This window comes from Glycine max, chromosome 1 (assembly GCF_000004515.6).
Source record: "Glycine max cultivar Williams 82 chromosome 1, Glycine_max_v4.0, whole genome shotgun sequence".
Classification (NCBI taxonomy): Eukaryota; Viridiplantae; Streptophyta; class Magnoliopsida; order Fabales; family Fabaceae; genus Glycine; species Glycine max.
In genome coordinates this window covers 5,517,011-5,642,410 of record NC_016088.4, presented here as the reverse complement: position 1 = coordinate 5,642,410, position 125,400 = coordinate 5,517,011, and the positions used below count along the sequence as shown (strand labels likewise).

The window sequence follows — 125,400 nt, the reverse complement described above, 5'->3', positions numbered from 1 at the left end:
ATCTTCCCGACGAAACAAGAATAGGTGGAGCTATAGGTTTGTAAGGTTCTGGGGTGTTAGGGATGAAGGGGCTTTGAAGGAAAGACTCAACAACATATACATTAAAGGCACAAAGATGTTTGTGAATAGGCCAAAGTATGGGAAACAAAGGGCACAACTAAAGCATTTCCAGAGAGGCAAGAGGCCGATAATGAACTAGCGTGGTATGCAATAAGCTTATAGATAGGAAGGGTACTTATATGCTCAAGCGATAAGAGCACCAAAACCTGTGGAGGATGCACAACAATGGAGGAAAGAAAAAAAGGTGATAGAGGGAAAGGAGATCGGGATAAAAAGAACAAATGAAAGTTGGTTGAAAAAAACGTCTGATTGGGAAATTGGTAAAAAAGGATTCTATCCTCTCAACACATGAAGCTTTCTTCTTGTAAGGCTTCTCTATAATCAGGATATAGTCGTTGGGAGATAATTTAGCCTTGTTATCTAGGAATGAGGAAGATTATTTAATGGAGGTGGTAGAGAATAACAAGGCATGGTTGGGATAGTGGTTTCAATCGTTCTCGTGGTGGCAACCATATATGGCTCTAGGGAACAAATTAGCATGACTTTGAGTATTTGGTGTGCCTATAAACTTCTAGAATGATGAAGGCTTCAAGGTGTTTGTGAGTTTAGTCAAGACTTTCGTAGCAACGACTGAGGAAATTAAGCAAATGGAGAGGTTGGACACTACAAGGATCCTTGTCACGACTTTAACGATGACACCAATTGATTCCTATCAAAGGTTTAATATAGAAGGTAGGCTTTTTGGTGTAAGGATGGTGGAAGAGGTGACACCATGGACTCAAGGTTGTGTTGTTGTAATACAAAAATGATGAAAGGAGAAGATCATCCATTAGAAGATTTAGTCGAGGGGGAATAGTGGGGCACAAACGCATGGGGGTTGAGCTACGCAAGTGTTAGTAGTGTGGAAAGTGATGAAGTGGCTTTGATCAGAGGGAAGGTCTCAACCTGGGTGATAACTCAAATGTGTTGGAACCAAAACAGGGAGACAAAGGGCGATCGAAAATGACTAGAAAGGGCAGCGAGAGAGACACTCAAATAAGACAAACCTCATTAAATGCGATGGCGAAAAAGAAGCAAAAAATAGAAGAGGAATTACTGACACAAGGGAGTAGGTCGGCTCCCAACAACAAGCAAAAATGGAAAGGGGTGAGTGCCAAAGGAGATGATTATGGAAGACAAGGTGTACAACCACTAGAAACAAGCATGAAAAAGGAAAAGAAGAAATGGGAATCATGCACCTGGTTTGCTAGAATTAGACGATGGAATGACTTGGGTAACAATAATGCAACAACTACAGTTAAATGAAGTACAACAAGAGTGAGGGTTAGGGTTGGAGGAAGAGGAAACATATAAGGATAAAAGTAGGTTTATGGATTGTCCCCAACAATCATTAGTTGGGCTTGTCCTTAATGGGCCTTGTGGGAGCGTAGAAGGCATTAAGTTAATAGAATGAGTGGAGGCAAGCCATAAGCATGAAATGTTAAAAGAATGTTAGACCCACTTGTGTGTGTGGAAGGAGGTGGGCTAGAGCTTTATAAAATAAAGGAAACTCAAAATGGTCCTTTAGTTACGTTGAGCCCAAGTGAGAATTATGGAGGTGGAATGAGCTTAGTAAATGGGTATCAAAACAAGGTGCCCATTATTGAGGAGTTGGTTGACATATTCATATTTCTAACTCAATCGGGGATACATACAGTGGTCAAAACAAAACAAGATGAAGTCAAGAGAGTTAGCCATCAAGCATTGAAACCACAAAAACCTCGCTATAATTGTCAATGTAAAAAATAGGTAATTTTAGCAAATCATGGTTGTAAAAATAATCAAAATAATTTGTGGTGTTGGACCAGAAAGTGTGTGGCAAGAAGCTGTTGGAGTTGGAGGATGACGGGTTAGGAGTAGTACCTTTTGAAGATTATGTGCATGCCAATTATTGGCATGTGCTAGCTAAAAAAAATCTATATTGCCAAGGGGTAACATGGACAAAGTATCTCCTAAAGAAAGGAAGAAGACAACGAGCGAACCTGACATATGTACAGTGAGATGCCACAATAGGCTAATGGAAGAAATTAGAGAAATTTTGTGGATGAAAAATGGTAAAGAAGAGGCAATGAAACTAACTAAAATTATTGATGAACTAAGGGTTAAATTCAAAGGCAACATGGAAGAGTTTGTGTTGGCTTTAATCCAACTTGAAGAAAGGGATCAACATACAATGGAGCCAAAGGACAAAAAATAGAGGGAGATGGGCACAAAGAGCTGCCCATGAAGGTCCTAACCTACAACGTTAAAGGCCCTATAAACAAGGTCAAATGAAAGGGTTTTTGAAAGCTTGTGACACAGGAGGATCCCAATTTCGTGTGTGGAAGAAGCCTAAATGGAGAGCTTAAATGACAAGGTGTGTGGGGGTGATATGGGGCGATGATCAAGTTGAATGGAGACATGCTCCAACAATCAACCATGCTGGTGGGATTTTATGCCTATGGGGTGTCAAGAAATTTTAATTGTTAGATGGAAGATGAGAGTGAGTTTTTTGTTTATTCAAAAAGGTGGCAAGGGATACAAGAAGTTATCAATCTTGTTAAAGTTTATGCTTCATGCAATCTTGTTAATAAGAGGGGCATATGGGAGAAACTTGTTTCATTAAAAAGAAGTATGGGTGAGAGTCTTTGGTGTGTGGTGGGAAATTTCAATGTCGTGAGGAGAAGGGAAGAAGAAGTCAAGAGATCAGAGAAGGGTAGTCAACAAGGTGGAAGGAAAATGGAAGAATTAAATTCTTTTATTAACAAAATGGAGTTAATTGACACACCTTTGGTGGGAATGAAGTTTACTTGGGTAAGAGCTGGGGGAAATGCCATGAGTCGGATTGACAGGATTTTGGTGTCAATGGAGTGGTTACAATTTTGGCCAAATGCTATTTAATATGTGCTACAAATATCATTTTTCGACCATTGTCCAATTATTCTCAAACATGCATAGATTGATTGGGGACAAAGACCTTTTAAAATGTTCAATTTTGGTTTGATGATCTAGGGTTTGTGGATTTTGTGAAGAAGACATTCTTTCAACATTCAAGGGTAGGGTGTTTTTGTCCTAAATGAGAAACTAAAATTCCTAAAGGTTGAATCAAGAAGTGGAGCAAAGAAAAAATTGATAGCTGAATGGCAAAGGTAAAAGACTTGGTAAACAACATCAGTAGATTGGAAATGAAGGAGGAAATTGAGGGGCTATCCATGGAAGTAGCATGTAAAAAGGAGGAGGTCATCAAGGATTTTTGGAGAAGCTCTAGATTCCATGAATCTATCTTGTGTCAAAAATCAAGAGTGAAATAGCTTAAGGAAGAATATGCAAATACAAGATTTTTCTATTCTATGGTAAAATGGAGGAAAAAGTGCAATAATCTAAAAGGTCTTAAGGTGAATGGAGCTTGTGTGAAGATCCTTTTAGAGTGAAATTAGAGGTGAAATTTTTTTTCCATAAGAAGTTTTCAGAGGAGGGTGGTATACATGTGTTTTTTAAAGGGGTAAAGTTCAAGACTATTGGAATGGAAGCAAATGAAGTTCTCACTAAGGCCTTTTAGGAACAAGAAATCAAGGATGTGGTGTGGGAGTGTGATGGAAACAAAAGCCCAGGACTAGATGTTTATAACTTCAATTTCTTTAAAAGATGTTGGGAGCTTGTCAATGGAGACAATTTTTTGGGCTATCCATGAATTCCATTATCATGGAAGATTTCCTAAAGGTATCAATGCTTCTTTTCTTACACTTATTCTAAAAAACAAAAGCCCCAAGGGCTGAGGGACTTTAGGCCTATTTCTCTTATTGGATGTTTGTATAAGATCATAACAAAATTATTGGCAAGAAGAATTAGATTGGTGATGAGAGGTATTATTAATGAGAGAAAATATGCATTCCTAAAGGGAATAAATATCTTGAATGGGGTGATGGTTGCGAATAAGGTTGTCCATGAAGAAAAAACTAAGAAAAAGGGATGTCTTATTTTTAAAGCCAATTTTGAAATGGCCTATGATTCAATTAGATGAGACTTTTTGATCTATATGCTTCATAGGATGGGTTTTTGTAGGAAGTGGATTGAGTGGATGTGGTGTTGCCTACAAACCTCATCCATATCCATCGTTGTAAATTGAAGCTCAATGGAGGTGTCCTTGACACAAAAAGATCTCCGACAAGGTAATCCCCTAGCACTTTTTCTCTTCTTGGTGGTAGCAGAGGGTTTGAGTGGTTTGATTAGGGTGACGAAGGAAAAAAAATCTCATTTTTGGGGTAAGCATTCGAGTGGATAATAATTTCAAATTTTATATCCTCCAATTTGTGGATGACCATTTTTTTCTTAAGAGATGACATGAGGCATGCTTTAACTTTGAAGACAACTCTTAGATGCTTTGAAATGACATCTGAGCTAATTTTTTTTCAAGAACAACTTGGTGGGCACTCATGTGGATCAAAGGAAAGTTCTTAGCTTTGCAAAAATCTTGAATTGCACAACTATGACCATCCCTTTTATCTACTTGGGATTACCTGTGGAAGCGGATGCAATGAAGGTGAGTACATGGCAACCAATGATTGACAAAATGAAGAGGAAACTTACACCATGGAGAATGAGGCACTTGTCATTTAGAGGGAGAATTTCCTTGGTAAAATTTGTCCTATCCTTGTATTATATTTCCTTCTTTAAAGTCACTAAGAAAGTCCTTGATATCCTTAATCAAATTCAAAGGAACTTCCTTTGGGGAGCAAAAGGTGAGGAAAACAAGGTGGCATGGGTGAGGTGGGAGGTAGTAGGCTCTTCTGTTAAGAATGATGGGTTATGAATAAAAAATTTAGAGGTATTGAATAAAAATTTGTTAGAGAAATGGTTATGGAGACTTTTAAATGAGAGGGAGAGCCTTGGGAGGAATGTTTTGGTAAGGAAGTATGGCATTTCAAATTTGGACACTCTTGTAGGAGGAGGGTACCTAATTAAGGGGTCACAATGGTGGTGTGACATTTTAAATTATTGTGAGGTGTTTGAGAATGAACTTGGGTGGTTTCAAAATAATGTTTCAACAATGATTGGGGATAGGAGGAAATTGAGCTTTTAGAGAGCTAGATGGGCGGGGGAGAAACTTTGTAAAAAAAAAAACTTTAATAATTTTGTTTTAAATTCGGAGAAAAAAATTGTATGATTCCAGAGGTGGATACATGGAATAGGGGGCAATGGTAATGGAAGATACAATGGATGAGATCTTAGTTTCAATAGGAGCAATACATGTTGCAAAAAATGTGGAATGTTATTGGGGAAATTCAGCCAAAGCAAAATATGTAGAATGGATGGGAATGGACCTAAATGAGGAGAACAAGTATGTGGTGAGGGAGGTATATGATAGCTTGATCATGGAAGGAAATGTGGAGGATGCAGAGTTCTATCAACAAATTTGAAAGCTACCAATACCTTCAAAAGTAAAAGGCTTCATTTGGAGGAAGACACATGATATAATCCAAACTATGGATAATTTGAAGATAGAAGAAATATTATTTCTGGTGATGCAAATATAAATTGTGTGTTTCTGTAATGATTTTTTGGAATCATCTAGGAACTTATTGTTTGAAAGTAAATTTGCAAAACACATTTGGAATTGTTGTTACTTGAGGTTTTGGGATATCAGGGTTTTTCTCAGAGAATGTATCCACCACTTTTGGCAACACAAAGGCATGTTAAATAGAAACAAATTTTCCCTTGCATGGTTGTCTACATGGGCAATGGTAGTGTGGGGCATATGGTTGCACCAAAATTGTATAAAGTTTAATTCAAAGAGTTTTGACACTAAGGCAGTATTTGATGTAGTGAAATATATGGCATGGTCATGGTGCAAAGCCAATCATCATGATTTCAACACTTCACTCTATATGTGGCATATCCAACTGCATGAATAATTAAAGATCCTCATGTGAATATAGAGTCTAGGAGGGTGCACTCTGATGTGTTTTCTTTCGTGGGGATAAAATGATAGATAACCATGTATGGAGGGGTTACTTTTTATCAATTTTTTCAATGTTGGAACATAATTATTGGTCTCTTGTAATTGATGGCCATTGGAACTCCTCGTGCCAATGACACTTTATAATACTAAAACCTTTTTGTTATGCAAAAAAAAAATCTCAATAATATGTATGATAAAGAATTTCATTAAATATCATCACAAATTTGATTGGAGAACAACACCAACAATGTTTATGGTATTGCATATAAAGTTTCTCCATCATTTTAACAAAACCTCTACTACTATTTGTTAAAATTTATTGAAACTAAAAAATTTAGGAAATGTACTCATTAAATAAGAAATGAGATCCACAAAAATTTGCATTTTCAATAATTTCATGTAATAAAGATGTTGGAATAATCATGAATCTAGAAGAAGGGGTTGAAAAAATTCTTTGAAATTTTACCAATTATTTCTTAGATTTAATTAAAATTAACACCCTTTTATAAATCAAGGTTTTCTTAGAAAACAAAGTTTTATAGCCCTTTCAAATCAATTCCATTACCAAGATTAATTCATGATAAACCACATTTTGAGTGATATTTTGTGTGAGTTTTTGTGTAAGTTACATGCATTTTTTTAGGCATAACTCATGTTTGGACACTAGTTTTGTATTGTAGGAGTATAGCTACTCAATTGAGTGGAAAATTTGAAAATTGCATGATTTTATGAAGAACTAAAAACTCTGCACTTAATAACGACTGTGGTACATTTATCATGACCATGGTAAGTAGCACAACCATGGCAAAAGGATAACTGTCCTCTAGAATAGTGCCAACTTTTCAACAATGGCAGTGGTAAATTCCATCACGGTCATCGTCAATCCACAACACCCATGACCGTGGTGGATTTCATCATGGTTGTAATGCACCTTTTCTGACTGACATTTTTTGGGAAGTTTGAAATAGGGGTTGTGTATTGTATCGTTTACCTTTTATCATATCTTCAAATTAGAAAAAACTTTTTAGGGTTTTGAAAGGTGTAGACAACACTGTAGACAACACTACAAGGACAGATCGTGATCATCATTCTTCCCATGTGGTATGTCAATGCCAATTTCTTATGGATTTTCTAGTTTTGCTTGGACCTTGAACGACTAGTGACCCTAATCTGGGAGTTATGATGTAACTATCCAATTGTACTCTTTTCTTTGTTGTTAATGAAATTCCTTAGTGGTTTATGTTAATTATTTCTTTTTCGTATTATTATTGTTTATTTGAGAAGTGTTCAATCCTATGCTTAATTGAATGTACTGTTGTGATTATCTGCTTATGTTGGATAGAACTAGGTAGAGAATGTTTTACACCAAATTGCATGATCAAACTGTTTGGATAATCTCTGATAGATTAATTAATTTTTAATTGATCATCCCTGAAATTGATTATATCCTTTGACTTAAATTGATATATCCATGATCATTGGGGTATTGATTTAAGGCATATAGCATAATTCAACCTTGATCATATGGGCTTTAGTTGACGTTGAGAATCGGTAATTAACTTTGGAAGGAACTTCACTAAAACTGGGATTAAGGGAAATTGATACTAGTGAATCAGAATCCCTAGTCGTTTTTCTATCACTTAAATCTCTCTTATGCAATACTTTATTTGTTTTCTCTTAAAAAACAAAAACCACAAAAATAATTAAATCTTTTGAATTATCTTAACTGTTTAGTTTAATAATTTTGACTACTTGGGAATACAATTGATCTCTAAGGTTCGATAATCAAACTTTTAGTTCACTATTACTATTGTGTAAGGTACACCTGCCCTTGTATGAGCATTATTTTTATGCACTAATTCACAAAACCAAGGTTTAGAGAAAGAGAGAATCACACACATAATTTATATTGGTCAAGTCCTCAAGAGGACCTATATCAAGTTGTTCTAGGATCCCTTGGAATTTCCACTATTAGATAATCAAGTACAAGCACTATGCACATGCAATTCCCTAAAAATTTACTTTTCCCTTGAACCTTCAACTCTACAAGAGAAAAACCAGAACCTTGTTGAACCCTAAAATAAGAAATTTCAAGATTTGAAACCCTATCAACTCAGAAAACCCTTGGTAACCCTAACCAAGATTAAGAAAGTAGAAAAAAAGCAGAATTGGATTGAATGCCCTTGATGTGCTGATCACAACATCTTCAAGCCTCTCCTTTGATTATCAAGTCATGATGAAGAATGAATGAATCTTGATAAACTTGAATCTCTTGAAGAAATGAAAAGTAATTCCCTTAAATGACTCTTAAAATGTGCTTTCAAAAAGATAATATCCTATTAAGAGTCGCTAATGAGAAAGAACAAGTTAGGGTATTTATAATTTTAATAGCTAAAACCAATTTAATTGATTATCAAATATGGTAATTAATTAATTCGTTCAAATTCCTTTTTGTTATGCATTTCTAGAAACTTAGTAATCGATTACAAAATATGGTAATCAATTATCTCGTTTCACGGAGAGCTTCTCAAGCTTCTGTGGTTTTGGAATAATCGATTATCAAATATGGTAATCGATTATTTCAGCACATAGAGAGCTCCTAAAGTTTCTAGACACAATCTAATCAATTACTAAATGTGGTAATCGATTATCTCAAGCCACAAAGTCTTCCTTTTGATGAAACTGGCTTATGTAATCAATTACTGAAATTGGTAATCGATTAATTCGATGATTCTTGCCAAATTTCAAGTAGAAGTGAGTTATGTTGCTTGTTCTAACACTTTGTAATTGATTACTAAACTTTGTAATCGATTACACTATGTTGAACTCATTACTTCTAAGAAACTTTGAAATCAATTCATTAATTTACCATGCTTGATTTCTACTAAACATGGATATAAGAAAACTAAGACTAAATCACTCATCATGCCTAGTCTAAAAACATCCAATACAAATGTTCACATCTTTTAAAACTGTTAGGCATTGTAAAATGATTAAAAACAAAATCCTAAGTCTACTCTTCAAGTCTAGAATCTTTGATTCAACAAAAAATCATGTTCAAGAAATTGTGTTAGTGGTGTGTTACTAACATTTCTCGTTATTATATTAATTAAAGCAAATTATATTAACACCTCTCGAGATTTTTTTTGAATTATACACAACATTCTTCCTTACTTAATGATTACAACAATCTCCCTTATAAAGGTATCCATGTATTTTTTTCAAACATTAAAGGAGTTAGTGTAATATATAACGACATATCCAAGGGTGTATTAAAGGGGGGAATATTTTTTTATATAATTATTTAAATATTTTACTTCTAATAAATAATAAAATTGAAAAATATTTATTATTAATTGTATGTAAAATTAGAGATATAATCTACTTTTTAGAAAAATTTTAAGCAAATATTGACTTAAAAACTTATTTTTCTTATATATTTTTTTATTAATATTTTTAACTTTTTCCCCTCATATTTACACAAAAGATAATAGGGGGAGGGGGATGGTTGGTGTAAGGGAGTGTTAGTATAATATTTTCACACATCAATGGAGGTTAGTGTAGAAATAAAAAAAAAAGTGATGACAAGTATAATTGGAAAGAACAATATTCAGGGATAGGAATATAATTTACTCTATTAATTAAAATAAGAGTTTACTATTTTTTAGTCTTACAAATCTTTTTAACAAGTTTTAGTTTCTTAACTTTTTTTTTCATTATTAAGAGACTACAAGTTAAAAACCTAAAAGTAAAAATGAAAAAAAAAGTTAAATGACATTGACTAACAAAAAAAAAAAGATTCAACCATTAAAAAAAAATCCTAAAAAGTATAGGAAATAAAAATATAGTAAACACTTAATATAACAACGAGTATTGTGATTCTAGTGATTTAAACATTTAATTTGATAAAAAATATATATTTTAATTTAAATTAAGTAATAACACTAATATTTTTTCACTAAAAATATATAATTCAATTCAAGTTTAGATAATTTTAAATTATAATAATTAGATTATTTTAAAATAGATAACTAAAATAATTAATTTAAAGGTTTACTATTTTTCAGTCCATAAATCTCTTAGTTCCTTATATTTTTTAGTGATGAATCTCCCTAAACTTTTTTCTTCTTATTTTTAGTCCCTTAATTAATTTTTTTTAGTCCTTATTAAAAGTAAGAGCAAAAAAATTAAGAAATATTGACAAGTAAAAAAAGTGAAGGGACTAGAAAGATAGTAAATCATTAATTTAATTATTACATATAATAAGGATAATTAAAGTAAATATCATTATATATAATTAAATTATCTTTTTTTTATTTGTCAAAAAAGAAAAGGACAATGTAACAAAGGAAAACAATGCTCATGGCATCAACAAGTAAAGAAACTGGAAGTTGCACAACACAAACATGATAAACTTTTAGCAAAACATCAAATTTGGCTCTTCTACTAGCTAGCTAGTCTACACAAACATTAATCTTTCTAAAAGCATGTTACAGCTAAACTTGCCAAGATTATTTATCCATCCCTTTGATATAATTTTGATCAAAGGAGCATGTGGATGTAAAGTATGAGCACCTTGTAAGATCATCTTTAGTTCCATGATTAAATCAAACTCAAATAACATTTTTGTGCCTAGTATCTCAAGCCAATTGTAATATACTAATCTATATTTAATAGCAATCAAATCAAAATTCAGAGATGTAGTGACGCCACATGAACCACTAAAGTCAAGTATCCACTTAATCTTCTTGAGTAACATATCTTTTTCTTTGGTAGGCAAAAAAAAGCATATTAAATATCAACTGTAACACAAGATGTGTACAGAGAGCAACAAATGTAACAACAAAAGAACATCCGTGCAATACAACCTACCAAAAATAAGTGTGTCACTAGCACAATAAATATGCTACCCAAATAGTGAATAACAAATTCTATAGTGTATCCCATCACATAGTTCTGATATAAATTGATCCACAACAACCAACCACTCCTTCATGCATGCAACATACGTACAAAGATGACCAAACAAACCTCCAATATAACCTTCACTCAAACATACCACCCTTGAGCTCGCCCAATCGAAACTAAGAAACAAATCAGAGAGCTTTTATACAATATTTTGGATTAGAGTACCATTCAAAAGATGAGAAGGAAAAACTTTGGACCTTTATGAATAGCCAACTCCAAGCCTTGAAACTAATATATTTTGTCACCAAATCAAAGTCTAGTATAGATTGGTTGAAAATAATATTATTACGATGGATCCAAAGCACCTAAACTACTGTACACCAACCAAATCGCCCTCCATACTTTCGTCTTCCCCTTCCCTAACCAATAACATTGGTGTTGGAGGAAGTGATTTTTCCAGTCCAAAGGTTGAACCTATGATACTCCTAACCAACTATAGCACTGGCACCAAACCTAAGAGGCAAAGTGCCAACCAAACAGAACATGCTTCATATCTTTCAATTGTGAATGATAGAAAATGCACATAGTGTTCGCCTCATGCACCAAGATGTTTGTCCTAACAAGATTGTCCATTGTTGGAAGCTTGTTCTTAGACAACCTGATGGAAGCTTGCTTGTGAAGCTTCTATGGAGGCTGGATCTTTGAGCTTCAATGAGGTCCTTCGATGGTGATTTTCCACCATGGAGATGGAGCGGAAGATAAAGAAGAAGAGATGAGAGGAGGCGCCATCCACTAGGGAATAAGCCATGGAAGAAGGAGCTTCACCACCAAGAGAGTGCCTTGGATAAGAAGCTTAGAGAGCAAGCTTCAATGGAGGAAAAGAAAGAGAGAGGGGGAGGGGGGAGCACGAAATTGAAGGAGGAAAAGAGGGAGAGAAGTTGAACTTTGAAGTGTGTCTCACAAGACTCTTATTCATCAAAGTTACAACAAGTGTTACACATGCTTCTATTTATAGCTTAGGTAGCTTTCTTGAGAAACTTCCTTAAGAAGCTTCCATGAGAAGCTTCCTTGAGAAACTTCCTTGAGAAGCTTCTTTGAGAAGCTTCCTTGAGAAGCTAGACCTTAGCTACACACACCCCTCTAATAACTAAGCTCACCTCCTTGAGAAGCTTCCTAGAGAAGCTAGAGCTTAGCTACACACACCCCTCTAATAGCTAAGCTCATCTCCTTGAGATGAGAAGCTAGAGCATAGCTACACATACCCTGTATAATAGCTAAGCTCACCCCGATGCCAAAATACATGAAAATACAAAAAAGTCCCTACAATGATTACTCAAAATGCCCTGAAATATAAGGCTAAAACCCTATACTACTAGAATGGCCAAAATACAAGGCCCCAAAGAAGGAAAAAACTATTCTAATATTTATAAAGAAGAGTGGACCCAACCTTGGCCTATGGGCTCATAAATTTACCTTGAGGTTCTTGAGAACCCTAGGGCCTTCTTTAGCAGCTCTAGCCCAATCTTCTTGGAGTCTTCTATCCAATACCCTTGGGGGGTAGGATTGCATCATTCCCTCCCTCTTGGAAATGATTTGACCTCAAATTCTGAGATTCTTGATACTCTGGGCTCCTTCCCTCAACACCTGTAAAAAGAATAAAAACATATATATTAGTGGTGTTAAGTATGTTGGAGTAGGGTAAGGTATGAAAATCCCTTTCTTGAGCATCTTCCCATGAGAGAACATGGTTCCTCACCAACTCACTAAGTGGTGCTACAAGTATAGAAAAATATGAGACAAACCTTTTGTAAAATTTTGTTAAGTCATGGCAGCCCCAAATTTCCCTTATACTTGGTGGAGTGGGCCAATTAGGAATGAAGTTTATTCTCTTAGGGTTCGTGGGAACCCCTTGATCACTATTTAAAAAATTAAGAAAAGTAATGCAATAAAATGTACATTTTTTTGTATTTTCATGTTTATTATTCCTACAAAAAAGTACGACAAACCAAACCCACCTAATGAGTCCCTATGTACACGAATCATGAAGATGTATGTACACGAATCATGAAGATGTTGGGTGCCTGAGTGATTTTACAAAAGAGAGTTGTAACACTTATCACATTCATCATATCACTTATTTTAGGGATTTGGTGCCTAATAATACCTATTTTGGACACCAACAAAGTACAAGGATTTAAGCTCTTACGAACTAAACCCTCATCCAACAACTTCTTTACTTGAGGAATAACCTCAAGCCCAAGAGATGTGGTAGTGCTAACAAGTGTCTTTTTACAAAGGAAAAAACGTGGAGGTTGTCTAAGAGGGGAAGTTTCTTTAATTTTTGTCTTTATTGCAAAATGACTTTCCTTCATAGCTAATCTCTTGGAGGAGACACTTACCTCCTTACACTCCTCCTTAACCATTAAAGGTTGTCCTTCTTCTTGGGGGTAGATTTCTTCACTAGATTCTTCCCTTTTTGCTTCTTCACTTTCACTAGAGGAAGGTGAACTAGTAGCCTCATCTTGGCAACTACAAATGTCTTGGCCCCTCATAATCATGGTTTTCTTGGTGAGGCATTGAGAAGTGATGTGTCCTTTTCCAAGAAATTTAAAGCACTTTTTAGAGCTAGTCTTTTCTTGCATACTAGCCTTAGGGGACTGCTTTTCTATTGTCTTTCCCTTATCATCTTTGGGCTTAGAAGGTGTCGCCCCTAAAATGCCTTGACCTTGCTATTTCTTTGGATATCAATGAGAGCCATAAGATTTTGAAGTAGACTTCCTTTTAAGTTGTTGCTCTACCCTTATTTCCCAATCTAAGTAAGTCTCTACATTGTCCTTCCTATGGAAGTATGGGAGGTTAATGTTAGCCTATTGAAACTTTCTTTCCTTTTCTCTCCTATGGGAGTGAGGTCTAAGATGTGACCTATGCCTTCCTTCATAATAGTCATGAAGTTCTTTAATTAGGCTCTTGTAAGAGTCATGACTACTATATGAGACATGTTTTTCTTTTCTTAACTCTTTTAATATTTTCCTTCTTTCTTCTTCCCTTATTTGTTCCCTTTCATCTTGATTTATTTCTACCCTCTCTTTCTCTTTTTCTTTTCTTTCTAGTTTTTGCTTACATAACTTGAGGGAACTCAACTCATCTAAGATTCTAGATAGAAGGTCCTTATGACTAGTACCCTCACCATTAACACTAGATGAATGATGACTTACGTTGGTTCCTAAGTTGTGGTCTTTCTTGTTGGGGTTTTGCAAAAGCTAAAAACTAGGGTTTAAAAGAACTCAAGATAAACGTGATAAGCAAGAAGAAAGTATTATGTAATAACAAGATAAACTAGGCGAGACTAGTAAAAAAAAATAAGCTATGTAAATAAGCAAGAAATTAAAGTGCGAGATGTAAACTAGGTGGATTCTAAGAGTGTTTGGATGACCTCATTTAAGATTATGAACAAAGCACTTACTATCCTAAGGGAAAATTACCTAAAATTATTACACACAAATGGAAGTAGGGTGACCTATTGAAGGCTACCAATTTACTTCCAATGAAAGACCTTTTTATTACAAAATTTGGAAGTAATGAAGGTAAACGTACAAGTGTCCAATTACAAATAAATTGTAAATTATAAAAGGTCCTTCATTTTGGTGGCTATTCTCTTGTTGGTATTTCACTCAATTTTGAGTGCTTCTTAGTCCAATAGCTCTTAAGATGGTTGGCCCCTTGCTTCTTGACTGAAATTCTTCAATGGATGCCACCAATCCTCCTTTCCAATTCCCTATATGGCAACTCACAAACAAGGAAACAAAGAGATAAACAATAACCATAGACCAAAAAATGAAATGAAAGCTAAACCAATAGAGTTTTAACAAGACAAACTTTCAAGGATTACTCAACAATTAAAGTAATGAAAAGGACATAGAAGTAAGCTAGGACTTAAAGAGAAACTTAGAATAGCTCTAGAGTAGAGTAAAAAAACAAAAAAAAAAGACTCAAGAAACCTATAGTTTGGCACTTGTTTTCACACTAATTTTCAATTGAAATTTCAGAACTAAGATTGGTATAAAATAGGCACCAATTATAGAACAAATTTTGAGCCAAAACAACAAGCACACTTCCGTTTCACTTTTTTTTTCCTAGATACTGATTTTTCTGCCAACTTGTGTGCTTTTTAGTATTTTTTACTTTTATCCAAATCACTTTTTTCTAATATTTTTCCAGATGTCTAGAAAATTTAGTAAAAATTTCAGCTCCAGATTCTCAGTGACCAATTACCAGTAATTTTTACAAGTTCGTATGTTTAAGTTGCCAACACCAGTGATTTCAGACTTCAAATTTTTTAAGCATGGTATATTGATTGCCTTGGGCTTACTTTCAACCTTCCTATGTATGTTGAACTAACTAGGCTTGTTTACCACAGTTTTAAGAGTTCAATATTCACTTAGGATCAAAATTTCACCCAGCAATTTAATCACCAAAACTCAAATTCACAATAGATACAATCATAAGGAAACCTAAAAGTTCAAGAAAAGGTTCACAATCAAAGACTCTCTAAGAATTTGCATGAACATGTTAAGGACTAATTAACTTGCAAGATTTGACTCAAATCAACTAATTGGCTAAAATAATTTCATACACTCATCAACAAATGAGTTAGACAAAGAACAAGAAAAATAAAATTCAGCACAACATAAGAAATCTTATGTGACAAGTTTCATGACTAGACATGACTTCTATGACAAAACTACAATAGGTGAAAAAGTCACTCTAGATTTTTGAGGTTTTATTCTACTTTAATGTTTTTGTAAGAATTTTATGGTTAAGGTTTCAGCCACAAAAAATAGCAAGACAAAACTCAAAGGAACCTAAACTCAACACAATTCATGGTTCAAGAACAAGAACAAGAAATTTGAACCATAGAAAAGCAAATCTAGCTTTTATAGCAAGTTTAATCGGTGGAAATTCTAAAGAATCATGTTAACAACATTTAGCACAAGACATGTGAGGAGATACATGGAGAAAAATGAAGAAACATCAATGGAGGAGAATGTAAAGTTGAAAATTAATGGAGGTTTAAGGAGCACCTACTTGAAGCTCTTATGCTCTGATTACCACTTGATGGAAGCTTGCTTGTGAAGCTTCTATGGAGGCTAGATCTTTGAGCTTCAATGAGGTCCTTCAATGGTGATTTTCCACTATGGAGATGGAGTGGAAGATAAAGGAGAAGAAGTGAGAGGAGGCATCATCCACTAGGGAATAAGCCATGAAAGAAGGAGCTTCACCACCAAGAGAGTGCCTTGGATAAGAAGCTTAGAGAGGAAGCTTCAATGGAGGAAAAGAAAGAGATAGAGAGGGGGGGGGGAGCATGAAACTGAAGGAGGAAAAGAGGGAGAGAAGTTGAACTTTGAAGTGTGTCTCACAAGACTCTCATTCATCAAAGTTACAACAAGTGTTACACATGTTTCTATTTATAGCTTAGGTAGCTTCTTTGAGAAGCTTCCTTGAGAAGTTAGACCTTAGCTACACACATTCCTCTAATAACTAAGCTCACCTCCTTGAGAAGCTTCCTTGAAAAGATTTCTAGAGAAGCTAGAGCTTAGCTGCACACACCCCTCTAATAGCTAAGTTCACCTCCTTGAGATGAGAAGCTAGAGCTTAGCTACACATACCCTGTATAATAGCTTAGCTCACCCCCATGCCAAAATACATGAAAATACCAAAAAGTCTCTACTACAAGGATTACTCAAAATGTCCTGAAATACAAGGCTAAAATCCTATACTACTAGAATGACCAGAATACAAGGCCCCAAAGAAGAAAAAACCTATTCTAATATTTACAAAGAAGAATGGACCCAACCTTGGCCCATGGGCTCAGAAATCTACCTTGAGGTTCATGAGAACCCTAGGGCCTTCTTTAGTAACTCTAGCCCAATGCTCTTGGATTCTTCTATCCAATACCCTTGAGGGGTAGGATTGCATCATCCCCTCCACCTTGGAAAGGATTTGACCTCAAATCCCTAGGTTCTTCATACTCTGGGATCCTTCCCTCGACACCTGTAAAAAGAATAAAATCATATGTATTAGTGGTGTTGGGTATGTTACATATAGAGAGCTTCCATTAGTATTTATATTTTAGAACATTGTACGGTGAAGGTGACCAAAAAAATTGTTTTACAATTCCCTTGCTCTTATGTAAACATAAGTAAAAAAATAATAATGTACAACAAATTAGTGACCAGATGGTGGATATTTACCAAATTGTCCAGTCTCTTAGAATGTAGGTCATGACATAACCTAACCCCAAAAGTTAGCTTATCGGGGAAGGGTTGTCCCCACTTATATATTTTATCTCGACATTATCTCTAACAGATGTGAGACTTGGATTCAACCACTCCATTTTATTCTAAGAGAAGAAGTATTGATGAAGAACCTATGGAGTCAATTTCCAAATTTGTATTATAGCAATCCCTAAGTGTATGTAGATGAGTTTCCTTACTAACTTTGCATATGTTACAAGCACAATCAGGTGTATTGATGATTCCTGATACAAATGGATTCCTGAGCCCAGGAGTCAGCGAAGTACTAACGAGGTTGGACGGACGAGTTACTCCATGTAATTGGCTAACTTGTGGTATGTTGGATACTTCAACTTGGGATGGTTGAGAGACATTTGTCTTGGGTGGGAGTTGTGATTGATGTTGTCCTCTCAGTTCGATATTTTCTTATTTGTCCACACATCCACATCCACTTCATTATTATTAATTAAAACTTATTAAAACATATTCGGCTCAAAATAAAGCCGTCAAAATTTACATAGATATTTTGTTAAATTAGTGAAAAAAATAAAATAGACTAACATCATGCAATTAATATAAAGACTTATGTCCCACTGTCATATCCTATCAGAGCGTTGTGTCTCGACGTCCTTCAACACAATGTTCCTTAAGGCAATTCACCTAGTCATCTGCTCCCCCAAACACAAAGTTCAAGATCATTACAGGGTCCAAACACAAACAACACATGGGAAGTGAGTTACCACATTCCTAACTAATAGAGAAACAAGACAACTAGATATACATATCATATAAACCAAATAAAACTTACTTACACATAACTCACGTAATTCCACCACTTTGTCATTCAAAGTTCACTTTTCATCTATCAATCACACTTTTCAATCATCAATCACCTTACACAAGAATCACACGCTCTGATCAAGACATAATAACACATCAATTTCATAATAAACAATTAGCAAGCGCATGAGACAGTCATGCTAAGACTCAAGTCTGTATGCAATGTGGTACCATGTCAGTGAAAAACCTTCCTGGGGCGCTTAAGAGTACATAACAAGACACACCACACAATGGGTTTGTCAGGTCACTCTCACTAAGTAAGATCATAAGGAGACCAGTCAGGGTCACGATGTTTTGCGAGAATGTTCCAATCATATGGGATCAGCATAGGCTTAAAGGAGCACTCAAACCCGATGACCCCCAAGGCCTACACTCCGAAGAGTCCGTCAGGGCCTCTCCCTCCTGATTCAGGTCCAACCCCTAAAATCATTTTAGCACACAGACACTGCTCGTGAATTATACAATACTCATGACCTCACACTCGTATTTTAAACACGTACAACATATTGCGCTACAATTTAACACTGGTTCCTAAATAGGAAACTTACACTTTCTCTTTAACACTGGTTCCTAAATAGGAAACCTACACTTTCTCTTTAACACTGCGCATTTACACTTTTCTCAAGATAACACTGGTCGGGTTATTGTACAATTCACAGCTTACAACACAAATAATGTCACATCAAGAGTTAATCACACACTTATTCACAACAAAAACTCATTCACAATTTCACATCTCATGATGTCACAATCCACCATTACATGTTTTCACGTATCTCACAATTCAACACCTGTTCTACTTTACACTTTTACTCAATCTCAATAACAATATTATAATCTCAAGGCAACATATTATTCCACAATTCATTACATATTTCATTTATAAGCACTGCTCATGAATTATACAATACCACAACCTTACACTCATGTTTCAAACACGTTTAACACATTGCGCTACAATTTAACACTGATTCCTAACTAGGAACCTACACTTTCTTTTTAACACTGCGCATAAACATTGATCGGGTTATTGTATAATTCATAGCTCACAATATAATTAATGTAACATCAAGTGTTAAACACATCCACTTATTCACAATCGAATATCATGTCCACACTTTAACATCCCATAACATCACATTAACCATCTCATAACATTCCTAATGATATTCATAAGGTACAACATACACATGTTCATCAAATTTAACCATAATATTCTGAAACTGCAACATTTAATAATTTTTGGAATCATACTATAATACTCTACAATATTATTTACATAAATTATTAATATAAATAACTACCTCTATATATATAAACTAGCATACATCATATTGAATCACAAATTACAAAGTAAATTTTCAATGCACAAATTCTAAATAATTATATGAACACTTTGGTCAATTTCAATTATGATATTAATTTTTTAAATTATATATAAAAACCTAAAAAGCAAGAAAAAGAGAAAATACAAAATCAATATATCTCTCTAAATTTCTCCTTACTTTATTTCATCGATTCATATTAATTAGAAAAAATACTCGATTTATAGGATTCACGCTCAACACAATAGCATATCAATTTCATAACAATTGGTCTATCAAACATATATAATTCACTGTAATAATTATAAGGATAAAATGAAAATTGCAAAAACACCCCAAAACCCATTCCAATTGATATCTCTAACGATCCCTACACATGTTCTCACTAATTCCCAATTATGAATAACTCATCCCTTACCTCTGAGCGGACTCACGTGTCTTCAGCCAACGATAGCAGCATCTCTAGCGGTTCCCTAAGATTCCTCTAGTTATTCCTCCGACTACTCCGATAGAATTTCCAAACGTCAAAAAGGCGGAGAAAATATCGAAACCTCCACTTGTACTGTCTTCATGCGATTCCTTTTTCTCCGTCCACAAATATTATCTCACAAATCCCAACGGTGAAAGTGTGCGCAATTGAATTTCAAACAACGTATCCAATTTTCATGAAAATCCAACAGTTAACGAAACCAGGATCGTAGTTTTACTGAGATAATTTCGGGTTTCTGCGGGAAAATAAAAGGCTACAATGCGAAGGGTTTTCCTCTAAGCTCAGATACAATTTTAAAATTCCCAACGGTGAAAATGTTTGGAATTGGGTTGCAAATGTGTTACTCAAATTTCACGATGATCCAACGGTGAATGAGTCCGGGATCATCATTTTTTTGAGATAGATTTTGTGAGCTGCGGGAAAAAGAAAGAGTTTTGATAGGAGAAGGGAAAAAACGAAAATGAGGTCAAAAGAAGACACCTGACTTAACATAGTTATTTATACTTAGGGTACTCAGCCTATTATTTATTCTATATTTATTTATTTTTTTATTTATACTAAAAAACTTTTTAAATTTATTTACGAAAAAAATGGGATGTTACACCCCACAATGGGCACCAAATGTACTTGCACAGGGATAGACGGGTAAATTTATTTCTTACTAACATTCTCTGGATATTCTTCCTCCTCCAAAAAATACTAGTCAATCAGGGAGTAGAGTACATGTAAAAGACACTCTAATGCTCCAGTAAGGTCTCAGTCAAAAGCAATAAATTAGGATAATAAATGAGAATCAACAGTATTCTTACCTCGATATTCATGCAGCTATTTATACATACCTTGGTGGGCCTTATATCTATGAGCCTTTTCCTAGGGTTGTCTCTTTAGGTAAATTCCCTTATAATTATCATTAAAGAACTTATCTCTCCCTTAATGATTCTTTACTAGTTAATCAAGGTAATATTTTTTAAACAAGTTACCAAAGATAGGGTGAGGTTTACTGGGTATTCAGTTAGATTGAATACTTAACAAGGGTATCAGGTATTCGACTGGGCCGAATGCTTGATACTACAAGGGGTGTCAGATATTTAGCTAAGTCAAGTACCTGATACCATGGGTGATGACGATACCCAACTAGGTCGAGTACTTATTACCATGGGTGATGATGGTACTTGACTAGGCCAAGTACCTGTCACCTTAGAGGATGACAGTACTTGACTAATTTGAGTACTTGACAATACAAGGGGTGATAAGTGTTTGGTTAGTTTGAACACCTGTTACTATATATGGTGCTAGATACTCGACCTTGGACCAAATACCTAGTTCTTCCTAGGAGTACATTTTACGGGATAGCGAAACTATAGTCTTTGGGTATTCGGCCGCTCTAAATGTTGGGCCTTATCATGGGGTATGTTTCAGTGTCCTAAGGATTTTATTGGGGTATAATGGGTATTTGACTTAGGCTGAATACCTATCTAGCACCGAACCAGGATTTTCTACTTTCATTTGATGGTTATAATTTGTCGCCTTATTTGACAATTTTTTTGTAGTACTCAATGTTGTGTGAAAAATCTTGGCGGCCAAGTAAAGAAGAATATTATTTTCTCGTTTTGGTGTTCATTATTCAATTGAGGTGACAAACACGAATTTCGTCTCTTGTCTTGTTCACGTACATGCCTATTAATCTTTATAATTGTTGTTGTTTGATTATAAATATGACTGTGCATCATTTGTATTAAATTTTTATCATTGATATATGGAACATAATTTGTAAACTCGTAAATCTAATAATCTAAGAAATTTTTGTTTTGTTGTCTCTAGAGACAGAATTCTGATTATTCTCATTTGGGTCAGCTGGCATTTAGTCTACACGTAAAAAAGCATAAGCACGACACAATTAAAGAAAGTTGACTATTAACTGTGATAGTGGTGAGTAGACGATACCTATTAATTAGTTCAGTTCGATTGAAAACTATTAGAGCCAAATAGGAAAATTCTAAAGTTTTATTGCCTTTATGAAATGTATTAAGCAAATGTTATGAAGAACGAGTAAAATGATATAAAATCGAGCGAGTGCGAGTTAGTCTCTTGTAGGAGTACTATGTACGCTAACATTAAAGGGTTTGACACCATGTAATTAAAATTCACTTTGATCTTTGGATTTCTCAAACTGATCCCAAACACTAAATTTTTGTATCAACTATCAATACATGAATTACTTAAAGGGGGAATTGAATGGGAGAACATTAGAACGCGTCAATGTGAACATTTATTTTTATTACACTTTGAAAGACAAAAGATGAGTAGCGAAAGGGAAAACATGCATGTTAATTTTACCGAACTAAATTTTCTTAAAACTTGGGGAATTGAATTTGTTCACCACACTTGCTCCTTGGAAGCACAGGGCACTCAATAAGATTTGACCCAGAAGTGTCCACGCACATGTAGACTTGGTAAAGTTGACTATTACGAGCTGAATCTCTATTGCACTCTATCCCTGGGGTAAACCCAGTTCCCTCTTTTATAGCTTCTGAAATGCTTTCTAGGGTGTAAAATCCATCATCTGGCTCAATCCCTGAAATTCATTAATTTATTACCGTTAGAATGGTTGTTGTAATTTTTTTTATAAAGAAAATGTATATTTATTTTTATTTGTTATCTTACAACTTCAAATAACATTATTAATGATTATTTATTAATTATAGTTTTATAAATAAATAAAAACGAAACTATAGTATATTAGATATCAAAATATTTTTATCCTTCACTAAATACTTAGGACGACATGAGACTATTGCTTATATTTTAATAATTTCATCTTACAGTATAAACTCTTTAAATTAATACTCGGTAAATTAATAAACTCTCTAAAATAATAAATTTATTCGGTCCCGACTTGGATCAATGTAAAAAATTAAAAAACTCGATAAAATAATAAGATAATAATTTTTCGTGAGATCCTTTTATAATTTTTGGTCCCAAAAAAATCATAAATTAATAATTCATTGAAACTGAAAAAATATATATTACACTCTATTGAAATATGATTCAATAGTTATTTGTTTTCCTTTAAAGTTGAAGTCTATTTGGAGCTCATCTCTAACTTTTCTTATTGCATCTAATAGCTCAGATGTTATATTTTTGTATTGTATCATAAAGTTGTGAAGAGTGTTCGACGCCATAAGTGCTTCCTTTTGTTTCTCTTGTTTACATTTACTGTGCTTCAAAAGTCATTATTGATTTCCAATACATATGAACACAGTAATTACTAATTTACGTTGAGTCCCAAAGTTCGCTGCAACGTAATTCTAAAAAACATAGACTAATTTGCCTTTGTTTGGTATGTACAGTATAATTACTTAAAAACTCTTTAAATTAATAATTATTAATTTATCGATAAATTAATAACTCTCTAAATTAATAAATTTTTTCTGTCCTAACATTATTAATTTATAGAGTTTTAAGTGTAGTTTATTTTTTGTGATTAGATGTAAGATAAAAAATAAGACCAATGATAGATTTAAGAATTGTAACCCATATTAATTTAAGATTTTAATGGTCATGTATCCACGGGATTTTATATCACTATTTAATTACAAATCACACCATTTTATGAAAGTCAACAAATTTAATTAATATACATGATGAGTTATAATTGAATGACAATATCAAATTATTTTATACTTTTTGTGTATATTTCATCTTCTCTAAATTTAATGTGTTATAATTAACTTTAAACAACAGATAAAAAGAAAGTGTTGTGTACCTGCATTCTTGAGGATCCGAAGGAGGTTTACTTTTTGCTTCAGTTTGAGAGTTGTTTCAAAGTACTCGCGCTGATCAAGCTCAGATTCTGCACATGTACCATGTTTTTCCCATTCGTGTGACCAGAACCTCATGCCATTGCTACTTGGACAGCTCAGGGATGGCCAATCCTTCTCCATGTTGCTAATGAGATCTGAGATCTACACCAAGTAGTATGCCTCATTAATGTGTGCTTCAGTTGATAAATGAACTAATATCATAACACCAATATTTAATAAACTTATCAAATATATATAGTACTAAGATATGATTATTGACTAGGTATTTTCTTCCTTCTCTTTTATTTTATTTTATTTTAAAAGATGATCCTTATTTTATTTCTTACGTGTAAGATTTAGATCCGATCCATACATTAGTTGCTTAACTTTAAATATATCAAGAAAATAGATGAGATGTCTAGTTATTCAATTTCTATCATACTAAGTGAAGTCAGTTGCGTAGTTAAATGTCTTAAAGGAACAGAAACGGAGGGTCGTGACATGTATATAAAGCGCGTGTATGGCATGTTTGCCTTAGTCATATTAACTTCTGTCTCTTCCAACACCAATATTTTCAGATTGTTTAAAGGCCAAACACAGCATTGCTCTTGGTATAAAGAATATATAACATTGCATTATCTAGATTACTTTGCACAGAGTCAATCCTAAACCTCCTCTACTAATCCTTCTAGCTATGATCTAAGTTTTATATATTGTAATTTTTAATGACTTTATGTTTTTAGTCTCGTGAGATAATCTAGTTTTAGTCTCTCAAGTTTAAGAAAAAAATATTTTAATCCCTAGTAGTTAAAATTTAGTTCTTAGGAGTTAAAACTAATTTTAAAAAAATCATTTTAGTTTCTCTTGAATTTAGTGTTTAGGAACTAACAATATATTTATTTTTTTAAAAATTTGAGGGATTAAAATAAATTGTTTTATAAATTTGAAGACCAAAATTAGATTCACTCAAATGTTAAGAATTAAAAATATAATTAAGATCATAAACTTCTGTACACTGAAAGCTCTTCCAACCAATCATCACGTGCATTTGTGCTGGTTACCATATCTTAATTACTTGAAAATCTTTCATTGGCACATAGTACATGACTGCATGTGTAAATAATTTATACACATAGCTCTCCTACAAAAGAACACGTGCTTATGATCTGAGCAATTTCTATGTGACAGATGTATTTAAATTTTTCAAATTACAAGAAAAAAAAATAATAATCCTCAGTTATGTGTTATATGAAAATTAGTCAAGACCATAATTAATGATCTTAGACAATCTATAATAGTTTCTCCTCCTGTTAGCCAAAATATTCATCTTCTATCATCAAATTATAAGTACCTGAGATTTATCAAAGACACTGTCAGGGTCACAGTTTGAGGGCCATGATCCATCATTGTAGTTAGGCCAAAGTCCATGAATGCTGAAATCTGCTGAAGGTTTCCCAGTCTTGGGATAACAGCAGCTCTGCTTTGTGTCACAGTATGCTCCTGGCCACTGCATGATAAGTGAAGAATCAAAATAAAATGTGAATACACAATGACATATATAAATGAATCCACTATTAAAAAAAATAAAGAAGGAAAATGAAACACTAAACTATTCAGCTTTTTAAGCAGAACTCATGACTTACCTGCTGAACAAAGTAGAAGAAATCAAATTCCTGAGAAATGGATAGAACTGCTAGATATTGCAGTATCAAAAGCTTAAACAAAAATGAAAAGTTGGGTTTCATCTTTGATGCTTTTCCTTCTATCTCTCTGTTTCTCTCTTAATTTGGCACTTCACACAAGCAAAAGGAATTAATGAATGATGTTGATATAAACTTATAAAGTGATCTTTTTTATAGGCCCGTAAGTCAATGAAATGATGCGTGAGCTTGTAAGGCATGCTATGGAATATGCGAATCATATCACACTCTTTCTCTAATAACATTTCACGTACTTTTATGGTGGAAAGTGTAAGGGTTATCCACGAAAACTACAACGTGCCCTCTAAGGTTGCCATTGACTAATTAATTAAATATATAGCAACGGTTAGTACAAGTGATAATGTGTTTAGTTGTTCATAATTTCAAATCTTAATCTTAAATATGAAATAAATCGTGTTGAGAAGAAAATATTTATTTTTTGTGTATTCAAAATTTTCAATAAAGATTGATTATTACTTTTCATAGGACTATTTTATATCAAATACCTTGGTGAGTAAAAAAATTCAAATGATTTTTCATATACATCGGCTGCTTATTTTATACCTGCCAATAGTAATAAGTTATCAAATATGTTGTTTATTAACAAACTTCTAAACCTAATAAATATTTGATAATTCACATATTGAGAACATTATCCTTTAAAGGATACCATAGAAACGGGTTGAGATCACTAGTTTTACTATTCGTTGCCTTCCCTATTGTCGATCCCAATTAGAAAATAATAAGTGGTTAAAAATCGACACCCTCACTTGGTTAATTTTTTATTTTTATTTTTGCTGAATGCCATTTTCTAATGAGAGAAACACGAAAGGAGACAAAAAATGAGGGTAGGTGATTTGGTACATATCAACTCCTTCTGTACCAACTCCTTCAAACAACACACCATTTATGATATCTAACATTTCTTTTTTATATAACATTTTTCTATTAATATACAAATTAACACTTTTACACGCATATAAAAACAATAATACATCAAATTAGTTTCTAGAATTTTAAGTATCGGTTAATCTAGTTTCTGAAATTATATAAAAATAGCTTTTCAATTTTTGAAATTACAAAATGTTAATCATTTTAGTCTTTATTGTTATAATTTCAAATACTAAAATACTATTTTATAATTTTATTGATTAAATTGACAAATTAGTTTCTAGAATTAACACTTTTAAATATTAATACATACAAATTAAAACTTTTACACGTATAGAAAAACAGTTATACATCAAATTGTTGGTTTCTAGAATTTTAAGTCTCGGTTAATCTCTTGAAAAAAAAGTATCGGTTAATCTAGTTTCTGAAATTATATAAAAGTATCATTAAATTTTTTGAAATTACCAAATGTTAATCATTCTAGTCTTTATTGTTATAATTTCAAATACTAAATTATTTTTATAATTTTAAAGATTAAATTGACTGATGATGATTATTGTTTTAAGGTATAATTGTATATATAATTGCTCTGTTGGTAGAAGATTAAAACACTTACATATATAGTCATGTCATCTTTTAAAATCATACATTTTCATGAAATGAATTCATAATTAAATATTAATACAATTGTTATCTAATATTGTTTTAAATGGACAGCTTGAAAAGGACATCAAAAAGCTAGATCTCTCTCATTTCAACTAATTAAGAAAGTTTAATACATTTTAAGGGTCAACTTTGTAAGGCTCCTAACGTACCAATAATCGCATATTTATCAAGTCTGTTTTACTTTTTTCTAGCTACCTCGACGTGGCAAGGACTTGGACTATCATTTATTATGGGTACGTTCAAAATGCGTTTGAAAGTTTACCAACAAACTAAAAAGAAGAACATTTAGTAACGGATGTAAGGACATTATTTTAATCTTGTTTCTCGTTACAATTTTAAAGACTTAATCTCTAGTTTATAATGCTTGTATGAAGCTTTGTGGTAAGGGAAGTTTGGTGGTCTTGCGTGCAAATCAAATGGAGGGGATGTTTGGCGTGTCGATCGTGATTTTAGCAACAAAGAAATAATATCAACTATCTTTCCCATATAATATATATATATATATATATATATATATATATGCAACTTCTTGTCAGTCCTTATCACATTTTCTTCTTCTCGTAGTTGCAAATTATTGTTTCCATGTTCTAAACTTGATTTCAGATGATATTTTAAATTACGTGTTTTGACATGTCAACATTAATAGAAGTGCCCGACTATTGGTTTGGGAATCGTTCCTCTGATTAAAACGTTTATAATAAAAATTATTAAATGCATGAAAATATAATAATTGGAATCTTTCATTGATTAATGTAAACGGACCACAGAGATCATACTTCGTATTCATAAGACTGTTTATTTATTTCTTATAAGATTTAATTTATAATATTTCTTATATTAATTATTTTTAGATTATAAAATTTTAATTTTAAAAAAAATATTTAAAAATAATTAGAAAAGAAATAAATATTAATTATAAATATAATTTTTCAAAAAGTTATGAATTAAAAACAGATTTATTATAATTAACTAAACTAATTATTTTTTTTTAATTTTGATGAATTAGATAATTTAGTCTTATAAAAAAAGTTACATTGTATCTTAACTCAAATATAAGTAAATTTAACTAATTTTATATATTACTTTTAAAATATTTTTTATTTAATTATAACTATTTAATGACTCTTTATTCATAATAGCAAGTTTTAATTAAAAATATTTTAAGAATAATTTCACTTAAAATTAGTAAAATTAAATAATATCAATTAATTTTTTTAAATAATATAAAATTAATTATTTTTTATTTATATATGAAATGGAAATATATATATATATATATATATATATATATATATATATATATATATATATATATATATATATATATATATATATATATATATATAGCAACAAAGATGGAGTATCAACTAATTTTAGTTGAAATGATATCAAGTATAGTTGGTTTAATTGATAGACATTGACGTGTTTCAATTGAATGCTTCCGTGTTCATATGCCAGGTAACAACCATGAACCATATGCGTATGTTCCGAGTCTCATGTTAGAAGCTATGGATCCAGATCTAGAAGGAATAACTTGCGAGACACTACAACACAATTTGTTTTCAGCGTTAATTATTTAGTCACAAAAACTGAATAAAGTAATTAACGAATTACAAAACTCATTTTTGAACTATAATTTGTTATTGTAAATGAATATTAGTTTGTAAAAATTTAATGCATGATGGATAAAAGTTAATAAAATAGATTTTTTTTTACTGACTCTTGCTATAATTGCTATAATATTTTATAGAGCATTTTTATTCCCAACGTTCAAAAAGAGTTACATAAATTTCTTTTACTTTAAATGAAGCAATTTTTTCTTTTTAGTGCAACATTCTTTCTCTTGTAACATCTAGAGGGTATTATTGTGATTAGTCAAAAATTTAGGAACCTCGAAATTTTAAATATTTTTTTTTTTAAAAAAAAAAATGACATGAAACAATATCATAAATTAAGATAAGCATTCCAACTAAGTTGACACCTTAAACCCAATCCATCCCCTACCGTCCAGCCTTAAATTTATTGAATTTTTAAATATAATAATATAATGTAGAAGCTATAAACATATCCTTACACAAGAATGAAATATAAGAATGTATTCATCTAATACAATTTATATCATTAGAAGGTTCTGTACAAAACATAAAGAAGATATAATTTATCTATCAATTTTGATGTTGGTGAATAATAGCCCAACCTTGGAATTCATGATCAACAGGGGATTGGGATTGTGTCAAGGGGATCCACTGGCTCATTTTTTGTTCAATATAGTTGTTAAAGGACTTAGTGGGATGATGAGGCAAGTTATTGAAAATAATATTATTCATGCTTCTTGGAGGTTAAACAAAAGGTTGAAGTCAATCTCTTTTAATCTGCAGATGCTACTCTTTTCTTTGGGGAAACTACCTTTGCCAACGTGCTTACCATAAAGAGCATGTTGAGATGTTTTGAACTCATTCCAGGTCTCAAAGTGACTTCCATTAAAGATTTTTAGAAGCATTGGGGGTTGATGGAGAAACCTTGGAGATTTTTGCTACATTGATGAATTGTGAGATAACCAAATTGTCATTTTGTCTACTTTGGCATACCTATTGGAGCTAATCCAAGAAAAGAGGAAACTTGGAAGCCTATTGTGGATAAAGTTGTTAGGAGGTTGAACTCTTGGAAGCATAGATCTATCTCTCGCGGTAATATCTTCTCTTCCTTTGTTCTTCAAGTCTTTTTTAAAATTCCTAGGACTGTGAAAAACAATTAAGAGGTTGCAAAAAAAAAAAATTCTTAAGAGGGGGGAGGGGGATGAGAATAAGAAATTTGTTAGGTTAGTTGGAAAAAAGTTTGTTGGTCCAAGACACATGGGGTTTAGGGGTAAAGAATTTGAGGGCTTTTAATAACGTACTTTTGTGCAAGTGGAGATGGAATCTATTTAACCAAGAGGAAACATTGTGGGTTAAATCTTAAGAGTCAAATCATAGGGTGGAGGGGCTAGTAGATGGAAATGTGTCAAAACAACTCTTCCATTTGGTGGTGAGATTTATGTAATATTTGTGGTGGCCAGACTCTTCTACTTGGTTTGATTCTCGTTGTAAGTGGAAGATTGAGGATAGGGGGAAGACAAGGTTTTGGAAAGATAAATGGGTAAAGGAAGACAATTTAGCACGTTTATACCCTAGGTTATTTGGTCTATCTTTGCAACAACAAGAAACAATTCATAATATGGGAAGGTGGAAAAATGAAGTGTGGTCCCTAGGTTATTTGGTCTATCTTTGCAACAACAAGAAACAATTCATAATATGGGAAGGTGGAAAAATGAAGTGTGGTCAAGGATCTACAATGGAGGAGGCTCAGTTTGATGTGGGAGGAGGCCTTGAAAGAAAATTTAAAACAAAAGTAGGATGCTATAAATTTAAATAGCAATTTGCAAGATGGGTGGTTAGGGCTTGATGAAAAAAATGGACAATATTGGATAAATTATGCATATTCGTCCATTAGTGATCTTAGAAAGGGATGTGAAAGTTAAAAAATGTTCTTTGATATATGGTGCCTACAAATTCCTCCAATGTACAATGTTTCATTTGGAGAATCTTGCACAATGGTTTACCTTCTAAGTCAAATTTGGTAAGGAGAGGGGTAACATTACTGTCAACTTTTTGCCCCTTGTGTCACTTATAGGATGAATCCAGTGATCATGTGTTGTTTAATTGTATATATATCCATCAGGTTTGGAGCGCTTGCTGTGGATGGCTAGGTAATATTACAACACTGCCAAGCGCAACTCAAATGCACTTCTTGCAACATAGGGGGATCTCGTGTTCTAAGAGAGGGAGATGTGTTAGAATGATTTTGCGGGCTTTGATAATCGCTAAATATACCTTAATTTCACATATGATTTGAGATGATTATCTGACATTTTTTATACATTGAGTCTTGTTTTACCTTATGATTAGAGTGAATTGTGAATAATGACACAAGAACTTTAGAATTTTTAGGACTTTTTATGTTTATGTAGAGTTTTTGCATCAATTTAAGTCAGTTGAAGAAACTAAGTCATTCTCGCTTAAGCATGGCATGTGTGCACTTAAGCCAAACAAGCTAAAATCAAAATGAGGAGACACTAAGATGTCTTTCTCAAGCAAGTCATTATGAGTGCTTGAGTGAGAAGAATCACAAAGATAGTGAATGTGGTTGAGCTCCTTAAGCTTGAGCAAGATAAGGCTTAAGCAAGCCAAGTTAGAGAGCAAACTTGGATTCACTAGAGGCCCTCGCTTAAGCCCAAGCCTTAATTAGGGCTTGAGTGAGGTAAATATGATATTTGTTCATGACTGTACGTACATACAAGCATAGTAGCACACACCCACCCACAAAACAAACCACAGACGAAAAGATAAATTGTGATTCCAATGAGATGGGTGACATCATATCAAATGGTTATGGTAAGCATACCTTGGTGTAATGTCTGCAACCCTGTGAACCTTTAGTAACAATTAAAAGCTTGAGATTTGGGGGAAAAAGTTTCTTAAAAACTACATTATCGTCCTAGGGATCACCAGACAATGTCCTTATCCTTCAAAAAGTGGAATCAAAAGATGGCAAAACAAAGCCATCCATCTGCATTAAAATCCCAAAAAAAAAAACAAAATCACCATAGTTATCCAAAATTTCAATTGTCAAATCAATATACTCAATAGCTCAATAAACTAATCGAATCATAAAATCAAGATATGCGAATTTGATTCGTGATTTCCTATAGGACGATGCCATGGGGACAGGTGTAGTGGAGGCGGAAAGTGTTGAATAGATGAGACGCAACATCGAAAATGGTGGTGTGTTGGGGTTTAAGCAGAAGCCAGCAACGCTTGAGCCCTTGCTTCTTCTTTGACTTGCTCAACATGCCACGATCACCATTGCCGTGAATGCGACGATAAAGTATCACCATCTTTGCCATCGTCGTGAATGCGACGCTCACTGACACGACTTTTATTTCCCTGCAACTGCTGCTCAGTGCTCGCTGGGAAGATGATACCCTCTTTTTGGAAGCTTCTAGAAGTTGGTGAGGTACTCCACGCCCGCCATCCTCTCCTTCGTGTCCTTTCGCGCGTGATAGTTACAACGCTTCCCCCATTTATTTCTTTGATTAGATCTGAAGAAGAATGAGCCACCTTCTTCAAGTCGTTGGTTCGTTGGTCGAGTCGAGGTCGACGTCATCATCGATGCATCTCCATCACGACAAAGAAATTTTAGGGTTTCTCTTTGCTGTGAGTTCACTGAGCTACACGCACCCTTCAATTTATAATTGCTGGAAGAGAAATGATACTAGGACGGTTTTACAAAAACCTGTTGTGAAACACAGATTTCTAATACAATTTTTATACAACCGTTTTTGTTGAAGTTATTCATATTACAAAACTGTCACTGCAATTGAATTAAGATAGTTCTTGGAGAACGGTCGTAATTTTGCTATCGTAGAATGCACCTTTTTTAGCAGTGGATGGAAATAAAGTCTATGCATGCATGGAGAGGTTTAGTTACAATGCATATTAACTTTTGGTTTGCATGCAGGGAACTAGTATGTGTTGCGATGAATTAATGGAGTGGCTATTAATTGGTATTCTTCAACTGGTTCTGCCAATTTGTGAATGGTTCACACCTTGATTTTGTTACGGGTGGCCCTCACTTGGGATGTGCTGTTTTGCATGGGGCATGTGCTTGGTATCTTAATTTTTGTTGGCAGGTTTTGGAATTGGCATAACAGTGCGTGAGTCAATCCACTAACCATTGGTCTGTTGATGAAAATACATGGTCGTGTATTTCTGGTTTTTTGGTGATGGCTTATTGGTCTTGGTTATGTCATATTAATATGTGTCTTATGTTAATATGGGGAAACCTTGTACCTATAGCACAATTTGTAAATGGCTCTGGCACCCATCGTGTCTTTACATATAAATACAAATATCATTTTGCTGATTAAAAAAATTAAGTAAACTAAAACTAAGTTACATTTTTTGGTACGTATGTGGCTCTACCGTGTGTGTTACATTGAATTTAGTTCAAAGAATAAATAAGAGAGAAATTATTGCTTTTTTAAAGAATTAGCTCATTAAAGTTGGTTGAAAGTGCATAGTTAATAATTTTATGCATATTTGCCCGGGTTAGAAAATTCGTTATAAAAATTACAACCACTTCATTATAATCTAATTTAGTTGTTAAAATGATATCTATCACCTATGAGAAACCTTCACATGTTGATTTAAAGAAAGAGTCATGAGTTCCTATAAGAAGTATTTTTTAGCGATTTTAGCCATTAGATATCGTTTGATACCTTTCAAAAAAAGCCAAGAATTATTTTTTGACGATTTTGAATCACCGCAAAATTGAAAAATAAAAAATGCAACACTCTCACAAGGTTGTCATGTTATCAATTAACTACAACACTTAACGGAAACTTAAAAATTAACATATCAAGACTGGTCAATATTTTGTTCGGATACTAAAAAAAATTAAGGACACTAGAGTTGAGAGAAGGGGGTAGGTTAAAAAAAAACTTACAGAAATGAATTAATTGAGTGAGTAGGACATCAATTAATTGGGTGACAAATTAGTGGGAATTGATTATTGAGTGCAAAATTTATTAATTAGATGTGAAATGGAAGGAATTAATTTAAAATAGTTTAGAATCAGAATCAAATTAAATGATTAATTATAGGTTATTATGAATTATATAATCATACAAATTAAATGACGCATTCATCCTAAAATCCGTGACACCTGTAATCACGACAACCTTAACGTGGTCGCAAAACTGCAAACTCAATTTAAAACCCTGGAAAAGATAAAATCAATTGTTAGGACTTATTCCCATTGGTCCTCAGCTGTATATTTTAACTCAACTTGGAAAAAGAATTTGCACTATTGTTGGCTATAATTGTATACACCATTTTATTGAATTAAGCACTTTCACATGATTACTATGATTGGTTATGAAAATTAAAGGACAACAACACACATTAAAATATCAGTAAATTAACTGGAATAAACATTGTCTTAGAAACTAAAAAGATGGGAACTCAATGTCTGAGCCACATTTGCTCCTGGGGAACACAGGGCACTCCATGAAGTCTGACCCAGAAGTGTTCACACACAAGTAAACTTGGTATAGCTGGCTGTTGCCGGATGAGTCCACATTGCACTCAATGAATGGAGCATACCCAATTCCATTCTTTATAGCCTCTTTGATGTCACTCAAGCTGTAGGATTGCCCATCTGGTTGTATTCCTGGCAACACACAATGCATGTTTCACAATGATTGATTTAGTAAAATCATATTGCATAAATAAATAAATAAGAATCAAACTTAAGTTCTCATACATCTATTTACCACTAACTAGGCCGATTCTAGTGGGTTAAGATGAGTTTAATTTAGTGATTAGAAGTCTAGTAAGATTTGATCACTTCATCACATTATTTTATTTATTAACATGATGAAACAATAAAGTAAATTCTGAATGTATGTGTAAAAAATGTTTTAAACTCTAAATGCTTTAGAGTTTAATAGACATGCATTATAAATATTTATATTAATAGTTTTTTTTTTTTTTTTTTTTGTCTAGACCATACATGAGAAACAATCTTGTTTTAGTCGTGAATATAACATAACTGTATATTAAGACTCATATCCAAACACACAAGACAATCCAAGATTCCTAGTTAAGTTAAATCAACCCGTGTTAAATTAACAAAGTTTTAATATGTACCTGCATTTGTAAGAGCTTGGAGGAGGTTGGCTTTTTGTCTAAGGTTGAGAGCTGCTTCAAAATAGTCATGCTGCTTAAGGACTGACTCTGAACAAGTGCCATGTTTGTCCCATTCATGGGTCCAGAATGTTATCCCATCGCTGCTTGGGCATGCCAGTGTGGGCCAATTACTTTGCAAACTGCTAGTGAGATCAGAAATCTGTCATCATATATAAAGACAAATTAGTGGCAAATTAATCATCAGAGACAGAATACTTTTCAGGATTAAAATATGTAGTTGAGATTATGATTTGAGGTTTAGAAGTATTTTATTTATTTATTTAGGCTTTCCCTACGTAGCAGTTATGGCATGATTGCATGACCATCTAATTTGAACGTTACGATAAACTTGAAAAAAGTTTCCATAAAGACCCATACAAATAATAGAGGCCTCTAACAATATATAATGTTCTTAAGATATTCTGTTATTTGGTGATTTCCCCCATAGAAAAGGTAGACAGGTTTATCTAGTAAGGGATGGACATCACCTTTTGTTCCTCAATATAAAAATGACATTTAAAAAAAGTTAAAAAATCAGAAAGCGTTTGTCTTTTGAGGGGATGGCAAACAAATTTTGTGACTTTTAAATTGGATACAATCATTATGGAGCCATAAGTCCTCTTGATTCAAATGTAATAAACAAGATAGAAAGCCATAAGTCCTTTTGATTCAAATGTAATAAACAAGATAGAAAAAGGTCCTTCTTGCAACTGACATAATTTATTATTGGATAAAGTGGGAGATATAAGGGGAAAAAGTCCTTCTTGCAACTTACATAATTTATGATTGGATAAAGTGGGAGATATAAGGGGTATTGCATGGTCAAGGGATTAGTCCCCTGTACTATGGATGACTTTTGATTATAGAATTCAGAATTCAACTTTGATCAATATAGTCCACGAATTTTACAAAAAAAAAAAAGTGGTTTTTGTCCCTCTTAATAGTGAAAACCGTTTGTGATGATTAAGAACAAAAACCACTGTTTTTCTAAAATAAAGAGACCAAATTGACCAAAGTTAAAGTATCGAGACTATTATCAATATTTATCGAAAATACATGGACTTAAACACATTTTATCCTTTATTATATACATATTAACAAATTATGGACAAGATGCATCATCAATCATTTGATTTGTAAATGAATAAGTTGAGATATGAGAATGGCAAGGTTAATAAAAGGACAATTTTGGAGGCTATACAAGAACAAATGGAAAAATTCAATTGGTGCAGAATGAAGTACCCCAGATGGATTGAAAGGGTTGTTAGGATCACAGTTAGATGGGTATGTGCCATCATTGTAATTAGGCCACAGACCATGAATGCCAAAATCTGCTGCAGGCTTCCCAGTTGTGGGGTAGCAACAACTCTTCTGTGTGTCACAGTATGATCCTGGCCACTGCAAAATGCAAATCGCATTCCAATGAGATAATTATTTTTTATAACACAAAGCATGATCTTTCAATGAAATCATATATTACCTGCTGAACAAAGTAGAAGAAATTGAAGTCCGGTGAAGCACATAGAACCGAGAAAAAGGGTAGCAGCAGCAGAAGCTTAATCAAAATGGATTCCTTCAACTCCATTTTGTCCCCTCTTTTCTTCTCGGGGGGAGGAATTGATGGGATGATTAAGGAGTGTGATTTTTGTGCTTTTAACTTTGAGTGGATGCCACAATTATGGAATGATATAGGGAATAGATGAATTTATAGACAGAAATGGAAGGTTACAAACTAAGGCATGGTATCAGAACAGTATATACTCGTTCTCTTTATGTCTTTTTGTATTAATTAGTCTATGTTATACTTTTTATTTTATAGATTACATGTATCTTCTCCAAGAAACTAATTTGTTTGGACAAGACAAATTCTCCTTCCAATTATTTGATGTAGTTACATATTACATATGTAACACTAGAACTCAAAAACAAACACTGATTCAGATTAGTAACAGCCGTGACAGTTTAATAGTCTATTCTATTGTTTACGTGCCTAACTGCTGCATAATACTTTTTTGTGTGTGTGTATCTGCTGCAGAATACTAGTGACACGACTCACTTTTTAAAAAAAAAATTATTAATTTGATTTATTTTGGGTTTGAAAGTATTTTATTATTTTTTAAAAGATAATGTTACACCCTGTAAAATCATTTTTATAAGAGGATTACTTACCATCGAGATATATGGTCTCATAAAAATAAAATTTCAATCTTTAGATAGAATATGAATCTTTACGGTCAAACGTAAACCATTAACACTTATATTATATAAGAATCTCCATTCTTAAATGTAAAACAATTTTTTACGCGTAATTTTGCTATTATTTAGCATTTAACTTCATTTTAAAAGTTTTGAAATTATTAGTATTTTTAGGTTTCCTTTTACATTAAAGATGATTTTACTGTGAAATCTCAACTTCAATTATTTTTAATTTTTTTCATTTTAAAATTTCCAATTCACGCCTATATATCATAAAATTATATAACAACGAAAGTAAGTGAATATGAATTTAATTATTTAATTTTAAAATATTTAATTGAAATTGAGAATATTTAAAATTAAATAATTAAATTCATATTTATTGACTTTCATTGTTTATATAATATATGATATATAGGTGTGAATAGGAAATTTTAAAATGAAAAAAAAAATAAAAATAATTCATACAATCAATATACAATGGAAAAAAAATGTGTTTTTTTTGCCATAATATCATATTTATACAATGGATATGGCGCCTACACACAATGTTTTTTTTTTTTTTGAAACATGTTTTGTGTAGGGACAAGGCGGGGCGGGGAAACCGATACCAGGCGGGACTACTTACTGTAACTTCGGTCATGGATTTAATAATACATATTCAATAAAAGCATAAATTTATGATAAGATGGAAAAATAAACTTTAGTTTTAATACATAATTGTATTGTTATATTTATATATTTTTTTTGTTTAGCAATATATAGTGAAAAGAGAGGTTCGTGTCTCTCAACATATTTGTTAATAAAACATAAATAAAATAAAAAGAAAGAAAGTTAAATAAAGAATAAAAGTGTGCAATTGAGGGGTACATAATTAGTTATGGCATGGGTAACATCAGATTAATTAGTTATCAAGTAGTTGACTTATCATGTATAGTTGAGAGATAAAGATATTTATAGATAAGTGGAAACCTAAAAAGGTTGTTGCCATTATAGATGTTATTAACTGAAAAGAAATAAATTCAAGGAAATTATTATACAAAATCATCTTATCTTTTGTATTCATTTTTATTTTTTGAGTTTGAATAAATTACATTAATCACTTGATAGCTAAGTGTTTACGGGAAAGATAAAATGCAAAGAAGCTAAAGGTTCAAAATGATTTTTGCTGTCTTATTCCTTTCACAAAGTATTATATTTATAGAGTTTTACAGAAGATATTATCCCTTATGTTACAATAGAAAGCTAATTAATGGTGCTTGTCTCCTACGTAGCGACATCTCTAACGGAAAGGCACTAAGTTGGGTCCCTTTTGCTTATACGTAATCTTCTAGATATTTTGGTTTGGTGATAACACGTGCGGGTTTGTTGCATGACTTTGGATCCTCGATGCATGGTGTTGGGTTGATGATGCATGATGTGGTATTGATGAGTCCCTTGTTGCTATCAATACCCTCCCCCTGAAAATAGACCTTGTCCTCAAGGTCGTAAGCAGCTTTCAACTCGGACCATCGTTCTCATGTTGCATCTTCCAGTGGCAAGCTGTGCCATTGCACCAAAGCTTGTTGGATTGGAGGGTCAACAATGTTATCGGTTTTCCAATCCAGAATGTGCAAAGGGTAAACAATAGGGTGGTTGTCGAAGTTGAAGGGTGGAAGTGCTTGGTTTTCCGTCGGAATGGTGTTGTGGTGAGGTTTGAGTAAAGACACATGGAAAACATTATGTATCCTGGAGTTATCTAGCAACTGGAGGCGGTAAACGACGGCGCTGATGCGATCTAGGATTTGGAAAGGGCCGTAGAACTTCTTGGACAGCTTGGAATAGGTTGGTTGGACGGATGTTTGGCGATATGGACGAAGTTTGACATATACCCAGTCGCCCACTGTGAATTGGAGGTCAAGACGATGATTGTCAGCCATGTGTTTCATGTGTCGCCTGGTATTTTTGCAGGCGGCGCTGAAGAGTGGTGTGAATAGCGATCCGCGATGTTAACAATGTATCAACTGCTTCTACGGATGATGCACATGAAGAGTATAGTGGAAGTGTAGGAGGTAGCTTGCCGAAGGTAACCTCGAATGGGGAAAAACCCGTGCCACTGTGAATGGAAGAATTGTATGAGTGTTGCAAGAGTTCGACAGGTTTACGAGTCTCATACTTAACCTGTTGGCAAGTGATGCACCGAGCAACGTAACTTCGAATATCTTCTCACATGTGTGGCCAAGAGAAGTGTTGTTGTATATGATGGAGAGTTTTAGTAACACCCATATGGCCCCCGAAGGGTGTTTGGTGGAACTCATCCATGAGCACCTTCGAAAGGTCGTGACCGGCAGGCAACCAAAGCTTGTCCTTGAAGAAAAGCATGTTATGTTTACAGGTGAAGCCTGGATGATTGGTAGGACAAGCCTGGACTTGGTGAAGGAAGTCCTGGTATGCTTGATCCTGCATAAGCGTCTGCTTGAGTTGGTTCCAGACAAGATTATGCGGGACTAAAAGAATGAGAAGGGAGGGTGGGGTTGTCAGAATTTAGGACAAGGCATCTGCAACGACATTCGATGACTCAGGCTTGTAGCGGATGGTGTAGTCGTAACCAAGGAGTTTGGAGAGGTAAATCTGTTGCTCAGGAGTTTGTATGACCTGTGCCATGAGCTCTTTTAAACTCCAGTGGTTCGTCATGATGACAAAAGGATGACCTAAAAGATAGTGGCGCCACTTGTGCACGACCAAGGTTATGGCGTGAAGCTCTCGGATGTAGGTAGAGGCTTTCTGTAGGCACAGGCATAGTTGTTTACTGAAGAAAGCTATGGGTCATGATTGTTGGAGTAAGACGGCTTCGATAGTTGTGCCGGAGGCGTCCGTCTCCAATGTGAAGGGCACCGTAAAGTCCGACGTAGCTAATATTGGTGCTTGAGTCATCAAATACTTCAATTGTTGGAAAGTTGCTTGTGCCTCGGGGCTCCACGAGAACTTATCCTTACATAATAGTATCGTTAATGGCACGGCGGTGGTGGCATAGTTCTTGATGAATTTCCGATAGAAGCCAGTAAGGACAAGGAAACTTTGGAGATCAAAGGTAGACATTGGTATAGGCCACTGTGTCATTGCCTGGATCTTCTCTGAGTCAGGTGCCACACCCTGCAGTGATATGATATGTCCGAGATAGTTCAAACATTGTTCCGTGATGATGCATTTGGAACGGCGAAGGAAGAACGAACCCTTTAGAAGTGTGGAAAAGACTGCTTCCAAGTGGTCCAGGTGAGTGGGGAAGGAGGAGCTGTAAACAAGGATATCGTCGAAGAAGACAGCTACAAACTTCTGGAGGAATGATCGGAGAAGGTCATTCATGGTTGCCTGAAAAGTGGAGGGGGCATTGGACAAGCCGAAAGGCATTACCATGAACTCATAGTGTCCTTGATGAGTGCAGAAAGCTGTTTTTGGTATATCCTCGTCGTGCATGCGAATATGGTGGAACCCTTGCCAGAGATCCAGCTTGGAGAACCACGAGGCATGACTGATCTCGTCCAGTAACTCATTGATCATTGGCATGGGGAAATGATCTTTGATGGTGACGGCGTTGAGGGCTCGGTAGTTGACACAACATCTCCAGTTGTCGTCCTTCTTCTTGATGAGTAACACCGGCGAGGAAAATGGGTTATGGCTGGGCCTGATCATGTCGGCTTCTAACATCGTAGTCACCTGGCGTTCGAGCTCATTCTTCTAGGAGTATGGGCAACGATAAGGCTTGACGTTCACGGGGTTCGTGTTTAGCAAAAGATGAATGCGATGAGTGATGTTGCGGGGAGGTGGGAGCTGGTGTGGTTCTTGGAAAATGGCTTCGTAACGATGAAGAAGATGAGCCAGGGCTGGGTGGGAAGAGGAAGTGGGTGGGGTTGTAACGGGATTGGCAAGGTGGGCCGGGTCGGGAATATGGGTTAAGTGATATAAAGCGGATATACCATGGGTTTGGGAGAACCGCTTTTGTTGTTGGGCCGAAGCCAAACTCGGGCACAAAGGAATGTCAGCATGCAGGGAAATGGGTTGCTTCAAGTAATTGAAGCTCATAGTCAATGAGGCATAGTCAGTGGTGACCGATCCAAGAAGCTTGAACCACTGTACTCCCAGGACGATGTCCGTGCCACCGATGGGCAACTGATATAGGTCAACCGAGAAGGAGTGGCCCTGGATGAGAATAGGGACTAAAGGGCATTTGGTATCACAGTCAATAGTGATGTTTTTGCCGATCATGACACGCATTGTGGCGGTGGGAACTTGATCGAGGTGCAGGAAAACGGCGAGTCTGGCTTGAATGAAATTATGCGTGCTGCCGCCGTCAACAAGAATCATGACTTGGTGGCGAGCTATAGTGCCATAGATGCGAAACATTTTGGGTGTCGGCATGCCAGTTAACGCATTAAGGCTAATCTGTGGGACGTTGAGCTGGTCCTGATGGTGGAAAGGTTCACTGACGACACCTGGTGAGGGTGGGGCTGAAGTATCAAAGCTATCAGCGTCATCATCAGCAATGAGAAAGTGAAGGCGGGGACGGCATCGGTGACCGACAACCCACTTCTCATCGCAGTGGTAACATAAGCCTTTGTAGCATCATGTGGCTAGCTCCGCCACCGAGAGGCATTTGACCAAAGGACGGGCTGTGGACGGTGGGAGTGGAGAGATGGGAGGGGAAGCTGGTGGAAGACCATGGCGTCGTCGGTCATGAAGCTTTTCCTCCTGGAGCTTGGCAAGCGCAACAACCTGTGGCAGGGATAGTGGCTGAAGTGCCTGTACTTCCCGTCGCAACTCTGGGTATAATCCTGAAACAAAACAGCTCAGCAACGCTGGCGGTGGCGGGGTGAGGCCCACGATGCGGTTGGCTAGACGTTCAAACTCCGTGAGGTAATCATTCACGGAACCTTGTTATTGAAGCTTGAAAAGAGCTCCCTGTGGATCATCATAAAATGTTGGAGCAAAACGCGACTCCAGTGCCTGTAACAGTGTCAGCCAAGACAAGATGAACCTATTACGGGTCATCCATTGGTACCATGAGAGTGTTGGGCCATCCATATAGAACGAAGCCATGGTGATGCGCACATGATCAAGGAGGCCTTGGTAATCAAAGAATTGGCAAATTTTGAAAATCCAACTGATAGGGTCCTGGCCGTCGAAGCGCGGGGCGTCGAGCTTCATATGAGGCTTGGTGGGGTGGGTGGATGGGGTGAAGGTGTTCGGAGGTGGCTGTGTAGGGGACGAAGGGTTGACGGTGATCGCCACAAGGTGCTCGAGCATGGAATCCATTTTGGCGTTCATGGAGGATTGTGTTTGGACAAGGGCAACGTGGTTTTGGGTGAGAGTGGCCTGGCCCTGGGTCAAGGTGGCTTAGATCTGGGTTAGCTGGGCGACAGCTTCCTCAAGACGTTCGAGCGTGGTCTGCCTGGTGTTGTGCTTAGGTATGGTGACCGGCGGAAGAGGTAGGTCGGACCAATTGATAGCTAAGTGTTTACGGGAAAGATAAAATGCAAAGAAGCTAAAGGTTCAAAATGATTTTCGCTGCCTTATTCCTTTCACGAAGTATTATATTTATAGAGTTTTACAGAAGATATTATCCCTTCTGCTATAATAGAAAGCTAATTAATTTGGTGCTTGCCTCCTACGCAGCGACATCTCTAACGGAAAGGTACTGAGCTGGGTCCCTTTTGCTTATACGTAACCTTCTAGATATTTTGGTTTGGTGATAACACGTGCGGGTTTTTTGCATGGCTTTGGAACCTCGATGCATGGTGTTGGGTTGATGATGCATGATGTGGTATTGATGAGTCCCTTGTTGCTATCATCACTCCTGAGGTTTTGTAAAATTACACAAACATTCTACCTTTTTAACATTTGCAAGAATCTCTTTCATCTGTAATATTTTTTTTTTTTTTACAAAATTAAGGAAGTTTTGTGTAATATATAAAAGGTGTCGTCAATCAATTAAGGGACGTGTTAGTGTAGGAATAGATAAAATAAGAAAAATTTGTGTAATTTCATAAAAAGTCATTGTAGTTAGTATAATTTATTCTTATTTTTTAATTGTAATCAATAACTTCAAATGTTAACAAATAATTTTTTAAATTAATGTTAGCAATTTATTTTCTATGAAACGAAAGACTGACCATTAAAATTTAAAATATTTTTTATTTTTTAGAGTCAAAGATCACATGTGTCTTCCAATCATTAGGTAAAAAACAAACTAATTCAAATTACATATAAAACATTTCCTACATATGAACGTAACATATACTTACCCAAATACATCAATCCTATGGGTTAAATGTTTTTCATTACTAATACTATATATTTAAGTTACACATAAATGTGAGTACATTTATAAAGACATTTATTTTGAAACAACATTTATTTAAATTAAAAAGATATAACATGTGAATATAGAATTATTTAAATATATATGAAAATTAATAGTATGTTAGTTAAATATTTATATACATATTTACTGATATATATATATATATATATATATATATATTTATATAAAGTAAAAGAATCATTTAAAAATATATTAAAATGATAATAATTTTTTTAAAAATAAATTATAATCTTAATCTCATGCATTGTACGAGTTATTATACTAGTTATATAAAAGAAAGTTGTTGAATAAGACTGTCAATACACATGCCACGTGCTCATAAAAGAATGTCCGCCTTTTTTTATTCAAAATTTAACTCACGTGAATTTATTTATTTTAAACAAATTTTAAACAATGAAAGTCAGTAAATATGAATTTAAATATTTAATTTTAAATATTATCAATTTCAACTAATCTTTTATAACATCTTAAAATTAAAATGAATACAATATTGTACCGATTTTTAATCGTTTAAGTGTGTTATTAAATTTACATTTTTTTCATTCATTTGCTTAATTTTTTTTCAATATTTCTTTTACAAAAAGTTAATGATCTCCATAAAAATTATTATAATAGAATAATGTATGAGTTGTTTTTGATAAAAATAATTTAATTATTATTGTCATTTGGGTTTTGTTACGTACTTCGTTTATCTATAGAAGCTTCTTTGTCTTCAAGAGAGTAATATTGTAAAAACAATAATTGTATGGTTGAATTGAAAATTAATTAAATTCAATTATTTTCTATTTTTATAGCTCTTCTTTTATTTTTATTAATAAATAGTTCTGTATTATAAACATTTGAAATGATTTTAATTCTTGTAATGATATGAAAATTAATAAAATTGTTAATATAATAAAAAAAATTCTTCCTCCAGATCATATATTATATAAAAGATAGTTGTTGAGTGAGAGTATCCGTGCTAGTTAAAGGATGTCCACCTTTTTTTTTCATTCCAAATTTAACTCACACTAATTTATTTATTTTAAACAATGAAAGTCAGTAAATATGGATTTAATTATTTAAATATTCTCAATTTCAATTAAATCTTTTATGACATCTTCAAATTAACATGGGTATAATATTGTATCGACTTTTAATCGTTTGAGTATGTGTTATTAAATTTACATTTTTTCATTCATTTTCTTAATTTTGTTTCAATATTTATTTTGCAAAAAAAAAAATAATGATTTCCATAAAAAATTATAATGAAATAATGTATGAGATTTTTTATAAAAAAATAATTTTATTTTTATTTTCATTTAGGTTTTATTACGTAGTTTCATTTTTTTTAACACAAGCTTCTTTGTCTTGAAGAGAATATTTTCTATTTTTATAGCTCTTCTTCTATTTTTATTAATAAATAAGTTCTATATTATGGACATTTGAATTGATTTTAATAATATGAAAATTAATAAAATTGTTAGTATAGCTTTTATATAATAATAAAAAAACTTCCAAATTTACCCGTGCATCACACGATAGTTAAATTTAAAAACTCGTTCTTAAATTACATGAAGTCATAGTCAAATTATACTATATTTTCTTATAAAGTCGTGTATTTTTCTTATATATGACATTTACTATAAATTTATACGGTAAATCAATTCAAATTCAAATTAATTTATTTCTTAATTAGTTATTCAAATAAGGAGATTTTGACTTTCCATAACTTCATATTAATATTTAAATTTCTTTCATAAACATTAAATATAACAAAGATGTATTAATTATTTTTTCAAAGTATTTTTTAATTTTTTTAATACTACTAATTAATTTTTTCATTTTTTAATTAACGAACATAACAAAACAAAAAATCAATCACACATAAATTTAACAAAAAAAATACATATATCCTAACTAAAAAATTATACTATAATTTTCTCCAATTTTTACATTTTTCTTTATTTGTATATATATCTTAAAAAATTTATAAAAAATTATAAAAATTATTTTAATAAAAAATTAATTTTAAAACTAATTAAAAATATATTTATATAATATAATATTTATATTATTTTAATAATTTAAAAAAAAACAATATACAATTCCTTAGATTTGCATTAAAGTGGTGCAATTTGAGAATTTTTTGAAAAAATAGTGTATTTTGAGAAAAGATAGAAGAGAAAAGGTGTAATTTTTTGAATTCAATTTGATTATCTAGTACGGTCTAAATTTGATCCTACTATCTAAATGAACATTTTATAATGGGTTTAAACCGTCACTAATTGATTTAAAATAATTATAAAATATAATTTCTTAACATCATTAGTCCAATCTGAACGACAGAATCAATTTAAAAAATTGAGGACTACATTCAATAAAAAAAATTAAAGAATCAATTTGAACCTAAAAAATAAATTAAAGGAAGAATAAACTAATTTAACCTAAATCGAATTACTTACTGCTTAAATTTCAGATCCATCAGAATATATCTACTATCACAAGGTTCAATATGCCTTTTTATTTATTTATTTACGACAACAAACTTTCTTGTCAAAAAATACAGACAATATGAACAAATTACATTACATGAAAATGAAAATGAACCTGAACCTTAGAAGTTAATAATTTGTACAAACATGTATTATGTAACTCTGGTCACTTATCGAATTTGCCAATCATGACCATGACCCATTCCCAACATTTCAGGAACAAGCCTTTTGTGAAATAAATAGACCAGCTCTTTAAAATTTTAATAAAAAATAAAAATTGACTCAACAAATTTCACTACCAGTAATCCCCACAGGAGCATTTCCCATCTTTGAAATGATGAAACCGCTGGACATCTCTTAGAATAATTTGCCTACCAAAGATCAATGATATAAATTTAGCAGCATTATGGCAATCCACACAGACTCTAAGGTTCTTTACCACACGAATTGTTGTTCCAGGAGGAGTATTCAGAAGACCATAAGTAATGGCCAATTTCTCACTGTGATATCTGAGAACAATTTCTTTCTCTTCATCCTCTATGTCTGCATAAAAGACCAAAGATGTGTCAGGCACATACCCAGCCAGCTTCAATTCTTTTACCAACTCATCAAGTGCATGGTGCAATATGGTCGAAGTGGAATGAACTCCATCCCCGGAGAAGAATTCATGCACAACATTGTTGACCTCTATTGAGCTACAGCCAGGGACTTTTAGTGCTCCTTTGTCTACCATCATTTTCCTCAAGTGATTCACATCATCCCATCTTCCATTTCTTGCACACAAGTTTGACAAAATGACATAATCGCCGCCATGGGAATCATCCAGCTCAAAGATTCTCTGAATTACTAGCTTTGCCATTTCAACATTGCCATGACTGCTACAAGAAGATAGCAATGTCCGCCACAGAATTGGTGTCGGCTTGATCGGCAGCTCATCTATGAACTTACAGGCTTCTTCCAAGCGTCCAGCTCGACCAAGCAAATCAATCATACATCCATAATGTTTGATACTCGGAACAATCCCATACTCATGAGTCATACTATGGAAGTACTCATAACCTTCCTCCACCAATCCAGTGTGACTGCACGCGTACAATATACCCAAAAACGTTATCTCATCAGGCTGCACTTTCGCCTTCTTCATTTCCCTCAACATTGATATGGCTTGGGAGCCATGCCCATGTGTTGCATAAGCAACAATCATCGCCGACCACGCCTGCGTGTCTCTCCTAGGCATGTCCTTGAACACAGAAACTGCATCATCCAAACTCCCACATTTCGCATACATATCAATAAGTGCAGTGTTCACCTTAACATACTGATCAAACCCATTCTTCTTGACATACTCATGGATCCACCTCCCCAAGTCCAATGCCCCGAGCAAAGCGCACGATGAAAGCGCAACGAGCATGGTGACATCAGTTGGCTTGAGGCCACTCTCCTGCAACTCTCTGAACAGAGCCAAGGCCTCATTGGGGCGGCTGTTCCGCGCACAGCTCGTGATGATCGCATTATACGCGACAACACACGGTTCACCAATCTTGTCAAAGACCCTCCTAGCAGCATCCACGTCGTTGCAGGCAGTGTACATGTTAATGAGAGTCGGGCACACATACATGTTATCACCGACCCCTAGTTTAACAGCAAGGCAATGCAGCTGTTTACCTTCTTCAAGTGCCTTGAGCCTTGCACAGGCCTTGAGAAGAGAGGAGAAAGTGTAGTCATCCGGAAGGAGGCCAGAGCATAACACCTGAGAACACAGAAGAATTGCTCTAAGTGGGTCATCAAAGCGCGCATACCCGCGTGCCATGGTGTTGAAAAGAACAATATCTGGTTGGGGAATTTTGTCGAACATGCGGTGGGCGTGGTCCATGGAGGCGATTGTGGGGTTTGAAGTGCAGAAATTTATGAGCTTTGTGAGGACGGTGGGGTTGTTTTGGTGGGTTTTGATGGTGTAGGCTTGGATTTGCTTGAGCTCTCTGAGAGAGGTGCATTTGGGTATGAGAGAAAGTATGGAAGATGAAGGTGGTTCAAGTGCAGCTGTATTGGGTTCGTGTCTTGGGGCTTCTGTGTTGAGTTTTGTGAGAGAATGTGAGACGCATTGGAGAATGGGTGTTGTTGCCATTGTTGTGACTTTAATTGCTTACCATAAACTGTGTCTGAAACAGAGGTCGAGAGAAAAAAAAAAAAAAAACAAATGGATAGAGTTACGGGTGGTTCCCTTCTACTGCTTGAGCAATTTTTCTTTTTTGGTTTAAATGTTTAATACCTCTTTTTGTCCTATTTTCTTCTTAATCCCGTTGCAGTAGAAAATGTTCCCTTCTACGCATTGTCACTGGATGTCCAATTAGTTTGTTTTAATATTTAATTTTATAATTTAATTTAAAATTATGTGATTTGTAAGGAACAATACGAAAAGAACAGAACCAAAAAGAAAGGAACACAGGAGAAGTCAGATCCATTATAATATCAAATAAATCTTTAAGTTGTGGAATCTAGATAAATGGAATCCTAATAAAAGATAGTGTATAAATATCTTACTCCTTCAATCCACTTAATCACTTTTTATTAAAGATAAAATTGTGATTAAGTGACTCAAACCTTAATGATGTCATGTGAAAGTTAAAATAAATTCATAATTTAAATTTTCAACCGATCAAAGTTTTTTAATTTTTTCTTTATTATTGTTTAGTCTCTACTGTCAAGTAATATATTTAATTAATGTATAATAACAACATTGATAGTTCAATGACTTAATATATCAGGAGTCTAACATAGTATTTATGTGTAATTTTTTACTAAATTGTGTTTTTAATTCCTCATCTATTCATAACATAATAGTTTATGACATCAAATTAATTGGTGAAAAATTAACGACACAATTTATAAACGTAATTTGTGATGTCTTACTAAATCATTTAGGCTTGAAATTATTTTTGACAGATTCAAGTTTAAATTTTTGTTATATGATTTTTTGGAGTCTCATCCAATGCACACTCGTCTTACCCATATAATCCTACTTTATACATGTAAAATGAGTTTCTACTAACAAATTAGTCATAGGCAACATGTGTATTGAATTAAGAGGCTATTGGAATGACATTAGTTGCTTGTGGTTTTGAATATTTATCATTAATATTTCAGTGCATTAAATAAATGATTAAGTGAAGGGGAAAAAATCATTACTAGCTAATTTTGTGTAAGAAAAAAATCATAATTAGAAATTTTTAAAGCACTTTTTTTATCATTTTAAAGAATATTGGTTAAGGAAGTGGAGGAGGGAGTGGGGGCCTACAAGGGCCATGGTCCCACGGATTTTAAACTTTTGTGATATTATATATAAAATTACTTTTTTGGCCCCTCTTCTTAATTCCCTAAGTTTTCTTTAATAATTTTTTATTAACATATTTTATTCAAAAGTGGAATTTTTCTTCATTTTCTACTTTCTTCTATTTGAAAATTATATTTAGTTTTTCATACATATTTTTAGCTTTTCGTAAAATTGTAAGTTTTTCTTATTGTTGTTTTTCCTACTTTATGTCATGAGTTTCTTTTATTATGTTTCTAACATTTTTCATCTTGCATTTTTTTTATCCTGCATGATTTTTATAATTGTTTAAACATCTAATTCTGATTATTGGTTTTGCAATTGTATTCAAATGGATTTTTTTTTTCTTATATTTTGTATGTTCCTTTTTTTATGTGTATTAAATGTTTTTGCATTGCTCCAGTATTGTGAACATTCTTTTTTATTTTTTTATTTTTTTGCATTCTTACTTATTAACTTTATTTCATATTAATTAGACTATTATTGTAGTGATAGGATTAGTCATTCCATTTAGAACCTCCAATATTTGCTTATGCTTTGTTATAAATACTTCTTTTGTTTATATTTATAAGATTTAGTGACCTAAGTTAGATTAGGAAAATTGATTAATTTAGTTAATAGAAACACATTTATCTATTTTTTTTTTCTTCAAAACATCATGGTCATTAATACTTATCACTCTCTTATAATTTTTTGATATATAGTACAATTAATTAACGATACTTTAGAATAAAAATAATTAATGCAAGAAACATTATAGATTGGGTCTTGTAAAAAAGAACAAACATCACTTGTAATTTGAATCCTATAAATAAGAATAGATGGAGTTATAAAAAAACACTTAAAATAATTTAGTACCTTTCATAAAATGATAAATTTATAGAAAAAATTAGCTTCGAAAACAACTGGTTTCTTTTAGTAATAACTTTTTTTAGATTTACAGTTCCTATTTTTGTTAATGATACATCTATACTTAGTTAACTTATCTAAGCATTCATCATGTGCAATTCATTTTACCAAGTATTTTCTAAGGATTTTTCATGTGTTATTAAGTATCTATTTTTGAAATACTTTGAATAATATGCTTCTTTTCACTTAATTTAAATGATTTTTATTTTATTTTATTCTCCTTTTGCTACTAGTCTTTGAACGCCGCTTATGTGTTGGTTGCACTTGTTGATTAGCATCTCTCTTATACTCAACATAATTACATATTTCTTTTTACTCATAAAATATAATATATTAGTCGTATATTAAAACTTTTATAAATGTCAGGCATATAAAATTGTAACTATTTTTTCTAAGCCATATTTTTTTTTTATATTAACACCCCTTATATAAAAATTCTGGCTTTGCCCCTAAGGGATTATGCCATTAAATAATGTTATTTTAAAATGGATTTATTTTAAATGTACTGATGGTGTAGAAGTTTTTTTTTTTATATTGTAATTCAATCATAGATTGTTATGTATTCTTTTGTTTGAGACTACATGTATCGTTCAGATAAACCAATTCACGTGAAGTTGAGTAGGACCTATGTGTGACAAAAGTTTCACTCTGGGTATTTTATGTAGTTGCAAACTTGATGCTTGAATCGGATAGTATTAAAACTAGATCGTTGTGTTAGATAAAACAATTTTTTTTTGTAATAATTACTTAAAAAGTCATATTTAAGGTGATTTCTAACTGGTTGAGTGTATTTCCAGTAACAGCATATACTTGTGTTGGTTATCTTAATTATCGAGTGACTTGGCCAACTTGTCTCACAATAAAACCCTACATAACCAATCTTTTTAAAAATCTTTACACTAACACATTTTCTATGTCTAATCTCAAATACAAAGTCACTTGCCCAACTTGTCTTATAATGGGACCCTAGACCTAATTTAATTAGCCCAATATTTACATTGGGCTTAGTTGTTTAGTTGCTCTGGAAAATCAACATTTGTTTCAATTTAATGTTCTTATAGTTGTTCAGGAATGTTTATGATCTGTCCCGTCTCAATAACTCATCCTTTTCTTGAAATTATTTTAGATGTTCACAGATTAAATATTATTATATTAAGTAGTAACAATCAGGATTTGAGATGGCCCATAATATACTTGCTGCATAAATTTATGAGAAAATTTTTAGTATATTTTTTTTATGTTGAGTACTACTACAATATTTAAGGACATAAAATAGAAAAATTACTTCAAAATCACACATATATTGAACTAACCAAGCTTGCCATTTATTATATTACCATGATGTATAAGCAACAAGCTTATATATATAACTTATATATATACACTGAGAATTCTGTGGCGTGTGTCTCAATTTCTGTGTAAGCTAGGATATCATTTTCTGTGAAAAGGTATCCCTATCTCTATTCCTCTAGCATTTCTCTTCCTCTAAAATTGAGAACAAATTGTCAACATGGAAAAAGCAAGAAGGAAGGTTCCACCTGAACAATCTTCCTGCTCAAAAACTTGATTCGGAGTAACTTCTCATTACACCATATTAGCTGTTCTTTTCTCAATTTGGACATGTTTACCACCCTTGAAATCAATCTCAACCCCACCCGAGCAACCAATTGCTCATGATCAAGTTCATCCTCATGGTGCTTTTGGAACTTCTTCACTATGCAATTCCCGGTTCTCACTATGTCCTTGAGCCTTCTCTCCTTCTGCAACATGAAAACCAAGATTGTAAGCAATTGAGAGCATTTTGACCGACGAGAAATACACTTCTAACACACTCTTATGGACATAATCTTTTTTATTGGTTGAAATTTATTAATAATAACAAAAATCCGACTAAGGAAAACATTAGTTCTTAACATCAGTCTTCTTTCACTTCTTTTTCTATTAAGGTTAAGGACTAAATTGATGATGTTTCCTTAGCAACTAAAATAAAAAATCAACAAAGTTGAAAGGCTTAAAATAACTAAAGTATATAGTGTTAAGGACTAAATGAGGGTTAGTCAATAATGAACATACTTTCTGTAGTTGTGTTTTAATGTCCACCATAAGACCAGAAATCATAGGGTCTTTAAGATCAATTCTGTTGTGCCGAGAAGCTTTAAAGATCACATTCCCATAATCTTTATCTGCTCGAACAAATTCCCAGAACACCCGCATTGATTCCTTGATGATATCTGCCAACTTTCCACTAGCAATTGCATCCTCCTCCTCATCAACTTTACTATCATCTGCAAAGCATTCACAACAAAAAGATAAGCATCTCACTAGGTGGCAGTGTGTGAAAGAACTGAATTGTGGTTCATTTTGTTCACCTTTAATGCCTGGAACTTGGAGCAAGTTGCGAATCACGCAACGGTTCTTGACATAGTTCTGTAGCCTAGGGCCTTGAAATGGCTCATTCTCTATGAATCTCTGAACTAGGACTTGAAAAAGTTGAAACTCACCAGCAACATGGTTATACCTATGACTATGAGACCCTTGTGAATCATATTGTTGTAACTCAAGGGCTTTCTTGTGTTGCCAACAAAGGATTTCCCAAGAGAGGCAAACTTGCCCAACATATACTAATTCCAAATCTCTCTGCAGTTCATGAACAAGCTTTACCAATGGATCTGATGAGTTCTTTGAAGCTTTGCGTGGCCACAAGTTCTGAGAGATTACAGGCTTTGCACCTTGGATTGCGGATTTTGGAAATGAAATTAATTTTAGAGGGTCTTTTAGTTGAAGCAGACCTGCAATTGAAGACAGAGAAAATGATTTAGTCATAAACAAACATTTTCTTTGCTTAGAGTATAATATTAGAAACCATTAATTAATCCAAAGTTTCAAACATAGTCAAAACTCTAATAAAAGTGATATTGAAGGTTCCTTCAACTTTATTGAATGCTTTGTACAGTAGAACGAGGAGAATCAATCTCATTCGCTGATATTTTAATGTATAAAGTAGAGCTCTATGGAAAGTAGGAAAAGGATTGGTAGAGAATGGAATTGAAATTTATGATGCAGAGTGGTCACTATCTTTGGCTTTATTATTGGGAAAAATAAACAAAGACATGAATAGCTTTATGGACACATAATTAGCAAAATATGATAGATGTAAGATATGCAATGGCCCACCATGTCATGATTGTATATCCAAGAGCGTTCTCAAAAAAATTTCTTCCCGTTGATTGAATGTGACCAAAATTCATAAAAATAAAATAAAATTATAAATCATAAAAGATGATAAAGTTGAACCAGAAGAAACTTCAATATGCAGTTTTGCAAGTGTGAAAAATAGAACTTCTAACTAAGCATAAGGGATCGGTACGGTGGAGATTGAAGACTCAAGACTTATGTTTTAACATTAAGCAACATGCTGAAAAATTTACCAAAAACATTGAAATTGATCAAATATGAAATTTTCCACAGCAAGAGTTTAACATAGAAGAAGTTAATTTAGTTCTCACCTAATGCATGCATGGTCTGGTAATTCAAGATATCAAGTTTCTTCATCTTCTCTGCATAGCTCTTGTAAACTTTATCAATTTCATCAATTTGATCCTTGTATTCAAGCTTCTCTTCAATTTCCACTGGCTTTGGATCTTCAACCACTCTTGGGGACACTCTTTCCTGCTCCTCCTCCTCCTCCTCCACCACCACCACCTCTTCCTCCGCCTCTTCCTCTTCTTCTACAATTGTGGCAAGTCCTCCTTGCCTTGAATTTTTCAACTCCAATTTCAGCTGTTCAACTAAATCATCATGCTCCCATTCAAAGTCACCCTCATCAGATTCTGAATCACTCAATTCATCTTCCCACCTAATTTCTTCACTTTTCTTCAAGCCACTGCACACATATCCATTTTGTGAACCTTCTTTTTGATCTTTAACCCCAGATTTTCCAGATTCTTTACCACCAAAACCATGTGCATTTAAGGAATTCAAACCCTTCATGCAAGGTTCCATTTCCATATACCCATCTCCAGAATAAATGGCATGAGCATTAAATTCTGAAACTTTTCCATCACATGAAGATTGCTTCTCCTCCACAACTTCTTTTCTTTCTTCCCTCAACATCAGCTTCAGAATCTCAGGTTGAAATCCTTCACCATCATTTTTACCACCCAGAAACTGGTATACAATTGAATCATCCATTTTGTTGCTGTTGCCCCAGTTCAAACCACTTGAGCTAGATGACTCCGACTCCGAATCGGATGTCACTGAGTTTTCATTGTAAAGAAAATAATCTTCATCAGATGAATCGGATCCACCAAACATGTTACTCTCAAAGTGAAGTGGGATATGGGTAGAAGGTGCTGAAACCTCTTCTTGAACAGAGTCCTCTGTTTGTGCTTGAGCCACAGGCTTTTTCTCTGAACCAAACTCTGAAAATTCCTTGTCGGTAATAATTTTTGGACTGGCATATGCATTGTCAGAAACAGTTGAAATATCTAGACCCATGTGAAATTCTCGAAAACTGAACCTCAATGTTGTTGGTTCCTCCATGAACCCACTTATATCTTTTCCTGATAAGTACTCACACTTACTTGTGGTTGTTACAGAGTTAGTGTCCACAAAAACATGCCCATATGTTTCTTCTTCTTTTTCTTCTATCTTTGTATCTTCTCCATGAACAAAGCCCTCATCATTTTCATCTGTTTCCGCACCATCATCATTTACAGTTTCACTAGAGACATTCTCCATTAAAACACCACTCCCAGTTTCATTTTCATCAATTTTCTTGAATTCTTCATGAACAACAGTATCAATCTCCGCAGAAACATGTTCTTTTATTTCTTCTTCTTCTCTCTCCATTATTCTTCGATGGAGATCAGAGTCATTCTCCACGAAAACAGAGTTCTCTGTTTCATCTTCATCATTTCTTTTACCATCTTCATGAACATCTGAGTCAGTCTCCATGAAACCAAGCTCCTGCGTTTCTCTTTCGATTTCCCTATTATTGTCATGAGTAACGTAGTTGTCAGTGTCACTATTCATAAAAGAAGATCCTTTTTCTTCTATTCCCCTACTCATACCATCTTCACGAATGTCCGAGTCAATCTCTTCTGAAACAGAGCTCTCTGTAGGCACCTCTGTTTTCACCCCATCTTCATGAACATCACAGTGGGTGTCCATAAAAACAGAGCACTCTGTTTCTCCATCTCTTTTCTCCCTTTCAAGAGCAATAATCTCCATGGAAAAAGCAGAGCAATCTGTGTCTCCATCTCTTTTCTCACTTTCAGGAGCAACCTCCATGAAAGAAACAGAGCTCTCTGTTTCTGCCTCTGTCTCTTCATGAAAATCTTCACTCCAAAACAGAAAACTAGCCAGCTCCTCTTGGAACCCATCAATCTCAGAATCAGAAACCTGGTTCCTTTCAACGTGTTTTAGTTTCTGAACAATGATCTCATCTTCTGCATCTCCCAAATGAAGAAACCTGAAGCAAAAAATAAAAATAACAAAAAACAAATTACTCATTCTCATTCAGTGATCATCACATAAACACTTAAAAATATCAACAAAAGTTAACCAAACCTGAAAATATATCTGATCACCAATCCAAACTCATAGAAAACATAGTTGCAAACAAACACCCGCAGAGAAGCAAAGGCCCACAACATGTTCACACAAACAAAATCATTCACAACTCGTATGTTGATGGAATCAATGTGGGACTTAAGCATTAAGAGACTCTTAGTACCCATCCTCCAATCCAAATCAACCTTGGGAAATGAAAGGCCTTGTTTTCATGCCCACGAAAATTCCAAACCAAATTAGAAGGTAAAGAAGACTTTGGTCATGGAAATTTTCATTTCAAACATTCAAGATCAGCGAAATCAGTGGCAGGACGAGATCTGGGCATGGTGATTTATTTTTGGACCAAAAGAGCGAGATTGTGGGAGAAGATTGTGCACATGTGTACAAGGAAAGAAAACAACGTTAGAATTTTTTATATAGATCATTGATATCTACCATTGGAGACAATATTTTTCTCGAGTTAACGTGCGGGTTTTTAGTAGACAAGGAAAGAGAATTTTGATTGCACTTGGTTTGGTTTGGTAGCATTAGCAGTTAAAGTAGTTTTGCTTTAACAGTTATGTGGGTTTTTGTGGTGGTACGTGCTATTCTGTTTGAAAGGTGTGAGAGAGTTGAAGTGGACACTGTACTTGCCTTTAAGACAATTTTTTTTTTATTATTTGTTCTCTAACTCGGAATTAGTGGGTGGTGTTTGGATTTAGTGGGTCAATATCTTGCATGGTTAGCAAAATGAAAGTTTTTTCTTCTTTGGGTTGGCAGGGATAAGAAGACTTAGGGTTTATTTTATTTGTTGATTTATTTTATATTTTAAATCCAGTTAAAAAATTTGTCCCACTGCCACTGATTTGTGGTTATGAAACCAACTCCACCTGCTAGGAGAAAAACAATTGAATGATGAATCAGTGTGAGAAGAAAGATCTTATATCAATATTTGCACTATTAATACAAATATTTATATAAATGAAACGTCAACATTTAAATTTGCTCATTGGTTAAGGGCAAAACATGAACGACTATAAATTGTAAAATTTTCATGATCATGGATTCAGTGACTAACAAGACTTCTGACAGCATGAAAATTTGGTAGCAGCGTGTCTACAAATAGAAAAGGTTAGATGAAGTACTTCATTAACAAAGATGATGTTATGTTGTTTTGTCTTTTGTATAGACTTGAATTTAATTAGAATGCTACTCGTCATCTAATCAAATATGGTTATATTGATATTATATATTATAAGTTGAGTTTGCTTAAAGTTATTTATTGAAATAAATGTTTATTTTTTAATAAATAAATATTTTTTTATTCTTTAGTGCTTATCTAAATTGTTTTTATTTTAAAAAATAATAATGTTCTATTTATTTTAAGAAGTAAATCATGCTTATTTCTTAAAAAATACTTATAAAAAATATTTATTTTAAAGTTTTTTTTTTAAGTTTAAACAAACTCAGATAATATGATATACAAGCTGGTTTTCTTTTATAATAATTATGGTAAAAGTTATGGATATATATTGATGAATTTAATTTCTATACATTAACTGTGGAAGTTTTTTTATAATGTTAATTAATAAAAAAATATTTTTAAGATGATTATTATAATAATCAACAAATTCATATACATGTGAATTTGCAATTAGATGATAACGTTAAAAAAAAAAACTATATTACGACTACCTAGACTACTTTCTCATGTGATGATTTTTAGTTGATATTGTAAAAAAAAAAAAATTACACTGACGGTTTTTGAAAATAATTTTTTTATATAAACCAAATTACCAAAATTTAAGAAAAAATGAGACATATTTATAGTATTTGTATTTTTAGACGTATAAATGCAGCAGTACCTTTCTTCTTCACAAAAGGGATAAAAGCAGTTCCCATGCATATGGTAAATCTTGGGCTATTACATCTTTGTCAATTTCTTACCGTTAACTCTGGCAAAGGGCTATATTTCGTTTTGGATGTGACTCTGCACTGGTTAATAGGTAGTAGTTTGTGGCGTCACGAAGTAATATGGCACACAATAACTTTCCGAAAAGCCCATGCCACCCTCATAATACAATGTACACTTCAACTACGCTATATCTCTTCCTCTAATGTTTTAATCGTGAAGGAAAACTTTAAAATGAGGGGTTCTTAATTAATTGTAGATTCTTCTTGATGTGAATATGGTGATAAAAACAAAGCCGTTGAAAAATGTTTTGGTTTCCTAGTCAATTTATGGCACAATTCATGCTAAGTGCATGCCGATTTCCGTCATCTTCTATTCTTTGGACGGTGTTTTTGGGCAGGTGGTGCGTGTCATTTTCAATGCATATATCAAAATGCATGAGTGACTTAACAATCATTTAATTTGTGAAAAACATGAGTTAGTGCTATAAGCAAGCACATCATGGCGGAGGAAAATATCAAAATACAAGGGGAGATGAATAAGTACTATAAGCTAACTGATTTTGAATTTAAAGTTGATTTTTTATTAGTATAAAGGTTTTTTTTTTCTAACTTAGATTGTAAGTTTCACATGTCTATTGAAATCTTTATCTAGCAAGTTAATCACTAGGTACTTTTTCTTACCTTACGATGAGGACTACCATATTTTTTCTATTAATGTAAAATAACTTTGTTCAATAATCTAAAAAAAATAAATATTTTCATTTCCAAGCCCCACCCATCCCCTTAACCACCCTTAGCTGATCTCATCCCATTCTTATATAATTTTAAGGCTTAATTACTATTTTAATCTTTGAATTTGGGAGTGTGTTTTTGTTTAATTCCTAAAATTTAAAAATGTTTTTTTAGTTCTTAAATTTTAAAAATTACTTTTTTTTAATTCCTAGTATAATAAATTGACATTTTATGGTGGATTTTTTAAGTTTTGTGTCAATTTTTAAATACAAATTCAAGTGACTAAAAAATAAAAATTAATTTAAAACAACTAAAAAATCATCACAAAGTGTCAATTTATTATATTAAGTTATTATATTAAGGACTAAAAAATACAAATTTTTAAAATTTAGAGACTAAAAAAATATTTTTAAATTTCAGAACAAAAAAAACAAATACCTCAAATTCAGAAACTAAAATAATATTTAAACCAAAATTTAAAGCACATCTTGTTAGTCTATTAGAAATAAGTTTGTAATGTACTCAACTTTATTATTAATAATTGTTCACAAAACATTATTCTTTGGTTTAAAATGATGTAAGATTTTGAACTACCAAAACCGGATGATTAATGCTGCCGCCTCCACCAATAACCATGGCCTAATAAACCGATATCTCAAAGTGTTTTAGGGAAGTTTCATGGCTCACATGAGACATGAAGTCAATGGAAGAACTTTAGTTGCACTTCCATACAACGAGGGTTTGGCTGAATGCACTCTAAAAAGGAAAAAATAGTTGCAATTAGATGACTTTTTCTTTTTCTTTTCCATGTCTTCTACACTTTTAAATTGGACAGAAAAAAAGGTTTTTCAAACTCATCAGGGATGTGTTGACATGTAAAACACGCAGATAGCAATTCAATACATGAGGTCTTATTCTCAACACGCCTAAAGAAAAAAAAAAAGTTCAGTTCCTAAAATTGTAGGCATCCAATTACTTTATAAAATTCTTACTTTATGTTTCTAATTTGACAAAATGTTATTCAATTTGGTTTTATGCAAAAAAATAATAAAGTAAATAAAAAAGAATGTTTTTTATATAATAAAAAAAATTAAAGTGACCATTTAATAAGGTCAAAAGTAAAGTTGGTTAGGCTTATATTATGATCTTTACTGACTAAAACGGGGTTTACTCAAAAATAGAGAAGCCCGTTATTGAAAAGACTTCATAAGCAGAAATGATGTCCTAGATCTAAAGAAGTATCAAGGAAGAATAATAATATCCCACAACACAAGGATGCTATGGGCCCAGAACCTCTTTTACAGCACATTGTTATTCTCACTACAAAATTTGCTACTGGCATTACTTGTCATAGCAATTTGACCATCGTACCCTTCTTTCTTTTTCCTACACCCTCAACCCTCCTCTCTTCCTCTCTCAATTCTCAATCACTCTCTCACAACACCCTCAACTCTTCTCCTTTCCTCTCTCACTTCTTCGTCACTTTTCCTCTTCTCTTCTCTCGTCAAATAATTTAACTTAAATATGTGATTTTATTTACACAACAGAATTATGATTTTATTATGTTAAAGATATAAGGGAATCACAATGTCATATATATATATATATATATATATATATATATATATATATATATATATATATTCAAACTACTCAATGGAATCATGTTCATTATGTGTCGTATTCTAGACACGCAACCGAATCATAATCATGCTGTTGTCTAGGTTTGGACACATAAGAAAATAATGATTCCTTTGAGTATTTTCTTTTTTGTCTTTTCTTGTTGTAATGTTATTGATTTTTCATGAATAGTTCTTTGTAGGAAATACAAGGACTGAAATACATTTTTTTTTATGAAGTTACAGTGCACATGTGAAGCTCATTTATGGTAGAAACCGTACCTACGACACATAAGAATTTAATTTATTGATGTTTCATTTAATTATAGAATCTCAATATGTAGTAGACATCAATGATGATTAGTTGTTTTAACTAACTCCTCTTGTATTAAATATTGTTATGTGTATTCATTTAATACTTGGTAAAACTCTAGTTAATGTTTTTATTTATTTAATGTGGACTATAAAATTTGCTAATTGTTGTAAGTCATTGATATTGTGTTGTAAATCAGGTTTAGGTCCTTAAACATTTAATTGTTATGACTGATAGACAAAAGTAATACCAGGAACACATTTTTTTTGTTATTTTTTTTTCACAATCTTCTTACAAAATGGAAACATGTTTTGGTGTTGTTGAAGACGTAGCTAGCAACAACATTGGCGTGGGAGTTCTACTCGTTGAGGGGGATGCCGAGTTTGTCAAAGACATGAAGGATTCAGGGTCGGAGGCAAGTTGTTTTTTGTTCTTGGGCGTGGAGTAGTAGCACAAATCTTGAAAGTCGATGGGGGATCTCATGGAGAGGAAGTGGTCAAAGGCAAAACTCGAGATAGAGGTTGATTCTAGTGTTAATGAAAATTTAAAATTATAAAAAATATAGTGGTGGTTTTTACTAATCCTAAATAAAAATTGTCACAATTGTGATCGTATTTTAAATAATTTAAGGATTAAATTGATAACTAAGTCTTTATTTTTATTTATTTTCTCTTAAATATCCTTATAACTTTGAAACTATTTTTTTGAAAATTATTACCTTTAGACTCATATATAACTAAATTTGGTTTTATATTTTGAATTTAAATATAAGTAAATTTAACAAATTTTATCATATTAAATGTTATTATTCTGAAAATATTATTCATTTAATTTTAATTTTATTTTTAATAATTTCTTTTTATTTATGGTAACAAGTTTGAATGAAAGATATTTTTAAAATAATCTTAATTTTTACCTGAAATTAAAAAAATTAAATGAGATAAATTAACTTTTTAATTACTCTGAAATCAATTATTTTTTTACACATGAGTCCAGGAGAGGAAATACTTACCACCTTCTTCCGCCACTCTCCCCTTCCTCTATCACCCACCCGAAACCTCCACCATACCAATTACTCTTTCCTCAGCCACGTGCACCACCTTCTCCGCCACTCTGATTTTTTTTTATTTTATTGTGGTTCTGCTCTCTTTTGTTCACTGTTGACGTGGTTTTTGTTGTTGATTAATGCGCGGCAACAAAGTATGCAAATGCCTTGCTGCATCGCCCAACATTATTACTGTACATACTACATAGTTTCAACTTTAAACAAATATCAGTTGAATTTTCTGGTGCCTGTGTTTTTATTTTTTTGTGTTTGCGTTTGTATTTTTTTTTTATCAGTTATGGTTTTCAGGTGCATTTATGTTGAAACAATCAAGTTTTTGTATTTATAAATCCTAGTTTTCTCGTGCATTTACATTTAAACAATCAAATTATAGTATTTATTATCTTATACAACTTGGGTGTATTTAAAAAAAAAAAAGTCTTGACTAATTAGTGTCTTTGAAATATTGGTTAAAGTTATTAAAGAAAAAAGTATTTATTGTCTACAACATAAGAGAAGATAAAAAAATGATAAAAAAAACACAATTTTAGGTATTCTAATAAGAATCTTTCTCTTTTAAAAATCTTTTTTAAAGTCTTTCTTAACCAATAACTCAAACGCACTAGCATTTCCCTTTTAAAAAACCATAAGTATTCTTATTCCAGCCAACCCAAAGAGGATATATATATATATATATATATATATATATATATATATATATATATCTTACTAATTTGAAAGCATAAGATCAAAATTAAATTTCACTGAAAATTTTCTTTAAAAATTTCTAATTATAACTTACTAACTTTATCTTTTTGAAAAGCAATTGAATGTAAATTAATATATATCTATTGGTAGGTGTTATTTCGTAAGTAACATGATATTCTTTTGGTGTACTATAACGGATATTCTTTTTTTTTTTTGTACAGAAATCATTAACACTCATAACAATTTTAATATGAATATTATACTCAACTATGAGTTTCTCTTTACTTAGATTTATCTATTGTAATTCTTAACAATAAAGAAAGAAAAAATTGAAGACTTGTCCAACTCTCCCATCTTAGCCAGATCTTTCTTTTGATCTTTTTTCCCGTGTTTAATTTACTTGAGAATCTAGCATGTTTAAATCAAACAAATTGTACTATGTTAATAAGAAAAATGATTGGTGGACACCTTTTTATTTTAAACATTTTATTAATATTTATAATTTTTTATTTCTCTTTCTATGATATCATACGTATATATATATATATATATATATATATATATATATATTTATCTTATTTTCTCCTTTCTATTGCTGGGTGTTATTAAGTGGAGGTTTCCACTAATCATTTTTTAACTAATATCCCTGAATTCTTTGATTTTTTTTATTGTTTGATATGACAAAAATCGTTGAATGATTACTCTTTTAAAAAGTTAAAGAATTAAATAATCCACCTCCTTTATATACTTTTTGTTAGCTATACTTTAATTGCCTTATTCCAGACCAGTTTCAACGTCGGAAAAAAGACAAATTACATTCTTAAATAAATCAAAATTTGAAACACCAATAATCATACTGTTTTATGTAATCTAATTCTTATCTTATACTTGTATTAATTTTAATTCTAAGCAAATCCCATTTGTACCCCCAACAAATAGGCATTGCATTATTGCTTCATGAGGCCGGCCCACACAAATGATACGCTCCTCATCTTCAAGTCAATCAATGTGTACTATGCATTAGCATTGCCCTATTCACACTATTTGAAAGAGATCAAAGGACAATGATTATTGAATCTCATTAGAAAATAAAATCTCCATTTACCCACATAAAATGATTTTTGTTCCTCACAACAATTAATTACTTAAAGTGCATTCAAATAACACACAAAAAATGATATTTTACTTACAAAATTACGGTGAAATCATGAAAAACTAAAAGTAATTATTTGTTACTTTTCTTTCGTGATGAAAAATTAATTGATTTTTTTCATTATGAATCTATCCCAAACACACTATTAAATTCGTTAAAAGAAAGTAAATAATTTAATATTTAGTCAAATTAAAAAAAGTAACAGACTAAAACACATGGAAAAACTTGAATTTAAGGTTACCTTTATATATGGTCAAAATCTGAGGAGTTTACCAGCAGCAGTTCAAGCAAATATCTTGCAAAGTTGTTCAGTTCTCTACCTTGCATGAGTGATCTTACTGAACCACAGAAAGTCTTCGAAACCGCACCAGTTATACGTGGGAATCAATGAAATCTTCAAAAAAGAGTGAGAAGGGTAAGAGGGTATTATAGAATAATGTGATGGCACCAACCTAGATCAAGAACCATGAGCATGGCATTTAGCATGCATCATGGCTTGTGTTTGAGGCATGAATGGGATCATATGATTCAGAGAAACTTGGTAGTATAACATGAGCAATGTTCGCTGCTATTTAACCGAATGAGTGGTGTTTAAGTTGGAGTGGATTCTTGGATGTTGAGTTTGGAATGATTGCACATGGTATCGAAAGATAGAGTGGACCCCCCAATATGGGAATATACCACGAGTGAAACGATGCAGTGTTGATTGTTTATGTAAAAAAAAAATAAAAAAAAATTGGCATAGTATATTGAACAAAAACTATCAATATAGTAATTTTTTTTTCACTCTAATGCAATTAGTTCGCAAGTGAATGCTTGGTCAAATTTCGTAACAAAAGAAAGGCAAAGGATTCATTAACTTTTGAATTTCTATTGACAAAAGGGATCAAATTAGAATAGACATTACTATTTTCTGTATGAACTTTCTGGGGCCAAAACTTACGACAATTAACATATCCATAAGCTTTCACGAGTGATTGGACCACTTGCCGAACCCTGTACAACCATTTATTAAGCAGCAAAATAATGCATTCATGCCATTAGTGCATGTTTGGTTACCAAGAATTTTTTAGGCAACAAATAGTTACTTTTGCAGTGATTTCATCATGAGTTTATACCAAATACACTAATATTTTATATTGATCAATAGGGTGTAATACTGGTCCAGGCTACAAACAATACTCATAAAGAATTTAGGCCCGACCAATTTTTCTCACTTAATTGGTCCAATGAGCTGAACCGGGTTGGGTAGCCTATTTTGCAAGCTCTATGAATATGATATATTTAAAGTTATAATGAATTTAAATTTAATAGTCAAATTAATATTTTTTGACAAGGATCAAATTAGATCTATGTAACTCTTATCAATTATTATTTATTAGTAACTTTGTAAAATATGTGAATTCTATCAATTTAATCGTTCAATTTATATTAACTAATGAACAAAAGACATTGTTATTGGCATCCCTTGTATCTCTAATTTCACATCCCCACTTAAAAAAAACACACACACAAATTACTAATACTACGTACTATGTAAAGTATATCATAATCCCTTCCCTCCCCTCACCCTCTACCATTTAAAAGAAAAAAGAAAAAAACCTCGCATAAGATGCACCTATTTTTTAAAAAAACTAGAAAACCTTTCATTTCAGATACTCTTAACTAAACTTCTTCTTTTTTATCCTTTTCTTCCTATCACATTATATAACCTATAAAATTTATATTTCTTACTCTTTTTATCTATGTTATTAGGTGCTTAATTTTCCAAAGAAAGAGAACGTGAAGAGACACATCATGTAACACATTTTGGTTATGTTCCAAAAAATTAGCTAAAAAACTAACAATAACTAAAAGCTAAAAAATTAATTTATTAAATTATATATTTGATAAAATTAATTGTTGAAATAACTGAAAAATATAAAATGATAACAAAATAATAAAATTTGATTTATTTAAAATGGTACCTATAAAATTTTAAATATATTGAAGATAAAATGAAAAAAATATATAAAAAAACTATAAATTAAAAGGTAGCATTTTAAGTTACTTCTAGTAGCGTTTCAAATAAACGTTAAAAACTATTAAAAAAATTATTTATTAAACAATCAAACAAGTTTTTCCACTAATAAAAAAAATTAAAAGCTAAAAGTTAATTGATAACCTTTATAATTAGATCAAACTCAACTTAATTCACCATTCATTAATTAAACGAAAACTTTTTTTTATCATAACCCTTTGATTCCTAAAAAAAAATTGACTAATTTAGAATTTAATAAAATATAAATAAAATTTGATAAAAATTATTTCGATCAACTATGGAACTGGGATATAAAAAAAACCTTAAAATGGCTTTCATGCAGTATATCTCACTGGATAGTAGTTATCATTAGCCGTCTATGAAATAAAACAAAAGTTGCCGCTCCATTGAACCAAGCCCAATTTGGAAAGGTGACACCGCGACAGATTAGTCCAAGACACTGTCTCCACTAAGCACTGACTCACCAAATTAAAGATTACGATTTTATGACAATTAATCACCGAAGCAGCTGCTTGCCTTCTAAGCACATACGCACGCCATAGTTATATGTCAATTAAATATTCTTATATTATAACTCATAATCACGAGAATAGATAAGTGTCATTTTCAATGCGAGTTATAGTTCCAATATAGATCTTCCTTGTTCCTTTTTGCACCTAAAATTTGCATATTAAATATTCAAGATAGGAAAGACTACTACCACTAAAGTGGTAAGTAATTTTCAAGAGAACACCCCATGTATTTGAAAAATTAAACATCAATGCTAAATAAGCCAGTTGAAGCTATCAATTAGGAGTGGAACAGCATAAGACTTGTAATTTAGTCAAAATAACTAATAAAATATTGAAATGACTTACCAAACACGTGAATTTTAATATAATTGACTCGATAAAAATTTAAAAAAATAAAAGAAATTGATAGTTAACAGAAATCACGAAATATCGGCAATATAGAGTATACTACCACACGAAGTCGTACTAATAAGCAATTTCCAAAATTAAATTATCCTTAATATCAATGTCCTTTCCTTTGTTTTAATGGTTTTTCTTTTAACTCTTGACTAAAACAAACTTAAGACCACTTTTTGTTTGGGTGAATCCTGTATCCTCAACTGGAAATTAAGAATTAATTTTACAAAACACTAAAATCTATTTAAAGGATGATCTTTTTCATTCTCTCTCTATACATGTAGACTTAAAAGAATCAAATTCTTGATTATATGTTTAAAAAACAAAGTTATTTATCAAACTATATCCCACTATATTAGTGCCTAACACCACTTATCTCTATTAGAAATCGAAGTATAATAAGTTGCAGGGCAAATTAACAAGGACAGGGAGATGAAATTTTAGAGTTCAACATCATGCAATGCTATGCACAAAACCCATGCAATGCATTATCTCCAACAGGATAATTCCGTGATATCCCATAAATCAAAATTTGGACAAAACAGCTGATGGCATATACTCCAAGATTGACGAAACTAGTGTCTCGGACAAACAAGTGTGGGCATTTGGAGAAGATGCACACTTTTACTACCAAAAGTAAATGAATATCTTAAATACAACAAAACTACTCATTAAATTGCACCTGTCCTTCTCAAGAGATAAACGTGACAGCAATAAGAGCCATCATCATAAGAGGGTGAAACATTTATGAAATGACATTAATTAATTTCAGAGGTTATCAACAAAAACAAACTGTCATAGCAAATGGCATTAACAGTAACAACTAAAAAAAAACTAGATTCCTCTCCAGCTATAAGCTGAAATATTATTAACCAAAAAAGAAAACAAATTATTGAAATATGAATAAACAAAAACTATCACTAACTAGTATCCGATTTTGAAATTTTTAACTTGCTCCAATATTGCCAATTCTAAGTTTCTCAGCGGATCAAGATTATGACAATTAACGATGATCCATAATCAGAAACATGAAAATAGACAAAAACAAAACTACCTTAATTAATTTCAGTGGGTGTCATCGTTGGTGCTGTTTGTGTTGTAAGGATGATTATTATTATTATCTGTACTATCACTACCGGTGCCATTGATTCTTTCACCTGGTTCCAACGATTTCTTCCTGCCAGAAGTGTTCTTGTTGTTGTGCATCCACACCTTGAAGACCCCTCTTGAAACGCCAATCTCCTTGCAGAAATCTTGCACCAATCCTTCATCCCCTTTCTGCATTCTCCAACCCAATTTCTCGGCGAAATTGTGCATTTTTTCTTTCTGTTCATGGCTGAACTTGGTCCTATGCCTCTTCTTCCCACCCGAGTTTTCTGGATTCCAGTGGGAAGAAGAGTTAAAATTAAAACTCATGTGATGATGATGTTCATTTCCAAGGCCCAAGAGCCCGTGGGCTGGTATTGGGCCTTGGAAATGGTGGGAGGAAGGTGGGAAATGATGAGAGATTGGCGGTGGGCTCGGGCTCGACATCGGGCTTGGGCTTGGGCTGGAGCTCGGGCCCGCCCCGTGACGAGACGGTGGCGGGGAGTGGTAGAAGCTTAAGAAATTGGGCCTGGAGTTGGAGCGGTGATGATTTTCCGGTGTGTCGCGGCGACGGTGGAAGTTACGGTGGCATCCACACGCGGCGCACGTTAGCGAGCGCGGTTCGTTGGGGTTGGAGAAAGAGGAGGGCATGAACTCACCGCACCCATCAAGCGCGTGGCCACCAATGCTGGCTGCATGGTTTTTGAGGCACTCTTTGTAGGCAACCGCCGTAGACGGTGGCTGTTGCGGCGGTGACACGGTGGTGGGGTGGTGATGGTGATGGTCCTTGAGGGAGCCGTTGGTGGTGAAGGGTTGTGGTGGGGTTTGAGAATTTGTGTCAAGGGTGTTGGTGTCCTTGGTTAGGTCCATGTATGTGACTTTGTGTAATGCAAGAGTGATTTTTGATATAACAGGAAAAAACAAAGAAAGAGAGAAGGGGTTATAGTTTTGAAAAGTTCAAAGTGTTCCTTTAAGTGTTGAATTGTGTTATGAGAAAATTTAAAAAAAATATAAAGGAAAAAAAAAAAACGAATCTAAAGTTAAGAGTTTGAAGAGGGCTGTCGATGATGGAGGATGATGATGATGGTTTTGTAATGTGACGTGATGACAAAATCTGAGGTTTAAATGGGGTTGTGGGGAAATTCAAAAAGGTCCACAAATCCTTAATAATTAATTGAGATGAGAACGCAAACACGAAGTCAAGTTAAGACATCATGGAAAAATCTAATTTGTTTTCTGAAATTATGGTACTAATTAAAATTGAAACTTCGTGTTTAGTTTCAATTAAAGAAAAGTCTTAGATGATTAATGTTTAGGATAGTGGTTAAAAATTAAAAAGAATCATTTATTACGTAAATTATAAGAAAACATAAAAAAAAAATTAATATTTTATTTTTTAATAAAAATATTTTTCCCTTAAATTTTTAATAAATATTCTTAAGATATTTGCTTAAAGAAAACCTCACATGAGTTAGTTGGAGGCAATAAATTTAATTGATCCGTGTTGAAGGGACGGAAAGAGTTTGTTTGATCTGAGTCTTGAAAGAGTACGTGGCGGCTTCTAGGAAGTGTTTTACTTATTGCATCGAACCAACAAACATTTGATTCCCTCCTGCAGGACCAGCTCATCGCACTACAATACCAAATGCATTGCTTTCTTGACTTTTTTTTTTACTCCAACTTGTTTTTTTTTTTTTTTTACTTCTTTTTAACTTTTAGAATAATTAATTTAGAAGGTAAAATTACATTAAATTATATTTTGGAAAAATTATAAATTTTGACCTCCCAAATGATCCATCCAAAAGTAAAAAAAAAAAAAATTCAGAAAGATATACAAGAAACAACTTAGAAGTGCATAAAGCAATAACCTTGTGCTAAGGTATGGAAAACTAATTTAGTAAAAAAATCAAATCGAATGGCTGTTATCTATTCGATTTTATATTTAAATAATTAAACTGATTTAAAATTAAATTAATTTTTGAACTATTTTTTAAATAAAAAATATTTAAATAAAAACCAATTTAGTTAACTGGTTTTATAGAAACAATTTAATTAATTAAATTGATTTTATAAAATAATAATTTTTTTTTCTTAAACTAGTTTAAGAAATAAATAATTTGATTTAAATTTAATTACAATCCAATTCAATTGGAATGAGTGTTTTTTTTTTTTTACACTCCTAGCCCGCGCTTTCCCCATTCTTCCCTACAAAACTTCATTTCATTCTTCGTGTCTTATCTTCACCCAAAGCAAAAACATTTCTTCAATTGCTTCAAGGGGTTCAAATGGTAGAATATTTTTTTTACACTATTTAAGTAGGATATTTAGCAAAAACATTTGGATTTAAGTAGAATATTTTTTTTACACTATTTAAGCAGTCAATGTGAGTTACTGGTACTTTGTCAACCGGTTTGTCTCGGGGGATGATTAGATTGTTAAAATTTTGACCGGATTTATGTAATATTGAGTGGGGTTAACATTTTTTTACTTAAAAAAATTGCAAGAAATTCTCTCGTATTAAAAAGTAAACACTTTGAGACCAAAAATGAAAATTTTCCGATAAAAATTTGTCATTCTACCGTACACGCCGTACTATTTCAACTGTGATTCCGGCCAGTAATTTCTTGACACGTGTACTCTAGAGATATACTTACTAACTAGTAAATATTGACGTTATCTTAATTCTTCCACAAATCACGTACAAAATCATATCATGGATTGATATGAAATTAAAAACCCAAGTTTCCTTTGCCGCATTACGTCTCACAATAGAATGGTTTCAAAACTTTTTGAAAAAAAAATTAAATTATATTAAACCCAACATGATACAATAAACGAGATATATTTGGTAGTTAGAAAAAATCAAAAATCTCTCTAATACAAAAAGATCTATATCAAAATGTTAAAATAAATACAACATGTGTATTTGTCTATACATAAAAAATTTAATCTTGCAGAGATGATTTCAAAACTTGTTGTGGTGCTTCCAGGATTCAAATGCACAAGGTATATGTTGCTGGAATATTTTGCAAATGATTGAGGGTAGACTCATAGACCTTATCACAATAAGACAATGCCAATTTTGAAACATTAAGCTTATGAACATACATATAAACAATGCAAGTTCATGTTGGTTCATTTTTCCTAATATTATTGCACATTCTTCATGATCAATTATAATTAATCTCCTCTTTGTGGTTGCTCTGCTACGATTCACAATTATCAATTATTAGTGATAATGCTATGATGAAAAAGGGTGTTGCACCAATCATAAAAGCTATTTCTCCTCACTTTTTGTGGTACAGCAATGGCGTCGTGGCTTGATCAGTAATTCCGATTTTTATCTGCAATTCCGTGATGGAGTAGTTATCTTTGGAGGAGGAAACATAGGTTTTAAATTTCATATCAATAACTGATCAAAAAAATTTCATATCAATATTTTACACGAGATTTGCAGAAAGATTAGGATATTGTCATTACTTGTCTGTTGTGAGTATATCTCGAAATTCATGTGTGGAGTGATTATTCACTGAGATCAGAGCTGAAATGGTGATCCTGGACCAAGATATAATTTCTGGTACTACCTCATTATCTCCAATTACAAATCGTTGGGGCAGGGTTAATACTTTATCAACTTAAATTTTACTACATTTGATTGCAAGACTATAAAAAAAAAATACTTTTCACATCATCATTCTACATTGCTTCTCTAGAAATCGATGTAGCATGTGAGATGGTATTATTTTTATAATATTAAAATCAGCATTATAAATTGTCTCTGATTAGAATCGATATAAATAGGATTTTCACCAGAAATTAATAATCGATATAGTGAATATTTCTATCAATACTACTACAATCACTTAAAAAAAATCCATATAAATAATGCTTTTAACATCAATTGTACTAGAAAATTAATCAAACTAAAAAGTATTTTTAATATTAATTCTTTAGTAATCAATTTAGAATGTAGATATATTTGCAAATTTCTTAAATTTCATACCAAACTTTTAAATTGTTTTAAATGATGTAAAAAGTTTTTTTTTTTTACATTAGTTTTTAATACAATCAATCTAGAATGTTGATATAGTGAGTTTTTATAATGAATCTAGAATGTTGATATAGTGACTTTTTATATTGATTCATCGTACAACAAATGTACAAAGTATTATTAAATCTCAACCGTGTTCATGCGAAATCCTTTCACTCTAAAATAGTACATCGTTGGCAAAAACACCACTTTAGGCTCCTTTTCTAAACTATTTATCAAAAGGGGATTATTTTCAAACTATTTATCGAGGGGGTCAGTTTTTATTTGCATTGCGCCAAAGGTAGGGACGCAATTCAACGGGAAGCTGACATATGACATTGAGCTGTTGTGCCAACAGCTATGCGCAATGAGTTGCTATAACTGCAGTAACGTAATCACTCTTGGACAGACTTTGTCAGCGTGTGTAGTGTTGATTGCTTTTGGCAGCGTGTGACCAGCTGAAAAGGTATTGTGTCATGTCAGTTGGAGCAATCTTTTGCTCAAATTCCCTAAGTACAACGTATTGCGCCATTACTACCGGCGCAATACATACCTATATAAACTCTTGTTCCCCTTCCATCCAGACACACTTACACTTTCTGGTATATTGTTTTTGCATCTCTCCAAATTTTTTTCTCTCTATATTACATCTTTGTTGATATTTCTTCTGTGGGGGTAAAAATCAGTAATATATTTATTAATTTATATTTATTAATTTGTATTATTTTTTTATGTTATTATTGTTAATGAAAATTGTTGATGACATTATTGATTTATTTTGTAGGTTTTATTATAAAAATAAGTTCTTCGATTATTGTTCTGGTTTATTTGAATGGAAGAATATTTCAAAGGGACGATGACATCAGATTTGAAGGCTCTAAAAAGGCTATTCAAATTAAACGTGGTGTAACTTTTGATGGGTTAAAAAAAAAAGAATTCGTGATAAGGTAAAATTAGATAAAAATGAAAGTATATCTACTATGACTTGCCAATTTTTAGTTGCAGGTAAATATATTGCATTGCAAATTTGTGACGATAAAGATGTTGAAACAATGATTGAAAGTTTTCAACAACAACAAGAAATGGGTGTCATTGAATTGTGCGTTGAAGTAGATATTGCCGGTGCTTTTGCGTTGAATGTGAAAAATTCGCTATTATCATGTGGGAATAATATAGTTGGCAATGAATCAAAAGTTCAAAGATTTGTAACAAATTTAGATGAAGATTCTGACGATGATGATTATATGATATATAATTCATATGTTGAGGACTCGTCGGATGAGGAGGAAGATATCAATGATATATCTGACACAGATGAAGAAGGTATATTTAATTAAATAATATTGTAATCTTATAATATTTTAATCTTATAATATGTTTTCGTAAATAGTATACAGAAGAGGCTCGTATTGGTATATAGTTTTAAACCAGTAATGGACATTAAACAGCACTAAAAGATACCTATTTTCATAAATAATTTTGAGAAAAAATCGTATATTACGATTTATTTGCAGGTGGAAGTGAGATTGCATTTTGGGAATCTGCTTCTAATTATAGTAACATTAATTGGAGTCATCCAGATGAAGAAGATATTCGTGGTTTCGATATGGGATCAACCTTCAATATTGGCCAAGAATTATTTGTTGGCATGGAATTTGAAAGCAAAAATGCAGTAAAAAAATGCACTGCAACAGTATGTTATAAAGGTGCACCAAACTTTTAAAGTTGTTGAATCAAAATCACAAAAATATGTTGTTTGCTGCGCAAATCAAAATGATGACATCCTATGCCCTTTTTATATGAGGGCAATTGTATCTAAAAAAACTGATACATGGAAAGTTACACAATGGGGGGACCATACACATGTTTGAATATAAGTATAACACAAGACCATGACAAACTTGTTTCTGATTTGATTGCTACGTGTGTAATATGTATGATTTTAACTATTTTAATTATTCATGTTTGTTTATCATTGATTTGGTTTATGTAGATAATTAATTTTTGTTATAATTATTTTCATATGGATGATTAAAGAAGATCCGTCATTGAAAATTTCTTTGATTCAAGAAAGGATCAGTGGTATGTTTAACTATAAAATTTCATACAGAAAAGCCTGGAAGGCTAAACAAAAGGCCATTATGATTGAATATGGTGATTGGGATGAATCTTATGGCTAACTTTCGTCATGGCTGAAGCACATGCAAAATCATTGTCCAGGATCGTATTATCAAATATGTGACGATGATTTTGTAGTTGGAAATATGGTGAGTCGTGAATACCGTCAATTCCATTGAGTATTTTGGCAAGCCAATCATACAAGTCGACGATACATTCTTGTATGGAAAATATCGTGAGACGCTGTTAATGACAACAACACAAGATGGAAATGGTCATGTTCTTCCGCTCGCATTTGCTGTGGTTGAGGGAGAAACATTAACAGCATGGCCATGGTTTTTGGCACACTTGCGTGAACATGTCACAGATAAAGATGATATATGTCTCATTTCTAATCGTCATGTAAGTATAAAGTCAGTCGTTGCTAATGAAACACTTGGGTGGCAACCTCTCCATGCTTATCATGTTTACTGCGTGTGACATATCGCAAGCAATTTCAACCAGAAGTTCAAGAATGAGAAACAAAAACAAATGTTGAAAAAATTAGGTAAGATTTGACTTATAATATATCTTATTTTTTATGATAATTTTACTGAAATTGGTAATTGGTAATGTGCAGGACACACTCCTTGCAAGCATATATTCGATAGGAATTTAGATAAATTTTGTGATTTGAGTCCTGCCATAAAAACATGGATCGGCAAGATTTCAAAAGAAAAATGGACCATGGCATATGACGGAGGAAGGCGTAGGTACGGTCATATGACAACTAATCTATCTGAATATGTAAATAAAGTTTTTAGAGGTTGCCGCAACATACCAATAATTGCCCTTGTGAAGTTAACATACAGTAGATGTCGACAGTATTTTGTAGATTGCGATTGTAAAGCTCAAAGAGAATTACAAAGCAGTCAGCTTTATTGCTCAAAGGTTATGAAACAGATTCAGAAAAATCAAGAAAAGGCTTGTTCTCACATTGTCCGCATTTATGATATTCAGAGAACAATGTTTGAAGTTGAGGAGGCTTACAATCCTATGTCTCAATGAGGTGGACAAAAGTGGTCAATTAACTTAAACGATCGTTACTGTCAATGCGGTCAATTTAGTACTTACCATTATCCATGTTCCCATATTATTACTGCGTGTGGTACTGTCAGCATCAACTTCTATCAATACATAGATGTTGTATACACAAATGATCATATCTTACGTGCTTATTCTCTATCGTGGTGGCCCCTGGGGAACGAGGATGCGATTCCTCCATCTGATGCGTCGTGGACACTTGTGCCTGATCCAAGTTTTATTCGTATGAAAGGAATGCCAAGATCAACACGGTTAAGGAATGAGATGGATTGGAGGGAACCTTCTCAAACTCATCAAAAATGCGGTAGATGTGGTGTACAAGGACACAACCGACGCAATTGTCCTCTACAATCTAATCACGGCAGTTGTTAATGTCATGAACTGCATGTGATTAGTTATCATTGTCCGATTCAATTCATGATTTTTATTGATGTTTTTTACTCAATTTTGTTACGCACATCTTCAATTAATTCAAACAATTTAAAATAAAACTAACCAATCAGCATCATCATCATCACCATCATCATCATCATGTGTGTTATGGCGGGAGGACGTCCCACATGGTCGCTCCCATCTCCGAGCTTGCTGATCTGGACTCCTTCTCCTATCGCCCCTCCTTTCATAAGCCTCAACAGAAAATTCATTACCTAAATCTACTCCTAATAAATTAGTAATGTTAGGAATGTTTCCCGACACATTCCATGGAGGACCCATTGGGGCGTTAGGTGTTGATATCTGACAACCATGTGTAAATGAAGGGGTTCCCGCAAGAGAAGGAGATCCAAATAAGTCAACCGTAACATATCCTGGTTGTAGTGGAGGTTGCATTCCCATGAAATATGCATCTACATATCACAATATATAACATAATAAGTAAACAGTAAATTAAATAAAATACAATATTAATGGACATTATAAATTAAATTAACACAAAAATTGTACCTGATCAAATTCCGCTTTGATATGGGTACGGATACATGGGGGACATTTGAGATGGCTCTTAGGTGAACTAATCAGGTATGTAATACATTCCATGTTGCCGCTCTAGCATCGCAGGAATAACATGTGCTTCTGCATCCACACTTTCCCTACGTCGCCCTAAACCTTGGGTCTCCACATTCCTGCCCAACATGTCAAACCGTTGACGTTCAAATTGTGGAAGCGAAGGAGGAGCTTCTTCGTGTGCCTCAATAATTCTATCCTCTTCCTCAGCTAAAAGAGTCATCTTATCAAGGCACGACGCCAGATCGTCCAAATTTGACACCCTTCTCCCATATGGGGACAACATGAACTGCAATGTTTCTATAATTTCACCCTGCATATAAATTCTTGTTAAATAATACATATATTTAGAAAACGTATGTAAATAATAACCAATTGTTAAAATGTTAAAAGAAATAAGAGCTACAATAATTAATAAATACCATTAGTCCTCTTCTTGCATGTTGTCGGCTGATATACAATTTGGTTTTACGCCTAAACCACTTCATATACTCAGAATTCACACAGAGGGGTCCAACTTGTGGTGGCGTTTCTTGAAACCGTCTTTCATAGCGATTATTCCATTCATTAAGTGCTGGCTGCAGTAGTCGCCTCCAATTATGTCCACTTTTTCCTTTTAGTGTTAGGCCATGTATATTGCTAGGTTGTAATGGAGGGCCAGGTATAGGTTGTTAGGGTCCAAATTGCCTTATGACTCTATCTGGCTGATGCCATTCAACAACATTGAAACAAATCATCGGCACTACACATCTCCAGATTGCAAACCCAACAAAACATAAATGACTCAACAACGCTTGGACTTCTTCGAAGTAAGAGACCCATAAAAACTGCAAGGCAATTTAAAAATTTGTTAAATAATTACAAATAACAACATTGTTCATTTGAAAAATACATACTTAATTATCTTGCCTCTTTTTATGGTGTCTAATTTAAAACGACAGTGTTCCACACTATCATTGGCCATATGAGGATTTCTATTTTGTAAACATCTGTATAACAATTATGCAACAATAAATAATAATGTGTTACATACAATAATAATTAAAATTATAAATGAAGACCATAATTTAAAAATTATGTGCCTATAGCCAAGTGGACTGTTTTGTTGTTGTGGAGGCACAATCGATGACCCTAATTTAGGGCATCGTTCCCATGCCCACAATTGAAATAAGAGAACGTAACCGCCAATAGATTTCATATTATAATTCGTTGCGTTACACATATCTCTGTATAAATAACTCAATGCAGCATCTCCCCACGCACAAGTATTGAACTCTTCAAAAGCTACCAGAAATTGCAAATATCTCATGGGAACTCTTTTACTACTTTTATCCACCAACAAGACACCTCCAATAAATCTCAAAATCCAAGCACGTGCAAACATTTTGAGGTGCTCTTCGTCGTCCACATAGTCCTGGATATTTGCAAACTCTGAAGCCAACCAGCTTAATTTCAATGAGTTTCCTTCAGCCAATGCATTAACATCTGGCCTGACTCCAAGGTATTGTTCACACATATCAATCCATCAATATTTGTACTGCCAATTAAAGGATTGTCATCCACAGGAAGACCTAGCAACACAAACACATCTTGTAGTGTGATGGCGGCCTCCCCGCATGTCAAATGAAAGGTGTGTGTCTCTGACCTCCACCTTTCAACAAAGGCAGTTACAATTCCTTCATTGATTTGTATCCTACACAATTTTATTGTTGTGTATAATCCAGACTGCTGTAACAGAGGAATAATTTCTGCCAGTGGTTGTTCTACACCCTGATAAGTTGGAATTGCTCGCCTCATTCTTAATTTTCTATCTGCATCCCTGTTCCAAATATGTTGGGACACATGTTGCTTTTGCATCCACAACACATCATTTTCACATGGTCCACATACCACATCAAAACTGGATGAGGATGATGATGAACTTGCCATATCAAATACACTGCATATTATAAACATAATTAAATTTATTTAAAACCTTATTAATAACAACAAATATCAGAAAAAATTTAAAAATTCCATTTACAATCTCACATATAATAATTAAGGTACATGACAGCTTAAAAAAAATCACAATATCATATTACAAAAAATTGTAAAAAGCTAATATTTCAAATAAATTTCTAAACCAAAATCATAATTATTTTAAAACATGTAAGTGTCATTTAATGTCGTTAAATATACTCATTAAATATTTTAAATATGAACACAATATCACATATTTTGAAACATGTAAGTGTCATTAGCAATAATAAAGAATATGAAATTAAAATATTATGAGAGAGAGAACAAACTACAAGAGAGAGAGAGAGAGAGCAAGTTGGGATGGAAGGGAGCAAGAAAATACTTACGGGGAAGAAGGAAGCTGCTGGAAAAGGGGGTGTTATGCAAGTGAGGGAACAACATGTATTTTCAATTTATAAGCGAAGAAGGAGACGAAGGAGTAAGGAGTATTGCGCCAGGGGGGTTGGCGCAACATCTTTATGTGTGTACTTGCGTCACTATGCCCTGTGCAGCACCTGCGCCCTGCACCCTATGCCTATACTGACCAAAAGTGGTTGTGCCACTGCAGCTGTAGCAACCCATTGCGCATAGCTGTTGGCACAACAGCTGAATGCCACATGTCAGCTCCCCATTGAATTGTGCCCCTGCCTTTGGTGCAATGCAAATAAAAACAGACCCTCTCAATAAATAGTTTGAAAACAGCCCCCTTTTGATAAATAGTTTGGAAAAGGAGCCTAAAGTGGTGCTTTTGTCGTACATCGTTTCTAACTCATGTCTCAAATATCCATTCTCGTCATTTCAACCCTTTAATCATTGTTTGTCTGATTTTTGTTGTCATTGCATTATTCAATAGGTGTGTTCTTGTTCTTTGTTACATTATTTTCTCTTTTGTTAAGTTTTTGTGTTATGTTATTAAGTGTTTTTATTGCTCTCTCCGTTCTATAATAATCATCGTGTAATAAGAAAAAATTTATCTTAAAATAATTGTCATTTTAATTTTTCAATATAACATTAATTGTATTTTTTCATTTATATCCCTTATAATATTAATGATATGAGCAAAAAACTAAAATTAAATTAATGATGATAAGATTAATTTTATAAAATCGTTATTCTCTTTCATTTGTTTATTAGGTTTTATTAATCTATGTAAAATAATCTATGACGATAATTAGGATGAGACACAGGGAATATATATTGTGTTTGGTCTCGGTTAGTGTGTATCTTTTATTGTGTTTGTGTTCTATGTTAATGTATGTGTGCTAGTGTGTTTGTTTAGTGGTGTTCACCGGTATGGGTCACCCACAAATCTGAATTGACCCAAATTGATCTGAACAATTTGGGATGAGTCATTTATGTATTTGGGTCAAAACCGAACTAATCAAAATTGTTCATGTACGTGTTGTGTCACAGGTTTAGATTTATAGATCTGATCAAAACTGAAACAAATCGGTCAAAGTTTTTAGAGTTATTTGGTTTGACTTTAAATATTGTTGATATTGGAACTGAAAGTGTTGAGATTTCTTAAGGTATTACTTTCAGGTACATTGTTATTTGTTTCCGTTTTTTCATTTTTTTTCCACGTTTATAATATTAATGAATTATATTTTTTTATTTGTTTTAGCTAATTTGGTTGCAACATTCCTGGTTGTAGCAAATCTGGTTACAACAAAGCTTATTACAAGAAATTAGTTTGTAGAAATTGGTCGTGATATAGACTATTATAGTAAATCTTGTTGAAAAATATTTTATTTTAATTTGTATTAGTCTATTTTAGAATATTAAGTTGATGGTATTAAATGAATCCATTTTATTACTTTTAAACATTTGATAATATTATGTTAATTGTATTGGATATTTGGATGAATCATGATATAAAATAGTAGTTATAAGAAAAGAAAAAAAAAACAAATTTAAATGGATAACTCGTTGGCCCAAACCAAACCAAACCGTTCATGAATTGGTTGGGTTGAGTTGAATTTAAAAAGAATTGTGAAAATTGAATCAAAACAAACTGATCAAATTTGATTGGGTTGAGTCCTGAATTTAGTCAAAATCAATTTGAACCGGCCCACCAACACCCATATGTTTGTTTCTTAGTTGCATGTGTAGGACCTACAAAATATTATAAAAATAAAACTCTTCATATATAAGTAAAAATAATTAATTTCATACTAAATAAGAAAGTTAGTTTATATCATTTAATTATTCTCTTAATCTCATGCAAAAAAATAAGATTATTTTTAAGATGTCCTTCATTGAAACTTATTATCATGAATAAAAAGGAATCATTAAAAATATAATTAGAATTAAATGATGAATTTTTAAACAAGGATAACATTAAATAAGATAAAATTAGTTAGATTTATTTATATTGTCAAATGTATAAATTTTTTTTTTCATAGTGCATGTGTTAGTGTGTGCTTGCCAATTGCCATTGTTTGTTTTTGTTCCCACTGTATTTTCTTTATTTTTGTCAATGTATTAGGTTAGGACATTTTACTTAATTAGTACAATTGAGACTCCTCATCCTACAAATTCCGAGTCAGGTAGCCAATCTATACAACCTACAACAATGGTAGATGTGGTACACAGTTGAAGGGAATGGTTTTAAGCGTCAACCATGATAATGGTGAGGAAATATAGCCAAATGATTTTGATTAATGTAGAAACATGTTGGGGCCAAAGAAGAACATGTGTAAGTGTTCTATAACGCTTTTGGGATGAAGGCAAGCATACTAAAAAAAAAAGAGTGAGATGACGTAGAGGACCGTGTGAAATAGAAGATTTGGCATAGTACCATAATGTGTGACTTCATTTGTAATTATTTTGTAGTTAATTTGAATTATTATTATCATTATTATTATAGTAGTAGTGCATTTGAATTATCATAATTTAAAATATTTATTTATCATAAATTTTAATTTTATAAAAATAAACATTTATCCTATGGATTGCAAATGGTAAAATATGCGTTTAACAAATCAACCTCATAATTTTAAAAAAAAAATTATTTTTTTCAACTTGTTATGGAGCACATCCTAGATTAAATTTTATTAAGAATATTCAGGTTTCTTTAATGATAGTAACGCGACCTGAAAGCTTTCTATTGCTAACCCATATTTAGTGAGAAAAATCAGGAGTCAAGTCTTCTTTTCTTTAATGCGGTTCTATATTTGTGGTGATTATTAAGAATGGAAGTTCAAATCCAACAGTTCGTGTTTCCTTTACGTGACGGGGATTAGGGATCGAATAACAACGTTGATCAATTCAAATCAAACTTTGACTAAAGAAATGTGCAATTAGCTTAGCTAGCAAGGTCGTCGATAATTTTGAAGCCATATTCAAATCATTAATTATCTAATCCTTAGAATTCACATAAATAATATTTTTATGACTTTGATTTATATTGGATCCAATAGCACGATTGGATCGATGATAGTCATATGCTAATTAATCTTCACATACACACTCACACTCAGCCTAGCTACACACTACTCTTATCAAATCAAGCACAATGTGTGATCATAGTCATTTATGCTAAATGCTACTAATTATAATCTTCTCTCTCCCTCATGGAACTAATCCCCAATCAAATCATGCATGCTACACTAGAATCCAAGGAACAAAACGTGTGTTCAAATGGGTTAGCGATTCTTTCTCAGCATCGACAAGACATGTTAAGATTAAGGCGTGCCTAATTTGCTGGGATTATAGAAGAAAATTGTGTATAGCTAAATGACACAAACTTTTAAAGCACCAATCAAATGAGTACTGATTTATATTGCTGTGAAGAAATAGAGAGCACTCCAAGCCACGAAATTTGGCTTTTTGTAATTTGGGATGGCTGAAAGAGTCAAAACCACCCTCAATTGAATGAAGCAGTCCTCTGACATCTATGTCATCATCATCAAACATAGCATGCGCGTAGTAGTGAGTGACACAAAGTAGCATAGGCAAGAATAATTTGACCTAATGAATTAATTTCTGAAAACACAGCTTTAATATGGTACAAGAAATATTGTAGTAATTGTTTCTCTATAAACCCCAAAGATGGGAAAATTGAAAGCTGAAACCTGGGCATGAGGAGCATTCATGTTTCTCCTTCTGAAACTTTGTCCCTAAGAAATAACCTATAATTGTTTGGCTATTATTACATTTTTGTTTTGAATACAAATGGTAAATGAGAGACCACATACGTGGTTTTTGTGCTATTGAATTTGCGGTAAGTGAAGCATGTTATGATGTTAATGTTATTATTACCATCCAGTCAACTTTTCACATTCAAGGGTGTCAACAGGACAAGTTAACTTTTGCATTGGAGGATAGATAGACAATATGATCAGATTCCTTGTTTTTAGTTTAAGAAATAGAATAAAGCTCTAAATTTGTTCCTATCATATCTAGAAAAATATACATTAATTTCTTAAAATACTTGTTATGGGGTTCTTGAAAATCTAATTATAAGACGTGTTTATCTTTCTATCATCTTTAATCTCTAACCGGTACACACATTTAACACGGATGTACATGTTTAACACGTTATAAATTGTGCACTATGGAAATGATTAGGCCAACAAAGAAGTACCTTTCACTCTAGTGCATGTTTGTCGGAAAAAACTCTGTAATTTCAATGTCATAATGCTTGTTTTATGTTGATTTTCCCCTAATTTTATTTGTTTTAAAAGTTGAGAAGTTCAAAAACTAACTGATGTTAAGGACGTGTTGGGTACAACAAACAGAGATAATTTTGAGAAGAGAGAAAGAATACTTGATGGTTTGGTATGTGAGATGAGTGAGAGAGTTTAGTTTGAATGTGGTGGTTCCATCAGTACAACTTTTGTCTCTTAATAATAAATGTATCATTTTATCCTTTTGGTTGTTTTCTTTTGATTTTTTTTTAAGTATAACACAACTTTTGAGGGTAATATAATATTTCAATTAGTTCATGCAATTATCTCTATCATATTTCTCTTAAATTAAATAACAAAACATAAAACATATTAGTTCTGGTTTTAATTATATATAACAAACAATTATCTAATTCATTAAAATCAATAAAAATAATTAGATTAGTTAACTTATTATAAATTTTAATTCTATTCCATGACTAGCAATGATTACTTTTGAAAAGATAATTTTTTTGAAAAGATAATTTTTCAACCAATGAACTTATTTTGTTTTGTTGATAGCTAAATGAAGATACTACTTTTATGGAAAATGAGTGTGATCATTAGGGGTGAAAGGAAATTTACCAATAAAGTTATCCTATGTATGTTTCTTATAATTAAGACCAAGAAAATGTTTTTATATATATATATATAGGATTGGAAGTGATATCATTTTATTGCTACTCTATTTTTCCTCTTTTTAAATTATTTCTCTTCTATTTTCATCTTTTGTATTTCTTTCTTCTAAACTAAATACACCATAAGAGTAATGTAAAAGAGAATAATTGTTTTTAAGAAAGGTATGTACATTGCAATGAATTAAGGATTATCATATAATTAATAATTTATTGGTAAATAATATTATTAGTGTCTTAAAAAAATAATAATAATGTAACTTCAGTATGTATAAGGACAGAAAAGTAACATTCACTCTAATTTAAAACAAAATTTATAAAAAAAATCATAATAAAAGACTTGATTCTTAATAGCATAATTTTTTTTTATTTGAATGATATTATTACCCAGCAATGTTGATCATCGTAAATAATTAAGTTTCTTGAACATGTTAATGAAGATTCAATTCCTAATCATGTGTATAAAAAGACTTTCTTGAAAAAAATCTACATCAGTAATCTTTATATCTTCATGTAATTAATCTTTAATTGTCAATTGGTATCTTTGATCCACACTTTTAAAAAAAAGGAATAATGATATTATTCACATAAAATATTTTTCTTTATTAATTGTCTTGGTTACATAGATGATTTATTTATTTAAACAGATAAAAAATATTTACATAATACTGTAAATGAGTTTGACAGAAAGATTTTTTATGTCACATCCCATTTTTGGCTTAATGCATGTAAATTGTTTAATGTTCCCTTTATAACCTTTTTTTTTCTTCTTCTTCTCTCCCACCATCTCTATCAATCATGCTCGTGACCACCACCACCACCACTCACCCCCTCTTTCCTCCTAGTCGAGCCGCCACCTCCGTCCCCAGGATCAATGCGCGCCACCTAACCACGATCCATTAGTTGTGCCACCACCTCCTCTGCCTCGAATTTGTACGTAATGGCATTGTTGTTGTGCGCGTGATTATGGCACCACCAATCGCAACTGCCACAAGCGAGTGAGACTAATAAAGAGCCAAGCTCGATTCAAATCAGCACACACCTAATCGAAATGGAGTATTGCCCCAGATTTATGCACAATGGTGACGCCTTCGCCATGAAACACTATAGTCTCTCCTTCTCACTTTCTCTTTTGTTCGCCACTTTCCCCAATGACACTAACAACCTCCTCTTCCTCTCCCCCACCCCTTCCTCTCACTCCTCCACTTTTAATCACAACTCTGTGACGCCATAAAAAAGAAGGCATTGGATACATGTTCAATTCCCAGATCCCTTATTGCTTGGTGCACCATGTCCTCGTCAACCTTAAACTATGTGCATTTCATCATCACCAATTACGGATTGGTCAATCCATAATTCAAAGCAATTGATCTATTTGTAATACATTAAAACAAAACATTGTACATTAGTCAATCCATAATAATAATAAGAATACAATTACGGATTGGTCAACCCGTAATACAAAATAATACACAAATTGTCAATATGTAATTGTATTAGATGAATTGCAGATTAATTAGAGGTGCGATGATGGAGTAATGATGTCAGAGTTGTGGCAGAGGAGATCTTGTAGCAAGATCTGAAGATTTAAACGAGGCACAATGATGGAGTCATGATGTCGAAGCTGTGATGTTGGAGGTGCAATGCGGCCAATGTGTTGCAAAGTAATTCAAAGTGTTAACTCATGTATGTTTAGTGGTTAACTCTGTTAGGTATATAGTTAAGCATTATTGATAAGTGATTAACACTATTTGTTAGAGTGGTTAACTCAATAGTTTCTGTTATGTCATCTGATATAAGTGACTTGTGTATAAATACCTATCTGTAACACAGTGAATACAAGTGATTGTGTGATCAATAATATTTTCTTTCATTCCTCTTATTTTCTCTTTAGAGTGTGGGTTTGTTCTTTCCTTTATCTCCAAAAAATTGGTATATAGAGTTTCTTGCGATCCAAGACCTGTGTGTGTGTGAGAGTAATTAAGAGTGAACCTTCTATATTTGAAGGTTGGGTCAAACAACAATCTTCCTGCACAATTTCCAATTCTTGAATGCAAGAATTAGGATAGATGGGATGTGCAAATGAGGGTGTTGTTAAAGTTCAAAGGTGTGTTGGACATTATGATGTCTAGCTATTAAGAAGTAAGTGAAGGTTCTTCAGCTACAGAGATAACAGCCCACAGAGAATGAGAAGAAGGATTGCAAGACTTTGTGCCTGTTGCACCAAAACATAGACACAACCAACTTCGACACGATAGAAGTTGCAACCACTGTGAAGGAGGCATGGGAAATCTTGGAGAAGTGTCATGCAGGTGCTGAAAAGTTGACGAAGGTGAAGCTTCAAACCATGAGAAGATAGTATAAGTTACTGCAAATGGCAGAAAATAAGAAGATGGTGGATTATTTCCCAAGAGTGATCAACCTCACTAACTCTATGAAAGGTTGTGGGGAAAACATTCTTGTGTTCTCTTGACTTAAGAAAGAAGTATGGGAACTTTGCAAATGAGTGTCACAACAACAATAATCAACAAAGAAAATTTGATAATGAGGCTCACTTGGCACAAGATAATGATTTCAGTTCAGATCCAATTGTGTTTATGGTGACACCAAATTTTGATTTGGGGAATTTTGAAACTTGGTATCTTGACTCAGGTTGCTCTAACTATATGACCATTCATAGAGAATGGTTAATTGACTTTGATGGTACCAAGAAGAGTAAGGTCAGATTCGCAGACAACATAACAATGCCTGTTGAAGGAGTGGGAAATGTGATTATTAAAAGGAAAAATGGGAAATTTGCAATGATTTCTGGTGTTCTATATGTGCCAAATATGAAGAACAATTTGCTTAGTGTTACAACGTGGGCCATGACGAGACGACGAAATAAAAATAGATAAAAAAAGATAAATTGTTTTCTAAAAAATGGAAAACTTGGGGAGTCACCACCAACGTTTATTTAAGGAAAACGTCGGGAAAACAAAAAAAGGATAAGGAATGGTCTACGGTTTGAGAAAAAGGATTCGAGAGTCGTTTATGCACAGGAAAGGTATTAGCACCCCGCACATCCGTCATGACAACGACAACCTTTAATTAAGTGTGTTAAAAAATACAATGACTTTTAATTATTTATCTTTCCTTAAAAACATGCATTATATTTTGTTGTATTTTCTTTTATTTAGAAAGGGAAATCAAATTTTTATTATTAGAAACAAAAGGGATTTTTTTATTTTATTTTTAGTTTTTTTTGGGTCAACAAGGGATTTATCATCGTTCCTACGTATCCCTAGGTGCAATGAAGAAATTAGACTTACATAGTTCTTTGTAAAAAACCGATTGCATGTTAGGTTGATTTTATTTATTTTACTATTATTTTTTTTGAAAGATTTTGGTTTTGTGGCAAACTTTGTGAATTCAAGCAAGTTGGAGACCCAACATGACATTCACAAAATTTATTCACACTTCATTGGAACACCGCCAAACAAGTCGAAGACACAACATAGAGTGCATGTAACATGAAAAAGGAGAATTGAGTGAACATTTATTTGAGACTGTTACCTTTTTGGAAAAGACTTTAGTTTTGTGGTAAACTTTATGAACTCAAGCAAGTCGGAGACCTAACATGTCATTCATAAAATTTAATCACACATTATTGAAACACCACCAAGCAAGTTGGAGACCCAACATGGAGTACACATAATGTAAGCATGTACTAAAGAATGCTAATGCGGATTTGCAAAAAAAAAAAATGACATAGTGCTAAAAATTCAGATAAATAGGATGAGAATAGAAAGGGATAGAATAGAAGTGGGGAGTACACTTAGTAATTAAGGATACAACATTAAAACATGGGAGAAATAAAATGAATAATGAGATATTTACAATGCATTATTAATTAAACTAATTAGCTAGACAATGATTAAAAAAATCACTTTGAAGAATAAAATAAATGATAGAGACCATAAAGAAATAAAATAGAATAAAGAGCTATCCACAAATATTTATAATTATTTTAATTTTCTTTTTTTTTAAGTCAAAGGGTTGACTTGGACTTAGTTAACACTGACAAAGTGTTTACATGGCGGGCCTAATCACCATCATAAATGACAGGGGTGCACATATAAAGAAAGAGGTGTAACCATTAGTTTTACTTTATTTCAGACTAAAAAAACGGGCTGGGCCCAAAATGAAAATAGTGCATATATGGAAAAATGGGTGTAAATAGTTGTGTTTATTTTATTTGACTTCACAAAATGGGCTAGGCCCAAAATGAAAAAGGGGTGCTTGTATGAAAGACGGGGCATAAATAGCATTTTCTGTTATATTTCAGATTTTGCAAAAATGGGCTAAGCCCAAAACGAAGAAAAGGGTGCATGTATAAAATACTAGATGTGGATAACGTTTCTATTTTATTTTAGATTTTGCAAAGATGGGTATGCCAAAAATAGAAAAGGGGTGCATGTGTTAACAAATGAGGTGTAAACAATTGTTATTTTTTAGGTTGGGTTGGAACTAGGTCAGGGCGACTTGGCCCAACCCATGATTACGCAATAGGGTTGAAAAACCCAAGTCGCCTCGCGTAGAAAATAGCAGAAACCACCACAGAGGGTGGCATGTGCTTGTGGCACCACTAGTGCAAGGTCCAGCGGCACGAGGAAGCCAAGGGGCGATGGTAGCGCAGAGGTGCAAAAAAAAAAGAAAGAAAGAGAAATAACAAAGATGAAATAGGGATCTAACGCCACCGACAAAGGGCCCAAGGGCGAATGGTGATGGCAACACTCCTACACTACCATGGGATAACGACAAATAGTGGCGATGGCGGGGAAAGAGGCATTGCGGCGTCTCCGGAGTTGGCAAAAGACATAAAACAAAACAAAAACACATCGAAGAAGCATTTGCACAACCATACAAAATAAAGGAATGAGAAAAAAAAAAGATCAGATTGTGTAGGCCTCATCGGCGGCCATGGTGGAGTCACCACAGAGGGTGGCGCGATGGTTCGAAGAAAAGAAAAAGAAGAAGGAGAAGAGGAGGAGGAAGAAGAAGAAGAAGAAGAGATAAAAAAAAAACAAAAATAAGATGGTGAGAAGGAAATGTGAGAGAGTGAGGAATGAGAGGTTACCTGATGACCCTTTCCTTTTCTCTGACAAAGCTCGCCAAATAGCACCGACAAGTTGATTCTTTTTCCTTCCCAGGATCCGTGCCTCTCTCCTAAATTCCAAAGACCTTCCTTTTTCATTTTTATGTATTGTCCTGTCTCTCTTGACCTAACAGACTCTCTTTGAGAGCCCAATAGGTCACACACCATATATATATATATATATTCTTTTTTTTCTTTTTTCTTTCTTTTTTTATTGTTGTGTTTTTTCCTTTTACGTTTTCTTTCTTCTTTTCTTTTTTTTTCACGTTTTCTTTCTTTGTTTCATTTCATTTTTTATGTGTTTTCTTTTTTTATATATATATGTTTTTTATTTCTTTTTTTTTGTTCCTTTTTTTCTTTTGTTATTTTTTTAGAGGGGTCCTGACAAAATTAGGTCTGACACTTAGCATAGGACAAATACTAGAAAAAGGCTTTACTATGCTTATGTAGTATGATCACTTGGAGGTGCTTGACTCCAATCAAAGAAAGATCTTAAGGGTTCCCTTGGCACAAAATAGGACCTTTCATATTCAAATTAATACTGCTGAAAATCAATGTTTATATGTGGAAGTGGTTAGTGATTCATGGCTATGGCACTTGAGATTTGATCATTTGAAGTTTACGTGCCTAAGCTTGTTGAAGTCTAAAGAGATTATATGTTGTAATTCAAACTCTAGAGAAGGTATGTTGCAACTGTTTAATTAGTAAACAACCTAGGAATTCATATAGTTCCTACATTCCAATAAGAGCTACAAGTTTGCTTGGGGTGTATTCTGATGTGTGTGGCCATTTGAGGTTCCTTCTCTTGGTGGGAACAAATATTTTGTTTCGTTTGTAGATGAATTTAGCATAATGTGGTGGATCTTTCTTATCAAGTCTAAGTCAATTTTTTTTTCAATCTTTAAGAATTTCAGATTACTTGTTGAAAAGCAATTTGAAAAACAGATTAAGATATTTAGGATTGATGGTGGAGGTGAGTATACCTCTAAAGAGTTTAAAGATTATTGCAAGGGAGTTGGCATTCAACATGAAGTGATTGCACCTTATACTCCTCAACATAATGGCTTAGTTGAAAGGAGAAATAGAACTTTACTCAATATGACTAGAAGCATGTTGAAGGAGAAATAACTTCCTTACTATTTTTTGTGAGAAGCAGTTGTCATTGTTGCTTACATTCTGTATAGATGTCCCACAAAGAGAAACCAATCCATGGTTCTTGAAGAAGTTTGGACAAAGGGAAAACCCTCTACGAAGAAATTGAAGGTTTTAAGATCTTTGTGCTTCAGGCATATTCCAAATGAGAAGAAAAAAAAGCTAGATGACAAGAGTAAGCCAATGACACTTGTTGGGTATCATTTAGCAGGGTCATACAGTCATACTGGTTGTACAATCCTGTAAATAAAAAAATAATAATCAGCAAATATGTTTTTGTTGATGAGAAGAGTAGTTGGGATTGGACGGCTCAATCCTATGTTCCTATGGCACTTGGAAAGGATCACATGAATGAAGTACAAAGGAGTCAAAAATGTGATCCACAAACTAGGAATCACATAGATGATGAACAAAGGAATGAAGAATGTGATCCTCAACTAGAGAATTTGAGGCCTCAAAGAAATAAGAGGTTGCCATAAAGACTTAATGATTGTTAAATGATTTCTGATAATATGATCATAGCTGATGAGGAATTGGTTTACTTGGCTTTGTTGGCTGCAGGAGAACCAATCCATTTTGATGATGCAATCAACACCGAAGTGTGAAAAAAAGATATGATTGAAGAACTTCATGCAATTGAAAGGAATCAAACTTGGGAATTGGTTGAGCTTCCTTATAATAAGAGACCAATTGTTGTCAAATGGGTTTGTGGCTAAGCATAAAGTAAGATTAGATGCAAATGAGTTTTTGCAAAGAAAAGGCTTAGATTTTTTAGAGGTGTTTGCACTAGTAGCAAGGCTTGAAACAGTAAGGTTAGTAATTGCATTAGCCAATTTCAAGGAGTGGAAATTGTTTCAACTTGATGTAAAGTAAACTTTTCTCAATAGACCTCTTGAGGAGGAAGTCTATGTGTCACAACCTCCCGAATTTGAAGTAAAGGGAAAAGAAGATAAGGTGTTCAAACTAAGGAAAGCCTTGTATGACTTAAAGCAAGCCCCTCGGGCTTCGAACAAAAGAATAGATTCATTCTTACTGCATTTGGGCTTTATTAAATGTTTTGTGGGGCATGGGATTTATGCGAAAGCCAAAAAAAATGTGGATTTGATCTTGGTCTGTTTGTATGTTGATGATTTGCTCATTGCAGGAAGTGATTAAGGAGAAATTAAAGACTTTAAAGTGAAAATGAAAAGTCTGAATTTGACATGACTAATTTGGGTGAGTTAACATATTTTCTTGGCATGGAGTTTGTGCAGATTGATATAGGGATGATCCTACATCAAAAGAGATACATTCATGAAGTCTTGAAGAGGTTTAGTATGGTTGACTGCAACATAGCACCAACACCACTAGAAGCCAACATCAAACTAGTCAAAGATGAGGCAGAAAAGCCAGTTGACAACACTTTGTTCAAACAATCAGTTGGCTCCTTGAGGTATGTGTGCAATTGCAGACTAGATATTTCCTATGGTGTATGCCTTGTCAGTAGATTTATGAAGGATCCTAAAAAATCACATCTAGTTGCAACCCTAAGAATTTTGAGATATTTGAAGGGAATTTCAGATTATGGAGTTTTGTTTCCTAAAAAAGTAAAACCAGTGTAGAATTAAACTATTTGGACACTCAGATTCTGATTGGTTTGGAGAAAACGTGAATAGGAAGAGCTCTATGGGATATGTGTTCAGATTCTATGGTGCACCAATTTCATGGTGTTCAAAGAAGCAAGATGTAGTAGCTTTATCTTCATGCGAAGTTGAGTACATAATTTCCTGTCATGCAACATGTCAAGCTTTGTGGTTTAGATATTTTCTTGAAGAAATGCATTTGGGACTTAAGAGTGCTATGCAATTGTTGGTGGACAATAAATCAACAATTAGCTTGGCTTAGAATCCAGTTGCTCATAGGAGGAGCAAACATATTGAAACCAAAAATCATTTTCTGTGATCAAGTTAATAAAAGGAGATTAGAGTTTTGTTTTTGCAAGTCTAAACAGCAAGTTGTAGATATCCTAACAAAATCTATGAAGATTGAAAGATTTAAAGAGTTAAGGAGAATGTTGAATATGGTGCCTTTAGAAACTTTGAATTAAGGAAGAGTGCTGTAGGGTAATTCAAAATGTTAACTCATGTGTGTTTAATGGTTAACTTTGTTAGGTATATAATTAAGTACGATTTTATTGATAAGTGGTTAACATTCTCTGTTAGAGTAATTAACTCAGTAGTTTCTGTTACGATATCTAATATTAGTGACTTGTGTATAAATATCTATGTGTAACACAGGGAATACAATTGATTGTGTGATTAATAAGATTTTCTTTCATTCCTCTCATTATCTCTCTAGAGTGTATGTGTATTCTTCCCCTCATCTCCAACACAATGAAGGTGGAAGTGTTGGGTGGTGATGTTTGGAGAAGAAGGGTAAAAAGGATATATAAGGAAATTTAGAGGTGCACCGAGAAAAAAATGGGTACGTTAAAGAATTACCTAATATATGTTGTAGCCTAATATCGATAAAGTCAGCCCAAGCCATTTAATAGGTTGGGAAATGGGTTGGGTGGACCGATTCCGGTCCATTGAACTTCAGGGACCTTAAAACGACGACGTTTAGTTAGCTTCTGGTTTGAGGTCCTTGTTCCAGGTTCTTCATGAACTTTTCTGGAATGCGTGGAACATGAACTTTGAAGTAGCTATTGCATCTGGATACTGCAGATATCATTTTCTTTATGGGGAAATGGATATTGTTACTTGTGAACCGTATCACTTTATTTTATATATCATTGGCAAATTGGGTATATGAACTAATGTCATTAAACATCTGAGCTTACTTTGAACATTTTCCTTGTCAAACTTGGATGATACCAACAATTATATCAATAGGATTATTATCCTAACTATCAACCTTTTAAATATATTTAGACATCTACAATGATCTCATGACCAAAGGGAAAGAGAGTGAAAGGAGGAAGTAAATATCATGATGCTCTGGACCAACCATAGAAATTTGTATACAAGCAAACAGGTATCAAATGGATTTTGTTGCTTTGGATCATAAAGTAATTGACAGTTCTTCAGTCAAACCCCTTTATGGAATTGGGGCACGGAAACAGAAAGATTTGGAAGAAATAAAATGCATATGTAGATTCTGCTTTAGCATGAATGGGTGAAAAATAGTACTGATATAGAACTTTTAGTTCAATCATGCTTCCTAACCCTTATCTGATATGGGATGATCATGCTTCAATCCCAATGTTATGCTTTTGACCGATGTATTCTGATTTTTTAACCATATTTTGCCGAAAAAATAATAAGATTAATAGCTATTTTTTTTTCTGATACTGTTCACACCACATTAGTCATTGCAGTCTATCACATCCAAGGAAAATCAAGAATCATAGTGTTTGTCAATTATGAAAAGGATATTAACTTTCATTTTTCTGTTCTTCCTATTCACCACATCGAACATTCAATGGATGTTGAAGCAACACTTTCTTGAGTTTGCATCTTGTATGCTATTAGAGCCTGTATTGACTTTGATGATCCACGGTAGGGATGACTTTATGTTGAATGGCATTTTACTATTCCATTATGTTTTTTTAAAACAAATGAAGTATTATGAAATATGAAACTATTCATTATATTTTTGGAAAAAAAAAATGATGCCTTGATGGGTTAACAACACCTTGCTTTTGGCAGCTACTTGTCCTCCCGTATACTGATGAATCTAGCCTCTTCTTTTTAGATGTATGAATTATCTTATTTTGTTTGTTAATATTAACGGTGTTCTTCTTTCTGTTTTCCCTGAGCAAACCATTTTTCTTGTTCACCAAACACATGCTCCCCACAATCACAAGAAACAGGCATATAAAAAGAGAAAGACAGTAAAGACAAATTCCCATCCAGTACTTCTCTAAATGATGTGACAATACAGGTGTCCAGAATTCTGTTATGAATCAATAATGCTCTTCAAATTAACTTTTGTAGGTTAACGGATAATACTTGTTTATAGGGTCCAAAAACTTAAGATATGAACGATCATTAAATTTGAAATACTTCTTAAAGAAGATAGCATTACCAAAGAATTTCACTATAATCTTTGCTGAAACTGTAATACTAGTGCATGAGTATTTTCTTTCACTGAACGAAACTAAAAGGAAACATTTTCTGTTAGAGCTGGGATCATCAGCTATACTGTCTTTTCAGATGATGCTTGTTCACTGAATTGCTATCTATAAAAGCTTGACTGTACAAAATACATGCCTCTCTTTGACAAAACTCTTAACAGATTGAAAAAGAAGTGAAAAACCAAACAAGTGTTGTGAAGATCTTTTGAGAATGCAGGTACAGTTCAACTATATTTCTAACCTGCTCTGTATTTTCATGCTTCCAAGTTTTATTGCTCACTCTCTTTAGATGTCAGCTTAGTGTTGTTTTCTTTCCTAGTCAAAGGAAGAAGATGAATGTTTCAAATCCTATTGTGGATAGGATCTGATCCTCTTGGCACTCTTCTTTTGCTTGACTGATTTGGATCAAACTCTTGGTTGAAATTTGCTGAGTTCTTCTTTGAGGGATCAAGCCCTTTGTTGGCATTTGCTGAATTCTTCTCTGTGTTCGATAATTCCTTTGTAGCCTTCAGAGTATGTTGATTCTGCAGCAATATCCTTTGGTCTTTGTGGCTGTGTCTTAGTGCAATTTCTGAACTTCTCAGGCCTAGCACATTCTCTGTTTGAATTGATATTAAGAACCCAACAAAGAGAAGAAGAATGGTTGTTCTAGAAGGATGAAACACCATATTCTCTTCACCCTGAAAGAAGAAGAATAGAAGGTGTATTATTTCTATCTAGAGTGACAGGAGAATAAGCAGCACTCTCCTAGTAATATCTGTGTTCTTATGGTCCATTCCTGTAGACATAACGTTGTTATATATGTCCTACTGGATTTGGAGGGGGCTTTAAAGCTTAAAACAGGGAGGGCCTACAGGAATTTTAGATTCATCTCGAATCACAAGCCTTATCTTAGCAAATTAAGGCTGTTACTGAAGAATCTGACAAGGAAGAATAAAGGGGGTTGGGACAATGTTCTTGAGAGGCCAAGTATATGTCTTTTCTCATTTCTTTCCCTACATGTCTCTCATATGCCTTCTTTTTTCACCAAAAGAAGCCAAACACCATTGCCTGGACTACTGTCCAACTTGCCACATCATACTGCTATATGGATTAATAGATCTTCAATTCTTTAGTGGTTATGCTTGGTATTGGCTCACTAGGATAATTCAAAAGAGTTATCGTTCTGGTATCCCATATGTATCTATTGTATTCTTTTGCATACTTTTAGCCTATATGTTTTTTAAACTATTTTTTAAATTTGTGTATCAATCAAAACAAGTGGAATACTACAATGATTAGATGTAGTATTTTATTCTAATGACTAAAACTAACTTATAATATGTTAATGTCTTTATTGTGATTTAGGATTTGTGTTTTATGTTTACATTAATATCTACATATGTGTGAGCATAATATATGTATGGTATCCCATAACAAGTTACATTATACAATTTGCAAAAGGTGCAGGTTTTCTCTATATAAAACTCTGGTCTTAGGGGTTAACATGGTAAACTACAATTCCTTTGTTATTAAGAAAGGGCCATGTTAAACATTAGTTGCTTTAATTAGCAAGACTATGGGCCAGGCAGAAGCAGCAGGAGATTGGAACAGTGCAAGCAGGTTATTATGTAAAGAATAGATAGGGGAATAGAACAGTCCCCAAAAGAAACAAACTCTTGCTTTATGCACTTTTGTAACTTCTCTAAGATCTCCAAGTCTCTTTAGAATTCCAAGCTCACTTCCCAAGGTGACAAAAATAAGAGCACTAGATTTCTTGGGCTCAATGTTGTTACCTTTATGCTTTGTTCTACTTTTAGATTAGATGATGGGTACCCAAACTCTATTTGTCCCTTCAAAATTTCTTGTCCTCTCTCTTTACTTTATTTAACATAAAATATCACATGCAACTAGGAACTGTCGAAAGCATAAATTCCTTGGTTCATTCTTAATATATGAAGGGTGACTGGTCATGGTCCAAGTGAAACGTTTAACCAGCGCATGGACATTTATGTCTTCTTTTCTAGATTTTTTTTTTCTTTTATCTTACAATTAAAGTGAGAGTTAAAATGATTTGTTGCTTTCTATTTTTCATTTTTCTTCCTATGGTTTGAAACTGCCTTTTGAGAGTGTCACCTCGTTCCGAATCACATGTCCTTGGAAGAATTAAGAATGTGCTTTTTATTGTCTTGTGATTATTTATTACACTGATATGCCAAAGACATAGTATGTTGTGACATGCTAATTTTGGGGCGAATTGTTTGAGTTAGACAAGGTTATCTTTTCCTGGTATATAACCATCAAATTAGGAGAGAAACACAAGCTTGGTTTCTTCAAATAAGAAATATTTTAGGTGTATGTTTGGTGCAGCAGTGGGTTGAAAATAATTGTCTTAACCCGCGGTAGTGCAAAGCTACATTGGATTGTGGCAAGCTTTTCATGTTTTTTTACATGAATTTTGATTCTCACCGCGGAACCAAACACGCCATAGATTTTTTTTTTATGTTTCTTTTTTTGTTTGAGAGCGTAAATCAGCAAAGTTGCATCTAAATAAATGACTGAAATGTCATTTGTGCAATAATTTATATATTAAATTATACAATTAGGAGAGAGGAAGAAAAAGAAAAAAAAGTATGAAATGTAATAAATAATGCCATAGAGAGATAAAGACACACAAACATTATTGTATAAAATGTAGTATAAGTTGTATGAATAACACAAAGTTGATTTCTATTGCCACATGTAAATTATAGAGGGACAGCAAACCAAACATGTTACTATCCTTACATGGTTTCTATGGGGTCCAAACGCCTTACTTTCTCTTTGGCGGGTAAACTATTTCATTAGAAAGATTATGAAAAATAATTGCACTCTTCTTGTGTCCCAAAAAAGTCTTGTTTATTGATCTTGCATTAAGAACAACAATACCTGCGTTGATCCCTAGAGGGGGCCAAATGCCAAAATGCTTTACATGTACGTCAGTGTACATATTATATAGATATCAATCTAATATGATATTCCCAAATGCTATTGTTCAAATACTTTTGCCAAAATGGGAAATAAAAGAAAATGCAGAGTGGGGGCCTATTAAAACAAAGAATATGTGGTACGGTAAGTACAATGCTAAGGGTAACTTGTTAGGTAAGCCTGTTTGCCGTTAAAGAATATCTGTGGCACTATCTATCTAATTAAATATTGTGCTGGCAACCAGTTCCCATTTCTAAAATTTTTACAGTGTGCAACATAAAACAAAGATGAAAATGTTACACATTTTGGCTTTCCTAGATTCAGAAGACTGGTCTTAAAGTTGTAGGCTCTTTGTAAATTTGTTTTGAACCAAAGTGTGCCCCATAAGGCTCACGGTCACTGAACAATGAGCACTGACTGAATAAGGCCACCACAAAACCACGAAAGACACAAAAAGAAGAATAGCAAAGCAACTTAAAGAAGATAAAAGCAAAAAATGAGTTGTAATTCTTACAGATAGCGTCCCCTGTCTTTGAATAGTTATTTGCTTTATATACTGTATTTTAAGTCTTGGATTTGCTTGAAACATTACCATGCGTGAACTATGTATGGTCTAGCCGAATTGAGAAATCAATTGTTCTTTAACATAAATACACATACAAAAAAAATAGTTGTAAAATTATGTGGCAATTTTTAATATGAAGAATGAATGAATTGCAAGTTTGGAACATATTTGATTCACGTTTGATAGGAAGGACCAAAGTTGGTGATAAGACTCGTTGGCTGCTATAAATTCTCTACAAAAGAAAGGAAAAAAAGTTGAGCTACAAAGAGAATGTCACCTAAACATAAGCTAAAGTGAGATGCTTCTTTGCTCTGCCTTTGATTTAAAATTGGTGGGCCATCTTGAGTTATAATCATAACTGGGGTGTTTTAGAATATATGCTTATCTGCTTTGTTCAAAAGAGATAAGAAAAAAAAAAAAAGAGAAAAGAAAATCTAATCAGATAAAAAAAAGAGTGTCAGTTCTTTCTCAATTTCGCTACAACATCTGATTAAAAAATCTGAACCATTTGATGACTGTAAATGACGTATTCAAAAACAGCCTTCACCATAATTTAGGTTCTATTTATTTATCATTTCAATAACGTTCAGTAGTTATTCAATTTATATCGAAAAAATTTCATGTCTTAATCATCTCTATTTCCTGTTTGACTCTTGGTATGATTAATTATGCCAAGCATTAATAAACCAATTTTGTACATTCCAAAACATCTACTCTTTTCTTTTAGTCCTAATAACACTTTTTAACACAATCTCTTTTATTAATTAAAATTCATTAAAAATTTCAAACTCGTGAGAGATATTCATTAAATAAAATCTGAGAGGGGATATAAGGTGAATTTGATGGTTAATAAATAAGAGGAAAGATGGCGGGTTCAACCTTTTATATCAATAAAATTAACATTTTAATAAAAACTATGATCAATGAAACTAATTGAAAAACTAACTGAAAACTGAAAAAAAATTAACTGAAAATTAAAAGTTGAAAAATAAGCTTATTAAATTATAAATGTTCAATAAAACTAACTATATAAAATAACTGAAAAATAATAATCATAATTTATTTAAAAAAGTTAACTAAAAAATTGGATAAATATATTAAAAATAAAAAACTAGAAGCTAAAGTTTTAAAAAATATTACTTCAACTAGAATTTTAAAAAATGCTAAAAATTACTAAGAAACAATTATAAAAATTTGTTTATTAAACAGTGAAACAAGTTTTTTAATTAATAAAAAAAGATAAAAACTAACCTTTACCGATAAAAAATAAAAAAAAATCTGAGATCCATATTTTTTTTTTCATTTCGAATAAATTTAATAAAAATACGCAGAGATACCACGTAAGAATATAAGTATTAAAATTTAATAAAATTATATATCCTAATAGAATCTTCAAATTATATGTTCTTAATATTTATCTATATGATAACTTAGAATATATAATTTGAAGATTCTATTAAGATATGTTCATACAAAAGTGGGTAAAAATATACAGAGATACCAAGTAAGAATATAAGTATTAAAATTACCATCCATACAAATATAAATTAGAGTATGAATTTAAAATACAAGTACAAAAATAAATATTGTAATACCTTACTCAAAATAAATATTGTAATACCTTACTCAAATTCTACTTAGTACTTATTGTCATCTACTTCTACTTTATATGTATCCATTCAGAGAAAAAAATTCTATTTAATATATTTAATTGTTTTTTTTTTAGATAACTTAACTAGTTCTGTCTTGATCAGAATTGTTTTTACATAAAAGCATATTCTAGGACATACTACTACAGAATATTTAAAAAGATCTTGTGATATAAATTGCATTTGAATAAACATACAAATTTACTCATTAAAATGTGTTAATTTAGTCCCTCACGTGTGTTCAATTTATTTGCTAAAGCCGTTAACTTCATGAAGTTAATAAATTAGTCAACTTCACAATAAATCCCAACCTAAACAAAAAAAAAAAAATAGTCACAAAATTAGTTAATAATTTTTTTTCAAGATATGTACGTGATCTCTTACCAAATACTTAAATTTTGTATTTATTTCCTATTAAATTATTTCTTCGTTTTTTACTTTCGGAAAAAACAATTTTATTTATCAGACATTTTTTTAGTCTCTAAAAATTAATTAATTTTATATTTATTCTCTAATAAATTTTTTTATTTGTTAGTACCTTAAAAAAAACTAATAACAAATGAAAAAATTATCGGAAGCAAATACAAAAATTATTATTTTATTAGAACTTAATGGAAAAAAAATTATCAAGAAAAAAAAATACATTCAATTTTTCATTAAATATTTTCTTTATAAAATATCAAGATTTGAAAGAAAAAAATGAAAAAAAACAGCATTATTTAACTATATCATTATTGGGAAATTATTTCTCAAACTATAGACTATGGGGAATCATTTCCAAAACTCTATCGGGATTATTTCTATAACTATACTTATTGGGAATTCTAATGAGAAGGCTTACGCATACAATTGTAAATATATAGAAATTTTATATACCTGAATAGAATATAGTTTACATACACCTGATACACGTCCTGTTTACTCAATATTCCATTTTCGACTTCATTTTATAAACCCAAGCACCAAATAAATATGCTCACAGCAAATCCTAAGTAAACGGGAGCGAGATTAGACCATTAATCCTTATTTTGCATATAAATCTCTTAATATATAGTAAGTGGATGGATTCGGTTACATTCATAGATAGATGAATTGAATGGATACCAATGGATTCATGTACATCGTTTTAGCACCCCCTAAGTATGTACATGTACATAACGTTACAGCTGAAAGTAAAGAGTAAAAATGCACGGCATTTCAACAAAGCCTTCTTAATATTCATTCATACATAAAAAAGCATACAAATTATTATACTTGTTCCTGGTGTAGTGTGGGTGGTCCTGGTGCTATTGCAAACTGTAAACCTCTACGCTGACCAGATTGTAGAACAAAAGCAACTTGGGTTGCCGCTAGTGCTGCAGCCTCCTGTTTCACCATAATACAAAAATGTGAGATATATGAACACAAACTTAGATTCCAGCCTAAAACCATATAGCATTGTAATTCTGAAAACGATGGACAAACTAAGGGCGTGTTAGAATTGATTCTAAATAAAATTGATTTTGGTTAGAATTGATTTAGAATATCAAGCTGAACGATGAAAGAAAAAAGCCCTATATATATATTTTTTTTTGCTCAGCTAAAAAAAAATAAAGCCCTATATATATATATATATATTAGTAAGCTAACGCCCTGCAATCAAAAAACAGCACTAACGAGCAAGAAAGGGCCCCTTACTATAGTTAGTATAGATAGGCGAAGGTTTGAGCTCAAACCAAACAACGGCTAACGAAGTAATGTGATTTATGTTTGGATGATTTTGGTTAGAATTGATTTTAAAGTAAAATTCACTATAATTTTTTTGATTCAACACAGAAGTTATTTAAAATTGTTTCAGCTAAATCAATTCTGAATTCTTCTCCAACGTAAAACCAAACAAGTGAAAAACTGTCTAAAATCAATTCTGCACTCAGAATCAATTCTGTAACGTGAAACCAAACACATGCAAGCAAAACTGAAAATATTGATAACTATAATTAAGACTGACTTGTCTTTGTCGCCGACGCTGCAGAATACTGATTGCCCAAGCCATGATGTAGCAAGGTAATAGAAATCCAGCAGCACGAAGCAAGAAAAGCTGCAGAAAATAGAGAGCTGACGATTAGGTTGGCTCTAAATTGCATTTTGAAATCAATAAAACATTGGAAGAATTTGACTAAAAAGAAAAACTCAAATCACTCACGGAGAAAAAACTGGATGGATCATCATCAGAATTATCACCATCTGAGACAGAAAGTGCATGCCGCAGGAGTAAAAGGGCCATTAACTGCACCAAACAATATGAATTAGGCTTGAAATCAGGTCCACTAGCTAGCTTGTCGACATAATATGAAAAGTGAAACTACAGCTTGATATTTTTAAGGTAATGTTTGGCACAAGTTATTTTGGAGTTCTTTATTCTTTAAAATTAGAAGCTGTGCCAAACAAAATACTTCAGAAGCTCTTAAAAATATAAGGAACTTTTTTAATTAAGAAAACATAAAAAAAGCTCAAAATAAGCTAATTTTAGGAACTTCTCCTTCACTATAAAATGATTTCAAATCTCAAGACCCAAGAACACATTACCAAACAGCTCTTAATTTAAAAGCAATTTTAAGGCTAAAGTTAATAAAATTATCAAACAATTTTAACTTTGTAGTAACTTGTGTGATCCAAAAAAGACCTTGGTCAAACACTACCTAAGTCTACATTTATCTCATTGTCATGTAGCATGGCCACCAATTAAATTTGGTAAAAACAAAAGCAAGGTTAAGCCTTACAATTAAAGCAGCTGAGCGGCAAAATGCAGCTCCACTGGCGTTGGAAGCAGCATACTCATCATATTCAGCATCCAAGAACTGACGTTCTGCTTCTGCAATTGCCAAGAGTCGAGGATCACGCAAGTCTAAGGGTGTGCCAGATATTGTCCAGCCACCTCTGCAAGATGGTCATAACTCGTTAAGGAGATAAGTTTCAAAGAAAACACTAAAGAACATAAACAAATACAACTTTAAAATAGAATTCAGCTTACCCTATATCAATAGTAGTTTCTTCAGGATTAGGACGAGGTGGGGGGGCAGTATACCCAGGTTGATATGGCTGGAGAGTTAGATGCATAAAAAGAAAAAAAAATCCCATCAAAATAAGCACAAAATTAATATAGTTGCAAGGATTTAAAAACAGAAACAGGAAACAATGTTTCCCTGTTCCCGCCATAGGCACAAGTTCAGGAGGTGCATGATACAGATGTATCCTCGTACATGCATGTAAAACTCCAGACTATCTTGAATGCCTATGCAAGATGCCTGTGTTTGATACCTAGGTAGCAGGCATCCCATATTCCACCCTTAAATCCCCATCCAAAAACATGTAGGAATCTCAAAATCAAATGCACAACTAAATTAAGAATCAAGACTCAAGACAAGTATTTTTTATAGATTACCAGTTTAGCCATTCATCACACAAGTCTAGGAATATAAAGTGGTTTTGAATTGTGATACCAAATACACACATTATTTTAAACCCATGCATATTACACCTTGGCGTCAAATACACAATGATTTGTATCCAACTAAAAGTGACATAACCCCATTGTTACTGAAGGGAAGGCCACACCAATAGCATGTTTATTCAAGAACAAAAAAGGGAAAGGTCTATAAAGGAGTGATATGAGTTAGAGGTACCATTGGCAGATTATTGTTCTAAAATCAGAGGAAATGAGAGTTCGAGAATTCTGTTCAAAGGAGGTCATGTATGCAGAGGGTGTTAAATATGAGAGTTAAGGTTATTGGAAGGTACAACTATTTTCTTTGGAATTCTGGCTATTAACTTGGGAATGTCTAAGGGAAATTCCAGTTGCAACCATTTTCCCATGGAGAGTAGTTAATCAAGAACACGGTTAGGTCTACACTCTGTCCCTATACCCAGGGGCAGAACAATAATGTGGGAGTGTTAATATAGAAGGGAAAAAAACAGACAACCTTTTTGGGGAGCCAATGCCTTCCCAGACCCCATCTAGGTACACCCCAGCTATACCCTGGCATCCAAGATTCTGATGCGCCAAATTATAACCCAATAAAGTTAGACACATACAAAATAAACGTTCATATAATTTCCCATCATCATAACCTTACAATAACCAAAAAGTAATGTAATATGAAAACTATTGTACAAAAAGCATACCTGATGACATATCTCACAAGTTATGTCTCCTTTCTCATCACACCAATGCTGGACACACTTTCTGTGAGCATACTGCACAAAACCAAACACCAACAACAGTCCAAGAATTAAGAATACCGAAATAGAGATGAAAGAATGAAAATCAACATGCCACAAACAACCACATTCCTCCATGGATATTATTAATGCATTTACCAGCTCAATATTGTAAAAAGAAGCAGATTCTCATACTTGGATGTCATTTCTCAATTAAAATATGGATAAAATATAAATTAAGGGCATGCTTGGTTTTCAGTCAAGAGCCCCCCAACGGAAGTTCAAAATGTAAAACTAGAAAAGCCTCCTGTTTGGTTTTTTGGATGCAATTGTATACTGAGTTTTGCTTCAGTTTTGCCTTGAAACTCAGTTTGCAAAATAAAGTTCATTGAAAGTTAAAGTTTGCAAACTTTAATCCAAACAAGCACTAATTATGCACAAAACACATCCCATAGAAAATCTCATAAACACATTACAAACCAGAACAGTGTATATACACACAACAAAGTTACAAAACTCAACCTTCTACCCAAGAAAAAGTATTAAATAGATTCAACAAATACCATCAACACAAACAGTAAGAAGTTAAATACCACACACACACAAACAAAACAAAAAATTCCTGACCTACCCCTAAAAAAATCCACATTGACCAATCATTTCTAATAAAACATAATTTATAAATCCAAAACGCAGAAATCATCATAACTAGCAAATACTTAACAAAACCAAACCTCAAATAAATAAATTTTAAAAAAAATCAAAATCATCAAAGACACAAAAATTGATACCTTAAGACTGCCGCTACAGGCGCAGGGCGTCTCCAAGTTGGAAACGCCGTCCTCCTCCTGGCAGATGCGGCACTCCGCCATCTGGATCAGCGGCTCCTCCTCGCCGCCGCCCTCTCCGTCACAATCCTCCACCGGAGCGGTGCCGGAGCTCCCGGAAGCGTCAGCATTCACGGGGGCCGGAGGAGGAGACGGCTCGGAAGGCGGCTGCGCCACCGGGTCAACGGGGACAGGGCGCGCGAGACGGTCAACGAACACCACCAAGTGATCGCTCATTGGAACAACGAATCTCAAATAGAAAACCCTAACGAAACAAAAACGAAGAACAAAAAATCGCAATTTCAGACCGAAAAATTAGGGGAAATCGTGGAATCGCGTCAAGCAAACACAGATCCCGAGGTTTTCCCGAGAAAACGAGAGAGAAAATCTTACCAGAAAGTAGAAATTTGCGAGAAAGAGAGAGAGAGATGTGATTGAAACTGTGGTTTTTGTATTGCGTTAAGCGTTTTGTTTTTCTTTTTTTGGATTTTTTTTGGGTTTGAAAAGTTTTGCTTGGAAAATGGATAAAGGAAAAGTAGGGAAGAGAAGATATTGTTGCTCTGTATTAATGGGTTCGGTGGTATCACGCTTGAGAATTTCAACGTTATCGAAACACGTGCGAAGGGTCATTTTCGTCATTTGATGATTCTTATCATGCGTTGCCGCGTAAACGACCGTTTCGTTTGCTCCGTTTCTGGCCCGTTATAATGTTTGCGTCGATGTTTTCACAGTTACGGTCTTTTTCATTTTTTTTAAGTTACTTTATTTTTAATTTGAATTTAATATCTATCTATTGCAAAGAGAATAATTTCATTTATTGTTATTTTTAACTTTAACTATTTTTTTCAGTTACTCTCAATTATTATAAATTAATATAATATTTTATTTTAACTTCTAATAACATATGTATCTTTCAAAATAAATTATATTTGACTATATATATAAATAACTTACAAATTCAGACACGAAATGTTTTTTTTTTCACATAAATATTAGTGTATATATATAAATAACTTACAAATTAATTTTATATTATTAATTTATTTTTAAATATTAGTGTGTGTGTGTGTGTGTGTGTATATATATATAAGATTTGAACACATTTTCAAACAAGTGTCGTTAATAATTATATTGACCAGACATGTAGAAGATGTCAAAGGGACTTAGTATGAAATGAGCCGATTAATTTGATGGGTATATAAATATGAGAAAAATATTATATACTAGTATAAATTTTTTTATACAATCATAATCCTTTATATATAATTATTTTGTTAATTTTTATCATAATTATTTTAAAAATCATATTAATTATAATTTATAATTAAATAATAATATAAAGATATTTTAAATCATCAGTACATAACCATTAAATTTTATAAATATAAGTATTATACCACGCTATTAGTTTTAGACTTGTATTACAGTGTTGTTTTACTCAATGTACTCCTAAACTTTTATAAAAACTAATCATTAATAAAAAATTAATAAAACAATAAATATTTAATAATCCATAGACTATTCAAGAAAAATAAGTGCATTAATAACTGTAACTTTTTCACTATTTTTTAAAGGGAAAAGAGAATTGAGCCACCTTAAACTCTTTTTTTATTTATAAATAGACATCTTAAATTTTAATTTTATCCTAATCGATTCCTAAATTATATCTCTTGTCATGAATTTTAATTTCATTTCAATCGATCCTTAAAGTTTATCTTTTTTGACATATAGACACCTAATTTCAATCTCATCTCAATTAATTCTTAAAAATGACCCATTTCATAAACAAAATCTTATAACAAAAGAATCTCAATTGTCTATTTACTTAATCTCAACTGTTTATTAAACATAATAAAATTAAAAATAAAAAAGATCAAATAAAACTTTTTTATTAATGTTATTTTTTTCACTTTTTATGTATATCTTTTAAATTTATATTCTTTATTATATTTTAAATACGAAAAAATTAGTTGTAACAAAAAAAAATGAATGATTAACATTTAAGATAAAAAAATTGGAAAAAATATTAGTAAAAAGATAAATTTTAAAGATTAATTGAAAAGGAATTAAAGTTGAAGGTGTTTATTTATGAAAAAAATAGTTAAAATTTAAATATCAATCACAATAATTTTAAAGTTCATGTGTCTATTTGAAAAAGAAGTATATTTTAAGGATTAATCAAGACAAAATTAAAGTTGAAGGTGTCTATTTGAATAAAAAAAAAAAAATTAAGGGACGTAATGGTCCTTTCCCTTATTTGAATTATCAATGTCAATTATATAACGGATCTAAAAATTGTACTAGTAATTAATTAATGTCATTAAACTATTCTGTTATTAATGTATATAAAAAACTATTATGTTTTTAATAAACTATTTTGTAAGTTTGACATTAATAATTTGTTTATGCATATATTCCTTAAATAGTCACTGAAAAAAATATATATTTCTTAAGTAGTTATAATTTTTTTTATACTTACCTAAAAAATTTAATTTTATTAATTCATAACACACATGTATGGGTATTTGTTTCATGGATAAATGCTTTAATACTAAAAATACAGGAGATAAAAAATAAATCATGCACTTATTATGAAGTCATAAAATAATTAACTCTAAATATATTTTATTCCTAAGAAAGTCTTAATCACATCTTCAATCAATATTTAATTATGGTAGAAGGGGTAAGAAATATCTATTTCCCATAGGACAACAATCCTTTTGGTGAGTAAAAATACATATATATCCTTTTTACTACGATTATCCTTTTAATGCTCCCTTCATGCACGCTTAATTTTTCTCATTACTACAAATTTTGTTCCTGTACCAATTTCATTAACGGCCAATTTCACGTAGGTTACAATAATTTTTTGCTTTCCCTTCAATGCTCCCCTTTTAATAAACAATTTCAATAATTTAAATAATAGTGTATTTGTTGCTCTTATTATTCAATGTTGATTTTATAATTAGTAGAATATTTTATGGTTTATATTATATTTAATTTTATTTTGCATATTTATGTTAGTTGACAAGTATTTGACCAGAATCTCAGTATCTCTAAATTTGTTAGAGTGACAAAGTGTTTGTTAGACTTTCTAAATTTACTATAATCTCATTTTGATCTTATTTTAAAAAAAAATCAAAATATATCTTGATATGAGCCATTATGCATAAGATGTGCAGATGGAGCTGTACAAAAAGATTAATAATGTACAGGGTCAATATTGTGTACTTTTAGATACCAAAAGAGCATCTCACAAGGCTGCCGAAAAAACTTAGTTTTGAGTGCTCAAACTAAATATAACCATGATGAAAACATAAAACCTGCAGCATTTTCCTTCTTATATAACACCCATTGCCAAGTTGTGATTTTGATTTCCTCTACTAGTTTGTTCTTGCCAAGCTGTTGGCCTTTGAATATGATATTGTTTCTTTGATTCCAAATTTTTCATCACCCTATGAATCAAATTAGCCACCTCCAACGCTTGGCCTTTTTTCCTTTTATCTGTGAACCGACTTGATAGAGATGAGCAACAACATCATTTGGTAATACAGTTGACATGCCCATCCATTTGAAAATGGCACACCAAATAGATGAGGTTTCCACACATTTAAGAAACAAGTGTTGGGATGTTTCTAGGCAATTTCTACAAAAACAACATAGTGAATGTTGATCCTGAATTTGAATATTCCTTTTTAGCAGCTGGTCCAGAGTTAGAAGTCTGTTGTTGAGTAAGCGCCAAACCATGAATAGTAACCTTTGAAGGCGCCATGCAGTCCCATAACTTGTTGTATGTAGATCCATGTTGTGTTGGATTATGTTCTTGTGCCAAAGCATTTTGCACCAATTTATATGTTGCTGCAACCGAAAAGCCAGAGATTGGATCCAGTAGCCAAATCCATGAGTCTTGTTCTACAAATACAACACAGGCGCCCTGCAAAATTTCTTCCAACTCATTTAGGAGTTCATGTTCCCAAACAAAGAGTTGTCTTCTCCATTGCCAATTCCATGACACTTGTTTGATAGTAGTTCCATATCAGCTACCAAGGCTTTTTTGTTTGTTGAAACTTGGTATAATCTCACAAAGCTCTCACTGAAAGGAGAATCCCCTATCCATTGGTGTTCCCAACAACAAGTTTGTAAGCCATTGCCAATTCTCTTTTTAATTTGGTTTATCATCCATGGATTTGAAGAGTGAATGTCACGCCACCATTGTGAGTCGATCCTTCCATGATGAGAGAGTCCAAATCTTCAAGTTCTTTGGACTTTTGATCAATCCTCTGATTGAAAGTGGTTTTGATACTTTGTTGCACGCAACTTATCATTGAATTTAGATAGTATCCAAGAAGAATCCACTTCCTTATGCCATTTTTCATAGTCACCTGTAAAACAAGAAAGCAATGATCGGATATATCTTTAGTTCCGATCCAGAGGGAGGAGCACTTCAATAAGGAGAAGAGGTCTTCAAGTATAAAAAATTTTTCTACCTTGCCCATTGATTTGCCATCAGAGCTGAACCACAAAAATCTTTTTCCAGTTGAAGATACTTCATTGACGTCCATAGAGTTGATGAATAAGGAAAACTCAGCCATGTCAGTGGAATTATGATAGTTTGAGGTACCTTTCAAGTCATGACGATTGCAAATGGCATGAAGTCCTCCGCTAGGTACCATGAGCCAGATGGAAATCTGCGTTTGATCATGAAGAGCTTTGACCATAGTTGTCTTTTCCCTTCCATTGCATAGGATGAGTAAATGTTTACAATAAAACATAGCCTTCATGAATTGCTCCATTGAATATAGATGCCCAAAAAGCCTTTGCCTCTAAATTCAAATTTGAACTCAATAATGTCTTTTCTCCAGATTGTGACCATTTTGCTAAATAGGCCTTGTGCAGGGGAAGAGATTCAGTTACATTCTCCTAGTGGAAATCCCCAAATGTCTTGAATAAAACTTGGATCAATGTTTTATGCCTTAGCCTCTTGGAGGAGACAATAGTCCACCTTGGGTGTCAACAACAGGGAGCGAATTTGCTTCCGCTTGACCTTGTCCCAAATGCCTCTAATATTCAACGAAAATATCTTTATGGAGTGTCGAGCTTCAACCTTGAGATGACCTGGGGAAGACAGTCTTTCTCTTCCATGAAGCGAATTTGATCTCTAAATCTTGATGATGGCCTCACTGTGTGAGTTGACGATGATGTTTGTATTGTTGTGGTGTGTCTTTGAAATGGGGTTTTTTTGAAGCAAAATAATTATGTTTGGTCTTGGCCCATCAGAGGAACGAATATAATGATTTTTGGAATTTGATAAGGATCTGGGTTAAAGGTTAGAAGGAGTTAAGGAGGAAGGGATAAAGATGGGTGTTGAAAGGTAGGTGGAAGGAATGATAGCTAGGGTGGAGGGGGTAGGTTGAGAGATGGGGCAATCCTTCGCAGGGGAGGAGATAGGATGAAAAGGTTCAAGGTAAATGGTGGATAGCGGTAGACAAGGAGATTTAGGTCGAAGTAGGGCTAGAGGAAGAAGAGGTTAACAGGTTAGCAGAAAAAGGGTTTTTCTTTTGGGGCAAGGATGGGGCAAGGGAGAAGCCCAAAAGGTTTTGGGAATTAAAATTTTGAAAAACAGAATATTCATTTTCAAAATTTGAATTCTAAACCTCTAGGCCTACGAAAGGAGTTGCAATACCATCATCACCGTCAGACTCTTCCAACCTGAAACCAACTTTTAGATCTGAATCCACCATTGAAGAGCTATTGGAGTCCGATTGGGAGTTACCAATAGAACCACAATGAAAGTTGGGGTCTTCAGCAATCTTGATCTCATACGGGGAGCCATTAATCTAGACCTTTAGAACTTCATCAATCACAGATTGAAAGGAGGTCTTCACCACAAGTCTTGCGACATCGAGCTTGGTTTTGCTCAACATTTCTTCGTCTAAGTGAAGATAGGACTCGAACATAGAATCAATTTTGTTGAAAAAAGCATCTGATCATGCATGTGTCGGGATGTCGTGACACTTAATCCAAATCTCCCTCTTGTGAAAAATTATTAAGGGATTTCATCCGAGAATAGATTTGAACCAATCATTCACCCATTCTATATCTTTGTTGAGATAATCTGCCACATCCTTCAGTTCTGGGGTTTCCAACAACACCAAAGAAGGCCATAAAAGAGTGGCTTTTACCCCAAAAATGGCCTCCAGATTTAGTTTTTGTTGTGTGAAAAGGTATCCCCTGGTTTGTTCACTTTACCAACGTAGGATCGATAAAGTCCTCTTAGCTACTCATAATCTGATTCAAAGGCTAAGGGAAAGCTATCACTTTGGTGGCGTTTTTTGGGATTACCTTTTCAGCCCTGAGGGAGTTTTCTTGCAACACCAATGTAAGATGCGTGACCCCTTGTTGTTTTTCAGGGAACTTAAGAATCTTCCTCTTTGGTTAAATTTAGATGTTTGGTTGTTTCTTGTTTTCATATTTTGGAGTGTTGACCACAAGCTTCTAGTTTCCTATGAAAATTTTGTCCAACTTCAAGGATAGAATTTGAGGGTCTGCTATCGACTCGAACCTAGAAAATCTGAATATTTCGCCTCTTCTATCCATCTTTGTTGGAATGTAGACTTCCATGATTTTGCCATGCAAATGAAAGATGTTCCACATATCTTTGGCTTTATGGGTCTCTCGGAAATTCGTGAAGAAGAAGGTGGTTTGATCGTCTCTATTTATTAAAGCAGTGGTGCATCTTACTGCAACAGCTGGTCGGGAGAACGAGTGGTTGTGTGAGGTTGAAGATCCATTTTTCCTTTTTTGATTTCTTGTCACCCTTCGTTTGCTTTTGATTTCACTTTCTCCATGTCTAGATCTACCAAGGGCCCTTGTTGGTGTACGCTTACACCTCTAACCCCAACTATGTTGGTGCCAGAGATAGTTTTTCACCTTCAAGGGCTCCGATGACTTTCGCCATAGTAGAGGTTATGGAGAGGAAAAGGAGGAGAAAGAAGAGAGCATTCAATTTTCGATTTGAAAATAAAGACACAACTTTCTCATTTTGATCTAACCAACTGCATTTGTCAAGTGTGCTATAGGCAGAAGTGGATCTTTATTATGATAGGGGGGAGGAACGACCCCCCACCCCCCAAATTTTCTTTAAAAATATAAATATATGTGCATTATATAAATGAAAATTATTAAGGAAAAATTAAAAGAGTTCAAATTAATACAAATTTAACTAGACATTTACATGCTTTCTTTATTTTAACTTATGATAATTATGTAAATATTTTTTTCTCTTTTTCTACGCAATTGATAAATTTATATAAAAAATAATGATTCAAGAGTAAATGAAATTACTTTTTCAAGAGAAAAAACTTGTGAAAAAAATGAACAAATTAAAATATTTTTTACATCCTTTTAAACCCAAAAATAATCTTGATTATTGAAGGAAATGAGAAGCAATTTTGAAAAGTTGGTATAGTGATATATGATGATAAATTTAACAATTCTTTAGAATATAATTCTGAAAAGTGCTATCACTAATATTAAATTTATGCATTAAATTTTATTGGTTAAAATAGAATTTTTATCCTTTATATTTATATATATATATTTTAAGTTTTAATTTGGTCTCTTAAGTTTAAAAGGTTTTATTTTACTCTCTTATAGTATCTTTATTAAGCCAAATTGATTCTTTTGTCGGTTTTTAACGCTAACACTATTAAGTTTGGTTGAGATAATATTTCTCACAATTTATCATATCTCAACAAGTGAGTCAAATTTGTATCAAAAATTGAGGAAAAGAGGAATTCAGCTTAACGAAGAGTTTTTCTTGTTTTATATATATATATATATATATATATATATATATATATATATATATATATATATATATATATATAATAATGAAACTTTCTAAACTAAAACTTAAAATATAATAAATAACTAAAATTCCATTTTGTCAAATTTTATTTCGGTTTCCCCAAATTTTCGGTTGAAGCTCTGTCACGGACGATTAGGAATGAAACATATTAGGAATGAAAGAAATGGAAGATAGATGAAAAGTAATTTTAGGATTCATTTAATTCATTCATTCATTAAAGTATTACAAAATTGATGTATTTATACAAAGATAGAAAAATAACTAACTTGAGTAATCAACACTAACTTACTCAAATAACTTCTAATAATTATAACTTGAGTAACCAACTAATTAACACAAATAACTTCTAATAACTAACTAAAATAATTTTATGCCTAATACCCCCCGCAAGCTGGAATGTGTTGAAAACATTTCTAACTTGGAGAATACAATACATCAACATTAAAGAAGAAAGAGAAAAGAAAAAAATGAAAACATGAAATATAGCAAAACATGTCGGAAATACTTTGGTCAAAAGAAAAACTTCGAGAAATCTTCGACCAACTTCGATTGCTTCCAAGAGGCCAAAGCAAGCATCAAAGCTTGTTGGCAAAAACTTTGGTGACGAAGGACAAGAAATTGTAACCGACACGCTCGAAGAAGTACCACAATGCGGTGGCATAAACGAGCACCGCAACCGCTTCACGCCAATTCATCCACAACACCACATCAGCAACTAAGTCTTTGCCGAGAACACGATGAAAGGATGAGAAACTAAGGCAATGTCAAGATTGTCAGAAGAATGAAGAATGAAGGGGTTAGAATCATCAATGGCAGTCATGACCATGAGAGAAAAAAAAAAGAACCAACCAGGCATCCGAAAAGTCCCCATAAAAAATTATTCATAAGGGGATGACCTATCCAGTTATATAAGAACCGAATCATCAATGACATTCATGGCCATGAGAGAGAGAAAAAAAAAGAACCAACCAGGCATTCGAAAGGTCCCCTTAAAAAAAACGATGCATAAGGGGGTGGCCTACCCAGTTATATAAGAACTTAATCATCGATGACATCCATGACCATGAGAGAAAAAAAAGAACCAACCAGGCATCCGAAAAAGGTCCCCTTAAAAAATGATTCATAAGGGGGTGGCCTACCTAGTTATAGAGGAACTTAATCATCAATGACATCCATGACCATGAGAGAAAAAAAAGAACCAACCAGGCATTCGAAAAAGGTCCACTTAAAAAATGATTCATAAGGGGTGACCTACCCAGTTATATAAGAACTGAATCATCCTCGTGAACCATCCGATGTGGGACTCGCAACACATCCCCTCGAGTCAGGGCTCAACGCTGCAAAACGAGGGCTTGTAGCACTATCCACACCACCGTGCAGAACCATAAATAGCTTCAATATGAAGCAAGAGACACGGAAACAAAAAACTTCTGATACCATATTAGGAATGAAAGAAATGGAAGATAGATGAAAAGTAATTTTAGGATTCATTCAATTCATTCATTCATTAAAGTATTACAAAATTGATGTATTTATACAAAGATAGAAAAATAACTAATTTGAGTAACCAACACTAACTTACTCAAATAACTTCTAGTAATTATAACTTGAGTAACCAACTAATTAACACAAATAACTTCTAATAACTAACTAAAATAATTTTATGCCTAATACGGACCGTAGGTGGGTTTGCATATATACTAAGTGTGCAAGAAGAATATTTTAATAATTAATATATATTTCTAGAAAAAAATGTCCAACAAACATATGTTTTAAAAATTATTCTTAGGCATATAAAAAATATTTCTAATTATTTTTAATTGTTAACAAAACACATTTTTATAATATACCTGGGAATGACGTACATTCTTATGTTTTATTCTCAGAAATAATATTTCAGGGACTCAAAAAATTATCCATGAAACAAATGCTTTCATATTTTTTTTTAATTTAATTTCAATTTTAAAGAATCGTATTATAAATGAGTATTTATGAATTTTCTTTTAGAAAAATCTATCATTTTATTATAAAAGATGTAATTTCTAAATCTTATGCTTATGAACATATTTTTAGACAAAACTTTGGTTCAGTATTTTTAAGTATTTTGATTGTATATATTAACTATTAGTGTATTTGACTTCAACAAAAAACTATGTGTATTTAGTCATATTCTGTTATTTTTATTTTCTCACTTAAAATACAACTTTTCTATGAAAAAAAACTAATTTACTAAATTATTTATTAAGGACATAATTTCTTTACTGATTTAAATATGAAAATATCTATACAAATATACCTCCCATCAAAGTTTTTAAGAAAACAACCAACTTCATTGAAATAGATTGACATCTAGAGGGCATGACCCAATAAGATGAAGATTCAACTAAGAACAATAATTATCCCTAAAGACAATCTATGAATACTATTCACAAAGCTAATCAATGTTGTTACACTTACACGGCATATTTTAGTCGAGACACTTATTTTGTGATAGTGTTTGTCAACTGAATAGCATCACAACTGTCTCCCACGTTCTTTTGTCATTGGCTTTCGCATCAAATCGATCTCTAAGATCATGTGCGAGATATTTGTATAAAGTTTGTTTGGTAAACACAAAATAAAATAAATAATAGTTGAAAGGAAAATGAAAAATTGATGTATCAAAACACATTAGTCGTTCGACTTTTTATTTTGCCGGAGTCCACCCATGTATCAATTATCATTTGACGCTAGATTCGAGGGGTACACCTGTGTACTACGAGCCACCACATAAGGAGACCTGACACCACACTCTAACCCAAAATTTTAAGGCTGAGGTTTATGGGTCTTCTCCTCACTTATATGGTGCTCAACCTTTCCACTTCTATACGATGTGGGACTTCACCTCACACTTCTAACCCAACATAAATAAGAGCTATCATTAAAAAAAATGTATCAGCTTCATGAAAGAAACATATATTTTCTAGAGTTTAATAGATATATATTGTTACCATAAAACGTTTACATTATTAATCAATAAAAAAATTAATCCTTATATGATTTTAAAATAATTATTAAAACAATCAACAAATTTAATTATCTTACATGACGATTGATGAATGATTCAATTATAATATATAAAAAGTTTATACACTGCGAGGTATGTTTATTAATCTTTTTATTTTCATTTTTTCTGTATAATTTTTATTCAAATACTTTAGAAAAAGCATTTAAAAATTGACCATATTAATTGATATAAATATGAATCGAATCAAATGCTATATAGCAATGTTTTGTTCCCTTAACTTTCTAATTTTCCTTCGCAATGTGTATCTCTCCTCTTACTTTCTCAAAGAGTTGTAGGTGATGGGTAGTTAGATCCAAACTAAATGATAAAGTCAGATTCTTCATTTGTAAACCTTCATGCAGTATTAATAATGCAAATTTAAAATAGTTAGGCACCCAACAACCCAAGTTCATGAAAGGTTGCTTGTGAATTCAACCATGGTATTAAAAAAAAGCCAACCAAGGTATAAAGATTTCATTATCCTTTTATGTATTGTTTTTCGTTCATTTTAGTTGAGGGAGGCAAAATAATTGCTTTCTGTATTTTGTAGCCAGTTGTCTCGAGAGAGACTTCTTTTATTCAAGGATTGATTAAAATTTAATTTGTCATGAAAACTGAGGCCTGTATGATTTTGAAAACCACTGTGTATGTGCGTGTATGATTTAATAAGCATTTGGTTATGAAGATTACACGTAATATATCAACCAATTTTGTGTGAATCCTAATTCAAGTCACGTGCAATTGTTAAGTTGAAGCCTTAACAACATAATGAGATCATGTGTGCATGAGAGGGGGTCAGGTCAAAGGGTGTAATATCCATAATTTTAATATATATATATATATAATTAGTCTATAGATTCTCATATTATTATAATTTTTTTAATTAAGTTTTTATATTAATTTTAAATTTGTAATAAAATCTTTATGTTAATTTATCGTGAGGAATCTGTTAGACTTGACAAAATCTTTTATCATATATACACATGTAGATGCCAAATTATATTCTGTTTTAGCTCAATTGGTATTGTTGTTACACATAGAATTTTTTAATTTTTTCATCTAACGCGCCTCAACACTCCTTATTTTTCATCCTCGACCCATTCATTATCTCTCAAACCGTAACGCAACCCTAAAATATGAATTTTGTATCTTTCAGACCATAACCACAACCCTAATATGTAATCAATCCTTAATTTATTTGTAATGTTGTTCGCACCTCCTTAATCACCTCTATAATAATTCATAATTTAGGATTTGCACTCTGTAATCAGTTCATGTGTATTAGTTTAGGATTTACATCTATATGTGTGTATGATGAAATATTCCAGTCTAACAGATTTCTCATGATAAATTAACATAAGGACCTGATTACAAATTTAAAATTAATTTAGGGATCCAATTAAAAATATAAAGTATAAGGACCTAATTAAAATTTGTAATAATATGAGGACCTACAAATTAATTTAAATATATATGGGAGAAAATTCACCTACTCTAAGAATAACTTCAAAATTTTACTGTCAATCTTGAGCCCTTTATTTGAATTTAATCTAATGGCTTAGGTTGAATCACTAAATCTCCTCATGGGACCTATCTTTTTAGTTTGCACTTTGCAGGGAATGTTCTATCTTTTCATTCGTACCATTTTTGCCGACAACGGTGCCTAGTGCATGTAGAATGCAGAATCGCTCACTTCATTCTTTCCTCTGTGTTTCCCCTCAAGCACAACACTCTCTATTGTTAGAGATAAGGGGTAACATGAAGACTAAGCTTTGGAGCTTGAAGAAGTTTTATCTTTTTACATGTCCAACTCTTTGAGTGACATTTGTATTGATTGTTGCATCTTAGTCTCTATCTTTTCATATGTACATCATGCATAATCATGTAAAGGTAGGAAGATTGTTTCTAAAGTTAGAAACGTCTTCAATGCATAAAACTCTTTGTTTTAATCGATTACAAGGTTGATTGTAATCAATTACACAAGTGTTTGTAGCTTGCAAAGAGATTATAGTTTCGATTTAATTGATTACTAGTTAGTCATAATCGATTACATAGTTCAATTGAGACCATGTCTAGTTTTTCATGAGTCTCTACTTTGATCGATTGCCAGATGGTCGTAATTGGTTAATTTGTTCTTAAAGATGTTCCCAGAAGTGATCAAGAACATTTTAATCAATTACATCAAGAATCTAATTGATTACATTGTTCTTGAAAATTTTCCAGATGTTGGGAAAAACCCTTTAACCGATTGAAATGATAATATAAGTGATTACTTCTTCGAAATAATCGATTACATTGGATATTTAATCGATTATAGGCAATTATAATTGTTTTCTCTATAAATAACCATCTTGTGTTCTCACTTTTATAAAGGAAAAAGAGAGAAGAAAAAGCGCTTAGAATAAGTGTGACTCACAACTTCTAGACTTCGTTTTTTCTGAAGCTCTCATAGTAAAAAGTGAGTTAGGAATTTCTTGTGAGATCAAGAAGAGACTCATTCACTTAAGCAAAGGTTCTTGCATGTGATTAATCAGGTTGTGTCTCTCTTTGACTCAAGTTTTTCATGTGTTTAACATGTTGTTAGCATATGCATGAATTTCTGAAGCAATGCTAGAATAGGTTTTTCTAGTTTGGGCTAAGGGTAGGTTTCTCTTAGGCTCTAATTCACAAAGGATCCTAGGGTTGGGTACCTTAGTCTCTTTTTCTGAGGTAGGAACTGAGATTGATTGTGATTGCTTGTAAGAATTCTATATGCATTATGAAAATCTAATTTTGTTTGGATTAGATAGCTGGAGTAGCTTCTCTAGAGATAGAAAGTGAACTAGTATAAAAACTGGTGTACATCTTCTCTAGAGATATAAAGTGAACTAGTATAAAAACTGGTGTACATCTTCTCTTGTTAAGGGTGATTGATTAAATATTGGTTTTAACAAAAGTTTGTGATATGATCCTTGGAAAAGAAAGTTTTTCAAAACTCTATTTTTTTGTTTGATTTGATTTAGAACTAATTCACCCCACCTTATTGGTTTGTGAGTTCCATCATCTTTTTTCATCTGTTGCTTCATATCCAAGGAAAAAAAATATTTTTATTCTTCTGAATCCTTTGATTATGAATGAAAAAATGTTATGATTGTTAAAATAATAAACAAGGTGCTAAGGATATTTGGATTTGGAAGTGTAGTTCAGTGCAAAGGAGGTTTACAGGCTACTTTATCCCGGTTCAATTGATACAAGATTTAATTATGGTTATATTTAATCAACAAGCTCTTGATGAGGACCAACTATTTGAGTCAATAAGACTTACAGCTTAGAAGCAGTTAAAAGCAAGACCTAAAGGCTTCTAAGTGTCCCTTAATTAATGGACAAAACACCCCATGTTATGTTATATTGGAAATGATATTTATGTGTTGATCTAGACTGTTATGTATTAGTAGAGTTAGTTCTCTTATATATGTGTTTTTTTGGTTGGGTTTGAGTCTAAACGTAGAGTGTAACACCTCAAATGAATCATACCAAAATGAGAGGGATCTCAAAGTTGTACAAATATGGGATTGTACAATTATGGGATGAGTGATTTTTTTGAAAAATTTTCCAAAAAAACATGTGAGTGAAGACAATCATGTTGAAAAGTCTTATGTTGGTTTATTGACACAATCCTGAAAGCAACTAAGTTAGTTGTTGAGATCTTGAAAATAACTACTTATAAAGGGTTTTGACTAGTGAAGATTCTGACCAACAAGAACATTGAATGAAGTGTCGTAGTGTGAGAGCGTTGAAAAGTCAATGATCTTACATAAAGCATACAGACATGTCGATGATGGGGGTAAGCTCTGTATTTTTTCCGTGATAGAGATTCTGATAATGTTGAGGAGTTAATGCATATGTTGGAAAGTGATCTCACGAGAAGTTATGCCCAAGAGGGGGACGATTAAATGCTCTGGTATTGACTCTTGATATTTTCGATAAATCTTTTGTGTAGAGGTGTTAGGAATAGAAAACAAGAAGGAAGAGAAAAGCCTAGCTTCGAGGGCTAGGTAACCTCCAGAGAAAGACCAAGGAAAGGAAATTTGTATTATTTTTCTTCTGCTTTCCATTATAAGCTGCGATTCTATATATAAGCATCAACAAGGATGTTGCCAAATAAAACAAAAACAAAATGGAAAAGCACTACATAACAGAAATGGAATATTCCTAGACAAACTGCAGACAACATCTACTCCCTAGCCACTAACATCCTACCAACTCAGTTGCTCCTAACGGAATGGATTATATGAAATCCACCAAATGTCTGGGTGGTATAATCTTCCTTTTGGACCTTATGTTCCCTTGCCTATCATTCCTTGGTCCATCAAAAATAGCTTGTCCTCAAGGTGATACGAGTCCTTCAAGTGAGCATTCCATGTGCCATCCAGGTCCTCCAAGATCCCAAGGGTTGTCCTTGCTAGGCTCACCTAGTTTAGCAGCCTTCCACAATGCAAAATCAGTTGGGTGACACTTTCTTGAACCTACCACTACTTTTTCTCCAGCTGTATTATGTGCTAGCCTTTGTCTAGATAGCATACCATAATTTGGGCATTTATCATCAACATAGAAAACATTACCATCAACTTCGTACGCATAGCCATTGTTGATAATCTGGGTTATCCTGTCCTTTATCTTGTTAAGGTTTTCAGAAACACGGGATTCCTTAGATGGTGTTTCGCACTGAAGATCATCCATATCAACATTGTATTCATCACAAAAAATGTTGCTCAACAACAATGGATCCTCCCCGATCTCATATGCTCGCTTAATTTCCACGCTCACTTGCTATGCTTTTCCGTCACGTAGAAGTTTTCTTGAAGATGAAATGGCAGTGGATGAAGAAGAGGAATGTTGGCTGGTTTCCAAGGTATTCATTTTTAGGATAAAGTCATCGAGTTTGGAGACCACGAAGGCTTGGGTAGCAGCGAAGATGAGTTGAGTTGTAGTGAGTTTGGCAATGGCGTCCTCGAGACGGTTCAGGCTAGATTTGGAATGTGTTGATTCTGCCATTGGAGCTCAATGAAAGCACCAAAATTGTTAGGCATAGAAAAAAAAGGGAAGAGAAAAGCCTAGCTTCGAGGGCTAAGTAACCTCCAGAGAAAGACCAAGAAAAGGAAATTTGTATTATTTTTCTTCTACTTTACATTATAAGCTATGATTCTATATATAAGCATTAACAAGGATACTACCAAATAAAACAAAAACAAAATGGAAAAACACCACATAATAGAAATGGAATATTCCTAGACAAGTTGCTGACAACATCTACTCCTTAGCCGCTAACATCTTGCCAACTCAGTTGCTCCTAACGGAATGGATTATACAAAATCCACCAAATGTCTGGGTGGTATGATCTTCCTTTTGGGCCTCATGTTCCCTTGTCTATCAAGAGGGTGGATGGAAGCACAATTAATAGTTAAATCTTTACTTGTATAAGAGAGTTTGATGCTATGTTACAATTATAGGAATGTTGACAAGTGATAACAAAGTTTATATCAACTATTGGTCTGCAATATACCTATAGAGAGGGGTTTAATATGTTTTGCAGTTATCTCTTTTGTCTCAATCTTGCCTTTTGTATGAAAGATTCTTGTAAAGGGAAGGTACCCTTGTATAATTTCTTCTTTTGAATGATTAAAAAAAGAAACTAATAAACTCTTATGATTTAATAATAGGTTCCTAATTCCTGAATTCTTTCAACTTTGTGGTATTTAATTAGTCCAATTCGGAGGAGCTTTGTTGCTCATTTGGGTGCTACTCATTCAGTGTTTTTAATTTAATTTTATTTTTATCTCGTATGGGTACAAAGCTTAATTTCTCATTTGATAAATTGATGGAAAGTGACAGGACATATGCCTATAAATCAGGCAACGAGACTCAAGCATCAAATGTTTACATATATTCTTCAGGTGTTTAATGTTCTCCTCATTAAACTTGATTGTGTCTATGAAATTATAATATTCTTTATAGCTCCTCGGTACAAGCTATTTGTGCAATAACATCAATAAAATCTAAGAAGTCTTTCACCAATTAAAAAACCAAAATGCATAAGACACTGGAGCTCTTTTCAAATCATTGCCAAACTAAACTCCAACTTGCAGAACATAAATAGTAATACGTTTTTGTTCTAACATACCTTGCCATAAGGAGTAAACAAAAATCACAAGTACATCAAATTAAAATTGTTAGGAATAGAATAGTATATTAACAGTGAGTACTCTAGTTTGATGGGAACAAAAAAGGAGAGAATAAAGTGAGCAGTTCTGCCTTCGAAGAGCTTCCTTGTTGAATGAAGTGAGAAGACAGAACATTTCCTATGATTATGAACGGGTAAGATAGGGCATTAGGGGTGTTCACGGGTATGGGTCACCTGCGAATCCGAACTGATCCAAACTAATTGAAACAGTTTGAGTTGGGTTATTTATATATTTAGGTCAAAACTAAACCGAATCGATCAAAACCATTCATGTGTAGGTTGGATCACAGGTTTAGATTTATAGATCTGTTGAACCGATTTGTGAATCCGTAATTAAAATATAAATTTTATTACATATATATATATATATATATATATATATATATATATATTAAAAACTAAAAAAATAATTTGACAATCAAGGAAGATGTGGTAATACATTATTCCTTTAGTGCTTTTAATAAAATATTAACAGTTTAATAAGTTGGGGGATTAACCCACCTCGTCACCGCAAGAAACCAAGAACATGTTGCTTCCTTTCCACCTCTTATGTTCTTTTATTCTAGGGTTACAAAGTTTCCATTTCATACTTGTCAATAGCCGCGTGGTCTTGACAAAGCGACACCGTGCCACCGCACCACCACACAACCTCGTTGCCCCAAGTCTGCATTTTCGTAGATATGATGTCCGCGAATAGAGGTATATACTCTGCTTAGTTATATCAATATCATTTGCTAATAATTTTCACTGTCTTTATGGCGCTGCCACCGATCCTAAGCCCGTCGTCAAGCGGGATACGCTCTGCCTCCTTGCTGTCATTTGCATCGCACACTCTGATGTCGCCATCGACCCCAAGCTTGTTGTCAAGCAGGACACACTCTACCTTCTCACTGTCGTCTGTGCCACACACTTTGATGTTGTGGCGACCCATCTCACCAAGATCATCGCCTACGTCGTCCGCCGCCTCAAGGAAACTGACTCCGCCATTCGCAAAGCCTGTAGCTACACCATGGGTGCCCTTGTCACGTATTATTTGAAGTCATAGTTTGTGACGATGAGGGACCGTGGGCTGTTCGTGAAGCCACTGTTCAAGGTGATGGGGGAGCAGAACAAGAGAGTGCAGGCAGGGGCGCAGAGGCGATGGGGGAGCAGAACAAGCCACTATTCGTGAAGTCGTTAATTCGTTCCCATCTCGATCTAAACTTAATTAGGACCCATGGAACGCATTGTTCATGTAACAATGCTCATTTTTTAATGGAATATACTACAATGGCAACCTGAAATGACACGTGTGTGTGTGTGTGTCTATATATATATATATATATATATATATATATATATATATATATATATATATAGTCCACTTGACATTGATAACATACATTTGTAAGTTGTAACTCTAGTTTAACTATTGTGCCTTTGCTTCAACTTTGATTTTTGACTTCTTTTTCATTAGCAAGAAAATGTTTTTGTTGTCCTTTTTTTTCTTCATTTGGCACAATTAAATAAGTTTTTAAACTAAAGATCATACAATAAGTTATACAATCAAGAGAAAAAAAAAAGAAGCATATGATATAAAATAAATGATGCAACGAAAAGAGATAAATATATAAAGTGGTGAACGAGTTATTGTATGAATAACAGAACTCTTTGATCAATAGATGCAAAATTAATAAATTATTAACTTTTTGTATGCATAGTAAAGCTAATTTTTTAGCTAATTATTTGTTGTTTTCCATGATAACAGTTTCATTGCAACAAACGAGCCAGCAGATAGGAAACATTTTATACTATATTTCACAAAGGTATGTACTCTATTCAGTTATATCATTTGCTAATAATTTTCAGAAAGTAGGTACTATGTAGTTGAGTCTTTTGTCTTTTGATTACTCTATTGAAAATTTACTACAATTTTGTAAACTATTACATGTTTAATTTTTTTTGAAATAACAAAGTACTATAATCAATATTTCAAGTGTAGGTCAAGAGTTATTAATTTAAGCTGCTTCTGTTGTTCATGCTCTTCCTAATACCACCACATGTCCATGTTACTTCACTTACTTCTATTTTTTATTTATTGTGGATATGTTCTTTAGAATTTGCAAATAAGACAATTGGAAAAGAAAAGTGATATAAGGAGTGTTAATGATTCATCTTCAATTCCACCAATTAGCACTCACTCCCCATGCCATACTCAAAGTTCATCACAACAAGGGACAAAAGCTCCTTCACAACCACAAGGACATGAAACTCCACCATAATAAGGGCAAGGACAAGAACCTGAATCTGCACAAGCAGAGGTAAGAAAAAAAAAAGCTGCTAGACCCCCTTCTAATGTTTGAGAACATTTTATTAAGAAAGGAAGATGGTAGGGCTTAATGTAAGTACTGTAATGCATCACATGCAGTAGATAGTTCTACCTATGGATAACTCGAGAAGACATGTGTTCCAACAATGTAAGAAAAACCCACACAGGCATGTTGATAAAAAGCAAAAGACAATTGTTTTTGGAAGTGATAGTGAGAGTGACCCTAATAAAGTTAGTATGAAACTTGTTGATTTTAATCAAGAGCATACTCTAATAGCACTTGCAAAGATGATAATTATTGATGAAATTGCCTTTAAGTTTTTTGAAAATAAGGGGTTTAGAAAGTTCATGGGAGATGCTCAACTTAAATTTAAAATTCCTTCTCATGTCACTATTGTTATATATTGCATGCATGTGTTTAATGATGAAAACGAGAAGTTGAAGCATGTGTTGTATGCAAATAAAAAAATGGTTTCACTTACTACGAATACTTGGAGGTCAATTCAAAATATGAATTACATATGTGTGACAGTTCATTACATTGATGAAGGGTGGGAATTGAATAAAAAAAATATTTAAATTTTGTTTGATTTCCAACCACAAAAGTGAAACCATAGGGATAATCCTAGAGAATTGTTTAAAAGAATGTGGGATTTCAAAAGTTTGTTGTGTAATAGTGGATAATGCAAGTGCTAATAACTTGGCTATTTCATATTCAATAGAGCATTGAGTGTTTGGAATGAGCATACTTTGTTGAATGGAGTGTTCATACATATGTGATGTTCTGCTCATATTTTGAATTTAATTGTTAGTGATGGATTGAAAGAAATTGACCTATTCGTTAGAAAAATAAGAGCTTCATGTAAGTTTGTGAAGTCTTCTCCAAGTAGATTTGTAAGTTTTAAGAGGTGTGCTGAAGAAGTTTATCCACTAAGGCCATGTTAATACTTGATGTACCAACTAGGAGGAACTCTACTTATTTGATGTTAGATGTTGCTGAAAAATATGAACATGCATTTTTATTGCTATGAGTATGTTGAGGCTGCATATGTGTTAAATCTCATATCTAGTGAAGGGGAAGGATGTCCCAAAGAGATTGATTGGAAACGTGCTCATATTTTTATTAGTTTTTTGAAGACTTTCTATGATTCAACTCTTTTTTTTCTGGGTCATTGCATGTTACTGCTAACACTTTTTTTTAAGATGTTGGTTAGTATTCAAAAATCAATAAATAAGTGGAGGCATAATGATGACATAGTGATACAAAGGATGACATCAAATATGCAGTTAAAGTTTAACAAATATTGGGAAAGTGGTGGAATTAACTACCTTTTGGTTGTTGTTGTTTTTCTTGATCCTCGTTGTAAATGTGAGTACATTCAATTTTGTTTTAATCCTATGTATGGTGTTGAGAAGAGCATGTACATGATGAAAAAATTGAAAGACCCCATTCACAAACTAATTCAACAATATGTACTAGAGCATCCCATTTCTCATTCTAGTAGCAATTCAACCAGTTCTAATACATTGGCTTCAAACATGACCTAACAACATAATGATGACAAAGGTGATAAGTGTGATGATTGGGATGATGAATTTAGAATGAAAATGAAGAAAAAAACAGGGTGAGGTGTAAAAAAATGAGTTAGATGGGTATTTGGAGGATGATGTTGAAGATGAACACACTGAGTTTGACATTTTGAATTGGTCAAAATTGAAAGTATCCAAATATTATATTCTTACATGTATGGCTAGAGATATATTGGTCATTCCTATATCTACCATATCATATGAGTCTGCATTTAGTACATGGGGTACAATTATAGATTCATTTTGTAGTTCCTTGAGTCCTACTACTGTTGAAGCTCTCATTTGTGTCCAAAATTGGCTTAGATCTACTAAGCAAAATGTTAATGACTTGCAAGTTGAAATAAATGAAGCGGAAAAGATTGAATCAAGTGTGTAATCTCTTATTTCATTTTTTATATTTCTATAAAATATCAATTAATTTTTATGCTAACAGGGTTGTGTTTAAATTTTTAGAGTTGTTTGGTTTGACATTAAATAATGCTAATATTGGGACTTCAAGTGTTGGAACTATTAGTGTTAGAACTTCTTAAGGTATTACTTTCAGGTACATTGTTGTTTGTTTCATTTTTTGTTCATATTTATTTTTTCTACCATGTTTATAATATTAATGGATTATATTTTGTTCATTTGTTTCGGTAAATCTGGTTGCAACAAATGTAGTTGTAGCAAATTTGGTTGCAAGAAATTAGTTTATAGGAAATAATTATGTTTCAGACTATTATAGTAAATTTTGTTGAAACATATTTTGTTTTAATTTATATTAGTCTATTTTAGAATATTATGTTGATGATGTTAAATAAATCAATTTTACTACTTTCAGACATTTGATAATATTGTGTTAATTGTATTGGATATTTAGAAGAATCATGATATAAAATAGTAGTTCTAAGAAAAAAAGATCAAATTTAAAGGGGTAATCCATTGGTCTGAATTGAACTAAACCTTCATGAATGGTTTAGGTTAAAAAAATTATGAAAATCAAATCGAATCCATCAAATTTGATTGGATTGAGTCCTAAATTTGATCGAAATTAGTCCAAACCAGCCCACATACACCCTAGAGAAGACTATTATTAGATTAAATTGAAATAAAAGATTTACATCCAGAGCAATGTTTTAAACTTACTCTTGCATATTCTCTCTGTATATAAACAAACTAAT

General features: G+C 32.8%; 7 protein-coding genes across 7 annotated transcripts; all 7 read right to left on the bottom strand.

The window, feature by feature from the left end:
- Positions 1 to 22,030: 22,030 nt before the first annotated feature.
- On the bottom strand, positions 22,031 to 25,622 carry LOC100778239 (ribonuclease 3). Its single transcript, XM_003517942.5, has 4 exons — positions 25,340 to 25,622; positions 25,048 to 25,203; positions 23,660 to 23,858; positions 22,031 to 22,468 (listed from the first exon to the last, which is right to left on the bottom strand). Exons 1-4 carry the CDS (start codon positions 25,439 to 25,441, stop codon positions 22,245 to 22,247), a joined length of 681 nt encoding a protein of 226 aa, XP_003517990.1. The 5' UTR covers positions 25,442 to 25,622; the 3' UTR covers positions 22,031 to 22,244.
- An 8,376-nt stretch (positions 25,623 to 33,998) lies between these two features.
- Positions 33,999 to 36,325, bottom strand: LOC100777706 (ribonuclease 1). Its single transcript, XM_003517941.3, has 4 exons — positions 36,221 to 36,325; positions 35,983 to 36,138; positions 34,702 to 34,900; positions 33,999 to 34,222 (listed from the first exon to the last, which is right to left on the bottom strand). Exons 1-4 carry the CDS (start codon positions 36,323 to 36,325, stop codon positions 33,999 to 34,001), a joined length of 684 nt encoding a protein of 227 aa, XP_003517989.1.
- Positions 36,326 to 45,775: 9,450 nt separating this feature from the next.
- LOC100817794 (pentatricopeptide repeat-containing protein At2g02980, chloroplastic) lies at positions 45,776 to 48,050 on the bottom strand. The gene has a single exon (XM_003517934.5). The coding sequence runs from the start codon at positions 47,891 to 47,893 to the stop codon at positions 46,064 to 46,066; it is 1,830 nt and encodes a 609-aa protein (XP_003517982.1). The 5' UTR covers positions 47,894 to 48,050; the 3' UTR covers positions 45,776 to 46,063.
- Positions 48,051 to 51,308: 3,258 nt separating this feature from the next.
- LOC100817976 (uncharacterized) lies at positions 51,309 to 63,601 on the bottom strand. The gene is made up of 6 exons (XM_006573046.4): positions 63,284 to 63,601; positions 55,577 to 56,448; positions 53,512 to 55,478; positions 52,375 to 52,794; positions 52,079 to 52,290; positions 51,309 to 51,765 (listed from the first exon to the last, which is right to left on the bottom strand). The coding sequence occupies exons 2-6, from the start codon at positions 55,744 to 55,746 to the stop codon at positions 51,511 to 51,513; spliced, it is 3,024 nt and encodes a 1,007-aa protein (XP_006573109.1). The 5' UTR covers positions 55,747 to 56,448; positions 63,284 to 63,601; the 3' UTR covers positions 51,309 to 51,510.
- A 3,134-nt stretch (positions 63,602 to 66,735) lies between these two features.
- LOC100817446 (zinc-finger homeodomain protein 11) lies at positions 66,736 to 68,167 on the bottom strand. The gene has a single exon (XM_003517744.5). It carries the CDS (start codon positions 67,945 to 67,947, stop codon positions 67,057 to 67,059), a length of 891 nt encoding a protein of 296 aa, XP_003517792.1. The 5' UTR covers positions 67,948 to 68,167; the 3' UTR covers positions 66,736 to 67,056.
- A 31,086-nt stretch (positions 68,168 to 99,253) lies between these two features.
- Positions 99,254 to 103,780, bottom strand: LOC100812998 (uncharacterized). Its single transcript, XM_003517931.5, has 8 exons — positions 103,600 to 103,780; positions 103,171 to 103,471; positions 102,344 to 102,415; positions 101,193 to 101,260; positions 100,942 to 101,098; positions 100,365 to 100,448; positions 100,170 to 100,259; positions 99,254 to 99,547 (listed from the first exon to the last, which is right to left on the bottom strand). The coding sequence occupies exons 2-8, from the start codon at positions 103,441 to 103,443 to the stop codon at positions 99,431 to 99,433; spliced, it is 861 nt and encodes a 286-aa protein (XP_003517979.1). The 5' UTR covers positions 103,444 to 103,471; positions 103,600 to 103,780; the 3' UTR covers positions 99,254 to 99,430.
- Positions 103,781 to 106,814: 3,034 nt separating this feature from the next.
- Positions 106,815 to 110,218, bottom strand: LOC100500569 (uncharacterized). The gene is made up of 2 exons (NM_001249299.2): positions 107,694 to 110,218; positions 106,815 to 107,588 (listed from the first exon to the last, which is right to left on the bottom strand). The coding sequence occupies exons 1-2, from the start codon at positions 107,997 to 107,999 to the stop codon at positions 107,382 to 107,384; spliced, it is 513 nt and encodes a 170-aa protein (NP_001236228.2). The 5' UTR covers positions 108,000 to 110,218; the 3' UTR covers positions 106,815 to 107,381.
- Between the last annotated feature and the right edge of the window lie 15,182 nt (positions 110,219 to 125,400).

Coding starts and splice junctions, on each gene's coding strand:
- LOC100778239 (XM_003517942.5), bottom strand. CDS start 25,441: ATGAAACCCAACTTTTCATTTTTGTTTAAGCTTTTGATACTGCAATAT. Junction 25,204..25,339: donor TCTTCTACTTTGTTCAGCAG/GTAAGTCATGAG, acceptor CTTATCATGCAG/TGGCCAGGAGCATACTGTGA. Junction 23,859..25,047: donor GTGTCTTTGATAAATCTCAG/GTACTTATAATT, acceptor TACTTGGTGTAG/ATCTCAGATCTCATTAGCAA.
- LOC100817446 (XM_003517744.5), bottom strand. CDS start 67,947: ATGGACCTAACCAAGGACACCAACACCCTTGACACAAATTCTCAAACC.
- LOC100500569 (NM_001249299.2), bottom strand. CDS start 107,999: ATGGAGCAATTCATGAAGGCTATGTTTTATTGTAAACATTTACTCATC. Junction 107,589..107,693: donor ATGGCAAATCAATGGGCAAG/GTAGAAAAATTT, acceptor CTTGTTTTACAG/GTGACTATGAAAAATGGCAT.
- LOC100817794 (XM_003517934.5), bottom strand. CDS start 47,893: ATGGCAACAACACCCATTCTCCAATGCGTCTCACATTCTCTCACAAAA.
- LOC100812998 (XM_003517931.5), bottom strand. CDS start 103,443: ATGAGCGATCACTTGGTGGTGTTCGTTGACCGTCTCGCGCGCCCTGTC. Junction 102,416..103,170: donor CCTGTAGCGGCAGTCTTAAG/GTATCAATTTTT, acceptor GGTTTTGTGCAG/TATGCTCACAGAAAGTGTGT. Junction 101,099..101,192: donor GAAACTACTATTGATATAGG/GTAAGCTGAATT, acceptor ACCATCTTGCAG/AGGTGGCTGGACAATATCTG.
- LOC100777706 (XM_003517941.3), bottom strand. CDS start 36,325: ATGGAGTTGAAGGAATCCATTTTGATTAAGCTTCTGCTGCTGCTACCC. Junction 36,139..36,220: donor TCTTCTACTTTGTTCAGCAG/GTAATATATGAT, acceptor TGCATTTTGCAG/TGGCCAGGATCATACTGTGA. Junction 34,901..35,982: donor ACCCTTTCAATCCATCTGGG/GTACTTCATTCT, acceptor ATATGATGACAG/ATTTCTGATCTCACTAGCAG.
- LOC100817976 (XM_006573046.4), bottom strand. CDS start 55,746: ATGGGTACTAAGAGTCTCTTAATGCTTAAGTCCCACATTGATTCCATC. Junction 55,479..55,576: donor GTGATCAGATATATTTTCAG/GTTTGGTTAACT, acceptor TTTTTGCTTCAG/GTTTCTTCATTTGGGAGATG. Junction 52,795..53,511: donor CCAGACCATGCATGCATTAG/GTGAGAACTAAA, acceptor CTTCAATTGCAG/GTCTGCTTCAACTAAAAGAC.